The sequence below is a fragment of the Doryrhamphus excisus genome, linkage group LG2, assembly GCF_037039965.1.
Source record: "Doryrhamphus excisus strain RoL-2023G ecotype Guam linkage group LG2, RoL_Dexc_Guam_v1.1, whole genome shotgun sequence".
Lineage (NCBI taxonomy): Eukaryota > Metazoa > Chordata > Actinopteri > Syngnathiformes > Syngnathidae > Doryrhamphus > Doryrhamphus excisus.
Window position 1 is genome coordinate 9,499,061 of NC_136358.1, and position 132,362 is coordinate 9,631,422.

Genomic DNA, 132,362 nt, shown 5'->3' on the forward strand with positions numbered 1-132,362 from the left:
CTTAAAGCCCCTCAGAACCTTTTCTTGGTTTCGCTGGCTGCCGCTGACGTCCTGGTGGCGGCCCTGGTGATGCCCTTCAGTCTGGCCAACGAGCTCATGGGCTACTGGAGCTTTGGGGAACTTTGGTGCGGCATCTATCTGGCGCTGGATGTTCTTTTCTGCACGTCGTCCATTGGACACTTGTGCGCCATCAGCTTGGATCGTTACTGGTCCGTGACGCAGGCGGTGGAGTATAATTTAAAAAGGACTTCCAAGAGGATTAAGGCTGTAATTTTAACAGTGTGGTTGATTTCAGCCATGATTTCCTCGCCACCGTTGTTGACGATTGAGAGGAATTCAGAGGAGCAATGCAAGTTAAATGATGACACTTGGTACATCCTGGCCTCCAGCACAGCCTCCTTCTATGCACCCTGCCTCGTCATGGTTCTGGTCTACATCAGGATCTATCGGGTGGCCAAAACCAGAACAAGGAGCATGTCAGAGAAGAAGAATAACGGCATGCAAAGCAACCAAACGGCCACCGAAGACATGGACAGCTCCTCATCAGGCGGGAGGAGCCAGAAACAGTCCACAGCTGCCACTGTTTACGGCAAGAATGCCAATGCCACTGTCGCTAACAGCAACGGCGCTTACGAGGACACCAAGACCGCTTACGGCAACGCAAATAACGACGCCAAGGTCGCTGACAGCATTGCTACAAATCCTTGCAAAACTTTCAACCTCTTTACCTCATGGGGCAAACACCACAGTTTCCATGTTAGCAAAAAGCTAACCCAAGCTGCCACTGACACGACCGCCGTTTACTCCAATGCTGCTGATGGCGATGGTGCCCATGCCAGGGCTGATGCCGCTGCCAAAGCCACAGGAGTCAATATCAAGGTTACTGATGACGATGGTGCCCATGCCAGGGCTGATGCCGCTGTCAAAGCCACTGGAGTCAACATCATGGTCACTGCTGGCGATGGTGCCCAGGCCAGGGCTGATGCCACAGCCAAAGCCACTGGAGTCAACACTAAGGTCAGTGATGGCGATGGTGCCCAGGCCAGGGCTGATGCCACAGCCAAAGCCACTGGAGTCAACACTAAGGTCAGTGATGGCGATGGTGCCATGGCCAGGGCTGATGCCACAGCCAAAGCCACTGGAGTCAACATCATGGTCACTGATGGCGATGGTGCCCATGCCAAGGCTGATGCCACCAATGACACAACTGCCAATGCGTCCGTCACGGATAGCAAGGCTGCTTACGTTGAATCTAATGGTGTCAACGCCACCAATGGCACTTATGCCAAGACCGCTTACTCTGACAGCACCACTGATGCCAGCACTATCGCTGCAGCCGTCGATGCCAAAGGCACCAGCGCCTATGCCAATGACGTCCCTACAGTTGGCAATGCCGCTGCCAAGACCACCACCACCACGGGCAGCAACAGTTCTTACACTGAATCCGACATCCTTGGTACCGACAACCCCACTTTCATCAACGCCACTGCAAACCCTGACACCAATGCCTCTTGTGCCCACACAGCTCACTATGACAAAACCACTGATGCCATCGCCGTCGGTGCCAACACCGCTTCTGCCAACGACAACAACGCCGCCACAAACCCTTCCAAATCCATCAACCTCTTTGCTTTGCCAAGAAAATGCAGCAGCTCCCTCATCCACCAAAAGCCGACCCAAGCTTCGAACCCCATCACCGTCACTTCTCGCAAATCCGTCGACTTCTTCATCTCCTCCCGCGTCCACCAAAAGTTAACCAAAGCTGCTGATGCCACCAACGATGACATCGCTGCTGCCGATTCTGCTTTCAGCAACGCCACTGACAACCACACTTACGCCAACGAAGCCACCGCGGTTCCTCGCAAATCCATCGACTTCTTCACTTCACGGAGGAAACACCGAAGTTCTCTCGTCCGCTGCAAGCTAACCCAAGCGCGTGAGAAGAGGTTGACGTTTGTTCTCGCCGTAGTCATGGGCGTCTTTGTGGCATGCTGGTTCCCGTTCTTCTTCACGTACAGTCTGTATGGCGCATGTGGCGCTCCGTGTAAGATCCCTGATACCCTGTTCAAGTTCTTCTTCTGGATCGGGTACTGCAACAGTGCCCTCAACCCGGCCATATACACCATCTTTAACCGAGACTTCAGGAGGGCCTTCCACAAGATTCTTTGCAATGCACGGAAAACGTCCCAACTAGCTAAATTTACTTGATGGAATTGTATATGAATGTTCTGAACTCCTCTTTACATGCGAGTGAAGTGACTGATTCAAAACACTCTCTGTGTCATTTTCATTCATTCATTTATTTTCTACCGCTTTTTCCTCACAAGGGTCACGGGGGTGCTGGAGCCTATCCCAGCTGTGTTAGGGCGAGAGGCGGGGTACACCCTGGACTGGCGGCCAGCCAATCACAGGGCACATATAGACAAACAACCATTCACACTCACATTCATACCTATGGACAATTTGGAGTCGCCAATTAACCTAGCATGTTTTTGGAATGTGGGAGGAAACCGGAGTACCCGGAGAAAACCCACGCATGCACGGGGAGAACATGCAAACTCCACACAGAGATGGCTGAGGGTGGAATTGAACCCTGGTGAACCCTGGCGGTTCAAACCCACCCTCGGCCATCTCATGTTCTCCCCGTGCATGCGTGGGTTTTCTCCGGGTACTCCGGTTTCCTCCCACATTCCAAAAACATGCTAGGTTAATTAGCGACTCCAAATTGTCCATAGGTATGAATGTGAGTGTGAATGGTTGTTTGTGTATATGTGCCCTGTGATTGGCTGGCCACCAGTCCAGGGTGTATCCCGCCTCTCGCCCCTTGTGAGGATAAGCGGTAGAAAATGAATGAATGAATGAATGATAAAAAAATGTCTAATGTATTCATTGTGTTGACTTCAAGGTGCTGTTTGTCTTGGTGGGGTGGGGTCGCACTGCAATTGGGTCGCCAGCGTTTGAACGCACTATATCCTGCGTCTCTTCCTGCCAATGAGAGCGTCTTAAGCGTCTTAACTCACTCAATACCAAAGACGTATTTATATGTTTTTAATCATCACCAAACAACCGCTATATGTATATGTACGTTATGTTTTTGCATGAGAGGCAAAAAGACTGCTGCAACTCTCCACTAATGCGTTAACACGTCAGAGCAATTTTAAGCCATAAAAACGTCCACAAGGTGGCAGAAGTGCATTTGATAAGAGCTGGGCAGGGATCATGTGGACGGAAAAATTACACATGACAGGAAGGAGGAGGAATGTAGCCTGCAGAAGGTTACGTATCGTAGGGGCATTTTAATGTATGCACATGCACACACATCGTCCCACATGTGAAACTTGTAAATAGTTAATGGTTATAGTATATTTGTGAATAAATTGTTATTTTGTTGTAAAACAACCCATTTTTGTGTTGTTTATGTTTGTATATTTGCTTAGATATTTCAGCTGTCACAAATGTAACAAATTTATCTTTTCACAAAAAGCTGCTTTTCTCCCTTTTCTAGTGGGGAACTGATATTTTCCTGAAACTGACCTATGTTCCACTGCTGATTACTAACAGACGCAAAGAGGTAGAAATAGATCTTTTTTTCTGCTGAAAGACCAAAGAGCCTTTTAATTTAAGAAAAAAAATTAAATACAGAAAATACAGAAAAAAATACAGAAAATACAAAAAAAAAATTTTTTTGGGGATCTTATTATAAGATTTTGCATTTCTGATGTATTTACTGCTAGTAGTTTTTTCACCATTTTCTGACTTTGTTCTTGTAATTTTACTACTTTGTGATTGTTTTCATACATTTATGACTTTATTCTGATAATATGACATATGATTTTTTTAAATGAATTTATGACTTTATTTTCACAAATGTATACGACTTTATTCTCATATTATTATGACTTTTTCCCCTCCTAAATGTATTCATTCTCATAAAATTATGATGTTTTTATTTTGTACGTTTGTGACTTTATTGTTGTTGTATTACAACTTTTTTCTAATAAATGTATGACTTTATTGTCATCCATTTATGAAAATTTCAATTTTTTTTCCTCATAAATGGAAACCTTTCTTTCAAATACAACTTCACTGATTTTTTAATTTTACGCCTTTTTTTATTCTTGGATTTTGACTACTTTTATAAATAATTCATGACTTTCTTCTCCTAAAGTGATGACTTTTTTTGTAACTTCCTTGTCATAACATGATGATTTCTCCAACATTGTCATAAATGTATGACTTTATTCTTAAAAATGTTCTCATAAATTTTTGTTTAAGTTTATAACTTCTTATAACTTTTCTCCATAATGACTTTTTTTCTCCTAAATTGACAACTTTCCATGGACGATCCATGGTAATGTCATGTAAGCTAATGTGTCCTTCATGTCATCTGCCATTACTGCCGCCTTGTGGTCTCTTGTATTGCAATACCTGTATGTGTGGACTAATAATACACCATGAAAATACTGCCATGAAAATACTTCATTGAACTAACATGTCAAGTGTGTTAAATGGATTCATTTTTTTTGTTTTTAAAAGTGCCTGTCTTCAAACTGATAAGAACATTCATACAGTAATACATACGTACATGTAGTACATACATGTAGTACATACATGTAGTACACACGCTTGAAAACTTCAATGGAATTGAATTTTGTTTTTTTAATAAAATGTATTTTCTCTGTTTCCCTCTGGTCCTCCTGGCCACGTTAGCTGTGGGGGTCGGTGGCCCCTTCTGGCGCCTTCTGGACCCTTCCGGCCCCGAGCTAGCCACACTGGCAGCTTGAACCCCCAGCCACTCTTTTTAGGAAGCACAGGCATACAAAAAAAGGATAACTACCTCATTCACTCCCAGACATTTTTTCCAAAAACAACCCCTTCAGTCCGATACTACCATTTTACACCATTTGGACTGATCTATCCAGGCACACGGAATATTGTCTTCTATGGATATCGACACATGGAACTTACCAAAAGAAGATTGGACTCTCTTCTTTCATTGGGAAAAAAAGGTTTGCTTCTACCTTTTTCCGTTCTTTCTGTTCAGTAGTGGAACATTAAGTAAGTTTCAGGACAATATCGGTTCCCCACTAAAAAAGACAAAAAAGGAGCTTTTTGAGAAAAGATATGTTTTGCTTTTGTGACAGCTGAGATATCTAAACAAATAAACATTTTACATAAAATTCCATTTCATTTTATTTATTCTTTTACGATATCTATATATGTATATCATTGTTTGTACATAATCATCATGATTAAATAACTACTATTATCTATTTTTGGCCCAAAAAATACTAATACTCAGACCAATCGTATGTCAATTTTTCCACATGGGTGAAAAATGCTTCCACAGTGAAATATTACAATATGATCCTTAAGCCCCGCCCACAAGCTCACTGGCTTGCCTGCGGTTGTTCCTGTGAAAGCAAACAGGCGTCCAGCGTGTAGCGTGCTCTGTTGCATTGGAGGCGCCATGCAGCTGGCATCATCATCATCATCATCATCACGTCTAAGTGTGCTTTTTTGCGGGCTATGGCGAGCAGACAGGGTCGGACTTCTTCTCTGAACTTCACCATCGACAACATCCTCAACTTGAGGCACGACAAGAGGCCCGCGGAGAAAAAGTGTGACTTTCCAAAAGAAGGTGAAAGGGACGTTGGGACATGCTTTGAGGAGGAAGTGTGGGACGTCCACAGGAGGAAGGACGGTGGACACCAGGAAACAGGTTAGCCATTCAATAACAATAACTATCTCAGAAGAATAATCACAGCTGCGACAATTCATCCAGGGTTAATCCCAATTAATTAACTATTTTGGTGATCGATTAATGTTTTTTTTAAATATAAATGTTTTTGTTTTTTGCTTTTTTTAATTTCCTTCGTCTTCCACAAAAGCAGAGTTATTATCCTTGTGTTTTTAACCAAACAAGCTAACCTCTGACTTTGGTCCGTCCAAAGCCTAACCGCCTAAAATTCACTGATGACGACAATGTTGGGATTTTTGACTCAAGCTATTGGACAAACATTTAGCTTATTTAATGGAATATTCAAGCTGAAGTAAAGAGGCATTAGAAATTAGAAACGTTAAAAAAAAAAAAATCTGATTCATTGATTAATAGAAAAAATAATCTACCGGTTAATCAGTTTGTAAAATAATTATCAGTTGCATGAGTAATAATAATTCCCAGTTAGGTTTGCTTTTCCGTGTTCCGGGATGGTTTGTCATGGCTTGACCTGTCCAGACCTAGGATAAAAGGAGGGATCATGTCTCATAGCGGGCCTCGGAACGCCTCGGTGTCCTCCCAGTGGAGCCGGGGACCGGGAAATCTAGGCGTCCCTACTGGCACTACTGCCCCCATGGCCCCGACCCCCAGACAAGCAGAAGAAATAGAATGGAACAAAAAAAAAAACCTCACAATGTGAGAAAAGGTCAAAATTTTATGAGCCTAATATAATTTTAGCTAATTAAAGTTCCAAAAGAAATAAAGAATAAAGAAAAAATATGTTATTTTATCAAAAATTGTAAATATTATGGAAAATATTAGGAAAATTAGGTTGCAGAAAAAGTTATAATATCACAAGTAGATTGTCCCGGTAAATAAAAAGGGCTGATCGGATTTTACATATAATTGTAAAAGTAAACGAAAAAAAATAAACAACAGTTTAATTTAAAAAAATTTTTTTGTCAAAAGTCATCATCTAAAAAGAAAAAGTCATCATTTTATGAGAATGATTTTATTTCAGTAGCATAAATAAAAACAAACAACAAATAAAGTTGTCATTTTTGGAAAATGATCTTATAATGTTATGAGAATAAAGTCAAACTCTTATGGGACTGAAATCATAATTACAATAAGAACATTGGAAATTTTCTCTTATTTATTCTTTCTTACATTTTTTACTGTCTTGAAAGGTTTGTTGTGATTTTTTAGGAGTTTTTCGCCATTAATTTTGTATTTGTTACGTATTGTTTTTACTATTCTGTGCAGCGCTTTGGAAACAGTGTTTATAAAATGTGTTAAATGAATAAAGTGGATTGGATTTACAAAAAGAAAGCTGGGGTGGGGGGGCAGAAATGGGGAGTCCAAATATTAAGAGAATACACTTTTCATTTGATAAGCAAAGACTTGAAATATTAAAGACAAGATTTGAAAAAGTTGTAATATTACGTATATGACAGCAAGGTTTTCTTGAAATAAATCGAACTTGTTAGCATAGCAACATATGTTGCCCTCGCTGGAAAAACCTTCCATACAAATGCCAAAAGTAGATGCTATGATAAAAATATATGGTTATATATTATATATTTACAAGATACAATAATAAAACATGATGGGCATTTTGGCATCCATGTCTCCACAGCAGCAGGCAAAGCAAACGCGGACCCTGGAACGTCAGAACCAGGACTCCTGCCACCGCCGCCGCCACCACCAAGCAGGAAGAAGACACGCACCATCTTCTCAAAAAGGCAGATCTTCCAGCTGGAGGCCACCTTTGGGGTGAAGCGCTACCTGAGCAGCTCCGAGCGAGCGGGCCTGGCCCGTGCCCTGCAGCTCACAGAGACCCAGGTCAAGATCTGGTTCCAGAACCGACGCAACAAACTCAAGAGGCAGCTGTCCACGTCCTCGCTGGACGCGGCCGTGGTGGAGAACATACTTTCCAAGGGCAGTAAGCACCTGCAGGCTGGATGTTTGCTAACGCTGGGCTTTCCCGTGTGGCACCAAGACCCACAAGCCGAGCCCTACATCTACTTCTCCGACTCCGCTAAATATTTGGGACTGTTTGGTGGACACGGGTGACTTTTTATAATAATAACATAATAAAACATTAGTCAAGCATGAGACACTTTTTGTTCACTTTTTTGAAAAAAAAATATACATACTGTATATATGAATGAATGTACTTTTTTATATATTATTTCTATGTTATGTATTTATAAGCCTTGACATTTTGTCTTTAGAATTTCACAATAAAATCAAGGACTTTCTAAAATGACGTTTGTGTGAAATGGACTTGGTAGCACTTTACAATAACGTACACAAAATGACACTAGTTCACGAGGAAACAATCTGCTCTACTTATTACGTCTTCCTTACTTCCTCAGTAACTACTCTAAATGTATGTGCTTTAGTTCCTCAATAACTACTCATTATTCTTCACTACTTCCTCAGTAACTACTCAAAATGTATGTAGCTTAGTTCCTCAGTATGTACTCATTATTCTTCATTACTTCCTCAGTAACTACTCAAAATGTGTGTGCCTTAGTTCATCAGTAACCACTCTAGACAGTCATCATTAATTCCTCAATAACTACTTTAAATGCATGTGCCTTAGTTCTTCAGTAACTACTCATTATTCTTCATTACTTCCTCAGTAACTACTCTAAATATATGTGCCTTAGTTCCTCGGTAACCACTTTACACAGTCATCATTACTTCCTCAATAACTACACTAAATGCATGTGCCTTAGTTCCTCAGTAACTACTCATTATTCTTCATTACTTCCTCAGTCACTACTCAAAATGTATGTGCCTTAGTTCCTCCGTAACCACTCCACTCATTACTACTCTAACTACTCTAAATGTACATGCCTTAGTTCCCCACTAACCACTCGACTCATTACTTCTTCATTACATCCACAGTAACCACTCTAAATGTACATGCATTAGTTACTCAGTAACTACTCATTACTTCTTCATTGCTTCATCTGTAACTAATCTACTCATTATTCTCAATTACGTCCTCAGTACATACACTCTAAATGTATGCGCCCAAGTTCCCCAGTAACCACTCTACTCATCAGTTCTTCATTGCTTCCTCAGTAACTACTGTAAATGTATATGCCCTAGTTACTCAGTAACTACTCATTACCTCCTTCATTACTTCCTCTGTAACTATCCTACTCATTATTCTCTATTACTTCCTCAGTAACCACTCTAAATGTATGTGCCTTAGTTCCTCAGTAACTACTCTACTAATCACTTCCTCAGTAACTACTCTAAATGTATGTGCCTCGGTTACTCAATAACTACTGTATTCATCAGTTCATTAGTTCTTCAGTAACTACTCTAAATGTACCTGCCTCAGTTCCTCAGTAACCACTAGATTCATTACTTCTTCATTACTTCCTCAGTAACTACTTTCAATGTGCGTGCCTTGGTTACTCAGTAACTACTCTGCTCATTCATGTAGCATTAGTTTTTAATTAATTACTTGGTAATTAGTTTCTGTTACTACTCTACGCATTAGTTCCTCAGTGACTACTCATTGGTTTGTAATTGCTTTCTCTGTAACTACTCTAAATGTGTGTGCATTAGTTCCTCTGTAACTACTCTACTCATTGGTTCCTCAGTAACTACTCCACTCATTGGTACAAAATAAAAAAATCATCATTTTCAAAATGTCCTGAGGGCCCATAAAAAACAACCACAGGCCACATAGGGTCCCCGGGCCACAATTTGAACACCATGGCTATGATATTATAACTTTTGTGAAATCAGTGCTCTTTTATTCCCATTTTGGTTTCCGTTTTGAACACTTATTTTGTATTGGACTTCCTGTTTTGCCCTGTCTTCCTTCGTTGCCCCAATCATCCATACCTGTCCCTAATTTGTGTTGGTATTTAGTTCAGGTGTGTGCCTCCCCCCGTGTGGGATCATTATCGTTTGTACGTCTGCACCCTGAGTTGCTTTAATGGTCATTGTGAGCAGGTCTACCGTTCTTAGGAATGTTACTATTGAGATGCTTTGCATGGAGTCTAAATAAAGCTAGTTTCAGGGATGGAGTGAAACCTTGGTGTGCATCATTCATTTGTTCCAGAAGGTCCAACTCTAAGCGACTCACGTAAATCCAATCTGTCTGTTCCGGAAAGCCAAAAAGGTTAACACAAAACATGCTGTCACCCAGTTTTACAATGCCAGTGTGCATCTAAATGAAAAATGAAATAGATAAATGAACATTAAAGGAATGGAATGGAATGGCCTTTATTGTCATTATACAAGATGTACAACGAGATTGGAGAGCTTCTCCTTTCAGTGCAGTAGTCAAGTTAAAAAAAAGTACATAAAAATAGAGTAAAAAAGACAAGATATATACAAGATATCCAAAATATACACATAGTATTGCACAGGATCATATGCAGGAGCATATGCAGGAGCAGATATATTAATTTTAGTGCAATGATAAATGGGTCATAGTGCAAATAATGACTGGTGTACACAGATGAGTAAAGTCACATATGAGTGTATTGTATTGGATTGTTAAATAAAATAAATATGATTGAGGTAGTAAAGTTACTTTTACCTTGACTGAAGACGTAGACACCACCTTCCTGTTTTGCCATGAGTTATTTCTTGAATTCAATAACGTTTCTTAACTGTATTTGTCTTTGCAGAGGCAAAACTAACACTGTGGCATGCTAACTGGGGCGGATGCTAACGGAAGTTCCATTGTATACTGTTTTGATTTGTGTTTTAAAAAAGACAATGGCTATGACTATGGTTTTTACAACATTTATTTTTTTATTTTTTGTCACTATATCACAACCTTTATACCTTTATTTTCTATATCTGTACAAACTGTCTATTTGTATTTTCTTTTTATTAACACCAAATGTTTATTAGATTAAAGCTCTACTTCCCGTCATAAATGTATCATTTTAACAAGGTGCCAAGAAGATGTTCTCTCCAAATGGGGACATATTTGTTAGTTCCCAGTGTGCTCCTTTGTAACGTTGGAATAATAAGATATGGTATTACGCCCCATTTGTATCGTCATCCCAGTACAGCTGAATTGAAAGCATCTGTTGGCTTGTAGCGGAAAGCTAATGGTCAAAGTGAAGCCAACGTGCTGACAGGCCTGTGTGGCCTCCAGGCCCAAAAGGGCGGCAGTCAGAGGCATTTTTGCAGCAGATATAGTCTTTGTTGTCACCCAATCATGCGTCTTACAACATCGATATCACCGCCCAACCCCGCTAACACCAGTGCATATGGCGTCCTGACTTTGGGGCGCCTTTTTGATCAGGTTAATGGACTTTTCTTCACCTCTGACAGATGAGGCCGAGTGGGGGTGGTGGTGTGTGTGTGTGGAGGGGGGGTGCATTCGGGGTGCCTTTGAGCATTGTGCAGAGTGCAGAGGCACAAAGCGCCAACATTGCGTTGGTAAGTGTCCGACAGAAAGAGCGCCAGGATGTCTGGCGACTTAGTGAACCGCCCCGCCGCCCCCACGCTACCGCCCACCCAGGCCCCCTACTGGTCCAATGCTGTGAAATGTGCTGCTAGCAGGCAGTACATGCCCTTTTAAACGTAACATGCTAACAATATACAGAAGCTCCTCTTAAGGCTAAATATTCCGCATCATTGGACTCATTATTGGATCATTTTTCTTTCAATGCTTTTATCTTCATTTCATGACTCATAAAGCCGTTTCTCAAGCTTTGGGACTCCAGCTAACCACAGTGAGAGCCATTATCCACAAATGGCCAAAACATGGAACAGTGGTGAACCTTCCCAGGAATGCGTACCTCTTCACAATCCAATCATCTCAGGATTTATGATTCTGTCAATTTACAAGAATAAATTCATACATTTATGAGAAAAAACTCTAGAATACATTTCTGAGAAAAAAGTTGGAAATAAGAATGAAACCGTAAATTTACAAGTGACATATTACAATGGAGTATTATTTTGAAACTAAAGTCATACATTTATTTAGGTGAAAAAAGGTTGCAAATATACAAGAATAAATTCATGAGTTCACAAGAAAAAAAATTGTAAATCGACAAGAATAAATTTGTACATTTACGAGAAACATCGTCATAAATGTAGGGAAGTAAAGTCGGAAATTTACAACTTTATTCGCGGAAATTTATGGCAAAAAAGGAATAAATAAAGTCATAAATTTCCTTGAAGTGATGTAGTAAAAAAAGAGCATTAGGGCCACATTCAAAAATAAGAATTTTGAGAATTTTCAAGGACATTTTCGAGGAAAAAAAGTTGTAAATAAAATTTGTAAATTTACCAGAAAACATCGCAAAATTACGTTGGATTCTTCCGGACATTCATTCATTCATTTTCTACCGCTTATCCTCACAGGGGTCGCGGGGGTGCTGGAGCCTATCCCAGCTGTCTTCGGACGAGAGGCGGGGTACACCCTGGACTGGTGGCCAGCCAATCACAGGGCACATATAGACAAACAACCATTCACACTCACATTCATACCTATGGACAATTTGGAGTGGCCAATTAACCTAGCATGTTTTTGGAATGTGGGAGGAAACCGGAGTACCCGGAGAAAACTCACACACGCACGGGGAGAACATGCGAAATCCACACAGAGATGGCCGAAGGTGGAATTTAACTCGGGTCTCCTAGCTGTGAGGTCTGCGCGCTAACCACTCGACCACCATGCAGCCCTCTTCCGGACATATTGGAAAAAAATAATAATCTGAAACTAATAATAATTTCCAGAATAAAGTTGTAAAGTCAAACTCTCACATTTTAAAGCATTTAAAGTCATAAATCTGTGAGAAAAAAGTAATAAGTCTACGGGAATAAAGTCGTAAATTTACAAGAATAAAGTCATAATGTGGCGTGACAGAGGGAAATTTTATTCATAATGTGGCAGCAAAACACAGCAGTTGAGCATTTAGTAAAATAAGATGAGATTGCAAGAATAAAGTAATAAATTTTCAATGTGGCCGTACGATGCCGTCGTCACGTACGGCCCAATCAGGATGACCAATCAGCGACCCTCAGGTCATCCTGGGAGGGTGGCTGATTGAAAAAGACTGACATGACAACATAAACAACAGGCCATTCATTAGCGGCGAAACACGATCAGGACGTCTTTGAAGGCTTTCAGGGGGATTATTGATCCTTCAGTGTGGTCACCTTAGCGGTGACAGAGGGTCTCTGTCAGTTGAACGGGGGGGTCGAGGCATTACAACACACGACACAAGCAAGGCCGAAGGTCATCTCCCAGAGGTCCACCTATAGTGGACATATGTCACACAGAACTTAGTCTTAAAATTACAAGAAAAATGTGCAGTTTGGGCGGCACGGCGGACGAGTGGTTAGCGCACAGACCTCACAGCTAGGAGACCAGGGTTCAATTCTACCCTCGGCCATCTCTGTGTGGAGTTTGCATGTTCTCCCCGTGCATGCGTGGGTTTTCTCCGGGTACTCCGGTTTCCTCCCACATTCCAAAAACATGCTAGGTTAATTGGCGACTCCAAATTGTCCATAGGTATGAATGTGAGTGTGAATGGTTGTTTGTCTATATGTGCCCTGTGATTGGCTGGCGACCAGTCCAGGGTGTACCCCGCCTCTCGCCCAAAGACAGCTGGGATAGGCTCCAGCACCCCCGCGATCTGATGAGGAAAAGTGGTAGAAAATGAACGAATGAATGAATGTGTAGTTTGACAAGATAAATACTTTCCCCCCTAACTTTTACGAGAATATTTCAAGAAAAAAATAGTACTCTTAAGAGAATAAGTCCTAATTCATTTAGAAAAAATTAAGATATTACTAGAAAAACATTTCCAGGAGAAAACATTTCCAAAAATATAATATGAGAAGGCGGCACAGCGGTCTAGTGGTTAGCGCGCAGACCTCACAGCTAGGAGACCAGGGTTCAATTCCACCCTCGGGCATCTCTGTGTGGAGTTTGCATGTTCTCCCCGTGCATGCGTGGGTTTTCTCCGGGTACTCCGGTTTCCTCCCACATTCCAAAAACATGCTAGGTTAATTGGCGACTCCAAATTGTCCATAGGTATGAATGTGAGTGTGAATGGTTGTTTGTCTATATGTGCCCTGTGATTGGCTGGCGACCAGTCCAGGGTGTACCCCGCCTCTCGCCCGAAGACAGCGGGGATAGGCTCCATCCACCCCCGCAACCCTCGTGAGGAAAAAGCGGTAGAAAATGAATGAATGAATAATATGAGAATACAGTTTGAAGTCTAAATATGAGAATTAAGTTAAAAAAGTGAAAAACGCAGTAAGATGAGAATAAAGTCTTACAGAATAAAGTGTTACAAGATTTTTAAGAGAAGAAAAAAACAAAGTCATAATTCATGAAGAAAAAAAAGGTTTTATAATATATTGTAGTATTAATATAATTACATCATAATCTAGTATATACACAAAAAAAGAAACCATAATAATTCATTCATTAATTTTCTACCGCTTTTACCTCACAAGGGTCGCGGGGGGTGCTGGAGCCTATTCCAGCTGTCTTCAGGCGAGAGGCGGGGTACACCCTGGACTGGTCGCCAGCCAATCACAGGGCACATATAGACAAACAACCATTCACACTCACATTCATACCTATGGACAATTTGGAGTCGCCAATTAACCTAGCATGTTTTTGGAATGTGGGAGGAAACCGGAGTACCCGGAGAAAACCCACGCATGCACGGGGAGAACATGCAAACTCCACACAGAGATGGCCGAGGGTGGAATTGAACCCTGATCTGTGAGGTCTGCGCGCTAACAATTCGACCGCTGTGCCGCCATACAATAATAATCGTAATTGTAATAATTACACGGTGGGAATGGTTGTTTGTGTATATGTGCCCTGTGATTGGCTGGCGACCAGTCCAGGGTGTACCCCGCCTCTCGCCCGAAGACAGCTGGGATGCCCTGCTAACCAACACACTGACAGACCAAAAAAGTACTCGTTTTTGCCACAATAAGATCAGCCAAACAAAACTGTCAGCAAAGTTAGCTTTTGCAGTGTTGTTGTCACCATAGCAACATGCCAGACATCCTCAAGGGGGACGGGGCCGTGTTTGCTGTCACTTCACAGATGAAAAGCCTTGACCTCACGACATCTGATCTCGCCAAGATGGGGCTGGGCGGCGGTCGTGCTGACCACCCGGGTTTTTGAAGACGAGCACACTCATGCTGTACGACACGACGCGCGGGAATCGATCGCACATGAGAGGAAACTGGAGACTAATGGACACTAGGAGATGTGAAAGACGGAAAAATCATATTGATACGGATAGCGGAGGCCAGTCGGGCTCCACTGGGGCCTGGAGGGTGGGGTCGGAGGGTGGGATCACGGTCTGCTTTGACAGCCTAGCCGCCCTTAATGGAAGCTTATTGACTGAATCCGGAAGAAGCTAACTGTGACAAACAGGAGGCACCAAGTCTGCGTTTGATCAATTCAAAGTGTAAATTCAGAGGGACGACTGCCCGCCTCTTGACTGCCTCCAAACGCATTTTAACGCATTCAAGCGGCCATTTTACACCATTTAGACTGATCTTCCAAGGCACACAGAATATTGCCTTCTATGGCTGTAGAAACATGGAACCTAGCAAAAGAAGATTGGACTTGTGTCTTTCAGGTAAGTTTCAGGAAAATATAAGTTCCCGACTAAAACAGGGAGAAAAGCAACTTTTGGTGAAAAAGATCAATTTCAAGCATAACTTTCACATTGACACAAATATTTGTTTGCTTTTGTGACAGCTCAAATATCTAAACAACCATACCAAGATAAACAACATATCAAAATAACTATTTACGAATATAACACTATCAACGATTGAAAATTTTAAACTAAACTATGTGTGTGTACACACCTTTGAAGCGGTCATAGTCAAAAAAAAAAAACATTGGAGTTTTATGAGAATTTATTTGTAACATTATGAGGAAAAGTCCAAATCACCCCGGTTAGCGTGAAGTTGAAGTGGAACACTTATGCCACAACTCGGTTTGCGCGCATTCGTTGATTCGCGTACAAAATAGCGTGCGTCTTGTCATGTTATTAATACACTGCGTCTAAACTATAAAATATGTTTTGTATTATTTTTGAAAGTCAACCACTGATGGTCAAAGACAAACGACATAACCCCCTGTTTCCATTTTGTTAGCCAGCTAACAGGATGCTAACAAGGAAGGTGATTTTATGATTTCATATAAATACATTAAAGACTGTTGGACTGGGCTGGACTGGGTTGTACGCTAACTTTACGTACATTTTCAACATCAACCTAAAAACACGCTAACCGGAGCTAACTAAGATTGACTGTGTTACTATATCTCTGGTGATTTTGTAGCATGTTCACCCACCGCTAGGAATGATGATTAGCACAATGCTAACAAGTCAACATAAAAAATTTACTAATTTGTGTCTTCTGTGTTTTTATCGTTAATTTAGATACAGTTATATTAGTCTGTTTTATGTTTAGGAAAGCCTGTTTTACATTTTAGCTTCAGGCAGAAGCCGCTACCGCTAACACAACACATGCTATACATTAGCTGTGATCAAACCCCTTTGATCTAAAAGGCTCGCAAAATTGATGCAAGGTGACAAAGCTATGGTGGCGGCGTAATTGTGATTGATGATGACAGGAAGAGGAAATGATTAGCGCCTTAAAGATTTTCAGCCAGTGAGACTCTGCACCCCCAGAATGGGAATGGTACAGTCAGCTGAAAAGATCTTGTTTACATTTCGTATTAAGGCAAGTTGTAATGGCTGCCAATCTGAAGAACAAAATGGAGCACCACATGAATCATTTTTGAAGACTTGTAGGCATACAATTTTTTAGCCATGCTGATGAAACTTCATTCATTCATTTTCTACCGCTTTTTCCTCACGAGGGTCGAGCACTCTTCCGAATTCAGATGGAATAGATATTACATATAAAGACAGTTCAACCTTGGTTAGCATTATTAATTTGTTCTAGAAGGTAGGACTCTAACCAAAACAGACAACCAAATAATTTTCTTCCATAGGAAATCATCTAAATCCAATTAATTTGTTCCAGAAAGCCAAAAATGCGAACACAAAACATATTTTTATTAGGGATGCTGCAATCAGGGTTTAATGCGCCCCTAATTTTATGTCCCTGTCACGATAACTGACTCTTTGTCCTAGTACGCGGAGGCGGCGCTACTAGTGAGGGGATACAAAGTGCTAGCAGTTACAATAGCAGCTAGCAAGCAAAAGCTAATATGAATGAAGGCACCAAAGCCATATTTTCTATACTGAATGCCACAGCAGCCAGGTCGGACTCTAACCAAAACATCCCCATTCATTCATTCATTCATTTTCTACCGCTTTGTCCTCACGAGGGTCGCGGGGGGTGCTGGAGCCTATCCCAGCTGTCTTTGGGCGAGAGGCGGGGTACACCCAGGACTGGTCGCCAGCCAATCACAGGGCACATATAGACAAACAACCATTCACACTCACATTCATAGCTATGGACAATTTGGAGTGGCCAATTAACCTAGCATGTTTTTGGAATGTGGGAGGAAACCGGAGTACCCGGAGAAAACCCACGCATGCACGGGGAGAACATGCAAACTCCACACAGAGATGGCCGAGGGTGGAACATCCCCATAAGAAATAATGTAAATCCAATTAATCTGTTCCAAAAAAGTCAAATATACTACCACGCCCGATGCTAATCGAGATTCCACTGCATTATACCATAAATGGGAAATTCAAGATCAAAATTCAAGCATTAGCAGTTGAATTTAAGCAATTAATAATCAAATGTTGGATTAAATTTAATTAATTAATTGAGATTAACTGAGAATCATTTAGCTTAATTGAGCATTCAAAACACTTGTATTATCATTTCAAATTCCTATACCACATGAAAACTGCAGTGAAATGTATTTGGCCAAGGAGAAGCCTAATTTTCACGGCTTGTTAGTGCTTGTCATTTTACAACTCATGGCTTAAAGGCATGTGTGAAATCGGGTGTAAAAAAACATACCAACGGCCCTCATCCGAGGGAAAAGTATGAAAATACTGCTGCGTTCGGGGTCAACTCTTCATGTCATCTCAGCAAAACGTACTTTCTCAAAGCACCCACAAAGACATATCCAAGCTAGCAAATTGTTTTCTTTCACGTATGTGCGTCCATACGTGCAGCTGCTTTTGAAGACTCCAGCAGCTCAATGGCCATCGTACCTTCTATAACGGCGCCAAAAGGAAAAGAAGCATACATAAATACAATACATGCAGTTGTTTGCTAAATACAAGGATGAAGAGTTGAATGATGTGCTATATATATCACTATATTGACACTTACTATGGTACCCATTATGTCATTGGATGGTCATATCACCTCGTACTTGGGTACGAGGTACATTCTTTAAAAAAAAAAAACAAAAAAAAAAAAAACCTTAAACTGTATTATGGAAAGCAGGAAGTGAACAAAGGTAACAGTTACTGATTGTAAAAGTACCAGATTGAAGGGTAGGATTTAATAAGCTTTGCTTCTTCCTACTCCTTTTGGACATGTGGAACTGTGAACTGATTATGTGATGCACTCAATTGTAATCTGATGCATGTTCAAATGAAATAAAACCATTATCATTACCATAAATCTGTGCCGACATTGGCCATCACATTTCGTCGCGCCATTGCCGACTCCTTGTAACTCCAAGGCATTAACTGCCTCGTTCTCTCATGCTAACTCGCATTCCTAACGATGTAGCTTGCTGCAAAGTTACAGGAATAAGGTCTTATTTTTTAAGAAAAAAGACATAGTTCTACAAGAAAGGGGTCCGACAATTGCTGGAATAATTTTTTTTTTTGCAAATATGTTGCAATGTCACGGTGACAAATAAAGTGACACAAATAAGTCATGTTTGAAAGAAAAAGTCTCAGTCCAGTCGAACCTCGGTTAGCGTTGCTCCCGGTTAAGCAGAGGGTCCTGTCCATACGGTAACGTTCTGATTTTTTTTTTTGGAAAAAAAAGGGTAAATTTATGAGAAAAAAAGTTGTCAATTTACGCAAATAAAGTATGTATAGTAATAAAAATATAGCATGTCTCACTGCCACCTTCCTTACCCTGTCACCCCTCCTGTGTTAACATTTTAGAGACGTAGCTCACTTGCGGTTAGCTAGCTACAAAAATGTTTGGAAAATCCAGCTGGAATAAGTGCAGATTCTGGAAGATCTAAAAGGCTCTATAGTAGTCCACAACTCAATACAAGGGTCAGAAATAAGCGTAAAGGTCCCCTTTAACCGAAAAACACGGTAACGTGCCGGATGCTAACCGATGTTCCACTGCAGGAGACTATACTCATCCTCCTATGAATGTTTTCTGATAAAAATACATCCTTGTTTTGGTAACATTGGCAGCTTTTCTCATTTCCAACTGTAGTTTTAGCGAAGTATTATTCTTATAACTTGTTGAATATGTCCATATTGTTATAAATACAACTGTTTCTTTAATAGCTGAATAACACTAGTAAGATAATTGATGTTTTTTTGGCTAACTGCACATGCTTACTCTTACTCTGTGTGTTTTACTTTACCATTGCGATAAAAACGATCAGGATGGTCATGTGACTCCTCAGTAGGTCTGGAAAACAGCAAAGAAACAAAAAATAGGACACATTTGTAGCCAGTCTGCACTATATTAATTTTTATGGTGTTGTTTTCCGTTTCATTGAATTCCTAGCGTGCTAACACAGTGGATGAGATGGGAGCAGACAAGCCTCCCAAAAAGGCTACGGGGGTTACCCTAAGATCAGGCAAGAATCCCAAGTTGTGTCCATTGTGGTTAAGTGTGCCGCTGCTAAATAGCGAAGCTGGGAGATATGGAGATATGCTTTTATTCCACACAAAGGCAGCACTGCGGAGCGGTTAACAACAAATATGGTCAAACTTGAAGACATTTTGGCTCCAGATGAGATTTCAAATACCGTACAAAAGTTTTCAAACTCTAAGACAGAGATAGCACATTTGTCATGTCTCATCTATCAAGATGTATTATGACAAATGTCATACTGTATGTACTGTATGATACTGTATGATTACTGTAATGTACTGCTTTCTGGTCTTCCGATGGCAAGTCTCAAAAGCCTGCAGTTAGTACAAAATGCTGCAGCACGACCTCTTTACAAGGACGTGTAAGTTTGACCATATTTACCAACAAATACAAATACACGGTGTAGACATTGAAAGGGTGAAGAAAAATACATTTCTGGGATCACAATAGATGAAAATATGAGCTGGAAGCCTCATTTTACAAATATACAACATATACAGTGCATCCGGAAAGTATTCACAGCACTTCCAGGCCAATACCATCCCTACAGTGAAGCATGGTGGTGGCAGCATCATGCTGTGGGGATGTTTTTCAGCAGCAGGAACTGGCAGACTAGTCAGGATAGAAGGAAAAATGAATGCAGCAATATATAGAGATATCCTGGATGAAAACCTGCTCCAGAGCGCTCTTGACCTCAGTAGACTGGTCATGTACCTTGACCATATAGACAGTAGACATTAGCACACAGCCAAGATCTCAAAAGATTGGCTTCAGAACCACTCCGTGAATGTCCTGGAGTGGCTCAGCCAGAGTCCAGACTTGAATCCGATCGAACATCTCTGGAGAGATCTGAAAATGACTGTGCACAGACGTCTCCCATCCAACCTGATGGAGCTTGAGACTTATTGCAAAGAAGAATGGGCAAAACTGCCTAAAGATAGGTGTGCTAAACTTGTGGGATCATATTCAAAAAGACTTGAGGCTGTAATTGCTGCCAAAGGTGGATCAACAAAGTATTAAGCAAAGGCTGTGAATACTTATGTAAATGTGAATTTTTTGTTTTCTATTTTTAATAAATTCAAAACATGTCAAAAAAACATTTTTCCACATTGTCATAATGGAGTATTTTGTGTAGAATTTTGAGGTAAGAGATTAATTTAATTCAGTTTGGAATGAGGCTGTAACATGACAAAATGTAGAAAAAGTGAAGCGCTGTGAATACTTTCCGGATGCACTGTAAATATACAAGAAACATTGAACAAAGCAAAATCTGTTCTCAATCAGAAATCACTCCACACTCTTTATTGCTCTCTGGTTCTACCATATCTTACTTATTGTGTGGAAATATGGCCTAATAACTATAAAAGCAATCTTCACCCGCTAAATTTACTGCAAAAAAGGTCAGTAAGGATAATTCATAATGCCGCCTATAGAGAACATACTAACACTTTATTTCTTAAATCACAAATACTTAAACTTGCTGATATAGTTCATCTTTAAACAGCTAAAATAATGCATAAGGCTGAAAATAACCAATTACCTAAAAATATCATCCAATACTTCTCTACAAGAGAGGAGACATATGATCTCAGGGAAGAACTAAATATGAAACACTTATACGCTAGGACTACGTTAAAAAGCCATAGCATTTCAGTATGTGGAATCAAACTATGGAATGGATTGAGTAAAGACCTCAAACAATGCACAACGATGAGCCAATTCAAGAAACAATACAATCAGTTGATGTTTGCTAAATACAAGGATGAAGAGTCTTGAACCAGTCATGATGTGCTATATATATCACTATATTGACACTTACTATGGTACCCATTATGTCATTGTATGGTCATATCACCTTGTACTTCGGTACGTGACCAAAAAAAAAATATATATATATTAGAATGGGAGGAAGTGAACAAATGTACCAGTTACTGATTGTAAAAGTACCAGATGGAGGGGTAGGATTTAATAAGCTTTGCTTCTTCCTACTCCTTTTGGACATGTGGAACTGTGAACTGATGATGTGATGCATTCAATTGTAATCTGATGCATGTTCAAATGAAATAAAACCATTACCATATTTCTCCAGTACTAGCCAACCTGCACTGGCTCCCAGTTCATTTAAGATGTGACTTATCTGGTTGACCTAATTGTACCTTATGTTCCGTCTAGAAACCTACGATCACAACACGCCAGTCTTTTGACAATCCTGAGGGCCAGAAAGAAGTATGTGGACTCTAGAGCCTTTTCCATTCGGGCCCCAACATTATGGAATGTTCTACCTGTTAAAATTAGAGCTGCTACCTCAGTAGAAATGTTCAAGTCCAAACTTAAGACTCATTTCTACACTTAGCGTTTAGTTAAAAATATTCCCTGCCTGGTTTGACTGCCGCTCCTTCCCTTTCGCTACGCGCCCCCCACCCCCCCGACGTGTCCTACCTTGTGGAGGCCCTGCAGCAGAGGGATGGTGAACATCCCAAACCCGCGGCTGCCCAACTCTCCAAATGCCCTGATGGGGGTTCAGATCAGGGATGTCGTCGATTCTATAAATAAACTTGACTTGACTTGACATCTGGGGCTCTGAAGCGCAGCACAGTGTGGCGGAGGGTGGAGGAGCATGGTCATTTGGTCCAGTCCACCACTGTGCGCAGCCAATTTGGTAATTTGGTAGACTGGGCTGTACCAAGATAGACGTGGCGGCGCATCAGGGGAGGTGTCCACATTTTCAGATCCGGCCTGATCTATTCTTGGCGCAGGCGAAGCACACCCTGTGCAGTGCTAAATGCACAGGCAGGTTTTTGTGACTAAGGGTCACATAAGTCCCCTATGTTCATGGCTGTCTCAGGCAGTCCAGGGTGTACCCCGCCTCTTGCCCGAAGACAGCTGGGATAGGCTCCAGCACCCCTGTGACCCTCGTGAGGATAAGCGGTAGAAAATGAACGATTGAATGTATATTACGAGAATGAAGTCTTAATGAAATGAAATGGGGCGGCACAGCAGTCTAGTGGTTAGCGTGCAGACCTCACAGCTAGGAGGACCAGAGTTCGATTCCACCCTCAGCCATCTCTGTGTGGAGTTTGCATGTTCTCCCCGTGCATGCGTGGGTTTTCTCCGGGTACTCCGGTTTCCTCCCACATTCCAAAAACATGCTAGGTTAATTGGTGACTCCAAATTGTCCATAGGCATGAATGTGAGTGTGAATGGTTGTTTGTCTATATGTGCCCTGTGATTGGCTGGCCACCAGTCCAGGGTGTACCCCGCCTCTTGCCCGAAGACAGCTGGGATAGGCTCCAGCACCCCCGCGACCCTTGTGAGGAATGAATGAATGAAATGAAATTTAATTTAATGAAATTAAATAAAACTAAATAAAATTAAAATTTACACTTCAGTTAAGCTGCAGTTCATCGCTATCAACTCGGGAAGAACATTTGTCAGACTGTTGGTGGGAGACTTAGTGAAAAGCTTTGCCACATTGTTGCTGCTAACATTAGCTCTTGCTGCACTCATGACTGTGCAAGCTAAACTTTAACTGCTTTGTTGGTAAGCAAACTACTCCTCATAAAGAAAGCATTTCACTGAACTTTTATCAATGGTGTTGTCGGGACGTTTTTGAAATGTAAATTTCCCTTGAATTGGACCGACAACACTCACATGCAACTTCATTTGGACGTCTCCTCCCTGCTCCTCACCTTGCCCTCCCAACTACAATGGTAGTCTACCAGCTAATGCTAACAATCCCATCCAATTACAATGTTTGACATGAGGTTGCATGGTGATTTCATGCAGTGAGCCGGCGACATTGTGGCATCAATGTGGCATGTTCTATTTCAAGTCTGTGCTATTCCCAAACACGAATTAATGGTCCACAAAAATGTGCATTAAAGACTCATCTGTGTTTATTTACAATATGAAAGAAAAAAACTAAACATACTAAAATTACTTCTAAATTGGAGTATTGTTGCCCTCTAGTGGCCAACTCATTTGTTTACCATGTACACAGTTATTGATGTAGCGAATTGTGACCCATAAATTACAAGAGAGGAATATTGTATAAAAAATGAAGAGGAAATGAACAGGAAAAGTGGTCAAAACGTTGGTCAGCTAATGACTTTTAAGCAGCCAGGTGGGCGAGGGCACACCCGGCAGGACAAAGTAGCTCCACCACCAGGGCTTCTCCACACGTTCCTCTCGGGCCGAGCTGACGTCGGCCATCAGGACGTAGCGTTCGTATTGGTTGTTGGGGTCAAAGCGGGCGTAGGCGGCAGCCTCGTCTTCCTCCAGCTGCTCTGGCTCCAGCGCCACCTTCTCCAACACGAAGTCCACCCGCCCGGCGCTGTGCATCATGGGGGGTAGCTGGACCTTCTTGGCCGCTCGTGCATAGCCCGGTGCAGACGCCGTCACGATGTGGATGCCCGGGGTGAGGAGGCGCCAGAATTCACCGTTGTCAGCTACAATTATAGGAAAATAGTAGAAAAATGACATTGTCTTATGATCATTTGAAAAAAGGAGAAGACAGAGGCTGGAGACACTCTTCCGTTCCTTTGCATCACTTGGCCTTCGAGGTGGAACATGCAAACCAGAAGTGTCCAAGGTGTGGCCCGGGGTCCATTTGCCAACTGCAGCTCATTTTTGAAATCCAATCCACTTTTAACACATGTTATGAAAAACAAAAAAATTCAAAAGTTCTGGATTTTCTGTTTTAGTTGGGAACTGATATTTTCCTAAAACTTACCTATGTTCTACTCATTACTCAAGAACGCAAAATGTTTTTTTTCTGATGAAAGACGGGGGTCTAATCTTTCTAGGTTCCATGTTTACATAACCATAGAACAGGGGTTCCCAAACTTTACCAACTCGGGGCCCACTTGAAAATCTAAAAAATCTCCGCTGCCCACCTTTGTCCTATAAACAGTACATTGACGAAATGCTGTGTTCTCAGAGCACCTAACTTAATAATAATAAAAAAATATTAAAATAATAATAATACTTATTAACTATTATTATTTATTATATATTGTATTTTATAATAATACTACTAATAATACTACTAATATTAATAATAGCACTGCTACTACTACTGCTAATATTGTTAATATTAATATTAATATTATTGCAGTACCACCACAGCCCACCAGGGGGCCGCGGCCCACACTTTGGGAATCACTGCCATAAAACATGATATTCTGTGTGTCTTGGAAGATCATTCAGTACAAAAGGGTTGAAGGGTTGTCTTTTGGGAAATGGCTGGGATTGAATTAACAATAACAATAATATTTTTTTCTTGAAATATGTCCAAAGTTCTGGATTTTCTGTTTTAGTTGGGAACTGATATTTTCCTAAAACTTACCTATGTTCTACTGATTACTAAAGAACACAAAATGTTCTTTTTTCTGATGAAAGACGGGCGTCTAATCTTTCTTTTGGTAGGTTCCATGTTTATATAACCATAGAACAGGGGTTCCCAAACCTTACCAACTCAGGGCCCACTTGAAAATATAAAAAATGTCTGCTGCCCACCTTTGAATTAAATAATTGATTGAATTGATAATAACAATATTTTTTTATTGAAATATGTCTAACTTGTAAGCATGTCAGCATGCGTGGGCAAGTTGCAGTCTTTCATTCTTCACTATGTGGGCCTCATATGGTTACGCACTTCATGAAGGTTTTACTGTGGCCACAGTTTGACCCTGGAACTGACTAATTCTATTCCCATTATTTCCTATTGTAACAAAAAAGCCAATTTTGAATGAACTCTTACCTGTAGTGATGTCATGGCGTATTCCTCGTACCGATATCCTGGCGCCTTTTATGCCATTTCCCTCCACATCTTTCACAATGCCTTTGATGCCTCTGTGGGCCTGAAGAAGATAGATCACATGATGTCACAGTGGCAAAACAATAGAACATTTAAAAACAGCAAGGAAGAAAAAGTGATCACGAACCGCTTCTATGAAGGACAGCATGGCTTCCTGGTTCTCGTGCCAGCTGATGAACAGTCCTCCTCGGGGGGAAATTTCTCACATCCCAACTCCATTGTCAGCTCGAAGCAGTTGGTGTGGAGATAGTTGAAGTCTTGCATCCCTGATTTAACAAAAAATTGCTGTAATATGATGAAAAACAACCTGCCTCTTGGGATAGCCTCCAGCATACCCCAGCCACTCTTCGGCATAGAAAATGATGGATGGATGGATGGATGGATGGATGGATGGACAGATGATGAGTTTTGAATTGTGTTATATATTTTTTGTTTTCATACTGTTACAAAAATGACCTGATTTACATAACTTTACAATATTTTCTCAAAAAAATAGCACCCAATTTTTTATTCCAACTTTGTACCATACTATGATGATGAGGGCCGCACTTTATTGTAAATAGAAATGTTAAAATATTTTTGTATTGCAACCTTTTTCCCATAAACTCTGCCATTTACCAAAAAACATGACTATATGATGAATATACATTTATTTCGGCTATCATTGGCAGCTTTTTTACGAAAGAAATGAACCGGCATTTAGAGATTAGCTTTGGCTCCCTCTAGCGGCTCACCTCCTGCATTGCTGGACCACTGTGCTCCGTTCACGGTTCCCTTCTGGCTGTGAGTGTGAGCTGATCCACAAGGAACATTCCCGGTGTGCATGCCTTCATGGGTGCTTGCGTAGGTTCTTGCCAGAAATTTAAACACCTTGACAATGAAATATGTTTTTTTAATTGAAAATTTGAATATAGAGAGAACTTGGTTTCAAGATCCAGTCTATCACGTGCAGGCATAAATGGTTTGGCTCTTTAGTGGTGTCAGTGACGGTCGTTACATACAATGGCGTGGGACCCCTGGCCTCCGATGATGGTAGTTTGGGTGGGATCCCCTTTGTTAGCATTGTTAGCATGTTAAAATAATATACAGATTTAAGCCCTACGTCATCTCTGGTTAAAGCACGCCCGCCTCCGGTTTATGCCGCACATACTCAGAGTAGGGTGAATAAATAAAGATAGTGATGTACTCGCTCATCCCTAGTGGTTAGAGTCAGGTACATAGGTGCGTTCCTCATTACCTACTGTCATTTTGTGTACCTTGCTATAAAGTGTTACCATTACTACTTTCTACTCTGAAAAAATTGAAATGATTTTCTCAAAATGACAACCGTAATCATGTAAGTTTTGTAGGTTTTCCTAAACGATAGAACATTTGTCACAATGTTTCTGGAAAAAACGCTGACATTCCGTCATTTTTGCCGCTTACCTTGTCGTCTGGCGTAGGAGAGAAGAGATTAAGATCCAACGGGTGCTTGGAGCGATCGTATGGGTATGACACCACCAGATCTCCTCCGTGGAAGTTAGCAGACAGCACGAATGGGATCGATCTGATCCATTTCATCACAGCGTACGTCTCGGGCGCTACCTTTTTGAAGGCATTAAAAAAACAAAGTTATCCAGTCTATAAACATATAAAATCAATGCAGTGATTGATAATGATGATAGCCGGACACCCCCCCTGTACCTTTCCAAACCAGTAATGGTCAGGTATGGGGATGTGGTCTGTACGGTAAGTCTTTTGCCGACGTCGACTGTACACAATGGAGGTCAAGTCAGGGAAGTTTCGGTTCAGGTCAATGTTCTGGGCGTTGTTTCGGCCGACGTTGGAGGACACATATCTATGACCCTGACAAATTTACAAACAAACAATCAGCGGTGATGAATATGCCATTTTCCTTGAAAAACACACCTCTTCATCATCATCGCTGCCGCTCCTTTCGTTTTGTCCGGACACTGCAAGCTCGTAGCCGTCGGGGTTGATGGAGGGCAGGATGTGGATGCGGGTAGTGTTGATGAGGGTCTGGATGCGTTCGTTTCCAAGACGATATTCTGAACACAGGTGCTGAGCCAGGTATATGAGCATCTGGCGTCCTACGACCTCGTCACCATGAATGTTGGCCACAAACTTCATCTCTGGCTCCACTACAGGAAATATGTAACATCACATAAATATTAAGGCTTTCTTCTTCTAATGAACAGTACAATGTAGGGCTGTCAGGAGAACTTCTGTCACAAGATCCCACAAGATATTTCTGGAAAAGCGACATTCATGTTCTACTGCTTATCCTCACGAGGGTCTCGGGCTTGCTGGAGCCTATCCCAGCTGTCTTCAGGGGACAGGCGGGGTACCTGGATTGGTGCCTAGTCAATCACAGGGCACATACAGACAAACAACCATTCACACTCACATTCCTACCTATGGACAATTTGGAGTCGCCAATTAACCTAGCATGTTTTTGGAATGTGGGTGGAAGCCGGAGTACCCGGAGAAAACCCACGCATGCGCGAACATGCAAACTTTGGGTGGAATTGAACTTGGGTCTCTTAACTGCCTGACCTGCACTCTAACCACTCGACAACCGTGCAGCCCAGACTTAAACCATTCATTCATTTTCTACCGCTTTTCCTCACGAGGGTCGCGGGGTGCTGGAGCCTATCCCAGCTGTCTTCGGGCGAGAGGCGGGGTACACCCTGGGCTGGTCGCCAGCCAATCACAGGGCACATATAGACAAACAACCATTCACACTCACATTCATACCTATGGACAATTTGGAGTGGCCAATTAACCTAGCATGTTTTTGGAATGTGGGAGGAAACCGGAGTACCCGGAGAAAACCCACGCATGCACGGGGAGAACATGCAAACTCCACACAGAGATGGCCGAGGGCGGATTTGAACCCTGGTCTCCTAGCTGTTAGGTCTGTGCGCTAACCACTCAACCGCCGTGCCACAGACTTAAACCATTAACCATTAAATGCTTTACACACACCATAAACCTTGCAATGCAACCTGCACGCAGTGTTCACAGCATCACTCACTCACTACTTGTGACCGTTTTCTTTCATCAGCGTTCAACAGCTGTATTAACTCATTCAATACCAAAATCATATTTATACTATTTTATTAACCCAAGCGCCCGATCCCAACAATGTATTTTTAACGCAGGTTTACATGAGAGGCGAAAAGAGGTGATGATGCAACTCCCCACTAAAGCATTAACACGACAAATCAAATTTGAGCAATAAAAACGGCCACAAGGTGGCAGAAGGAGGAAGTATGAGAGCGTGGAGGAGTGTAGCATGCAAAAGGTTGTGTGTGAAAATGTAGGCAAATTTAAATGCAAGCACACGCACACACATGCACGCACACAAATAGTTCAGTTCCAAATGTGAAAATTGTCAATAGTTCATGGTGTTATATTTGTAAACATATTGGTGTTTATGTTGTTATTGTTTTTTACATATTTGAGCTGTCACAAAAGCAAACCTTTGGGCGCAGGGACCATTTTTATTTTATTTATTTTCAGTTTTTTTATTTGCCCACAGGAGAATACATTTGTAAAATTGTGAGGAAGAATTAGGTTATTTTAATAGCTTACAGTTAAAATATATTTATAAAATATATAAAATATATTTATAAAATATATTTAAATGTAATAGTTTATGTTTTTTTTTAAAAAGGGGACCTATGATGCTTTTTCCACTTTTCTGACCTATAAATGTAGTTAGAAATTTCAGATAATGAGGTTTGGGCATTTGGAAGTGAGCCCTGAAAGAAGTTTGGGATGTCACAGAGGACTGGACTTCCTTATATGGGCGTGGCTGTAAGGCAGATCAGCTCTCTATATATTAAAACAGACTTGTTTTCGCGGGAAGCACAAACTCCAAAGAAATACAGTGGAATAGGTGCAGATTCTGGAAGATCTTGAAAGCTTTGTGTGCTGGTTGTGGTGTGTAGCTGCTCTATAGGAGACAAATGAAAAACAAAACAAAATAAAGTTGTCATTTTTGTAAAATATGGTTGGGGAAAACGTCATAATATAGGAATAAAGTCAAAATATTATGGCCATAATATTCCGAAAAGAAAATTTATGAAGATTATGTAAAAAAAGTTGAACTATTTCGTAAATTTAAAAAAGAACAGCAACAATGGGAAAAAAGAGCAAAGTTGGGCCCCTGTGTCCTTTGATTTGAGTGTGTGTGGCCTTGGCTGTGTTGTACATTTCCATCCACATTGATACTAAAATATTGATCTATCAGTCTTACATAATTCGTGTTGTCCGGGGTTGTCGGAGAACTCGATGACCAGCATCTCCCTGCCCTCCATGCTGTGGCCGATGCTGTATGTGTTGGCAATGTCGGCACATTCCTGCTGGGTTTTCTTCAGGATGCTGTTCATCTGAGCGTTGGAGTGATACGTGAACTTGATCTTCAGGGCCGCCTCCACTGGCGGAACGTCCAGCAGGAAGTAATCATCATAGCCGTCCGACTGCGCTGCAAAAAAAAAATAAAAAGCCACAAGACAAGTTTGAATAGTTGAAGAGCAGCCAAAGTTTAGGAACAACCAAAGGCAATAAGAGCTGAGAAAGCACAACAGCTGAGACTCGCTGTTATTTTTGGATTCACACTCATTATTTTGTAACACCACCGTAAACCAGGTTTTGGAGTCATTTCCTTCTTCTAACGTCCCTTTCCTGCTGGCTCCATTCCTGTTGCCCAGGACTATGACTCCAATGAGAGTTGGCTCCTATCCTACCGAACCGAACAACCCCGTTTGGTCTCCTAATACTGATTTCTGAGTAGTTATCAGTCAAACTTCCTGTTCTGGCTTCTGACTTCCAGTTCTTGCAGATAAGTTTTTCCTGTTCCTACAGCAGAGTTACTCTACCAGCGAGGGCCACATGGTGAACAATGAAAGGATGCAACTTTGCCACTTTGATACTTTTTACAACAAGGTATAATGCTGTAATGCTGTGATGGTAATGGTGTAATGGTAATGGTACTGCTGTAAATGCTGTAATGGTGTAATGCATTACGCCCGCATGGAACGCAAGGTCTTTTGCAAGGGACGTGTTGGCTGGACAAACCACGCGACATCCCAGCAGCCTCACATTTGGTGTGTGGTACACACGTTCCACTCACAGGTTGTACGTTGGATGTGCCCTGATCTTACTCAACCATTGTCACCACAACTAAAATCTCCACCAAAAAAAGCCACAAAAAAGTAGCAACCTGGGAAACACCAAAATCATACATCCGGCCGTGACCCAGGCTGATGCTAACCAATGGGTACTGACGCTAACCAAGGTTTACCAATGCTAACCAGGGTTAGGGTTAGGGTTAGGGTTAGGGTTAAGGTTAGGGGTGAAGGAGGTCTTGATAGTTGCTAGGGTTAGGGTTAGGGGTTAGGGTTACGGTTACGGTTAGGGTTGAGTTAGGCTTAGGGTTAGGGTTAGGGCAATTGGGCAAAAACATCCGTATATCGGGAACCGGACGTCGTGTCGGGAGTGGTCTCAATGGAAAGCTCGGGGTCGAATTAGAGTTGACGGAAGTCGCTTCCGTCTCGATACGAGCTACCGTTGGTGAGTAATAGGCGAAAAACGCGTCCTCCATTGACATTGCATGGTGGGAGTTGCAGTATGTAGGAATGACCACCAACCCTAACCCTGACTTTTGAGTCATTCATTTTCTACCGCTTAGCCTCACAAGGGTTGCCGGGGTCCCAGTTGTCTTCGGGCGAAAGGCGGGGTACACTGGACTGGTGGCCAGCCAATCACAGGGCACATATACGTAGACAAACAACCATTCACACTCACATTCATACCTATGGACAATTTGGAGTCGTCAATTAACCTAGCATGTTTTTGGAATGTGGGAGGAAACTGTAGTCCACGGAGAAAACTCCACACAGAGATGGCCGAGGGTGGAATTGAACCCGGGTCTCCTAGCTGTGAGGTCTGCGCGCCGTACAGCCCACTTTTGTGTCATTTCCAGTCTAAATGTCTGTTCCTCCAGGAGGATTGTCTCGTTCAGCCATTAGATCCGTGACAGGGATGCTTTGAGTTAAAATGTTTGTTTTTTGGAATGTTCCTTGCAACCATCTGGTTTGCACGCACTCTCATCTGGCATGGAAGTCGTGGAATGTCATATCCTCTCCATCTCTCTCCCTTTAGACTCTTTGGTGTGTTATTTCATTGGATAACATCTTTTTTTGCTTTGTTTGCATTCACTGAGCCTCTGGAAACAATCATAGTGTGTCGCAGGATGCTAGCATGACAGTCAGATAAAAGTTGTTTTTTTTTTTTTTAGAAAGTTCCAGTGTGATTTTATAACAAGAATAAATTTGTAATGTTACGTGAAAAAAGTTCAACTTTGAAGATGTAGGAGATGTGGCAAGTCTTTCCTTCCTGTAGCTGTCAGGCTCTATAATAAAAATTGCTCCAAAACATTCTGTACAATAACTGTGCGATTAACCGTGTAATAAACTGTGCAATAACCATGAAATAGTGTAAACTTGGTCAACTTATATATAGTTTATATAACTTCTAATTTGGATTTTTGTATTACGAGAAGTCTATCACTATTTTAAAAATGCATTTTGTATATACCGTATTTTCTGGACTATAAGTCGCTCCGGAGTATAAGTCGCACAAGGCCAAAAATGCATTCGGTCGAAAAAAACCTTTAAGTTGCACTGGAGTATGAGTAATTTATAGGTAATTTATTTTACAAACTACTTGACCAAAACAGACATTACGTCCTCTTGGAAGGCAAGTTCTAACAATAAAAAATAGAGAACAGGCCTAATAGGTGTAAGATATGCTAACACAATGGTTATTCAGCTACAGGAAAAATAAACAGAAACAGAAAATGTGTCCAGTGTTGATGTAACATAAACAGTTTTTTCATTTATAAGTCGCTCTGGAGTATAAGGCGAACGAACAACCAAGCAATTAAAAAAGTGTGACTTATAGTCCGAAAAATACGGTATAAAATATGTACACTACCGCTCAAAAGTTTAGGATCACTTGGAATTTTTTTTGGCCAGTCTGCGATATGGCTTTTTCTTGGAAGTCCAGCATCCTGAAGTCGCCGCTTCACTGTTGATACTGACACTGTTGTTTGACCGGTACTATTTAGTGCAGCTGCCAGGTGCCGACCTGTGAGTCTTAAACTACACACTCTCAGATATTTGTCTTCTAGCACAGTTGTGCATCGTTTTTCTGTCCTTGTTAGACCCAGTTTGTGCTGCTCTCTGAAGTGAGTAGTTAACAGCATGGTAAGAGATTTTAGTTTTAGTTTAGATTTTTAGATGGGTTTTCTAATAAAATGATGAACTTGGATTAGCAGCCATACCAGGAGATTGATGCAGAGGACTGATAGTTGTTGATAATAGGCCTCTATACAAAAATGGAGATCATTCTTTGAAAATCATCTGATTCATTTTAATTGTTTGTGAAATGCAACAAAGAAATTTGTAAGTGATCCCAAACTTTTGAGCGGTAGTGTATGTATAAATATATATATACATATGTATATACATATATATATATATATATACACAGTAAAGTCTCGTTATATCGATATCGGTTATATCGATAGTACTGCTTATTACGATACTATTTTCATTTCCCGGCAAATTTCTAATCTTTTATGATATAATTAGTTCCGGTTAGTACGATACCCGGTTATTACGATAATCCGGTTACTACGATGCCCTTTTCATCTCCCGCCAGCCAATTTGGTCTGCTTATATCGATACAAAAGCAGCTTAAAGCTGAATCAATATTTGCTTAAGGATTTCAATACCAGCATTAACGAAATCTGTAAACGGCGTATTGTTTGATTTTCGGCTACACCGTTTCGGCTTTTCCACCGACGGTAATTAGAGGATTACAGGTAATTAATATGAGGTAAGTATTAAACAATCTTTTGAAGTAAAGGAGTAAATATTTGTATAATTTAGAGGGAAGATTCAGTGAATAGACTTAGTGTTTTCATGACGAGGATGACGAGGATGATGAGGATGAAGAACCAACTGACATAGCATACACACCTATTCCAACGAAGACACAAGCGTACAAATACATGTATTTAATTGTGTTGTATTCAGATATCTTTTTATCGCTTGCAATAATCACTGTTTTTCATATGTACATGCTGGCGTTCGTGGTTTCTCTCGTGTGTATAGAACAATGTCGAGTGCATTATTGCCCACTTTTAATGCAGTTCGGCGCAGGATCGGATATATCAATAGTCCGGTTATATCGATATTTTTTCCGACTCCCGAGAATATCGATATAACGAGACTTTACTGTATATATATGTATATATATATATATGTATATATACATATATACGTATATATACACATATATATGTATATATATATATATATATATTTATATATGTACATATATATGGTATCCTCCCTCACTGATCAGGTGTATGCCCCACCTACACTGTCCGGTTTCTCTTTGTATATATAGTTGGCTTTAGTTATTTATATATATTTTGGTTAGTGTTTTAATTATATTTGTTTGCCGTTTAAGTGCCACTTTAGTTAGTTAGTTTTTCATTTAGAAGTAATTTGTTTTGTTCCTAATTTCTCACCAGTTTCTCCTTTTTTTGAGGTGATTGGTCAGGGCACCAACATGGAGGCGCACCCATGTGAGTGCAGGCCAGAGGCTGATCCTTAATTAGACTCTTCCAAGTGCCACCTGGAGGAGGGGGGGGGGGTTGACTGGGTGGTAGTTCGGGAATCTAAGTTGTTAGGTGTACTTGAGTGTTTATATATATATATATATATACACAGGAAGTGACACTTCAGTGTGGGACTTTTGAAGGACTTGTAATATAACAGGGTGTTATGAATGTAAATAGGGTACGTTTTGGACGTATTGCCTCGCCCTCTCATTGGGAACTATGGTTGGCCCTTCACAGGTAAAAGGGGGCTGGGTGAATTGTTGGGAGAGGCCTGTTGTGTGTGTGCTGGGGGGGGGCGGGGGGCGGGGGGGAATACTGCTGCACTGTCTTGCGAAATAAACTCGAAGAGCTCTCAAGCCCATGTCTGGTGTACATTTCAGCTGCTATGGCTATCCCGGGCTAGTAAGAGGCCATTGTTTTCCAACTCAAAATCTTACACATATATAAATATATATAATATAAGATAATGAATATAAGACTCATTCATTCAAGTGAAACTCAGGTACAATATGTGCAATACTACATTTTGTTTACTGAAATTCCACATTTTGGTGACTGCAATTCTACATTTTGTTACTATACAGGTTATTGTTTTTGACTGCAATTCTACATTTTGATTACTGCATAGGTTATTGTTTTTGATATACATATATTTACACTTATTTTTTATTCTTATTACTGCCACTTTTATATTTATATTGTTATTCCTTGTTTAATTTGTATACTTTTCCTTATTCTTATTTTTACTTTCTACAAAATGCACCGTGGAGTTGCACTCAAATTTCATTGTATGCAGTACAATGACATTTTTTCGACCTAATTATGCATTTTTATATATATATTTTTATATATTTTTTTTGGATTATTCTTTGACCATTATGCAAATAAATTTGTCATATCACCTTTGAGGTCCTTTATCGGGTCGTAACATCCTTCTTCCTCCCCCACAAAGAAGCGATCACAGTCCAGGAAGTAAGGCCAGGCCATCTCGATGCCTTCGAAGGCGTGGACGCACCTTTTCCGCGCCGCCTCGCATACGGAGCGACAGGGCTTCACCACCTTGTCCTTCTCGCAGCGTGGCGCTAACACGGAGCAGCCTAGCATGCGGATATCGGGGTTGCATTCTCCGCCCAGCAGAGACTCGACGACGCTCATGAGGAGGTACTCCACTCCGCTCTCTGCCTCTTGGCGAGTGCTGTGGCCCAGGATGTTTGGGAACAGGGTCTGGGAGTACGGCATGTCTTCACAGTACGACAGCTGTATATCCATGCACTTGGCTGCAACAGGAAATATTTAAAGACGTGTTTATCAAATGTCTAAAACAAAAAACATGCTGTTTTTTTGTTCATGCTGATGTATGTTTGTCACACTTCAGACCATCAAATAAATGTAAATATTAGTCCATGACAACACAACTCAACACAAAATGCAGTTTTGAAATAAAACTTTTTACTTTTAGCATGGCTAGCATGCCAACATTAGCATTCCAGCATTTTTGCAATTTTCATGAATATACACTTAAGTAGACAGCACTATCATGTTAGGTGTTAGCATGCTAACATGAGCATTTTACACTAACACTAACATTTACAACATTTTCAGATGTAGGCACTTATACAAACAGCACTATTATGCTAAGTGTTTGCATGCTAATGTTAGCAATCCTAGCATTCTTCGTGATTTCATTAATATGAACTAAAGCAGACACAAACATTTGTAGCATTTTCAGATGTAGGCACTTATACAACAAGCACTATCATGCTAGGTGTTTACATGCTAACATTAGCATGTTACACTAACATTTATAACATTTTCATATGTAGGCACTTATACAAACAGCCTTATTATGCTAGGTGTTTGCATGCTAATGTTAGCATTGCTAGCATGCTAACATGAGCTTCCAAGCATTCTTTGTGATTTCATTAATATGACCTTAAGCAGACACTAACATTTATAGCATTTTCAGATGTAGGCACTTATACAAACAGCATTATCATGCTAGGTGTTAGCATGCTACAATTAGCAAGTTACACTAACACTAACATTCATAACATTTTCAGATGTAGGCATTTATACAAACAGCATTATTATGCTAGGTGTTTGCATGCTAATGTTAGCATTGCTAGCATGCTAACATGAGCTTCCTAGCATTTTTCGTGATTTCATTAATATGAACTTAAGCAGACACTAACATTTATAGCATTTTCAGATGTAGGCCCTTATACAAACAGCATTATCATGCTAGGTGTTAGCATTGTAACATTAGCATGTTAGCACTATCATGCTAGGTATTATATTGCCAATGCACGTTAGCAATGCTAACGTTAACATTATATATGAACTTAACACACTTGGTGTTATTATGCTAGGTGTTAGCATTCTAGCAATATTATTTTCTCATCTCTGTCGAAGTCTGCCATCAAACACAAACTCTATGTTGCTCTAGTTGACATGGGCTCTGTGGAATCAATGTGCCCATGATGAAAGTTTTGACAATGCTTAAAATGACCAAAATATGGCAACATCTTGTAAGTATGTGACTTGAAAATACTACGGTGGCCCCGGTTTGACTTTGGAACAGATGGCTTGTGACATGTTTAAGTCCAATAATTCATGCATATCCTGCATTTAATTCCTCATCAGGCTGGCTGTGTGGGGAAATTAGACTGTGAATATTTCATATGGCAGCCATGGATCATCTAAAAATACACATGCTTGCTTTTATGGCTCACATTCCATTAGGTTGAGTTATGTTAGAAAAAAAAAAGTTTGATTCTGCCAGGACTGGAACGCAGAGGCAGTTTTCCGCAGAATTGCAAAGTGAAGACTTTACTTACGTTTTTCTTCCACTATTGGCCTGCAGTGCCCTGGAAGACAGTCAAGCGTTAGCACCATTGGAAGACACATCATATTCAACAACAACAATCAAAAGAATTACATCATTAATTTAACTCTATGCCTTTGGCTCCTAATTACACTTAAAAAAATATGAGGCTGAAGACTGTTGTTGATATATTTCCACACAGGGTCAAAATGGCATATTTTGACCCTGGAACAGATTATTTCTAACAAAATCATAACAAGACCACGTTTAATCTCAATTAAAAAACAAAACGCATTTAATAATACTATGTACGGATGTGTAAATAAATCACTATTTTAGAATTGTTTTTTAAATACATAAAAGTAAAACTGGGTAATGTAATGTAAAAACGTAGATAAAAGAGCACAATTGGGAACGAAAACCAAAAACTGTTGCTGAGCCCCTAAAACGGAAAAAGCAAAGTAAAGGGGTGTCTTTAATAACTTTTAAAGGTGCAAGATGACATTTAGCACATTTAGAACATTTACCTCGAATCCCTGCGTCACATCTTGGAGGTGAAGCTGCGGCAACACTTAGCATGAGCAGCAACATGAAAAGGATTCTTTTCCAGCGTCGATCTTCCATGGCGATGTGCCGGCGCCTGGTGCACACGCATAAGCACAAGCAGGCACGCAGACTGCGTATATTTACACCCAAATATGACACGATCCAGATCCAGCTTGCAACTTCTGCTTGCACTGCCCTCCCTTCCACTTTGGCTGCGTCTTTATTAGAAGCTTTTCGGCGCTTGAGATCAAATTACGAAAATGTGGAAATTTTGTACTTGTGAGGCGTAGAGGTATCTTCTTGGGTTGAAATACGTTACACCAAGTTTGAAAAAAAAGCCTTTTACCCTGTTGGAGCCCTGTTGTTGACATACAAGTAACTTTAATTCCATAAAAAGTCCGACGTTTGGACCACTTTGACATAGTTCACGTGACACTCATCGGCCAATAGGAGCGTCGCAAGCACGTGCATCTGTATTGGCGTTCTTTCCCAACAAAATGAAAATTTCAAATGTAAGAAAGCTCTTAACCGTTTAAGTATTTTTTTCATTGAATAGAGTTGATTTATTTCAGACGAGTCCTGTTTGATATATTGGTATTTTAGTGGTATTTACTGGACTTCTTCCTCAGGCTACACTACACTACAGCATACAGGAGGGCACTAGCCACCAAGGTCTGGTAGAAGGTCTTGCATGCGTTGAAGGACACCAGCCTTCTGAGGGGGTCTGATTTGGGGGGCTTTAGGATCTCATCTCTGGTGTTTCCATACAATGCAGTCTTGATGGCCTCATCACAATGCCACCAGGGGGGATGTGGACTTGTTTTACAGAGCGGTGAATCTATTTGTTTTGATGAAGTGATGGCCAATTCTAAATAAACCAACCAAGAATCAAGTTTAGCTGTGGTTCCAAACATAATATACGTAGGTGTTTTTACTCACTTTCTGACCCCCTTCGAGGTTATGTCATAAGACAAAAACACAAAAAATATGAATAAACTTTCATCTATGTACTTTTAGTGAACTTCTCGGACTGAACATTGACTAAAAAGCTTGCCAATGACACTACAATGCATATTGGTGTGTATGTTTTGATGAAACCATAACTATAATGAAAATATATGATAAATTAATGGTCTTTAATAAGACAAAAACACAAAAAATGTGAAAAATGTTAAGCTACGTACTTTTAATTAAGATTTTAGACAGATCAGTGCCTACTTACAAGTGTATATTGTGACCCAACAGTGAATAAAAAGCCGGCCAATGACCCTACAGTGCAAGTTGGTGTGTATTTCTTGATGAAACCTTAATGTAGCGACTTCATGCAAAAGAGTCACTGAGAGGCTGAAGCCAGGCCTTTCCTTTGTCTGACGCGCCACACATAAAAAAAATTTAACCTTATTTTTTATTTTTATTATTTAATTAGCAGTCAACAAAAAATATGCCAACCCTGCTCACCCTCACTCTGTCTCTCTGGCCACACAGGTGAGCAGGTGCCTATATTAACAAACCATCACCATATCCATTTGACCTACTTGATCACAACAAACCTAAATAATATCATAAACAATAACAAACACCACTATTCAAATTTATACTGTCATGCACCTACAAAATTTATCTAAATTCATTCATGGCTCCTACACTTAAATATAAAGAAAATATATGATAAATTAATGCTCTTTCATGAGACAAAAACACAAAAATATGAAAAACTTTAGTCTACATACTTTGAATGAACTTGATAGACTAAACAGTGACTAAAAAGCTTGCCAATGAGCCTACAGTGCATTTTGGAGGAGTTTTCTTATTAAAATCATGATTAAAATTAAAATAGGTGATAAATTAATGGACTTTGACAAGACAACAATGCTAAATGCCTACTTACAACTGTACTTATAGACCGAACAGTGACTAAAAAGCCGGCCAATGACCCGACAGTTCAAGTTGGTGTGTTTTTCCTGATGAAACCATAAATATAATTAAAAATATATCTTAAATTAATGGTCTTTAATAAGACAAAAACACACAAAAATATGAGAAACTTTAATCTAGATACTTTAAATTAACTTGGTAGACTGAACAGTGACTATAAAGTTTGCCAATGAGCCTACAGTGCATTTTGGTGGAGTTTTCTTGATAACATCATGAATAAAATTAAAATAGCCGATAAATTAATGGACTTTGACAAGACAACAATGCTAAATGCCGACTTACAACTGTACTTTTAGACCAAACAGTGACTAAAAAGCCGGCCAATGACCCTACAGTGCAAGTTGGTGTGTATTTCCTGATGAAATCATAAATATAAAGAAAATATCTGATAAATTAATGGTCTTTAATAAGACAAAAACACACAAAAATATGAGAAACTTAAATCTAGATACTTTAAATTAACTTGGTAGACAGAACAGTGACTAAAAAGCTTGCCAATGAGCCTACAGTGCATTTTGGTGGAGTTTTCTTGATCAAATCATGAATAAGATTAAAATAGGCGATAAATTAATGGACTTTGACAAGACAACAATGCTAAATGCCTACTTACAACTGTACTTATAGACCGAACAGTGACTAAAAAGCCGGCCAATGACCCTGCGGCGCATTTTGATGGAGTTTTCTTGATAACATTATGAATAAAATTAAACTAGCCAATAAATTAATGGACTTTGACAAGACAACAATGCCAAATGCCGATGTACAACTGCACTTTTAGACCGAACAGTGACTAAAAAGCCGGCCAATGACCCTGCGGCGCATTTTGATGGAGTTTTCTTGATAACATTATGAAAAAAATTAAAATAGACGATAAATTAATGGACTTTGACAAGACAACAATGCTAAATGCCGACGTACAACTGTACTTTTAGACCGAACAGTGACTAAAAAGCCGGCCAATGACCCTACAGTGCAAGTTGGTGTGTATTTCCTGATGAAACCATAGATATAATGAAAACATATGTTAAATTAATGGTCTTTAATAAGACAAAAACACACAAAATAAAAAAAACTTTAATCTACATACTTTAAATTAACTTGATAGACTGAACAGTGACTAAAAAGCTTGGCAATGACCCTACAGCGAATTTTGCCATACTTTTCTTGATAACATTTAAAATATAAATAAAATACCCAATAAATGAATAGACTTTGACAAGATAACAATGCCAACTTACAGCTGTACTTTTAGATCGAACAGTGACTAAAATGCCGGCCAGTGACCCTCCAGTGTCTTTGAGTTGTTTTCTTAACAAAACCATGACTAAATGAAAAATGCGTGTCCTTTGGCAAAACAGCAACGCCAAATGCCTACTTTTAATCCAAATTTTGGATGAAAAAGTCACCAAAAAACCCAACCAAGATACGAAACATCGTTTCCATCTTGTGTCTCTTCATACCACAGTTGGTCCTAAAAGTCCAAAAGAAGAAGAATCACATGTCTTGTCATTAGAGCGGCCAATGACTTACCCTTCCCATCCGTTGCTAACCTTACCCGCCATTGCAAACCATCACCTCACTCCCCAGGAAGGCTGCCTTTGCATTTTTGCGCCCCGCGGCTACCGGATGCTAGCTGATCCTCTGCAGGCAGTAGTCGCTCTCCGTGTCCAGTGAGCTGTTCTGGCCGGATGATGGGTAGAGGTCGCGGCGGAGCACACGGTTGAGGATGTGAAGCGCCACCTTCCTGTACTGCTGGCGTAGGAGGGAATAGGCGAACGGGTCTGAGACGGCCTTGCTGTATGTCAGGCACTTGCTGATGATGCCCCAGCGGCGGTTGACGTCCACAAAAGGGAGGAGCTCGGCTAACCTGCCAAAGCGGGCGTGACAAAGAAAGGCGAAGAGTCGTATGAATGATATACTAAATGTTTCCTGATGAATGATTGATGGATTATAGCTGACGTGGTATACCTGGTAATTACATAAGGAGCAAAGCAGATGACGAAGGAGCCGATGAAGATGCTGACCTTCTTGGTGGCTCTCTGCTTTCGCCTCTTTTGCTCAGCTAGACATCGCTGCTTTACGCTAACAAGAAAGATTTGGATTTCACACAAAAAAATGAACAAGAAGGACCCTCATTGGCCACTTCATTAGGTACGCAGGCGAATGTCAACCAATCCGATCCAACCCACGCCTGTTTTGTATTCTTATCTCCTTCATTCATTCATTCATTTTCTACCACTTTTTCCTCAGAAGGGTCGCAGGGGTGCTGGAGCCTATCCCAGCTGTCTTCGGGCGAGAGGCGGGGTACACCCTGGACTGGTGGCCAGCCAATCACAGGGCACATATAGACAAACAACCATTCACACGGGGAGAACATGCAAACTCCACACAGAGATGGCCGAGGGTGGAATTGAACCCTGGTCTCCTAGCTGTGAGGTCTGTGCCGCCATTCTTATCTCCTTCATGGATTTAATTTCTTCTTATAAATTCTATTTTCTTAATTGGGACCTTGTGCTTTACTCTCGTAACATTAGGTCTTTTTCTTCAACTTCATTTTCCAAACCAAAAATGACAACTTTATTCATTGTTTTGTTTGGTTCTTATATATCAGGAATATACAAGAAAAACATGCACGATATCACTGTAATGTACAACAAAGTCGTACATTTACATTCATGAGAATAAGGTTGTAATATAATGAGAATAAAGTCATAAATTAATTAGAAAACATTGTAATTTACAAGAATAAAGTTGTAAAGTTACAAGCATCGTAAATAGGCAAAAACATTTACAAGAAAAAATAAAGAAATTTCGGACAATAAAGTTATACATGAGCGGGAGAATAACTGTATGAGAACAAGTTGCAATATTAGGAGAATAAAGTGGTACATTTGGAAGGAAAAGAGGTGATAATGTATGAGAATAAAGTGTTAATATGAGGAGTGAGAGAGAAAATAGAGCATAGCTCTTCAGGAAGGAAGGCAAGCTTTTATTTAGAAGGTGGAAGCAAAACATTAAAACTAACTAAACTAAACAAAAAAATGAGCTATTCTCGTAAAATGATGAGCTTTCCTAATTAGAGTACAATTTTTTTCCTCAATATTTTGACTTTATTCTTGTCAAACTGTTGCTGTTGTTTGGTACGGACGGGCGTATGTTAGGGATAACAAACACAGGTGTCGACGTCGATTTTGTCGATGGTATCCCGAGGCCCTCTGTTGTGCCATTCATCAATGAGCATCACACCTAATGTATTACAGCATGATAATGCACGGCCCCATGTTGCAGGGCTCTTGGCCATTTTCATTTAGTAAAAGTAGTCTCACAAGAAAAAAACCTTGGTGAGCCCTTTTATAGCCAGTAGTACATTTGAACATTTACACTGCATGTATGTATGTATTTAGGTGTATAATTTATCATTTGCATTATCTTTGAAGGGGAGAGTTGGATTTTTTTTTTGTTGTGTCATTTTTTAACAGTTAAAAAACATGGTGTTTTCTACAACAGAGGTGCCCTGTTTTTGTTTTTTTTATACTAAAAGTAACGTAACATTACTCCTTTTTTTCTGCTTTCTCCAAAAATCCTGCACAATAAACTGTGCAACAAACTCGTGGCTTGTTCAACAGGTACACAACTGTAAATAGTGTATATAACTTCTTGATTCATCTTGATTTTGCACTTTCTCCGTTGTTGTGTGCTTTTTTACTTTTGCTGCTGTCAACCTGGAATTTATGGGACTAATCTTATAATATCTTACAAATAGTGTCATTTTATGAGCTCAATGTACAAATATTAAAAGAAAAAAAAATTCAAGTCAAAGTTGTAATTTTTGGAAAATTAGGTTGCATAAAAATGTTCTAACATGAGAAAGAAGTCTAAATATCATGGGAATAAAGTCAGAATTTTACAAAAAAAAACTTACAAAGCGGGTAGTCAAGTGGTTAGCGCGCAGACCTCACAGCTAGGAGACCAGGGTTCAATTCCACCCTCGGCCATCTCTGTGTGGAGTTTGCATGTTCTCCCCGTGCATGCGTGGGTTTTCTCCGGGTACTCCGGTTTCCTCCCACATTCCAAAAACATGCTAGGTTAATTGGCGACTCCAAATTGTCCATAGGTATGAATGTGAGTGTGAATGGTTGTTTGTCTATATGTGCCCTGTGATTGGCTGGCAACCAGTCCAGGGTGTACCCCGCCTCTCGCCCAAAGACAGCTGGGATAGGCTCCAGCACACCCCGCGACCCTCGTGAGGAAAAGCGGTAGAAAATGAATGAATGAATGAACTTACAAAGCTTATTTAAGAAAAAAGCTGAAAATATTTATATTGCCTCATAATAACAATCACAGTGACAAGAAGTATGCTAGTATGGAAATGGAAATTTTGGGAGAAAAATATTCTAACGTGAAAGAGTCCCAATTTTCCTATAATAAACATGTATATTTGTATAAAATATTATATAAAAATAGCAGTGCAGAGCTTTAAATGTTAAAGGTAAAAAATGTGGTTTTTTTAGTCATAATATTGTGAGAAACAAAGCAATCAAATAATAATAGAATAGAATAAAATAAAGCAAGCATCATTTCTGGAACATGAGGTTGGGGAAACGTTAGAATATTATAAGGTGGAAATATCACAGGAATAAAGTCAAAATAAAATTAATGAAGACTGTATTTAAGAAGGAAGCTGAAATATTTGGCAAATTTCAAATAAAACTGCAAAAAATGGGGACAAAATAATCATTAAAAATAATGTTTCATATTTTGACCTACTGTATATCACAATGTTTGTGTGTTGGTACCTCGGGTGGAGGTCGACCAGCAGGAAGAGGGTCTGCATGGTGATCACGTCGATCCTCTTGCAGTGAAACCTGGCCACTTGGAGGACTTTCAGGTAAGCGAAGCACAGCGTGAGCAGCGGCAGCACAAAACTTCCGGCGTGGAAGACCGCGGTGAAGATGGCAAACTTCACCCGGTCGCCGCCGCTTCTTTGCAGCGTGCAAGACGCGTACACGTCGCTGTAGCGGAGCCAGGAGAAGAGCAGCGCCGTGAGGGAGAAGGAGAAGGAGTGCATCCAGGAGTAGCACACCATCACCACGGCGTCCTTGTAGCGCATTTTGGCGGAGTAGCTGAGCGGGAAGACCACCGCGATCCACCGGTCGATGCTGAGCGCCGCCGTGCTCAACATGGCGTTGGCGGTCAGGAAGGTCTCCAGGAAGCTCACGGAGCTGCACCAGGCGTCCCCGAAGGGCTGCTGCCGCCGAAGGATGCCTGCCGCGGTGGCGGGCATGTTGAGTACCGCGATGAGGATGTTGCAGAGGGACAAGTTCATGGTGAAGACGCCGGGGGCTTGTCGGCGGATCTCGGTGCTGTGGAGGAAGCAGAGCAGCACCAACAAGTTGGAAAGGAGCGAGACGAGAGCCACCGCGACGAGTAAAGACGCGGAGAGGACATCAGGGAAGTCCATGGATGGAGAGTGGAAGTCCGCTGGAGGACTGTGACGTCCATGCGGGTGCTGGCCAGCGTGCTGAAGGGAACCATGCTGGTTCCCTGGCAACACCCCCCTCCCCCTTGGTCTGTTTCAGAACCTGTACCCATTCCAGCTCTATTTCCTTAGATTTCCCAAACACTTCTTTCATTTATTCCACCCACATCCTGCCACCAGGCACACCAACTCTGCTGTTATTAGTCACACTCCCAAATGCTCTTGAGGACTTCCGGACTACTGCCGAACCCCACTTTCTAATGTAGTGGGTATAGGAGTTGATAATAAATGTATTGAAAAAATAAATGTTGAAATGTGGTTAGGAGCTACAGGTTGGAGAGTGGTAATGTAGGTCCGCGTTTACTGAGTGTAGACAATCTTGGCACAACCTCGGTAGTGGAAATGTGGTCATAATAAATCAATAAATAAACACAGTTAGCACACTGCTAAAAGAAATTGTTACTTATGAACTGATGAACTCATGACGAAGGCACATACATACATTTAAAGTAGCGACAAACTGATGAAAAACTCAAGACTAAGGCACATCTATTTTGAGTAGTTACTGAGGGACTGATGAAGAACTCATGACTAAGGCCCCATGATTTAGAGTAGCTACTGAGTAACTGATGAAGAACTCATGACTAAGGCCCCGTGATTTAAAGTAGTTACTGAGGAACTGATGAAGAACTCATGACTAAGACGCAGCAAGTTAGAGTAGTTACTGAGGAACTGGTGAAGAACTCAAGACTAAGGCACAGCAATTTAGAGTACTTACTGAGGAACTGATGAAGAACTCGTGACTAAGGCCCCATGATTTAGAGTAGTTACGGAGTAACTGATGAAGAACTCATGACTAAGGCACAGCAATTTAGAGTAGTTACTGAGGAACTGATGAAGAACTCATGACTAACACACCACAGTTTTGAGTGGTTACTGAGGAACTGATGAAGAACTCAAGAATAAGGCCCCGTGATTTAGAATAGTTACTGAGGAACTGATGAAGAACTCAAGACTAAGAGACATCAATTTAGAGTAGTTACTGAGGAACTGATAAAGAACTTAAGAATAAGGCCCCATGATTTAGAGTAGTTACTGAGGAACTGATGACGAACTCAAGACTAAGACACATCAATTTAGAGTAGTTACTGAGGAACTGATAAAGAACTTAAGAATAAGGCCCCGTGATTTAGAGTAGTTACTGAGGAACTGATGAAGAACTCAAGACTAAGGCACATCAATTTAGAGTAGTTACTGAGGAACTGATGAAGAACTCAAGACTAAGGCGCCATGATTTAGAGTAGTTACTGAGGAACTGATGAAGAACTCAAGACTAAGGCACATCAATTTAGAGTACTTACTGAGGAACTGATGAAGAACTCATGAATAAGGCCCCACGATTTAGAGTAGTTACTGGGGAACTGATGAAGAACTCAAGACTAAGGCACATCAATTTAGAGTAGTTACTGAGGAACTGATGAAGAACTCAAGACTAAGGCACATCAATTTAGAGTAGTTACTGAGGAACTGATGAAGAACTCAAGACTAAGGCGCCATGATTTAGAGTAGTTACTGAGGAACTGATGAAGAACTCAAGACTAAGGCACATCAATTTAGAGTACTTACTGAGGAACTGATGAAGAACTCATGAATAAGGCCCCACGATTTAGAGTAGTTACTGGGGAACTGATGAAGAACTCAAGACTAAGGCACATCAATTTAGAGTAGTTACTGAGGAACTGATGAAGAACTCAAGACTAAGGCCCCACGATTTAGAGTAGTTACTGGGGAACTGATGAAGAACTCAAGACGAAGGCACATCAATTTAGAGTAGTTACTGAGGAACTGATGAAGAACTCAAGACTAAGGCACATCAATTTACTGATGTGATTTAGTAATCTAGTTCATACATGACTAGAACCAGTGAATTCCATTGCTATCATTTCTTATCTAGTTCATACATGTCTAGAACCAGTGAATTCCATTGCTATCATTTCCGATGGACTGATGTCCAATCAATGAAAGAGACAGGACACCGCCTACTGGTAATCCATAAATAAATCACTAAAGGACCTTTCGCTTCTCATTGGCTGAAAGACCTCCCCTCCTGCACATGAAAGACAACAAAGAGCATCCTTTGGATGGATGCCTGCAGAGGGACCTGCTACACACTTTTACTTGACTTTTGCGAGCACGGCAGATGTAATCACTTTTTCATTGCTGTCTATCTAAAATTTAACACTTTACATAAGACTCAAGACGTCGTGAAATGAACTATGTTTGAATCATTAATTAGGCCTGAAGTGCAGCGGATGTGTAATACGTCCTAATTCTAGCCCACTGGTCTACGGGGAAAACTAGGCAAGCTTACATGACAACATTTTCTACAACGTACTGATTTCCTAATCACCAGATGCCACTTTTCACAGTCTTATAGTTGTCTTTTACATTGACTACATAGTGGAATTGATATTGTATAAACACGCCATCTAGCGCAAATTGTTCTTGTGTGCGTTTTTCATGAAAGAGTGTATTCTTGTGATATAGCTTTAAATAAATTATTCCAATATTATTTATTTTGTTCCTAACAACTTCATGGTCATTATTAGCAACTATACTTTTAATATTCTGAGTTCGTGTCTCGAGAAAAAAGTCAGAATTTTGACATTCAGTCAAACCTTTGTTAGAGTCCGTTCTGGTTTGCATGCTTGTTTTGGTTAACGTTGACCATTTACGTCGCAAATTTGCTTTGATTTCATCCTCGACTAGTGCATCTCGTCATGTTGTTCATAAACAACATGGGAGGAAACCGGAGTACCCGGAGAAAACCCACGCAGGGGGAGAACATGCAAACTCCACACAGCGATGCCCGAGGGTGGAATTGAACCCTAGTCTCCTAGCTGTGAGGTCTGCGCACTAACCACTAGGCGGCACAGCGCCGCCCCTATTCTTAATGTATTTTTTAAAATTAGAACACATCCTTCTTTGTTAGCATGCTAACAAAGTGGCAACCTGTCGCCTGTCTATGATGTCATCAGCACTTCACTCTCAAAAGGGTCAACACAAAACAAATTTTTATAGTTTTACAATTATAGCTGTCCATGCATAAAACAATGTGAAATGCATATAAATGAGGGATTAAAGGAATAAATGAACATTTAATGATACTTTTACCGTTATCAAAGACACCACGTGGCAGCAAGATCAACCACACGGAGACCACTTCCTGTTTCATGTCAAGAATGCGTGTGATCAGAGGCGCTTGTACATGCAAAAGAGCCCTGTCGAGCTCCTATGAAATGCACCGCTGCCACCTGGTGGCCATTTTTATGGTTTCAAATTGATAAAAAGGTGACGTTATCAAATGTTTTCGCCTTTTGCACAAAACTTAATGTAAAAAACATACCATGGAAGGGTTTCAATCACTTAAAGAATCCTAACAATGCTAACATTGGCATGCTAATACATAGCTTAATTGTTTGTACTTGTGTGCTTGTACTTTGTGACTCCCTCAAAAAAATGCTAAAACTGTTTGTATATTTATAACTAACATAATAGTGTCTACCTTCGAAAATGGCTAAAAATGCTACTATGCTAATGTTAGCATGCTGAAACATAGCATGATGTCGGTTTGAAATGCCACTATGTAATATTTAGCATGCTCGCAATGCTAGTATGCTAACATTAGCATGTTAACATCTTGTTCTCACCATCTTTTTGTGGACATAAATGCCAAAAATGGTCCTATCTCACAATGTTAAAGGAGTCCCTTAAAAAATTCCAAGATCCAGAGGGTGATCCGGATCACCCCCAAAATGGAATCAGTTCTTCCATATCCCATTCAGAACTTTGCTCAAGTTGATCACAATCAAACAGATAAACGTTGGTAAAAACAAAACCTCTGCGCTGCGCTTTCCGAAGGTAAAAAAAAATAACGTCATGGAAAAGTTGGAATTAGATTAGTTTTTTGTTTTAAAAAATGTAATGGTATGGCAAAAATGTGTATATGACTAATAAACATCACTTTTGCTTTTCTTGTGAGGTCTGGTAGAAGGTCGGAGGTCGTCGCAGCCGTGAGCAAAGGTGCAGTGTTGTGCCAGTAGGGGGCAGCCTTGAGGGTGATGGCTGTGAAACCAGCAGGGGCGTGTTTTCAGGGCACCGGGGGCCACAGGCCTCCTCTTGGCGCCCGCCCTGGGTGGTCTCCCGTCCCGCCAATCTCGTATGTGGACCCTTCCTCCTTCCACTGATGATAACAGCAGGAAATGGAGCTTCCTTTCACAATAAAAGTGCTGTGTTGTTACCTTGAAAAACTTGATGGTTGTTCTTCAGGAGCGTCTGAAGGCCGCCACATTCCTTCTTCAGCTGCTGGAGCGTACCCTGACGCAACAACGAGGCCACCTCGCCCAGCGACAAGCTGCCTGAAGGCGAGATTTAACATTTGAATAAAATAAATAAATATAAAATCTCATTTTACAACAAAACTAAAAATGTGCATCACACTTTTCATGGTTGGCAGCCATGTTGTTTGTTTACTTTTGACTGGAACGCTTTGAGGTTGGACACTGTGGCACATTCTATAATAAGGAAAGTTAAAAACAGCAGAAATTCTACAAGACTCAAGTCAAAATATTAACTAATTTGCTCCCAAAGATGAATTTATATGTCTTTTACTTTTTTTTGCGCGAGAGGCACAAGGAGGTGATGATGCAACTGCCCAATATTTTGCAAGCAGCATTTTGTCCCACTTTTCTTGACTGTACTTGAATGCACCTTATAACTTTGTCCCATGCTGAACAGGACTACGCCAGTACTACTACTATACTCGATTATTTTCTATTTTAGAGGTAAGATTTGATGACCTTATTGAGTCCTCATGTACACATTTGTTCGGTACACAACCTCTCTGAAAAGCCAGGTCCAGACTTGTACTGATGGAAGTTGGCTTCAAAAAATAATATACACTTGGAAATCACCCAGTTTTTGAATGCTTAATGTGAGATTTGTCCCACTTTCTATGACCATCCTTAAACACATCTCCCGCACTCCCACTGAACAGATACTGTAGTGTAGATACTTTATTCATTTCTGAGACCAATTCACTACTATATTGTATTTTCCTCCTTTTTCTTTCCCTTCAGGTTTGCTCCCAAATGTTGAGACTATGTGGGAATGCATGAAGGTAAGATTTGATGACCTTATTGAGTGCTAATTTGTGTTACACAAGCTCTTTGAAAAACAAGTCTGTAGCTACGTATCTGTATTCATTTTGTGCTTTTAATTTGATGTTCTTCCTGTCATACTTTAGGGCGTATGCTGGAGCCTATCCCAGGCGGGGTACACCGTGGACAAACTCCAACCCAGGTCTTCCCATTGCGAGTTGAAGAGCTAATATGCTAATAATAAAGAAACGTAACAAAATACAACTTAATGCAAAAATATGCTTATAAAATATAATATAATATAAAAACTCATTTCTATCTGCGGTTAATTCTGAGTCACCCGTGGTCAAAGTCTGAAGACCAGAAGCTAGGTGGATAAGCTGGCTAGCCAGCTAGCTTAACTAGCTGCCGCCAGTGACAGCTAGGCAAAAAATATGCTTTCTGACTGTATATACAGTGCATCCGGAAAGTATTCACAGCGCTTCACTTTTTCTACATTTTGTCATGTTACAGCCTCATTCCAAACTGAATTAAATTAATCTCTTACCTCAAAATTCTACACAAAATACTCCATTATGACAATGTGAAAAAAGCTTTTTTTTGACATGTTTTGAATTTATTAAAAATGGAAAACAAAAAAATCACATTTACATAAGTATTCACAGCCTTTGCCATGAAGCTCAAAATTGAGCTCAGGTGCATCTTTTTTCCACTGATCATCCTTGAGATCTTTCTACAGCTTAATTGGAGTCCACCTGCAGTAAATTCGGTTGATTGGACATGATTTGGAAATATAATAACTGTCTATATAAGGTCCCACAGTTGACTGTGCATGTCAGAGCACAAACACCAAGCATGAAGTCAAAAGAACTGTCTGTAGACCTGCGAGACAGGATTGTCTTGAGGCACAAATCTGGGGAAGGATACAGAAAAATTTCTGCTGCTTTGAAGGTCCCAATGAGCAGAGTGGCCTCCATTATTCGTAAATGGAAGACGTTTGGAACCACCAGGACTCTTCCTAGAGCTGGCCGGCCTTCTAAACTGAGCGATTGGGGAAGAAGGGCCTTAGTCAGGGAGGTGACCAAGGCCCCGGTGGTCACTCTGTCAGAGCTCCAGCGTTCCTCTGTGGAGAGAGGAGAGCCTTCCAGAAGGACAACCATCTCTGCAGCAATCCACCAATCAGGCCTGTATGGTAGAGTGGCCAGACGAAAGCCACTCCTTAGTAAAAGGAACATGGCAGCCCGTCTGGAATTTGCCAAAAAGCACCTGAATGACTCTCAGACGATGAGAAACAAAATTCTCTGGTCTGATGAGACAAAGATTGAACTCTTTGGTGTGAATGCCAGGCACCATGTTAGGAGGAAACCAGGCACTGCTCATCACCAGGCCAATACCATCCCAGCATCATGCTGTGGGGATGTTTTTCAGCAGCAGGAACTGGCAGACTAGTCAGGATAGAAGGAAAAATGAATGCAGCAATATATAGAGATATCCTGGATGAAAACCTGCTCCAGAGCGCTCTTGACCTCAGTAGACTGGTCATGTACCTTGACCATATAGACAGTAGACATTAGCACACAGCCAAGATCTCAAAAGATTGGCTTCAGAACCACTCCGTGAATGTCCTGGAGTGGCCAAGCCAGAGTCCAGACTTGAATCCGATCGAACATCTCCGGAGAGATCTGAAAATGACTGTGCACAGACGTCTCCCATCCAACCTGATGGAGCTTGAGACTTATTGCAAAGAAGAAGGGGCAAAACTGCCTAAAGATAGGTGTGCTAAACTTGTGGGATCATATTCAAAAAGACTTGAGGCTGTAATTGCTGCCAAAGGTGGATCAACAAAGTATTAAGCAAAGGCTGTGAATACTTATGTAAATGTCATTTTTTTGTTTTCTATTTTTAATAAATTCAAAACATGTCAAAAAAACCTTTTTTCACATTGTCATAATGGAGTATTTTGTGTAGAATTTTGAGGTAAGAGATTAATTTAATACAGTTTGGAATGAGGCTGTAACATGACAAAATGTAGAAAAAGTGAAGCGCTGGCATGGATCAAGCTGTCAAACTGAACCATTGAGGGCTCTGGCGCCAATACGAGAGTATAAGTATAAGTGCATCCCTTGTGGGCTCAATATGGGTGTCGGCAAACCTACGTCACACGGCACACATGTAGGGCTTTAACGATCAGCAAATGCCCATCACGTTTTTCTGCCAAAATCGGAGCATCACAATTAAATATTTGAATGGATGGACAGGCCCAAATAGCAGCAATAGTAATAATGCCATAAATGGCCCAAGGCTGTGAGCATAGCTAGAAAATAAAAAAGTCGGCTGTCACCGGTCTTTTGTCACGCACCCTGGATGGAGACATCTATTTCTGCTTTGACCTTTCACTTCAACCACAAGCTGACCTTTGCTTTGGACCAATCACAACGCTCCTGACACTTTTCATGCACTGCTTGAACATAACAACAATAAGCACTTTCGATGGCGGTTCAGTAAATATAACCTTATTTTTATACTTTATGCTCGGCTAGTTGGAAGAATAGCTAATATTGAGGAAAAAAACATCATAAAATGTGATGCAAGTTAGTTCATCATTACAATAAAGTTGTCAATAAATATGGATGTGAATTTTCTACAACTGCAGTAATATAATAATAATAATAATATGTATTTGCTGAATTTTCTGCATGTAAAACTATATTCTCCATAAAATGTCTTTAGTGTTCATATTGTTGGCAGCCTCAAATGGATTAATTAGATTGACATTTTTATGGGAATAATGTATTGGATGTTTTGGTAGGATCTTTTGGAGGGGATGAATGCCGTTCACTGTGAGCAACACTGCCCTCTAGAGGGCTGTGGTGAGCAGAGGCAAGACAGCCCGAGTATGGCGTTCGTACCTCCTGTGTTCCACTCGCTAGAAAAACTCTGCCCATCAGCCACCGTCAGCGCCAGAAGAGCGTCGGCAACGCGAAGGACCACATCGTCTACAAAGTCGTGCGAAAGGGTCGCGCAGTTCCGCACGACTTCCACCTTCTCTCGAGGATGGAACCCGGACCCCCAGCTGTTGCTCACGGGATCAGCCTCCACCTCTGACATTCGGCTCTGGATGTAACGAGCTCGTCGGTCTTCCGCCTGAGCCTCGTCAGATGTCTGATAGCTACGTGAGCGGCCGACCAGACACACCTGGTACAGGAAAAAACATACTGTATGAATACATTCAGTACTACTTACTATTCAGTACTATTGTTTCCCTTTATTTTCCAATTTTCATCTTAAATAATTGCCACCAATTTCCTTTTCATATTACGACTTTATTCCCATAATATACTTATTTGTTATTTCTCAAGGTATTCTTTTTTTAAATATTCATATTTCAGTTCATTCTACTAAAATGGCATTATTTTTTTCCTCATTATGCTACATGTGTCTCTTAATATTTTGACTTTATTCTACGACTACGACTAAAGTTTGTCACTTTTTAATTTCTTCTGGTAATGATAATGATTTCATTCTCGTCACTAAGTTTTTTTCTGCAACTTCATTTTCCAAAAATGACAGCTTTATTTACTGTTGTGTGTTTCTGATGTTATGACTTTTGAAAAAATTTATTTTTCTTTCATATTTCAAATTCATTATATTATTTTTACTCATAAAAATTACAAAGTTATTCTCACAAAATTAGGATTTCGGTTGATTTGTTGTTGAATACGCTATTGGCCAAAATACAACACAGCGGCGGGCTGTAAACAGCCCCCGGGCTGCATTTTGGACATCCATTTTGTGCATATCTTAGCGAATGCAACATGATCTCATTCCGCTACAACCAATAAGAGTAAGCCCCGCCTCCTCGCTAAGATGGCATCCTTACCCGCTTGGTGGAGGGTATCCTGAGGCAGTCCACCTGGGTGTCAAAGCCGCTGACTCGGCTAACGTCTGCGATGAAGTCGATGTATTCCTTATACTGCGACTTTTGGCTGTGACGCCGCTGGTATTTTCCAAAGAAGTCAAAGAAGCAACACGGGAGAACAAAGTAGCGACAGGAATAAGACGACCTGTCCAAAGGAAGACATTTACTGTGCTGTATGCCGCATATGCATTGCAACACTGCCGCCTGGTGGTGGCTTTAGAAACAACCAGGTCATAGGCAATACCTGGCCGCTATGACAGGGATCCACGGTGTCAGCTCGTCAGAGTGGTTCCCAATTAGCCAATCAGTATCTGGGAATAAGAAGCTCTCACTGGGAGTGATGGCTTGTTCCTGAAAAGATATTATTTTTGGAAGAAAAAACATTTTTGTACTTATTTAATTGGAGAATTTATTTAATTTATTTAATTTATTTAATTTGGAAAAAATATATAATATTAACTATTCAGCATAATATTAAATATAAAGTACAAATGTGCAGTTTTGGGAGAAATCGAGTGTGAGTGCTAGCAATGTCGAAACCTGCACCCCAATCCCGATGAGCTGACGCCAGACTGAAATGTTGTAGTTAGCATGCTAACTGTTAGCATGTTAAAACTTAGCATGATAGTGAGAAGTGTCAATGTAAGACAATAACTGAAAAAATGTGAATGTTAGCATACTAGCATTGCTTACATGTCAACCAACTGTTAGCATGCAATCAGTTAGCATCCAAAGACAAAACCACTGTCTATGTAAATTTATATTTTTGAAAATTGCTAAAAAAAATCATATATACAAATTTTAGCATGGTAACAATGCTAACATGCTAGCTGTTTACATGCTAGCACCTAACACAACAGCACTTTATGTAAGTCTACAGATATGGAAATGTCTTAAATGCTATGATTAGCATACACGCAGTGCTAATATGCTGTTAGCATGTTAAAATTGAACATGAAAACACTATCTACAGTATATAGGGCTATATTAAAAAGGTAGCAAAAATTGTAACATGCTCAGCATGCTAACACCTAACCTGAACCTAACCTAACCTCTACTATATGTATGCCTTTATCTTTGAAAAAAGCCAAAAAAGCTAACACGCTAATAATAAAGCAACAATAACAATAAAGCTGTCATGTTATAAGAATATATTTGTTACATTATGAGAATAAAAGTCACTATTTTCAGGGAAGTCAGGACCGGACATGCAAAAATGTGTCATTGTATGAGAAGTCATAACTAAAAGAAGTCAAACAAGTCAAGCCCCCTTGCGGCGATGAAAATGTTGTGATGCTTTTACGCGAGTTATTCATATGATATAGTGACATTATTGTTATTTCATGTGATATATTCCTTCCTGCTCACCTCCAGCAGCGTGTCGGAGTCATACATGTCCCAGATCCTCCTCTTACGAACGTCAATGCCCTTGCCAGGGTGCTGCAACACAGTATGCCATCATGGGAAAAGTCATAACGGGCTACAATTTAACGTCTAATAACAAAAAGTGGAAAGAAACTAGAACAAAGTATCAGATGGAGGGGTAGGATTTAATAAGCTTTGAATTCTTCCTACTCCTTTTGGACATGTGGAACTGTGAACTGATTATGGGATGCACTCAATTGTAATCTGATGCATGTTCAAATGAAATAAAACCATTACCATTACCATTACCATGATCATTTAGTTGTAAAAGGAAAAAAAAAGTTGTACTATAACCAAAATGAAGTTGCACGTTTACGTGAAAAACATCACAACTGTTCTTAGCTGGTAGATATTACAATGGAAAACAGTCTACAAGAAAGATTGTAATAAATATATACATATATTTAAATGTGTTTAAATATGACAAAAAAGCTCACGATACAACAAGAATCACGACGGCCACATTGAGAAAAAAATGTGACAGTCAGATTATGAGAAAAAATACATAATATGAGAATAAAGTTGTAAATTTATGAGAAAAAACTCATTTTACAAGAATAAAGTCAATTTATGAAAAAACACATTCCAGTACAAGAATAAAGTCGTAAATTTATGATTTAAAAAATCCAAATATTACAAGAATAAAGTGTCATATTTACGAGAAAAAACTTGTAATGTTACGGGAATAATGGAACATTTACGAGAAAAAACTCTTAATATTACGAGAATAAAGTCATACATTTATGACAAAAAACATGTCATATTACGAGAATAAAGTTGCACATATACGAGAAAAAACTTAAAATAAAACTAAAAATATATTCTTATATTAAGAGTTTATTCTCGTAAATTTACAACTTTAGTTTTGTAATGTTTTTTATTCTCGTAAATTCATGAGAAAAGTAGTAAACTTCTGACTGTATTCTGACAATCTTTTTCTCTGACAGTCTTTTTTCCTAAAAACTTAACTTAAAGTAAAAAAACTAAAGTAAAACTAAAAAGTTTGAAGTTTACCAGTCATAAAAAAAACTCGAACATGGCAGTAAATGTAGTCATTTTACAAGAAAAAGAAAATTGTAACAATACAATCATGGACACTCTCCAAAATAGTGGGTCACTCCAGGGGAGTTCCACCAAAAGTCATAATGAGGCAGAAGAAACCCAACAATCCCATAAGGACGCTCTTCCATCACCCTCCCAACGCTAGCTCGACGCTATAGCTCCTGTATGGCACATATTCAGCACTCACCCCTTCCTTGACCAAAATGTGCACGAGTAGACCATTCCCACAGCCCAGGTCTACGAAGGATTGTTTCATCTTCAGATCGCGTTCTGTTTGCTCCTCAGACCAAAGTACCTGCAAGCAGTCAGGGTGTCTCCTCAAATGTTGGCCACCCGGGACGCACATGCTCAAACGCTCACGAAGGAGCCACATTGAAGTAATTGACTAGTTTTTACACTTTTGTCATTTTTATTTATTTCTATTATTTTGTACAACTAAGTCATTTATTTTTTTTACACTCTTGCTTTTATTTGTATTATTTTGTACACTTAGTTATTTGTTTTACAGTTTTGGTATATTTATTATATTATATTGTACTCTTATTTAAGTCAATTATTGATTTATTTTTTACACTTTTGTCATTTTTATTTATTTGTATTATTCTGTACACATATTTATGTCCTTTAATTTTTTTTACACTTTTGCCATTTTGTAACTGAATGTGTAGTATTTGTACACTTAATCTTCAGGCCATTTATTTTTTACACTATTGTTAATTGTATTAATATTATTTTGTACAATTATTCAAGTCATTTATTAAGTTACACTTTTGCTTTTATTTATATTATTTTGTACACTTATTTGTTTTACAGCTTTGGTATATTTATTATATTATATTTTACTCTTATTTAAGTCATTAATTGATTTAATTTTTTTACACCTTGCCATTTTTATTTATTTGTATTATTTTGTACACTAATTTAAGTCCTTTAATTTTTCTTTTTTTTACACCTTTGCCATTTTTTTTTACTGAATTTGTAGTATTTGTACACTTCATCTTCAGGTCAAAACTGTAATAACGTATTTTATCAAATGAGGAAAAACATAAATGCATGCATACAAATAATGCATAAATCTAAATTAAATACCCATTTACCTGTGCAATGAACATATACTAAGGAAGAAGATGGCTAAAATATTACTCAAATGACTTGACTTGCTGTCTGTGAGCCAGCCAGAATGGATCGGCGACCCCTAGTTGAGAACCACTGATCTAGCACGCAGGAAATAAACTGACAGCAAACACTCACCAAGAGGTATGTGGCGATGGCCACGTCTTCGTAAACAAACTTCTCTGGATCCGTCACCTCAGGCCAAACCTAAACATACAGTACAGAAAACACAGGACAAACTTTACATCAAACTCGCATGTAAGGTTACTAAGTTGTAACATAAATAAAGTTGTTTTAAAAAAACAAGGAGTTGGGCGATCAACAATCTCTTTGTTGCAAAAACAATCCCACCAAACTCAACTGTTATCTCTGCACACAGACGTCCTCACCTTGTACAGACACAATCAGGACTCAGCTAGTAAATTAAGAGCGCTACCTTGACCATGGCCTTGTACTTGTCCTTGAGGTGCTGGTACATCAGGCTGTATTTTTCCACAGGCAGCAGAGACAACGTGCTGGTGAAATCGCCGCTCTTGCACTCGGTGGACCAGCGCAGCAGCTTGGGCAGCAGCTGGCTGGACAGCCACGATAGCCTCGGGTATGCCACGCCGTCAGAGTGCCATCCGGTGTCCGCCGTCAGCACGTGCAGCTCCAACAGCCTACACGAAGACGCAAGGAAACAAACTATTTAGCTTGTAATATGAATCGAGTGAAAAGGAGTGAGTGATGAGTAACTGTGCCATTCTTGTTGATGAGCTGAAAAATGGCTTTGGGCATTCTCGATGTTCCCAGGAGAATAGTGGGAATGTTGCTCCAGGTGCTGAAGATGGCTTCACTGTCTGGAACTCCATTTTTGTAAATCCATCCCAAATGTTCACCTGTTGACCTTCGTCATCACCACACAGACCAGGGCCTTCAGTCATGAGGGATGCCCCCTGCTACATCTCCACATAGCCGGCTGCCGCTTGACGCCCCTGCACTACCTCAAGTTCCATTGTACCATTGAAGGATAATGATGGTGGAAAACATCTCAGGTGGGATTTCCTTGTCATGCCAGTAATGTTGGAAGCCATCAGGACCGTCAAGGGAGAAGAAAACTTTCTTCCACCTTTCAATGTCCCGTGTTTGGTGCTCTCCTGCTAATTCCAAGCTTTTGAAGAGCTTTTTCTTCTCTGATGGTTATGGGACTTGCCTCGGCAAAGGTACCAACCTTCATTTGGGTCCAGGATGGTCCTGTGTCCTGGACAGCCAATGGGATCCTCATGTTGGCTCATGTTAGCTCTATGAGCCTCAGGATGTTTTGGAGAAGTTAGAAATGACTGTCTTACTGTAAAGTCTTGCCTTTTTTCAACTGGTCTTCAAATGTTTATCAGGACAGGAGATTAATGTATTTGTAGATGCTGTCAATGACAATGCATGCTCTTTGGGTATTGTTATTGTGAAAACGCATTCATGCAAATAACACCTCCCATTAATGAATTGATGCTGGGTACTCTCTGCAGTTGAGTGAACATGGACACTCACCATTGCTTGAAGTTCTTAAGGTGTAGCTGAATCTGATAAATGTTGCACTTTTTCAGAGACGCTTTGCCTTTTTCGTCCACCTCAAATGGAACAAATGTGACTTGCTGGCGGTCAAAATCTACAAAAAACGCCATATTCATTAAGAAGATTCATAAAGAATGTCATTTTTAACTGAAACACCTACCTTTAATGACAACCTCTTTGTGCTGGTGTGTCCCGTAGATGTTAACTTTAGGAATAAATGTCCTTACATGGTAGGAAAGTGTGTGTTTTCGTGTGATTGCTGAGGTGGTGATGAAACTCAGCACATCCTTGGGGAGCTCATCGTCATCACCATCTTCGCCTAGCACCAAACTCAGTGCTTCGCCTGCCGCATGTCGACTTTGCGTCTCTTTTACCCCGCAGAGCCGCTTGTTGACTACGTGAGGCTTTTTAATCCACACGTCCACGGCCGACCAGAAGCATTCGGGCATGGTTTTACACTCTTCTGGGTATTTTAGTTCGAATAATTTAGGCATATTTTAAGATTAAGAGACGAACGACAAGGAAACACGTGTTCACCTTTAAGTTAGTTTTCTGGGTAACTTTCGGGTCTGTCCAGTTTTCAGTGTCACAGTGGAACTGTTTGTTTACCCAACCTTAGTCCAGTAGTAAATGTCATCATAAAATCCAGACTTTGGTGCGTTCGGAGCCCGAAAATGAGACCATAATATTGACGCCAGGTGATGACGTATAACCGGGCGGCTAAGTAATACATTTTCGAACAAAGCACTTTAACCGCTAATCATATCTGGATGTTTCCATTCCAAACGAGGACACCACACAACAACATGAAATTGAATTAAATTAATTAATTTGTGCGTTAGTTTTTCTAAAACGGGGGAACGATCGTATCATGACGTTGTCGCTGGTTGATGACGTATGTGTTTGCAATTAAATAAAATCACATTAGTTGTAACTTATTTATTACTGAATTATTAATCATCATACATTATAGTAATAGCAATTACCACAATAAAATGCGCTCCAAGAATCTATCAAAATATGTATTTTTCTTTTGAATAATGTCATTTACACACCCAGCGACGCTTGAGAAGTTAGCTAACTACAATTTCCGGTAACGTCTTCTTCGTATTTGTTAACTTAAATATGTTTCATGAAATTATTAGCTGGTGCGTGTTAATACGTTCTGATTAAAATTGTGTTAACGCAGCCAATTCGCCTTAGACGTTCTTAGAAGTTCCAAAATGAGCATTGAGTCGTGTCATAAGATTGTCGCGGCTGGTGACGTCAAACGCAGCGACAACTGCGACTTTCACGGGACTGTTGGTATAAAGTTGAGTATAGTAATTTAAAAACTATAAGCACGGATTTTCACACAATTAACAACGACGAAACGCTAATATCGTGCAAGTTTATCCTTAAAAGAAAGCTCACATTGCATATTTACACCCACAAGGTGAACCCACCTAGTCCTGTGGCATTATCTAGTACACGTGATACTATAGGATCATGTGAGAATTATATAGCCTAAAGACTATCATATTCCTCAGTGTACAAACAAGTGAATTTCCTCGCCCACAAAATTCCCACACTGCTCGAAGCAGTTTGACAGATGGTTGTTTGGTGACTAGTCGGAGCCAGGCAAATAACTGTACCAGGAAGTGCGAAGTGCAAGCAGGCGTGTGTTGCAGTGCCTCTGTTTTTTTACATTCGCATTACAAACATGCACGTCAGATACAAGAAAAAAATCCGGTTAAACCTGCCTAGCAACAGTAGAGTGGGAGAAACCCATTTAAGACATTCATGGTTCACGAAGAGTCCTAAAAAACAATGGATCTTTAATATCTTTAAAACATTAAATGAGTCACGGTGAAAATGGTGTTTCACGGTTTATGATTATTTTTCATAGCACGATATCATGTAATATCACACTGCAGTAATGTAATTTTATAATCCAATGCAACAATAATACATAATAATCAATAATAAAAAATAATAAATTCGATTAATATTTTATTAATAAATTTCATGTGCATGAGGATTTTTTAGTATTATAGTATTTTTAAGTATTATGCACTTCAATTGATATACATTATTTCTGTTAAGATAATATTTAATAATTCAATAAAATTGTAACATTTTATTATATATATTTTAAGTTGAACAAATATTTACCAATGATATAATATATAAATATAATAAAATAAGAATACTAAAATTATATAGTACATATTTATGTACTGTGCTTAATGGATTATTTTGAATTAATTGAATAATATTAAATGATATAAAATATATTAAAATCATAGGACATCATAGACATTATAATTCATTGTAATGATAACTTGTTTATAAAAAGTATATATAATAATTATTATTAATTATTGTAATAATTACTATTAATTCATTAATTTTCTACCGATTATGATAATTATATAACAATAATAACAACACTTTCTATTCATGTTTTCAGTATTTCAGTATGTGATTAAGTACAAAAACCTTTTGAGCTATCTAGTAATATAAGGTTGTATTATTATAATTAAATACAATAATAATGTGATTTTAAAATGAAAAATGTTCGTCAGGAATAAATTAAATAATCGAAACTGCTGTCAATTGAGGTTGAGCATGACCGGAAAAGGCGTGGCTTATTGCGAAAATGGGCGGGGTGTAAAACCAGTCGTACACAGGTAGATTCTCTCCTGCGACGAGCTTGTTGTGTTGCTCGCGTGGAGTTGGAAGAGAAAGATTTTAGAAGCTTCACTTCCCAGTGGATTAAATACAAAAAGGACAACAGAGAATTTACGGGGTTGTGACACCCAGAGAGGAGTTTTCCAGTATTTCTTAGAGGACTTTAGTCAGGAAGTCGTCAGCCTGCCTGGACCTTTCATGCCGTCATGGGTCGCTTGTCACAGGGCGTGTTTGGTTGAGAAATCGCTGCCAACAGCTCACATACTCACCTACTGTTAATGAACGGTAAGTTTTCCAGCAACATATCACATTTGCTTCTTTATTTAGGCGGTTTAGACTCACTTTGTTTGGTAAGACGCGATTCGCAGCATCAATAAACCACACTGATAGCTGCATGTATTGTAAAGTTGCCTAAAGTTACCTAGTACCTAAACATGTCTCTTTGAATATGTGCTTTTTGTAATTTAATTCATAATCTAAATGATTAATTAAGTTTGCTGCTGTTTTAAGTATTTTATTTAAGCATACATACATAAAATATGACATTAAAATATATATTTTAATGATATATATTTATATATAATATATATTTATATACAATATATATTATATCATTGTATTTTTGAAATTGCGAATATTGAAATGTCAAACTATTAATGTCAATGAAATAATCCAAAAGGTATGTAATTAAAAATCTTTTGTGTAGTAGTAATGTTTCAATTTGAAAATATTTGTGTAAAATGTTACACAATCAAACAAAACTATTTTTTATTGTTGTTGTTTTTGTACAGTCAAAACTTGTACACCCCAGTTTTTATTAATGTTTCTTTCATTGAAAATCTTGCCTTGTTTTGGTACAGTATTGCACATAACAAAGTGGGCTCTGTAATGTGTCATCCCGCGAAATCGAATGTTCAAACAAAGCAGCCGAGGTGTTGCTGACTCACTCTCCATGCGCTTTTAATTGAATGACATAAACAACATAAGAAGCATATATAATTACGCTAAGAGATGTGATCATTGAAAAAAAATATAATTTGGAATGTCAAATGAGGGCTGCACGGCGGTCAAGTGGTTAGCGCGCAGACCTCACAGCTTTCGAGACCCGACTTCAATCCCACTCTCTGCCATCTTCTGTGTGGAGTTTGCATGTTCTCCCTGTGCATGCGTGGGTTTTCTCCGGGTACTCCGGTTTCCTCCCACATTCAAAAAAACATGCTAGGTTTATTGGCGCCTCCAAATTGTCCATAGGTATGAATGTGAGTGTGAATGGTTGTTTGGCTATATGTGCCCTGTGATTGGCTTGGCAGGGTACAGGGTGTACCCCGCTTCTCGCCCAAAGACAGCTGGGATAGGCTCCAGCAAAATGAATGAATGAATGAATGAGTGTGAAATGAAAGCAATAATGATATAAAGTCATATTTTGTACTTTTGAATAACATTAACCTAATTTGAAATTTGTTTCTGTGTGCTAGTTGCCTTTTTATCCTATTTGCTTTTTTGTGCTTGAGTTGTTGGGGGTTGAAAACAATGGCCACTCACACCCTGAAGTGAACATTGACATGCTGTCACTGTGTATGTGCTTGTTCAGCATTAGCTGTGGTTGGGAGGGCAAGGTGAGTAGCGGGGTGGAGACATTAAAATGCAGGGGCATTTGAGAGTTGTTGGTATAATGAATGGGAAATGGGCATTTGTTCAAGGTAGACTGTTCTACCTTCTTTGTAAGAAGGTGTTTGCTTTACAACAAAGCAGCTCAAGTTTAGCGTAACACATCACTACAAGTGCAACTGCAGCTAATGAGAGCAAAGAAGACGTTACCAATTCAGCGAAGCCATAGCAAACAACCCGGCATGTGAAGAAGTCTGCGACCGAGTGGATCGCTTGGAAATGCTGGCTGTTAAACACGGTGGGAGACCAGAGGTGTTGCAATCTGCGTCCAACGACCCATCATACAAACCACCGTGCAGGACGATAGTGATGACCAACATCAGCCAGACGACAGCAAGAAGAAAAGCATAGTTAAGGTGTTGGTGGAGGATTTGCCCAACTGTCTTGCTATAACCGGAGATCTCTGGACCTCAACTAACGTGACTGCTATTTTGTCATTTCCAGCAAGACAACCAATTTCCCCGCAGAATATGCCTCATTGAACGCATCGATTAACACGTCCAGTCATGTTTTAGAACAACAACAAGGGTGTGGTTTACGGTTCTGTCAGCGCCAGACTGCTGGATAGAGGCAGTGATTAACACCGGGATGTGTCAACATGCAACCGGGGAATATTTTATTGACGAGGTTACAGAACTGTTGCTGGATTCAAAAACCTGCAGTACAAGAATAACAGACCGAGAAGCGATGACTTCCAACCTTGTTTGGCACAAAGAAGGATAAGTTGGACTGATACGTGTTGTGAGAGAATACTTGGGGTAACTCTCGCTGAGCATCCATTTTTTATCAACAGTACATATTCCCTTGGCTACAAAAGCTGACACATGCAATGAAGTTAGTTGAAGAGGAGACGGATGGATGAACACCTTGAATGTGAACAACTTCCTGAAAGAGGGACGGACAGGAAGTGACGTCCGGGGCGCAAAGTTGAGTTTCGTGGGCCACAAGTAGCCTGTGTTTTATTTCTTGTTATTTATTAGGGATTCAATAATTCGATACCAAAGATGTTGTGTTTTTTTTTGTATTGAGGCACTAATGGATGTCACTTTTAAAGGGGACCTATGATGCCTTTTCCACTTTTCTGACCTATAAATGTAGTTAGAATGTTGTATTCTGGTGTTAAACCATTCATAGACATTGAAACCACTCAAAGTGATGAGGTTTGAGCAAAATATTAACATAAAAAAATGTAATTTAAAGTCATGACAAATGTTATTTTATGAAAATAACATTGTAATATTAGACAAAGTCATAATTACCAGAAGAAAGTAAAATAAAGTAAAAAGCAAAAACATCAAATTCTAAAGAGAAAACAGTCGCAATTTTATAAGCATAAACTTGTAATACTCTGAGGAAACATGATTTTTATTTCTCATTTTAGTAGCACATTAAAGCATTATGGTGCTTTTTCCCACTTTTCTGACCTATAAACGTAATTCGAATATTGATTCTGGTGTTAAACCATGCCAAAGTGATGAGGTTTGAGCATTTGGAAGTGAGCCCTAAGAGAAGTTTTGGATGGTTCAAAACACTCTGTTTCAAAAGGCGTGGTAAAACTGCCACTTTGTGATGTCACAGAGAGGCAAACTTCCTTATATGGGCATGGCTGTAAGCCAGATAAGCTCTCTGCCCTCCCCCAAGTTCTGCTTTTCTGTTTACGCCGCTAGCAATGGCTCGTAAGGGAAAGCCACATTTGTTTCCAATTCCTAAATTGCCACCATCAAGTGGACAGAGTTCCTGATTCCCTACCAGCAAAAGAAATACATTTTAATCCGTCAACGGCATTTCACACTGGACTGTTTAGTGAACATAGGCTACTATGCAGCTGGACTAGCCCACAAACATGCTAAAGTCCTACGCCTTTCCAACGTTACTTGGTGGTTTGGAAGAGTCAGAAGGGCAAGCAGTAAGTAACAGTTTATCAGTGTCCTGTCTTTATTTTGGGTAAGTCATGGAGCAAAAGCGCTTACATACAGGGGTTGTTTCCCACCAACAATTGGTGGCTCAACCTAAGGTTTTTAAACACTGGTAGTGGATTAATTAGACGTTACCATGCTGTAGAAAATGCTAAAGCAACTTACCATTGAGAGACATCTTGAAGTAACCTATTTTACTCTTTTAAATGTGTACACATTTACTGTAACATAATATCAACATCCTGATATGTCCATAAGTTAGTTGTCCAACTACTGGGACAAAATGACAAAATGCTGATTCTTTTTCATTTTGTGGTCATTTAAAAATTTTCCAAATATTTTTCTTGTTACGTAATCTTGGTACATTTTCTCCACTTATTATGACTTTCATTCTCATATTTTGACATTAATCCCATAATATTATAACATTTCCAGCAAACTAATGTAGTTTCTGGTAATATTACAAGTTAAAAGTTTTCTTTTTTCTTTTTCTAGATTGGCGATATTTTCCTTCATGCTTTGATTCAGAATATCATGCGCAGTGTTCCTGATGCATGGATATAGAAAGTGTTTTCAGGAATTTGAGCATTACTCACACTTGAAAACAGACGGCTATTATTTTGAACACAACAAAAGTTACTTTGATGTAAAAGAACCATTTTGTGTTGCTTATGTTGGTACATTTGTGTCAAAGTGGAACTTGTGCTTTTCAGAAAAAGCTGCTTTTCTCCCTTTTAGTGTGGAACTGATATTTTCTTGAAACTTACATACTATGTTCTACTGATTACTAAAGAACGGAAAAAGGTAGAAACTTGTATTTTTCTGATGAAAGACAGGAGTTTAAAGCCTTCTTTTGAGATGTTTATATAGTCTTATACTGTATATTTTATTTTCTTAAATTTGAAAAATGTGGAAGTAGGGTACACATTGTAAAGAAAAAGAGATAGTGGTGTGTCACACATGTCCAACAGATGAGAACATGGCCTTTTTTATCAGTGGCCAGGCAGGTTAAAGATTGATGGGTATGTACATAAAGTAGGTAAAAAGAATGCAAGACTGGCAGACAGAGCAGCTCTTCTGCTTGATTGACGGACACAATTTTCGGTGACTGCCTCATTCTTGTCAGTGCATACGCTGCTCATTGCACAAGTGCAAGGACGAGAGGTTGTGTTGGTTACTTAGTGGGATTAGACTATGTAAAAAACAAAAGAAATATACATACACTTGTATGTATACACATTTACTGGGACATAATATCAACATCCTGATGTGTCCATTAGTTAGTTGTCCAACTACTGGGACAAAATGACAAAATGCTGATTCCTTTTCATTTTGTGGTCGTTTTTAAAATATTCCAAATATTTTTCTTTTTAAATAATCTTGGTACATTTTCTTTTCTGACTTCATTCTCATATTTCGACATTTTTCCCATAATCTTATAACTTTTCCAGCAAACTAATGTAGTTTCTGGTAATATTACAAGTTAAAAGTAACTTTTTCTTAAACTTTATGCTACTAAAATGACATTTTTGAGTTTATTCTCATCAAAATTACCACATTTGTTTTCTCTTTACAATATGACTTTTGTCTCTTTAATATTTAAACTTTATTCTGGTAAAATGAGAACTTTTTTCCACAGCCTAATTTTCTAAAAATGTACCGTATTTTCCGGACTTTAAGGCGCTCCGGAATATAAGTCGCACAAGGCTAAAAATGCATTTAGGTAGAAAAAAACATACATAAGTATACTGGAGTATAAGTCGCATTTTTTGCAGGTAATTTATTTTACAAGCTATGTGACATAAACAGACATTACATCCTCTTGGAAGGCAAGTTCTAACAATAAAAGAATAGAGAACAGGCTGAATAGGTGTAAGATATGCTAACACAATCGTTATTCAGCTACACAAAAAATAAACATGAACAGAAAATGTGTCCAGTGTTTATGTAACATAAACACTTTTTTTCATTTATAAGTCGCTCTGGAGTATAAGTCCCAGGAACAGTCAATCTATGAAAAAAAGTGCAACTTATAGCCCAGAAAATACAGTATTTGTTGTTTTTAATATCATTAAATAATAATAATCTCAATGTTATGCTACTAAAATGTTGTATTTTTCCATGATATTATGACATTATTCTCGTTGAATATTTGCCTGGTAAAATGACTGCTGTTTTTTTCCATTTTTGCTGTTGTTTGTTTAGTTTACTTGTTAAAGTCTAGTTTCAGAATTTGCTATGGGCCAATAAAAACACAAATGGCCCCCATGCTCCACTTTGGACATCCCTGCAGCACAGACACTAGTGGTGAAATACTGGGATAGGCTCCAGCATGCCTTGTGAGTATAAGCGGTAGAAAATTAATGAAGTTATTGTATTGTTGTCGCTGATATTACTAGCACAAAATATTGATATTGCAATGTATCCTATCTTTGATGATGCAGTATCAATACTGGAGGTGGTAAAAAAAAAATATATCGCTATGGCAATGTGTGTATGGTTAGCACATACGTCTTACGGTTAAGTTCCTGTCACATGACTACGCCCACATCACAGAAACCCATGCATGGTACAAAAGGAAGCACCACCCCCACACCCTCCAGGCTGGGAGGGTAACGCTGGGTGTTATCCATACACTTTCCCACTGTAAACAATCAACAAGCCAATGTTGGGATTCTTTCCCCTCCCTGCAGGCAGCCGATGGACCCGGACACCCAATGGCTGTACCAGCTCCTGGCAGACGTGCAGCTGGAGAAGTTCTACCTGCGCGTCAGAGACGGCCTCAACATCACACGGCTCGAGCACTTCGCCTACGTCAAAGAGGCCGACCTCGAGCAGATCGGCATCAGCAAACCCGGTGAGGCTCTGTGGCGCCCCCTTGTGCACGTTCCATCATAATGCATAGGAATGATTTGGATATCAATATTGTATTGTTAGGTCTTAAGATACGGTATTCAAAATATCAATATTTCAACATACTGTCGTCCCTCGGTCATCACGGTTGTGATTCGAGACCCAACCGTGATAAGTGAATTTCCACAGAGTAGGATTCGATGTTAATAAATTGAATATTTTGGTAGTTATGGCATAGAAAACATGTTAACATTCTTTGAAATACCTTTTAACACAATTCGAGGCCACAAGACATAACCTAACACCCCTATAGTCACCTTTATAATATAATCTTTGAAATACGTTTTAACGCTATTAGAGCCCACAAGACATAACCTAACACCCCTATAGTCACCTTTATAATATAATCTTTGAAATACGTTTTAACGCTATTAGAGCCCACAAGACATAATCTAACACCCCTATAGTCACCTTTACACTACAATCTTTGAAAACCCTTTTTAACACTATTGGAGCCCATAAGACATAACCTAACACCCCTATAGTCACCTTTACACTTCAATCTTTGAAAAACCGTTTTAACACTATTAGAGCCCACAAGACATAACCTAACACCCCTATAGTGACTTACAGTACAATATTTGAAAAACCTTTTTAACACTATTAGAGCCCACAAGACATAATCTAACACCCATATAGTCACCTTTACACTACAATCTTTGAAAAACCTTTTTAACACTATTAGAGTCCACAAGACATAATCTAACACCCCTATAGCCACCTTTACACTTTACCAATTTTTAGACATAAATAAGATAAAACAGACTCACACTTTAGCAGTTCCTTGTTCCTTTTTACGGGACAGCGTACTTCCTGCTTTGGCTATTGTGTCATCAATGTGGGCACATATAGACAAACAACCATTCACACTCACATTCATACCTATGGACAATTTGGAGTCACCAATTAACCTAGCATGTTTTTGGAATGTGGGAGGAAACCGGAGTACCCGGAGAAAATGCAAACTCCACACAGAGATGGCCGAGGGTGGAATTGAACCCTGGTCTCCTAGCTGTGAGGTCTGAGCGCTAACCACAAGACCGCCATGCCAGCCCCGTAGCTTGTCTTACTCCTAGTAATTAGAGAGGGGTACCTTTCATATGGCAACCGAACTTGTAGCAATACCCGTCTCAACGGTACCAATTTCCGATACTTGTGTGCGTTTATATAGTAATAAATGCAAATTTGCTCATTTATATTTTGCTATGCTTTTATATTTATCTCTTGCTATGTCACACACACACACAAAGTGCAGTTTTTAAGCTTTTTTTTTTATTAAGAAAAAAAGCCAAAACAAAAAAAGTGATTCCCCTCCCGTTAAAACATAACTGAGATGAATTTAGATCTATCAGTGTGGAAAAGGTCATAAAGCCATTTCTAAAGCTTTGGGACTCCAGCCAACCACAGTGAGCACCATTATCCACAAATGACCAAAACATGGAACAGTGGTAAACCTTCCCAGGAGTGGCCGGCCAACCAAAATGACCCCATGAGCGCAGCCGCGACTCATCCGAGAGGTCACAAAAGACCCCACAACAACATCCAAAGAAGTGCAGGCCTCACTTGCCTCAGTTGAGGTCAGTGTTCATGACTCCAGTATAAGAAAGACACTGGGCCAAAACGGCCTGCATGGCAGAGTTCCAAGACCAAAACCACTGCTGAACAAAAAGAACATTAAGGCTGATCTCCATGAAAACATCTTGATGATCCCCAAGACCTTTGGGAAAATACTCTTTGAAAAATGTCGAGGAGCAATCAGCACTGAACTGCTGCGGAAAGTTTTGAAAGAACTGAACATAATGTCAAGACTGGACGGACAAAAAAACTTGCCATACGGAGTTATTCCAACAATTCCAGGGTGTACCCCGCCTCTCGCCCGACGACAGCTGGGATAGGCTCCAGCACCTTCGCAACCCTCGTGAGGATAAGCGGTAGAAAACGAATGAATGTATCTTCATCAGTGTCATACTGCAATTTTTGGCAAGAGGGTTTTTAATCAAATGTCAATTTCTATCATTTCATGTTGTTGTTGTTTTTTTTTCTTTTTAAGCACAAAGACGATTATGGGATGCACTAAAACGCCACAAGACCTCACAAAGCTCGCGGTCGTGGATGCCAAAGGTATGAAATATTGTCCACCAATACTCTTACAAAACCACTTGTTGCTAGGCAGACTTCGTTACACTCTCTAAATAAAATAGCACCACAATTCAACACAATCAAACGACAAAATGTGCTATTAGTTTTTGGAGAGGTGTGCTATTATTTTTTTCCCCCCTCAGTCTTACAGTAACACTTATCAGTTCCGAAATGATACTGCTATGATATGCTGTGATCATGCCAATAATTCACACAGGGGTCCAGCCGATGTCAAGATGGAGGGGAGCAGTGGAGCAGCGGTGGTCCTGCCCAGAACCAGGAAGGCAGCAGCCGGGCTCTGCCCAGTTTAATCCAGGATAGTGAGCTGGTTCTGGGGGAGAAATTGGGCTCCGGGTCCTTTGGTGTGGTGAAAAGGGGACAGTGGCATACCCCCACCGGACGAGTCGTAAGGAAAAAGAATAGTTTGATAGTTACATGCAGCATTTTGATACTAAATATTTGGACTTTTGGAAGACAAAATCAAAATATTGCAATGTGTTGTTTGTCACGGTTTAGGGAGGGACAAATATTGATATGGTGATGCACGGTATCCTCAGCTTTGATGATACATAATCAATACAAGGGGTGGGGTGTTTTAGGATATGGTGCAATAGCAGGGGGGAAAATATCAATATATGTATCATCATCTCCTACAATACAGTATCAATACCAAGGGTTGTAAAAAAAATAAAATAAAACAACGGTTTGTATTGTATCGTTATTGCTTATAATACAGTATTGATGCCAAGGGTGGTACAAAATATCAATATTGCAATGTTTGGTATCATTATCACTTATGATACAGTATCATAACAAGGGATTGACAAAAATCAACATAATAGGAACACACAACCAAATAACAAAATACTAAATGTAAATATATTTTTTAAATAAGGAAAATAGGGTTGAAAATTAATACAAAAATACATTTAAAAAAAATAGTTTTTCAATTTTTTTCAGCTTCCTGTGGCGGTAAAGTCCCTACGGAGCAGCATGTGCAAGCAGACGGAAACGCTAACAGACTTCCTGCTGGAAGTGACCACCATGCAGTCGCTGGACCACCCCCACATCATACGGCTGTACGGTGTGGTGCTCACCCAGCCCCTCAAAATGGTAGGACCGCCCATCCTGGCCTGGAGACCCCATTTTGCGTTCAACATAAATACTGTTGATTGATACCGTTTCCAGGTAACAGAGCTAGCCCCCCAGGGTTCCCTGTACGACATGCTACGCTTGCGTCAGTTCGAGTACCCGCTGGTGCGCTTGTGGCTATTTGCCACCCAAATCGCGGCAGGTATGGACTACCTGGAGACCCGCCGCTTCATCCATAGGGACCTGGCGGCTAGGAATGTTCTGCTGGCTTCCAAAGAGATTATCAAGATTGGGGATTTTGGCCTGATGAGGGGCCTGAGTCAAGATGCAGACCACTACGTCATGTCAGCGCATAGGCGGATCCCATTCGCATGGTGAGGACTGTTTGATTGTTGCATTTGGGCACATCCCAAATATTGGGGGCGGGGGACAGTCGCCACTACGCACAGATGACGACATACTGTTTGAACTGCTACGTTTGGCTGCAACCCAATGGGGATCGGGGGGGGGTCGCCACCAAGCACAGGTGACTACTTTCAGTGGTACTGTTTTTACGGTTGTGTTTGAGCACACCCCAAAAACTGGTGGCAGGATGTGGTCACCCCTGGGGGCAAAAACTTTGGGGGTGCACACATATTTCAAGTGTTACCGCAGATGACTACTTTTAGTGGTGACGCTATACTGTTTGAACAGTTACGTTTGGGCGCACCCCAAAAATTGGGGTTAGGGGGTAGTCACCACTATGCACAGATGGCTACTTGTAGTGGTGACTATACACCGTTTGAACAGTGTAACATGGTAGACAATTGGAAAATGTGTGCACCCCCAAAGTTTTTGCCCCCAAGGCTGACCGCCCCCTTCCCCGACCACACAACGGTGATTATGTTGACGTTTGCAAAGTAGCTAACGTCAAAGTTTACTAAAAGCAACGTCAACGTGTCCCTCAAAGGTTTGCCCGTGGATGGCCAGCCCAGAGTATGTTAAAATGTTTTTCGACATTCCCCCAAAAATTGGGGCTGAGGGTGACTGCCCCACATACACTACATGGGGAGTAGCTGTCTGTTTCCTGAAAGCACTCAGCTTACCTTAATGGGGCGTAGCTAAGCTAGAGGTACACTAATAACGTGGAGAAATGCTGTCCCCCAATGTTTTTGTCCCTGGGGTGAGTGCCACCCACAACTGTACCCACGTAAATAAGCTGACTTGGGCGGTAGCAAAAGATGACTAAAGTTAACTAATAACAATGTCAAATGTCCTCTCAAATTTGGGGCCTGGGGTGACCACCCCACCTTCTGGGACCCCACAATCCCCTCGGCTAACTTTGACCTTAAGGGAGAGTGGCCGAGATTCACTAAGTAAAAAACTGTTGTGCCACCCAAGTTGTTGTACCTGGCTGGGCCACCACCCTATTTTCAGGATAAAATTTAAGGTTTTTGTCCCCATGGGTTCCAGGTGCGCTCCTGAGAGTCTCCGTGTGGGCTCCTTCTCTCATTCCTCTGATGTGTGGATGTTTGGTGTGACCCTGTGGGAGATGTTCACCTACTGTGAAGAGCCTTGGTTCGGTCTGTCAGGAAAACAAGTAAGGGCTTGACCGCCATAATCGTAACAGAACACGGGACGACACCCCGCCCATGTGTTAGCCTGAAGTGAAAGTATGTTTGGAATCCAGATCCTGTGGCGTGTCGAACGGGAGGGGGAACGCTTGCAGAAACCACCGGATTGTCCCCAGGAGATGTATGGCATCATGAGGAAGTGCTGGCCGTGCAACCCAGCGGAGCGGCCCACTTTTGCTCATCTTATTACCATGGTGGCGGAGGTAAAAAGCAGGAACGGTATAAGCAATTGCTTAAAAAGCAGGACTGCCTTTTCACGCCAATCTTCTTATTCAGGCTAAACCGATGGAAGTCCAAGCGACAAGGGAGTTCTCAGAACCCAGAAAACTTGCGCTTCTGCCCCATGACCTTGTGACCGTTGTAGAACACGGGTAAGAAACTAAATAAGAGTGGGTCATATGGGGAAATGAACTAATTTGACTCCTTGACTCGCCACCCTGCGCAGCCTGGAGCTCAGCGAGTGGCGGGGCCAGAACCAGAGAACACTAAATGTCGGATGGTTCCCCCCGAGCATCATTGTACCGCCGACACCTGCGGCTTCTGCTGTTGGCACCCCCGCTACCTCCTCCAGTAACCCAGCACCTGTGAACTACATCTCCCCGCCACTGAATGGGAGTCTGCACCACACCGCGCATGGAGACATCCATCCGGATCGTAGCTGGGGAACGCCTGAGACCCTGGACGAGTCAGTGACTTTTTCATAGCAAGTATTTATAGCAAGTATCCAAAATACTGTATTTACTCTTTTCATGTCTGTAGCACCGGGGGCAGCTTCAGGCAAGGCACTCCCAGGGAGAAGGAGGGATCAAATCTGCAGAAAATGTCAGGTTAGTGACCTTCCCTTAAGTCAGGGATGTCCGAAACCTTTCATCCAGTCGGGCCCAGTGGTGAAAAATGAAACAATGCAACTTTGCCTCTTTGATATTTTCTTTGCCATATACTAGTAGGTGGGGCGGCACGGCGGTTGAGTGGTTAGCGTGCATACCTCACAGCTAGGAGACCTGAGTTCAATTCCACCCTCTGCCATCTCTGTGTGGAGTTTGCATGTTCTCCGCGTGTATGCGTGGGTTTTCTCCGGGTACTCCGGTTTCCTCCCACATTCCAAAAACATGCTAGGTTAATTGGCGACTCCAAATTGTCCGTAGGTATGTCCATAGGAATGTGAGTGTGAATGGTTGTTTGTCTATTATGTGCCCTGTGATTGGCGGGCGACCAGTCCAGGGTGTACCCTGCCTCTCGCCCGAAGACAGCTGGGATAGGCTTCAGCACCCCCCGCGACCCTCGTGACCCAGGCTGGGCAAACTCTCATGCACCCTAGAGCTGGTCCAGTGTTCCGCGACCTGGACAAAAACTGCATTACACCTCTTGTAGCAGAGGTTCAATCAACGGCCGCACCCTGGAATAGACTTTTCCAGGGAGGCCGAGGAGTTTGAGCGAGTTTGAGCCCCCGTATAGACCACCAACCCGGTCTTCCAATCCAATGGTACCATTTTCCTAACTTCCACGCAATGTTGAAGAGACGTGTCAGCCAAGACAGTCCCCCAACATCCAGGGCCTTGAGGAATTCAGGACGAAACTCATCCACTCCCGGAGCTTTGCCACTTAGGAACATTTTGACCACCCCAGATACCTCAGCCACAGTGATGGAAATGTCCATGTATGTATCCTCTGACTCTGCTTCCTGTATGGAAGGTCAGTGGGATTGAGGAAGGCCTCAAAGTATTCCTTCCACCGTCTGACTACATCCGAAGTCGAGGTCAGCAGGCCCCCGTCCCCACTGCGCACTGTGTGGATTGGGGACTACAATGTAAACAAAGAAGTAGAGCTTGGGGGAGGGCAGAGAGCTTATCTGGCTTAAAGCCATGCCCATATAAGGAAGTCCGTCCCTCTGTGACATCACAAAGTGGCAGTTTTACCACGCCTTTTGAAACAGAGTGTTTTGAGCCATCCCAAATTTCTCTTAGGGCTCACTTCCAAATGCTCAAACCTCATCACTTTGGCATGGTTTAATACCAGAATCCAATATTCGAACTACGTTTATAGGTCAGAAAAGTGGGAAAAAGCATCATAGGTCCCCTTTAATGTGCTACTAAAATGAGAAATAAAAATCATGTTTCCTCGGAGTATTACAAGTTCATGCTTATAAAATTGCGACTGTTTTCTCTTTAGAATTTAGAATTTTTCTTTTTACTTTATTTTACTTTCTTCTGGTAATTATGACTTTATTGTCTAATATTAAAATGTTATTTTCATAAAATAACATTACAATTAACAAACATTTAAATTACAATTTTCTTATGTTAATATTTTGACTTAATTCTTGTAAAATTACTGCTTTTTTTCTTTTTGCTGCCGTTGTTTTTTGTGACATGATATTCTTGGATGTGCTGTTTAAAAATAAAAGAGCCATGGGCCGCACAAGGCCCCTTGACCAGCACTTGGGACACCCCTTTGCGCTACATGTTCCCACTCAGGCTGCACGATAGATTCCGTATTTACGGCGCCAGTCTGTTTTCATGGAATAAAATCCTGTACTCTGTCTCTAGGATTTTCCCGAAGCCTGGAGTCTGTCTTAAGCGGCCACCAGTCGCAGTCCCACCCGGTAGGTCCGACCAAAGCCGACCACCGGGGCCGACCCCAAGTGGCGGCAGCCCGAAGCGTGGTGGTGCAGCAGGACCCCCGCCGCTTCAGTGAAGCCAGCATCCAACCTCCTCCCCGACCGCCGCCCCCCAATTTCAAGCGTTTCAACTGGAAGGCACAGAGGCGACCAACAGTCCACCCCACGTCTGTCACGGGTTCCTCTTGGCCTCCTCAGGTGGTGCTGGCCACCCCTTCCTCTTCTTCAGCGCCGCTGCCTGTACCTCATTACCCACCCCCTCCTGCTGTCGGAAGCACCAACTTGGCCAAAATGTCCCACATGGCGCGGTCCACCCCTCAGCTGGACGACGTTGTGGACGGCAGAGAGCGGGTCAGAGAGAGGGAGAAGCCGTCGTACGGCCAGTATACCCGCGACACGCTCATCTCGCAGGTGAGGAACAAGACTTTTCTAGAAGTTTCATCTGGCATTTCAACACAGAGACACTGTCAACCTGCTCCCAGGTGATGGACGCCGTTCATGGAGTGACCATTGATGAAGTTCGAAATGCGCTCCAACGTACTGAATGGAACCCGCTGCGAGCTGAACAGCACCTCAAGGTAAGATAGGGCATCCGCCAAGCGTAGCGCAGAGGTCAGAATTCACCCTTTCCTTCCAACTATTCCCTGCTACTACGGCCACATTTCTCAACCGATTCAAACCATTCCAACATCAACTTCAGGATATTCATGCTACTCGTCACCGCACAAAAATGCCCACATTTTTTCTCCCGGAATGCAAAATTCCTTTGATCTATTTCTGAACCCATTCAGACCCCTTCAGTTCCAACATCAAAGACACATACCAAGAATTCCCACTTTTCCTGATGTGACATCACAAAGGGGCAGTTTTACCACGCCTTCTGAAACCGAGTGTTTTGAGCCATCCCAAACTTCTTTCAGGGCTCCTTTCCAAATGCACAAACCTCATGATCTGAAACGTTAGCATGGTTTAACACCAGAATTCAACATTCTAACTACATTTATAGGTCAGAAAGGGGAAAAGCATCATAGGTCCCCTTTAATATTTCAATTCCTAAAATGAGAAATAAAAATCATGTTTTGTCAGAGTATTCCAAGTTCTCAACACATTCAGACCGTTCCAAAGTCAAAATTCTCAACTCATTTGAGACATTTAGCCTTCCCAGTGCATTGCACATATCATGCTAGGTGTTAGCATGCTAATGTTAGCATTGCTAGCAACATTTGCATAATAGCATTTTTAGGTGTTTTCATGGGTAGACAGATATAAACACTTAACACTACCATGCTAGGTGTTACCATGCTAATGTTAGCATGTTAGCATTGCTAGCAACATTAGCATACTAGCATTCTTAGATGTTTTCATGGTAGACGATATAAACACTTAGCATTACCATGCTAGGTGTTAGCATAATAATGTTAGCATGTTAGCATTGCTAGCAACATTCGCATACTAGCTTTTGTAGGTGTTTTCATGGGTAGACAGATATAAACACTTAGCACTACCATGTTAGGTGTTAGCATGTTAGCATTGCATAAGAAGTTAAGATTAGCATAATAGCATTTTTTGTAATTTCATAAGTAGACACTATATACAGACATAGCACTATCATGTTAGTTGTTGACACGTTAATGTTAGCATTGCTAGCATTAGCATAGTAGCATTTTCATAGCTTGGCTCTTGTTTAAACTATTATACTAGATGTTAGCATGCTAACATTAGCAATTTATCAATATTAGGGATGCGGTAATGCATTTTTGCCCCGATACGAGTACATTTTGTCATTATCTATATTCCTCCACCCATCCACTCTCTTAGGACACCTTGACGACCCATATGGTGTATAATACCTCACATTTCAGGTCTGGATGGCAGCTTTTGGGTTCTGGCTTTACTTTGTGGACTGGGTGCTTCATAGCGCTCATCTCGTGTCATCTCTCTTCCTGCCAGTTGGAGCAGCTGTACTCGCTGAGTCTTTGCTCCAGGGAGGACTGCCTTAGGATCCTCTCCAGGTACCAGTGGAACCTCCAGTTGGCCAGCCGCTACCTGATCCGATGGTCAAGAGAAGACCGCTCCGCTTCCGGAGAGAGGGATCGAACCACAGTTATCTTGGAGAAACGAGTGTAAAAAGCAGCCAAAGAAGCTGGTGCCACTGAAGGAAAACAACATGAAGATGGACCAGGACAATATTATGGGACACCACTTGTGACTTTACATTGACTCGCTACATTTGATGTCGTACTAGTTGTAAATATTGTTTAATAAATTCATCTGCTCCACTCGTGATTTTAATGCCTCTTTCGTACATTCTAGCGTCACATTCTTTTAAGTGACCTCACGCTCTTGTAAAGATACATTTTTGTCAAATGACGACAAATTGTAAAGTTTCTCGTGAAATGTTGACATTCTACCACATACATAACATTTTTACTAACATGGTGACATATTCTACAAATATTCTTGTCCAATTCCAACCAATTCTATAACATATTGTGAAATGACGTCATTGTACAAAGCATTCTTGTAAAATGACAACACTGAAGTACACATTTTTATCAAATTATTACATTCTACTACATAGTCTTGAAAAATTACGACATTTGGCACATTCTTCAAAAAATATGGACATTCTACAGTAAGTTAAATAACCTAATTCTATGACATGTTCTCGTAAAAGTACGACCTTCAACATGTTCTTGAAAAGTTATCACATTCTATGACACTTTTTTGTGAAATTGCAAAATTCAGACGCAAATTTGTGAAATTATTTTACTAGATCGTTTGGTCAAATTGTATTTGACCAAATTGTAATTGTATTTGTATTTTTAAATTGTGACATTTGACACATTCTTTTAGAAGACTGTATTCTGTGACATGTTCTTGCAAAATGAAGACTTTAGTAACTGCACATTCTTCACTATTCGACATCACATTTTTGTGAAATTAAAAATTGGAGGACATTTTTGTGACTGACATTCTGTGACGTTTTTCTGAAATTACAAAATTGTCTAAATTTTTTACATTTACAGAAGTCAGACATTTTTGTGAATTTAGAAAATTCTATCACACATTTTTGTGAATTTACTAAATTCTATCACATTTTTTTATTAATATTTTTACGACATTTTTGTAACTGACATTCTGTGACATATTTCTGAAATTACAAAATTGTCGACATTTTTGTGAATTTACAAAAGTCTGAGACATTTTTGTGAATTTAGGAAATTGTACAACACATTTTTGGGAATTTACAAAATTCTATCATTTTTATGAAATTACAAAATTTATGACATTTGTGACTGAAATTCTGTGAAATTTTTCTGAAATTACAAAATTGTCGACATTTTTGTGAATTTAGGAAATTGTACAACATTTTTATGACTGACATTCTGTGACATTTTTGTGAAATTACAAAACTGTCTACATTTTGGGGAATTTACCAAATTCTATCACATTTTTGTGAAATAAAAAATTTTACGACATTTTTGTGAATTTACAAAATTCTATCACACATTTTTGTGAAACTACATTTTACTCCATATTCTTGTAAAATTATGACATACGATATTGTAAATTGCTAGGAGACCGGGGTTCGGTTCCCGCCCTCGGCCGTCTCTGTGTGGAGTTTGCATGTTCTCCCCGTGCATGCGTGGGTTTTCTCCGGGTACTCCGGTTTCCTCCCACATTCCAAAAACATGCTAGCGTTATTGGCCACTCCAAATTGTCCATAGGTATGAATGTGAGTGTGAATGGTTGTTTTTCTATATGTGCCCTGTGATTGGCTGGCGACCAGTCCAGGGTGTACCCCGCCTCTCGCCCGAAGACAGCTGGGATAGGCTCCAGCACCCCCGCGACCCTCGTGAGGAAAAAGCGGTAGAAAATGAATGAATGAATGAATATTGTAAATTTTAAATTCCGAGATATTTGATAGTTTGATTTTGATCCAGTTGTATAAAATATTGTTAAATTACAACATTCTACTACATATTCCTGTACAATTATGACATTCTACGACACATTTTAGTGAAGTTATGACATTCTACTTTAATGTCCAGGAAACATATTTGACACAAGTTGTAATATTATAGGAAACAAAAAGGAGAATCTTTGGAAAATTAGCTTGGGGAAATGTTAGCAATAATAGCATAACAAATTCATTCTTTCCATACTCACCATGAATGAATGATGATCATGATGATGGACACAACACATGGTTCCGAGTTAGGGGCCCACCTGCAGGCCGTAGGTCAGCCCGTGCAGCCTGGGGAGACATTTACTGGCCCTTGGCACCTTCTAAATATTATTTAAATTAGCAAGATTTTTTTTTAAACTGCAAAAATTGAGAAAATAATGACAGGAATGAAGAATGGATAAATATTTAGAAAGTCAAGTCATAATATTGAGAGAAAAATAGCATAAAATGGAAAAGGAAAAAAGTTGGAACATGAAAAACAAGCAAAACAAAGTTGCAATTTTTGGAAAATTAAGTTGGAAAAGTTGTCATATATATTATTATATTATTGTTGTTAAAACATAAAAATACATTGACAATATAATGACAAAATGTAGGGAAAGTGGAAATATTCATAAAAAATAAAAAAAAACAGTACAAATGGAAAGAATAGTTTTTTTGCAAAAATAAAAAAATATTGAGTCATGATATTAAGAGAAAAAATAACAAAATGAAAAAAGAAAAACAGCAATAAGGAAAAAAATATCAAAATGTCAAAATATGACAATAAATTATACTGTATTATATTATATACAAACATATTATAAAAGAAAAATGTACTAGACAAAAGCTAAAATATTTGTTAAAAATAAAAAAAAACATGAATTTTATATAGATAAATAGATAAATATAGATAAATAAAGATAAATAAAGACAAAATATTAAGACTATAAAGTGATAAAGTTAAGAGAGAAAAGAATGGCAAAAAATATTAAAATAAAAGGAAAAAGTTTTGATATGAGAAACAACCAAAACAAAGAAAAAAACAACTAAATCAAAACATTTTTGGACCAAAAATCTGTGAAGGCCGACTCATGCAGTGTATACTGTATATTCCATATACATAATAAACATAATAACAACAACACAGTAGTGCATTTTGCCATCTGTATCTGGTGCTTTAATTGCTTTGAAAAGTATAAAAGTGTAGTAAAGTAGGTAGTTTGTAACGTAGTAGTTAGTTCTTTATGCGATGGTCTGTATGCTACAATGTTAATAATATACAATTATCAGGCACTAAGGTTGAAGGCCAGCATGTTTTATAGTGGTATTTGGCTTCAGTTGCTATGGCAACAGGTACACAAGACAAATATTACATATACTGCATATACAATGCCATGACGGGTGGACGGATAGTTTGTCGTTTTTCCTCTTCTTTTACGAAAAGACCGTGCTGCGCTGGTTGGCCTCGCCCACCTTCTCAAAGAACATGAAATCCTGCACACACAAAAAACACAAAAGTACTTCTTAGTTCCTGCCAAAACAACTTTTCTTGTTTTTTCTTGCTTCATGTGAGATTTGGAACTAAAAGTCACTTCAGTGGAGGATGAAAGCGGCATAGAAAATGGGTGGCTGGTGCTTAATGCGTCTCTGTCCAACAGAGGGAACCAGAGGAACACAGAGGGAGGCTGACGTCTTTGCAGCACCAGGCACCAATGAATGCTTTGCTTAGATGCAATGTATTAAGGGAAAACATTACAATATATTTATTCATTCATTCATTCATTTTCTACCCCCTCACGAGGGTTGCGGGGGTGCTGGAGCCTATGCCAGCTTTCTTCGGGTGAGAGGCGGGGTACACCCTGAATTGGTCGCCAGCCAATCACAGGGCACATATAGACAACAATATATATTCATTCATTCATTCATTTTCTACTCCTTATCCTCACGAGGTTTGCGGGGGTGCTGGAGCCTATCCCAGCTTTCTTCGGGTGAGAGGCGGGGTAAACCCTGAATTGGTCGCCAGCCAATCACAGGGCAAATATAGACAACAATATATTTATTTTTTTTATTTTAAACTCTTGTTGGTACACTTTGTATGTTTCATAGGTATATCTTTTGAGTGTTAATTTGCCGTGTGATGACTTTAGGGTTCTTTGAAAGGAGATTTGCTGCACCGCTGTATATGCCACAGTGTTCAAAGTTTAAGCAAAGGGTTACGGCATGTACACCGGACATTACGGTACTTTATTTGGGCAACAGGATAAGATACCGCTTTACCAGTTAAGTCTTTAGTACATTTTGGTTAAGGCTGCGACTTTGGATTGGGTACAACCCTGGACTGTGTCGTTGGCTGCAGGGTCACACATTTTCTACACAACGCTGAATTTGCACCAATAGTGTTTCTCACCTCAACAAACCCAAAGTTTCATTTTGATCCAGAAAGACCTGAGCCTGGTGGAGGGGTCTGCATGTCCTGAGCCTAGGAGCTTCGAGGGCTTGGATGACCCTGGTGGGGTCACCCACCCATCAACGGACCCTTCTTTTCTGTAAAGCACTATGACTGACGTTGTGTAGCGATGGTGCGCTATAAATAAACTTGCCTTGCCTTTTGACCTTAACTGGAAAAACACGCCGACCGTAGTTAAAAAAGGAAAGGGGGGGGGTACGTACAATAAGGAAACATGCGCCCAGGAGGACAGCTTTCATCTTGACGTCCATGTCCAGAGGAAACTGGATGCCAAAGTTGTCTGTGTCGGTGAAGACCTCTTTCAAAAGTCCACTCCACTGCTTGGTAATGCGACCCACAGGTTGGCCGCCATTTTTGCTCTTCAGCTAAAAAAACAAAACAAAACAACAACGACACACTTTTATGTTAACCATCTTGACAACATAACGACTTTACCGCTGGAGCTCACCTCAAAGCTGACGTCCCCGCAGCAGTTACAGGCGAAGCAAGGACCTTCCAGCTTCAGCACCGTCTCCTTGTTGGCATCCTGGATGGAAAAGCGAGGGACGAAAGGGTGCCAGTCCTGTTTGACGTAGCCCACCGTGGTGCCCGGTGGGGCCTGGACCTCCAACTGCGGGGGAATTGATGGTCAGTCACATATACGCACACGGACGCTGGAGCCTATCCCAGCTAACTTCAGTTTCAAAGCGGATCACATCCTGGACTTGTTGCCAGTTAGGAGGCTGGAGCCTACTCCAGGTCACTTAAATTTGAAAGACTACTCATCCTTGAACCGGTTGGTCGTTGGTCACATGCCACGTATAGTCACAAAAAATACATCCACCTCATTTTCTACACCATTTTAGCCCACAGAAAGCTGAAGCCAACCCCAGGTGACGTCGGTATGAAGGCGTGGACCCTGGAACAGTCGCCAGTTAGTCACATTAAAATAAACATCTGCGCTCATTTTCAATACCAATTTAGCGCCTTAGGAAACTGGAGCCTACCCCAGCTCATTTCAGTTTGAATGAAATGTTGACTTCACACTGAGCTGGTCGCCGTATATAGACACAAAAGAAAACAGCACATTTTCTCTGCAGTTTTAGCACTTTAGTAAGCTGGAGCCTACCCCAGCAAACTTTGGTTTCAAGGCAGACTAGACATTGAACTGCTTGGCATTTGGCCACATGGGACAAAAACACATAAAAAAGCACCCTCGCATTTTCAATACCAATTTGGTGCTTAAGAGTGCTGGAGCCCACCCCAATTCACTTTGGTTTCAAGACTGACAAGACCTTGGACTGCTTGGCAGTTGGCCACATGGCACAAAAACACACAAAAAAGCACCCTCGCATTTTAAATACCAATTTGGTGTTTTAGAGTGCTGGAGCCCACCCCAGCTTACTTTGGTTTCAAGACCGACTAGACCTTGGACTGCTTGGCAGTTGGCCAAAAACACACAAAAGAGCACCCTCACATTTTCTATACCAACTACACGTTTTAGCACCTTAGAATGCTGGAGCCTACCCCAGCTATCTTTGGCTTCAAGGCGAGCTAGACCTTGGACTGTTCGGCAGTTGGCCACATTGCACATAAAGACACACCAAACCATTTCCATGTTTTATACTCCTTTAGGTAGGAGGTCCATTGGTGTAGGATCTAGCTTAGCTCCAGCGAGCGCTACAACAGCAATGAATGTAAATTGTTGTCTATATGTGCCATGTGACTGAAGGGTGACCAGTCCAGGGTTTAGGTCGTCTTCACATCAGTTAACTAGGGTTGGCTCCAGCTTTCCTAAGCACCAACACAATCTAAAAACTAATGAGTGGTTACCAGCAAATACGCTCAAGCAAAGCCAGGTGGGATGGGCTCCAGCTTAACCCATCACCCACCCAGAACAGGATCAACTGTAGTAAATCCCACCTAAGAGACCAAAAGCCGCTACAAGAGAAGTCCTAAGCCAGCTTCTGGGACGTTTAAAAGTCCTCCAGTATTTCCGGTGAAGACATGAGATGAGCTGAGACTGAATGGGCCACCTGTTTGTGTCTTGATATCTTGATATCATCAACACACAAATACATAATTAACACAGCATGGTGGCCGCATCGCATGGGTATTCACATGCTACCGATTTCCATACGGGGAAAGCAAAACCCCAGGGGGCAGTAAACCGGTTGTTCGCATTGTACAGCAGAAAACCGGGGGGCTTTTATGACCTTAAGGCTCTCATTTTACAACAGAAGATTTGGGGTTGTCATTTGGGGGCAGTAAACCTGGGAGGGATCGACCGATATATCGGCCGGACGATATATATAATCGGTATCGGCCGATACACACAAGGGTTTTTCCGCCACATGACAGGCATCCGCCGGGCAGCTTTGTGTTGCCGGAGGACCCTGCAACACATGCAGTCGCAGCACCCCGCCGCCACTCATAACAAGGGTAGTTTTCAACTTTTAATTACCCTCTAACAGTTAGGCTTAGTTGAAATAGGAAACATGAATGCCAAGTAAAAGAATAAGCTTGCTTTTTACACCATACAGACCGCTAGGCATAACAGTTTAAGTCATGGTGTGACAACAAGAAATCCCAAAAACATCACATACCAACGCAACAGACGAATAAAAGCACTCTCACTAGTTGAGCAGACCAAGAATGAACAACTATGCTAACTTTAACTACAAAATGACGAACTATTTACATCGACTGTGCTGCAAAGCACGCTGGGAACCAGGAAGTGCTCCCAGTGACGCTACAATATAGTTTAATTTGGGTCTGAAAACCAGGAATGCTGCTGAATGCTTCATCTTTAAAAGTGCCTACCGTTGGAATTAGGGAGCTGTTGATGTAGTTGGAGGCTAATATGTACAGCTGTTACCAACACCGCTTTAATGGCAACGTTGGCAATTCAGTCCCATGGTGTTTGGAGGAGTTTCATTCAGCCAACGCCGGGCTGAGGTTAAATGCGTGTCGTGTTATGTGTGTGCGCTCTCACCGAGTATGCATAAACACACAGAAGGAATTGGAGCAGCCGTGTCTGCTTATGAGAGGTCTTTAGCGTGCACAACACAAACAAACAAAAAAAATCGGTATCGGCATCGGCCGGAAAAAAAAACGGTTGATCCCTAAACCTGGGGTTGTCTTATAGGGGCAGTAAACCTGGGCTTGTCATTTGGGGGCAGTAAACCGGGGGCTCTTATGACAGACAACTTAAGATATGTCATTTGGCGACAGAAACTTAAGGCTCTCATTTTACAGAAAATTCAGAGTGAAGCGTACTGCACTGAAGGAGTCTTACAAAGAAGGACGACAGAAAAACTGAGTCACGGATTCCTGAGTGACAGTGAAGGAATCTTGAAAGATGGCTACCCACGAACGTGATGTTGACATTATGAAACATAATCAGCATCCCTAGCCGTTGTTACAAGGATAGAAGAAGGTGCAAGGCGAGACTCGTGGAATAGCACACCTCTTGCAGGCAGCAGGGACACCAGCAGGAAACACATCGAAAAGGTCGCACCAGGCGGATGACCTCTCGGTCGGAGTTGTCTTTGATCTTCATGTCAAAACTTCGTAGCGAACCGCAGCAGTTCCTGGTGCAGCAGTCGTTCTTCTCCTTGGCTTTATAGATCTTCTGGCCCAGGCTGTTCTTGATTTCGTACTGGTTGTTGGACTCGAAGCCAATGAACGCTGACCACGAGAAAAAAGAACACACATGAGGACAAAAGTATGTTACCATAAATAAATACAAAAACAGGACATACCTTCCAGGAGTTCCACTTTCTGATGGATGAGAATCTGGTCGATCTAAAAACAATGAATAAAAGGACGTCACTTTGTGGTACTTGGGATGTTACAGGATGTCAACACTTAGGGTGGCGTTTACCAGCAAGGGCTGTAATACCACAACTTGATGCCTGTGATACCGCGACTTGATGCCCGTGATACCCGTGACTTGATGCTTGTGATACCGTGACTTGATGCCCGTGATACTGCGACTTTATACCCGTGATACCACGACTTGATGCCTGTGATACCAAGACTTGATGCCCATGATACCAAGACTTGATGCCCGTGAAACCAGGACTTGATGCCCGTGATACCAGGACTTGATACCGTGACTTGATGCCCGTGATGCCGTGACTTGATACCATGACTTGATACCCGTGATACCACGACTTGATGCCCGTGATACCAAGACTTGATGCCCGTGAAACCAGGACTTGATGCCCGTGATACCAGGACTTGATGCCCGTGATACCAGGACTTGATGCCCGTGATACCAGGACTTGATACCGTGACTTGATGCCCGTGATGCCGTGACTTGATACCATGACTTGATACCCATGATACCGCGACTTGATGCCCGTGATACCGCAACTTGATGCCCGTGATACCGCGACTTGATGCCCGTGATACCGCGACTTGATGCCCGTGATACCGCGACTTGATGCCCGTGATACCACGACTTGATGCCATGATACCGTGACTTGATACCACGACTTGATGCCCGTGATACCGTGACTTGATGCCTGTGATACCGTGACTTGATACCATGACTTGATGCCCGTGATACCGCAACTTGATGCCCGTGATACCGCAACTTGATGCCTGTGATACCGTGAACTTGATGCCCGTGATACCGCGACTTGATACCCGTGATACCGTGACTTGATACTGCGACTTGATGCCCGTGATACCATGACTTGATGCCCATGATACTGCGACTTGATGCCCGTGATACAATGACTTGATGCCCATGATACTGCGACTTGATGTCCATGATACCGCGACTTGATGCCCATGATACCGCGACTTGATTCCTGTGATACTGCGTCTTGATACAGTAAACCTCGGATATATCGGACTCGGCTATATCGGAAATTCGCTCACAACAGACAGATAAAAAAGAATCGATTTTTCTGTAATGCATTTCCAATAAAAATTCATTGCATATATCGGATTTTTTATAACAGATTTCGCCTATTTCGGACAAAATCTCCAGTCCCGTTCCAATTTCCCTCGCATATATCGGATGGCCGCATCGTGTCTTTCTCCTGGCTCCAGATTTAGGACAAATATATTTTTGTAATGGATATAAATCCGATATATGCGTAAAACGGACATTTTCCGGTATACGCATATAACGGATTTCGCTTATATCGGACAAAACCAGTGGGAACAATTGAATCCGATATATCCGAGGTTTACTGTACTATGATCCTGTGACTTGATACAGAGATTTGATGCCTGTGATATCGCAACTTGACACTGCGACTTGATGCCTGTGATACTGCGACTTGATATCGCAACTTGATGCCTGTGATACCGCGACTATATTTATATTTCAACTTTATGCTACAAAAATTAGGACATTTTTACTCATAATATTACCGCAACTTGGTTGGATTTTCATATTTTGACTTTATTCTTGTGAAATTCCTGTTGATTTTCCTGTTTTTGCTGTTCTGGCTAAATGGTATTTTTGGAACGTGCCGTGGGCCGGTAGCGCTCCGTATGAAGTGATTACCATGCATGGTGGCACCTCGTAAAAGCTGCTGTCTTACTTCTTATCTTTAAGACCATGGAAAAATGTCTTGCTCAAAGGTCAAGGCGCACTCTTATCTTAGAAGAGGCGGAACAGTGGAAAACCGTGAGAGTGAAATACTCCAACATATGCAGAGCTTCTTAGAAGGCTTCATCCTGTATGTGTTGCCGCATACTGCAGCATCAATAGTAATTTGGATGCATGTATTTTTTCATTTATTCATTCATTCATTTTCTACCGCTTATCCTCAAGAGGGTCACGGGGGGTGCTGGAGGTTAGCCCAGCTGTATTCGGGCAAGAGGCGAGGTACACCCTGGACTGGTGGCCAGCCAATCACAGGGCACATATAGACAAACAACCATTCACACTCACATTCATACCTATGGACAATTTGGAGTCACCAATTAACCTAGCATGTTTTTGGAATGTGGGAGGAAACCGGAGTACCTGGAGAAAACCCACGCATGTACAGGGAGAACATGCAAACTCTGCAAACAGGAAAATATTTAGAACAGAAAAATAGAAAATATAATCATGTCATTTGCAGCACTTTTTTCATGAAAATTCATGAAAATAAATATAAATAGGAAAAAATAATTGACACGCTGTACCTGCATGAGGTATTCAAGCCCTGGCGGGACCCCGACAGCAACAACAGCAGTATTGGCCACTGCTGCCTGGGAGGGGCCACCGCCATACATTGGGGGCCCACCGGGGGCGGGTCCCGGCTGGAACATGACAGGAGGTGTTTGACCTTGGTTGTAATCCATGTTAAAACCTGGAGGCGGAGCTTGAGCGGGGTCGCCATAGCCGCCCTGAAATGCTGGATAAGGGGCCACCGATTGGCCCCCGTGGTGGGGCACCGGGTAGGGGGCCTGATTGGGGTAGCCTAGCAGAAAGAGTAAACACAGGCATTAGCCCAGCCGGGACACACAAGGACTCCTTTCTCATCCTGGACCCGAAGTAACGAGGTTAGCAAGGTTCACATGACCAGTGGAATCGACCGCGGAATGGCGGCAAGTGCGGACAGAAAATTACATTTTTAACACAAAAAATGTTAACAAACACATTTTGTGTGGGCACTGACCAGACATGTCGAGGGGGGGCTAGCTGGGACCGGGTGGCACTTCCTGTTTCAATCCAAAGACCCTGATGGAAAAAACTAAGAGAAAAACACAAACACTCATGTTGACACTGTCAATAGAACACGAAAGAACAAAACAAGCTCATCCAGGTCTCACTATCGATTAACAGGGATGATTATTTAACTATTTCTTAGTCAATTAATCTGAAGCTTCTTGTTTCCATTAATCGAGTCAACGGTTAGGCCCCAGACCAAGAGTGTCCACAGTCCAGCCTGGGGTCCATTTGTAGCCCACGGCTTTTTTATTGGCTCAGAGCACATTCTAAAAATAGAATTACAAGAATTTAAAAAAAACACACACAGTAAAAATTGACAAACCAGCACCAAAATAGCATACAGTTAAAGATTACAGAAAGATGTTATTTTATTTTATATGAAAAACATTCTGAAAAATTGACTTGGGGAAAAAGTGATAAAGTCTAAAAATATTATGTGAAAAAAGTAAGAAAAATTACTAGAAGAAAGTTGAAATAGTTGGAAGATTAAAATAATAAAAATTTATTTATTTTATTAAAATAAATATAACTACAAAAAGTCAATTTTGTAGTAGCAAAAAGTTGAAAAAATATAAGATGTTGAAGGTCATAATATTACAAGAAGAAAATTCACAAGTTGAAATATTTTGGAAAAAAAAATATATATATATAGTATATAATATATATTGCATCACTTCCAAAGTTTATTTCTCACAATGTGGCCGGCCCTCAATGGACCAAACCCATACGAGGGTGGGGGTATGCTGGAACCTACCCCAGCTAACTTTGGGTGAAAAGCGGGGTACACCTTGGATTGGTCACCACTTTCATGTGGGACAAAAACTAGCTCCAAACTAACCACTTGCTTGTTTGTGGTCAAAAACCACATTTGGAATCTGAAGAGGACAAGCTAGGCGGATAATTCTAGCGAGCTGACAGCTAGGCAAGAACACGGATTGGTTTGATGAGGGCATGTCAGGCTGTCTAACAGACTGGGGTTGTTTCTAGCCACAGTAGAGGACAAAGTGCGTCCATTGTTGGCTCAATGCGGGTGTTGGCCACCCTACGTGACACAGCACACAGCCCTGATCAAACTCTTAAGACCAGTGTAAAAATAGGTAGGATGGATCTTTTGCACATCTTAATCAGGTTTTAAGTTGAGCTACAATATGAAAAAGCAAGAAGGGGGAATGAGACAAAAATACTTGATGCGAGTGTTTCCAGGTGACTATTGGGAACATTGGTCCAAGTGGTGAAGATGGCTTCACCAAGGGTCCACTGTCTGGAACTGATGGCCATTTTCATAAACTTCCCTTGCTATCCATACCCAAATGTTCTCTATAGGATGTCAATCAAGGGAGGATGCAGGATGGTCCAAAAGAGTCATGTAATTCTCCCAGAAGAAATCCTTGGTCAAGCCAGCATTGTGAACTGTAGCGTTGTCCTGTTGAAGAACCCAGTTCTTACCACACAGACCAGGGTCCTCGCTCATGTCACTGACTGCCGTTTGATGACCCTGTACCGCCTGAAGATTCGGTGTTCCACTGAATGAAAAAGATGGGCCCCCCTCCACGGTCTCAGGGTGATCTCCTTGTCTTGCCAGTAACGTTGGAAGCCATCTGGACCGTCAAGGTTGCATTTTTTTCTCATCAGAGAATAAAACTTGTTTCCACCTTCCAATGTTTGATGCTCCCTGCCAAAGTCTAACCGGGCAGTTTTGTGGCATTGAAGGAGACCAGGTCTTTGGATTCCTTTTCCCACAGATGGCGTCTGACGGTTATTGTGCTGCAGTCGGCACCAGTAAGTGTCCTCAAGTGGGTCCAGGACCGCCCCGTATCTTAACGGACAGCCCATCGGATCATCCGGCTCAACACAGGTGTCATTTTTTGGGGGTCTACCGCTTGACTCTTTAGTTCCGTAATGCTGAGGATCTTCGCTAAAAATGTAGATTGACCATCTTACTGCGTCCAACCTCAGCATCAATAGCACGCTAGCAAAAGCCTGGCTTATGGAGCTCCACCATTGAAGAAGAGAAAGCTTCTTAGCTTTAGCCATCAGGAAGGCATGACTGTGTCAATGCTTGACAGAAAATAAGAATTTGGAACAGATTTTCGCTTTTATAGCCTGTGGTCTTAGCTTGATATGTTACAAATGGATGTGGTATTTTGTTTTTAAAGCAAATAAGCAACGTGGTTAGTTTGGAGCTCGTTTTTGACCCACAGGGAAGTGGCTATCACGTCCTTCGGATATGCAGATCATTTTGCAAGTGTCTGTTGTTGTCATGGAGGTAACGTCCTACAGCAGGGGTCTCAAACACGCGGCCCACGGGCCAAATGTGGCCCGCAGGACACTAGTTTGAGGCCCCCGCCTTGATATGAAAGTTTAATGTTACTGCGGCCCGCGCAAGTTTGATATGGATGCTGTATGGTATCATGTACCCAGAAAAAATTATTACGTTTGATTAATGTTCATGTTCAAGGTTAAATAACTGTTAATAGTTATCCTCCCTATCCGTGTGGAAGTGGTAAGTTTTTGGCTATTTAAGTTTAAAGGAAATAACTTGAAGGCTACCGTTTAGGTCGCTAGCTCTCTAGTTTGCGAGTTAGCATGTGTCTCAAGACCCTGCAGTTGCGCAATATGTTGTAAATAAAAAGAGAATAAATGTGACTATAGTCTTGTTTTGTCATGTCTACAGGGCTCTAATAATGCTTTGTTAATTTTAATCTGAAAAATTTGTCTACCCACCAACTATATGTGGTTTCTTAAGTTTTTATTATTTGCAGTTTTATTATTATTATTATATTTATTTATTACTGATTGATTGATTTTCTTTATTCTTGATTTGTTTATTTATTTTTCATCTTATTTTGTGCAGAAAAATAAAAATTAAGATATTTGAGAACAGTGGAATGTTTTATCAGAGCTTTTATTGTAGAAAATCGGAACCAAAGCACTGAAAAAGTTTGTATATTTTTCTGTTTTTAATAAATGCATTTTGGGTTTTTTTTTGAAAACCTGATGCGGCCCAGCCTTGCCCAGACCCTAGCTCCAGTGGCCCCCAGGTAAATAGAGTTTGAGACCCCTGTCCTACAGTGTATGAAAAAGAATGTGTATTTCAGAGTGACAGAAAATGGCCGCTTTCAGGGACTACAAAATGGGTCAACTTCCATGCTTTTCTTGATCATAACTTCAGTTCATAGGTCAATAGCTACAGCACTGTACTGCCTAAAAATGAAATTTAGTTGTCATCATCATATCTATCTGTATAAAGGTACATTTAGTTGCGCCAGGCCAACAATGATGAAGGTGCAGCTAAATAAATAGCTAACCAAATGTTTCAATAAATTAATCTAATATTATGCTTAGGTTTGGGGCCAGCGTGTGTGATTAGCAAAGTGGGCGTGGTTTGAATCAAGCTAGGCCGGGTGTGGTTCTTGTATTTCTCTCTTCTTTGGAAATTCTACTCTTTAACCTCCTTTAGCAACAAAATGAGCAACATTTACAGTCGAGACTATCTCCGTACGTTCTCGGGTGTACGGGTGATGAACTTCTAAAGCTCACTGACAGAGCGAATGCGTCTAGTTGGTCCCTTCCTGTTGTCTTCCAAGGAGTTGACGATAAAACGGCGGGTTTTTCTCGGCTGGACATACAAACACCAAGGCCACGACTTACCCTTTAGTCAGTTTATCCACTCACGGCTCCTAAAATATGAATTAGATCCACAAAAAAACGTCCTTTTTCTCTGTGTTGACACTCCAGAACCTGTTTAACCAGTGACGCTTTTTCGCTGGCAATCCTCCTCCTTCAAGCTTTCATATATGCCCCGCCCAACTGTTTCTTATTTTTTTTGCGGAGGGGTTGGTGTCACATGACCTTAAAACGAGTCTTTCTTAAACTATATATTAATACATATATTCCACTTAAGACGACTGGATATGTTTGAGTAACATATGGCAAGGCTTTGGTTTGTGGATTTTTTTTCCAGAGACGTCGTGACGTAAGGGAGCGTTTCTGCTGTTTTACCAAATATGACCACCAGAGAGAGACATTACCCACAAAACACGTATAATTACTCAGGAAATTCTCATGTCAAATTTAACCTATTTAAAAGTTGTATCCATGGAAATGTTAGTTAATATGATCAGAGCGACATAAAATTGTTTGTATACATTTGTTTGTGTTGCATACTTTTGTACAAGCGTGCCATCCACAATTTCACCTATATTAAAATATAATATATCAGGAATACTACCAAGAAACAGCAAAAATGAAAAAAACATGAGTATTTTTTTAATAAAGCCAAAATATTAATGGAAAAATGGTTGAAACCAATGAGAAACACTCCCAATTTTATGGGATTAATGTCATAATATATATTTTTCAAGTCAAACAAACAAGAAAACAACAAAGTTGTCATTTTTGGAAATTTTGGTTGTGGAAAAAGTTATAATATGATGAGCATAAAGTATATATGCTCATATATATATATATATATATATATATATATATATCGATATGTTAAGCCCTTTGAGGGCTTAACAAGCATAAATAAACTTGACTTGACTTGACTCATAATGCTCCAACAAAGTTAAAACAATTATTTAAGAAGAAAGCTGAAAATATTTATTCATTCATTTTCTACTTATCCTCACGAGGGTCGTGGGGGTGCTGGAGCCTATCCCAGCTGAAAATATTAATTATAACAATTAAAGTCATAGTGACAAGAAATATTTACAAGAAAAAATGATTAAATTGTTGGAAGAACCATTACAAGAATGAAGTCAAAATATTGAGAGGAAAAAGTCTTGATAAAAAAACTTGATAACATTATGAGGACAGATTTCATTTTAGAAGCTTTTGGGAGTTAAAATTTGTGTGTTTGTGTAAATGTCTACCTCTGAAAATTCTAGAAATCTTAGTATAATTGTTAGAATGCTAACACCTAGCATGATAGCACCAATTGTGTGCTTAACTTTATATTCATGATAATCCCAAAAATTGCTAGTATGCTCATGTTAGCATGCTAACAATGCTAACATGCTCATGTTAGCATGCCAACACCTAGCATATTAGTACTAAGTGCTTATATATATGTGTCTACCTATGAAAATGAGTAAATAGTTTGTAAGTGTTTACCTATGGAAAAGGTTAAAATGCCACTATGCTAACACTAGCATGTTAGCAATACTAACATGGCAACATTAGCATTCCAACACCAAGCATAGTAGTGCTAAGTGTTAATATATGTATCTTCCTATGAAAATGAGTAAAAATGCTATTATGCTAATGTTTGCATGCTAGCAATGTTTAGCATGCTAATGTTTGCAAAATTAAAAAAAAACACCAAAAAAGCGTAATTTAAGTAATATAACACTTTGTTTGTCACCAATAACACAAACCAGCAGGTTGTTTCTTTCTTTAAAGATAAAAAAACCATATCGGCATATTTCCATTGGTTGGTTTAAAATATATATATAATTGGCCCCACATTCTTTCATTTTATTCAGTATGTGGCCGTCAGTGAATAAAATTTGGACACCAAAAACATCAACAATGGTCAGATGAGCTCCTTAAATGAGCGTCCAGACAGTAATCAGCAGATGAGATGACATCATGACTGTCGGCCGTTCCCTTTTTGCTTTATTTACAATTATCTGCCTGATCTGGCTGCTCTAGCTCTATGTTTTTAGAGATAATTACCACAGGGCGGGAAGAAGGAAAAAGGACAACGTGCCTGAGTAAGGCTACGTGCTGGGTGGTGGTCGTGGTTGGCACCAACACATGCACACACACACACGTATGCATGTAAATTTGCAGGCACAGATTCAAATGTTGTTGTCGAGGACAGGGGTCTCAAACCGCCGAGCCGGGGACCGGTACCGGTCCATGGTGCATTTGCACAGAAATAATCAATAACTTATTAACGACACACTGTCTCCCATCACACCTAGATGGGACCATCTCAACGAGGTGATGTTCCTATTTGGAGGTTCTTGTTCTGTACTCGAGGGTTTGGGGGTTTGGGTGTTGGGTGTTTGGCAGGGATGTGTGGCGCAGCTCCTTCTGCCTGCTGGTGTCTTGGGTTGGCGCTGTAGTGTCTTCCTCCTTGCCGCGTTTGTGGTTGGGTGGGGGCTGGTCCATTGGTGCCCGGTGGAGTTTCCCTCAGGGGGGGCTAGCTTCTCTGTTTGTCAAATTGGGCTTGCTTGTTGTGTTCCTCTCTATGCCTGTCCTCTCTGGGATGCTCTGGTGTGGCCCCATGGGCTGCTGTGGCCTTGTGTGTTGCTTGGATGCGGGGCTTGCCATTTTGGGGGCCGGTCAGGGCTTCTCTTGGTGTGTGTGACTGGTCCGTGGCATTAGGGGTGCTGACAAGCAGGGGCTCCAGTTTTGGTGTAGCCATTTTGGAGGGTTTGCCGGGCAAGGCTGAGTGCCGTGGCGGGCCAGGTATGGGCTGTGAACTGGGTGTTGCCTGTGGCCCAAGTCCGTACCTCGGGGGCTGGTTCCCTATCCCCTTACCTGTCCTGGCCAGTTGCTGCATCCCCTTCTACTATCCTGGCGAGTGGGTCCTGCCTTGTGGGGTTTGCGTCTCCCTGCCGCTTTGTCGCATTGGGCTTGCTTGCTTTGTGAGCGCGGCCCCGTTCCTCTCTCTGCAGTCCCTGTCCTCTTAGGGTTGCCGTGGTGGGGCCCCTTGGGCTGCTGTTGTGGTGTTTGTGTTTCTAGGAGTGGGGCCATCAGGTCTGCCTCAGGGTGTGTGACTGGTCCATTGCATGTGGTGCTTGGGTGGAAGCGCTGCCGGTGGCCAGTGAGGCCTCTGGTTTTAGCGGGATTTGGTGGTGCCATTTTGGGTGGTTGGGCAGGCCAGGATGGGTGTCCTGACGGGCTGGTTGTTGCCTGCAGCTCATGGTTTGCCCAAATCTGTACCACGGGGGCTGGATCCCTTTCCCCTACCTGTCCTGGCCAGTTGCTGTGGCCTCTGTGATGGGCTCTGATCTGGGGTGCCTGGGGGCGATTAGGGTTGTGGCAGGTGGCTCATTGCAGTGCGTCAGCATATAGGACTGTGGGAGTTGGCTTACAATGGGGCTGCCTCATGGCATGCCTCCAACTTAGTTGTGTCTCAATTTTAACTGCAAAATAACACTTACGGTTTGGGGAAACTGGGTAGGTGAAGTTTTTTGACCTTGGTTGTAATTCATGTTGAAACCTGGAGGTGAGGCTTGAGTGGAGTCTCTGTAGTTGCCATGAAATTCTAGTTAAGAGGCCAAAGTTTGCCCCCTGTGGTGGGGCATTGGGTTGGGGCCCTGGTTGGGTTAGCCTAGCTTTAAGGGCAAAACCATGCCTGGACACACAAGAGCTCCTTTATCATCTTGAAGCCAACAACATAATGAGATTAGCGTGTTTGGCATGCCAGTCATCACAGATTACATCACTTGTTGTGGAATCTAATTAAAAGAAATCTAGCAAGAATTAGGAGAGTTGAACATATTTTAAAACATGATGACACACACAAATGTAGACCAGCCCATCATAGATGTCCTGTTTAACAACACAGTAGACACAATCCAATCACATCACGGGCATGGGTTGGGGTGCGGCCAGTGCTGCAACTGTGGACCAGTCTTCCATGGAGGTGGGGATGTGGCCTTCCCGCCGGGGTCAACCGGCGTTTGTTGGCAGTGGTGAGGTTTGGATTCTCTGGAGTAACCAGAGAACAGGTAAAACTCCACAGATGTGCTCAAACAGTGATTCCAGCTCGCACTCTCCTGACTGTAAGGCCAGCATGCTAACCACAAGTCAGATGTGAGCAGCTATAGGTTGTACTGTAACAAGTGCTGATTCGCTTTGTTGGGGTGGCAGCACTGGGAAATTTCCCCTTTATTTTGTTTTAAATAATTTTTGTTATTTTATATTAACTACAATGATTATTACAATAACTAAATCTAATCATTTAAATATAATATTTATTATAATGTGTTGTATTATTCCTTGATTTTATTTGTAAGTCCAACACATGTTGCCAGATTTTGCCTCATTTTTCAATTGCCAGACCAGCAGCATATCATGGACAATCTAGAATTTTAGATTTTTAGAGTTTTAGTGGCAGATTACTATCACTATAGAGAAATGATTTGCTTCATCTTTCAGGGGAGCAGGACAGTGAGAGTCATCTGACAGAGTGGCAGATTACTATCACTGTAGAGGAATGATTTGCTTCGTCTTACAGGGGAGCAGGGAAGTGAGAGTCATCTGACAGAGGAGCCGTTTCAGTGGCAGATTACTATCACTGTGGAGGAACGATCTGCTTCGTCTTTCAGTGGAGCAGGACAGTGAGAGTCATCTGACAGAGGAGCCGTTTCAGTGGCAGATTACTATCACTGTAGAGGAATGATATGCTTAGTCTTTCAGGAGAGCAGGACAGTGAGAGTCATCTGACAGAGGAGCTGTTTCAGTGGCAGATTACTATCACTGTAGAGGAATGATATGCTTAGTCTTTCAGGAGAGCAGGACAGTGAGAGTCATCTGACAGAGGAGCCGTTTCAGTGGCAGATTACTATCACTGTAGAGGAATGATATGCTTAGTCTTTCAGGAGAGCAGGACAGTGGGTCAACTTTATTGTCAAATATGCTATACCTGCTCGACATACAGCATACGTGAAATTTGCACCCCCGGTGCAGCATCGGGGGGAAGTGGTGGCAAAGCAGGGAGGAAGTTAAGCATCCTGACTGCGTGGTGGAAGAAACTGACCTTGAGTCTTCTGGTTTTGGCCCAGAGACTCTGTAGTCTCCTCCCCGATGGCAGCAGGCTGAAGAAACTGTGGGATGAGTGGGTGCGGACACCTGCAATCCCTGTGGTTTTGCGGGTGAGGCGGATGTGCATGCCATGGGCGTCACTAGGTTCTGAGGACAGGGGGGCTTAGCCCCCTGGAGATGCACAGGATATGAATGAATGTAGTCATTAGACATTCCAAAAAATCCAAAAAACAAATAACAAACAAGAACCGGCATATAACTTTCCCACTTTTGGACAGATTCAGTAGAGATACTCAATTGTTTTAGGCCACCATTAAATTTACACAAGTACACACAATCTAGACTGCAAAACCGCTGCTCAAGTTCTGCAACCATTCTGTCCAGTGGACAGTGATCAATTATATAATAATCATTATTATATTATTAATTAGCCTATTATTATTACTATCATCATTATTCTTCTTCTGATTATTACTACTACTACTAGTAGCACTAGTAGTCTAGTATTAGCCTGCTTATTGGCTTGCTTATTAGCCTACTTCTGCCCTATTATATACAATTTGTCAAAAAATATACAATTATTTAGGGGGGCTTAAGAACATTTTAGGGGGTGCTGAATCCCCCCTAAAATAGGCCTAATGACGCCACTGGTGCAGGCACTTCTGTCATCTGACAGAAGAGCAGTGGCATATTACTATCACTGTTCTGCTCCACTGAAAGACAAGGCAGATCATTCCATCAGCGATTGATTGTCAAAATGTTAACACCAACATGTTTTTATAGTATAATCATGATAGTTTTACATGCATAAAACAATTCTGAATGCAGTAGTAGTGAGATTTTGGGGGTCAAAATCAACTTTGAGTCTCAAAATGTCTCAGAAATGTGTTGCATATCATGCATAATCTTCATTTTCAAAAACAGATATCATTTTGCACTTTTTTTTGCAGATATTGCACCATTTTAGGTCAAACCCAGATTTTGTCAGAGATTTTTTTTGTAAACAAAAAAAAATCAATAAAAAATATCAAATTATTTAGCAGCCTATCATGCACTATCTTGAATTGGAACAAAAATAACACATTATGTCTACCTTGAATTTAAACAAAAAAACTATTTAGCCATTAAAATGAATCTCACTTAGGAAAAAAAACATACAAAACTACGAAATTATATTTTTAGGTAAATTTTCAAAGCAAGGCACCCTACTAGAATACTACAGTAGCTACCATTATTGCTGCCCTATGTCAATAAAGGACGAGCACTACTGAGCTAATGATTGTTTTAAGTTGTGGGTGTGCGTGTTTTTGTTTGATGCAAGTGATAGGAAGGCTAGGCGTAGACGTAAACAGCCACCCACAATGATGCTGGGCTACAAATACCCAGCAGTCCACGCACATCAACACTAGCAGTCAGCGGTTCACGGAGACAAGGCAAGTTTGCTGTGATGTCTTTGCATGGCTGGCTGGTTTCACATCGTTAGGAACCAACTGGCTAATCTTTTATTTGATGTGATCATCAGATGCCTCACTCCAAATGTGTGCTACCGTTGCTGGGTGTCTACTTTTTGACCGTGCTGCTGAAAGGGATGGAGACAGTGGCTCTTACACGCACCACTGTGGAGGCCATAAAGGTAAACTTGATCTCCTGTGATAAACACACACAATACGGTAAGTACATAAACGCGTGAAAAAACAGTCTCATCAAGAAAGAACAATTAGCCATTATTGAAGGGAATATATTTAATGTAATGATAATGTATTTATATTTAATGTAGTAATAATAACAATAATAATAATGAATACAATAAAATGAATACAATATGTAAAATAAATTATTACATATTATTACATAACAAAAAATGAAAAAAAATATTTTGAAATATGTTTTAAAAACATCAATATAAATTAGACTTAATCAAAAACACATCAAAAATTATCCCAGCTTGTCAAAAAAGAATGGTTATTTATGAATGAAGAGAAAAACAAAGAAATTATATGAATTAAATAATTTAGGTCACATAATTAAATATATAAAATCAAAATATCTATAAACAAATGATTTAAAAAACATCAGTGTAAATTTTTTTAGTTTTTTATTTTGGCTTTAGTCAATGAAAAAAATCTACATAATTGCAGTTACATAATTAAACTAGATAATGTCAGCAGATATTGCATATGAATTCTGAAAAGCTGACACAAAACTGAAACATTACGTAAATAACTTTCAAAATAACCTGAAACGCTCCGAATGGATTTGGATGATTTTCAGAAATTGTCAAAAATTGGATAAAAAATAAATTTAAAAAAATAAATACAATAAAATAAATAAATAATACAAAAAAATGTGGATATGGAAGAACTGATTACATGTCTGTGTGGAGTTAGCATGTTCTCCCCGTGCATGTATGGGTTTACTCCGGTCAGAAAATGGTCGGAGCACGTTATGAGGACATGGAGTCTTCTCTGTATGTTGCGCTATCATGCTAAGTGGTAGCATGCTAGCAATTTCACTAACCATTTGCAATTCTAGCTTGCTAATGGTTTTTACTATTTTCACAGGTAGACTTACTATTGTGGTAGGTGTTAGCATGTTAACATTGCTAGCATGCTAATATTAACATAGTAGCATTTAAGCTGGGTAGACACATACAAACACTATTATGCTAGATGTTAGAATGTAAACAATAGCATAGTAACTACCAATATAATTTTTAAAGCATTTTCATAGATAGACACTAGTATGCCAACATGAGCATACTCATGCTCAATGCTAACATTGAAAGCATTTTCAGATGTGACATAGTGTACATATACAAATGTTGACATGTTAGCATTGCTAGCATGCTAACATGAGCATTCTATCATTTAAGCAGACACAGAATCATGCTAGGGCTAGAATGCTAATGTTAGCATGCTAACAATTATACATACAACATTTGTCGCATTTTCAGAGGTAGGCACTTATGCAACACTTTGCACTATTATGCTTAGTGTTTTCATTCTGGTGAAAGTCATTTAACCCTTCCATGGTATGTTTTCATTGTCAAGGAATGTAAATACATCGATAAAATAAATACTATTTATGGTGTAAATCACATTAAGAAGAGATACGTATATGTCACTTGGCAGAAGTCTCCATTACAGGTGTACATTATTGTGACTGAATAAAGCCTATTTTGCCCATTTTTGTGTGCCATGTTGGGAAAATGCTTTGGTATTTTTGTTTATTTTGGGGAAAACACTCCAGTGAAATTCGGCATCCTTAAAAAGGCTGAGGCTAATAACATTCTTGTTTTATCAGGAAGTCAGCTGGGTAGAAGAAGAAGAGCAGTTGGACGGATTGGACATGAAAAACTCCTATCCAGCCACATTTCCCAACCCTGTGGAACGCCAATACCACAACAGTCGCTACCAACATCAGACCAACCAAAAAAGGTGAAGGACCAAAAATACTCTTGCTTGGACTGGGGGGCGAAATAAAGGAAAAAGTAATACCTTTTCCAGAATAAAGTTGTAATTTTATGCACAAAACAGTTGCATGAGGTTTAAATAATAAATTTATAACATTATTCTATCTCATAATTTCAATTCATCGCATCATATTGACTATTTATTCCATAATTCTGACTTTTTAATCTTGTCATTTGGATTTTTATGACCTATTTATAACTTTCTCATCTCATACTGTAATTCGGACTTTCCATGTAATAATTTATTGTGGTATTCTGAATTTTTTTCTCAAAATTATGGGCATGCCGGCAACGCTTTGTAGCTGTCATCTTAATATTCACCCGTTTAGTTATTATAATCACTTTTTAATTTTTATTCATGATTTCAACATTTCATCTGATAATTCTGACACCTTATCATTTAGATTTTTTTATTACTTTTAATCTTGTAATTTGGATATACTTATTATGATAATTTTGTATTTTGTTTATGACTTACCATTGGGATATTTTTTGTGTTCTGTGCTAAAACAGGCGGAAGCTAGCTCCTTTGGATTCCATCGGCAGCTCCCTCATGTCCACTTTTAGAAAAGGAAAGGTTGGTGAAAACCTGACACATTATCATAACTTCAAAATAAAGCTGAATTTGTCATTGCATGACTATTTGGGTTACAGGATTAAGCTGATGTCGTCGGCTGCGTCAGTGTTTCCAAACAGGTGGCCCGCGGCCCACGTCAGTCCTCCCAAAGCTTTTCCTTTGGCCCTCATGCAGTCCCTCCTCAGCTCTGCAGGGAGCAACAATGAAGACCCAATACACCTGGATCTATCAAAATCAATATTTTAAGAAATAAACACTCTATATACTATATACTACTCTATAAATATATACTAAACAAATATATACACTTTTGTTTTTTCTTCCATCTAACCTGAAATATTCTAACCACACAAAAGGCATATCAATCACAAATGACACTAATCCAACAAGACATTACGACAACGAAGTTGGAATAAAGTACGAAGTAGTTACAAGAAAAAAAGATATGTACACTGGCGACCTCTTGCGGCCAAAGAGAAATGCCAACAACGATGTCCTACGGATCGCCATTGTGCACACTTGGCGTTCTCTGGTGGTCAAAAGCAAACTTGACAAAACACTGCTATGCCCAAACTCCTCCATTACGTCTAATATATCGTGGTACTTTAGTTTTTTCTTTGTTCTATCTTCGCCGAGAAACGTCTGGCGAAGACACTCCTTGAGTCCAACTGTGTTCTTAATGTATTTTTTTTATTACAAAACATCTTTCATTCTTAGCATCTTTAGCCTAGCTAAAATGGCAAACTGAACGGGAAATTATAGCGTTGATCTCTGACGTCATCAGATGGCGACTTGATTCATCGCCAGGAGAAATTCACATTCCAGTGAGTGTTTTCAACATGTGGAATTACAGTATATTGATAATATATGTAAAATAGTAGCATTTATGCATTATTTGGTTTGGACCCATCTGATGGTATATGTCATTTAAAACAAGTTGGTCATAAAAGTATTTTGATTTTATTAGACCATGAATAAACAAGATTCATTCATTCATTCATTCTCTACCGCTTATCCTCACAAGGGTCACGAGGGCGCTGGAGCCTATCCCAGCTGTCTTCGGGGGAGAGGCAGGGTACACCCTGGACTGGTGGCCATCCAATCACAGGGCACATATAGACAAACAACCATTCACACTGACATTCATACCTATGGACAATTTGGAGTTGCCAATTAACCAAGCATGTTTTTGGAATGTGGGAGAAAACCCACGCATGCAAAGGGAGAACATGCAAACTCCACACAGAGATAGCCGAAGGTTGGATTGAACCGGATCGACCGCCGTGCAGCCCATAAACAAGATTTACACACAAACATAAAAATGTGTCCATTTTTGTAAATCCATCCCAAATGTTCTCCATTGGATCTAGATGAGGGGAAGACCCAGGATGGTCCCAAAGAGTCAGCTTCTTCCTGTGCAAGTCCTTTGTCAAGTGTCATCACCACACAGACCAGGGCCTTCAGTCATGACAGATGCCACCTGCCGTTTAGACACCCCCGCACGACCTGAAGCTCCATCGTTCCATTGAAGGATTACGGTAGAAAACATCTCAGGTGGGATCTCCTTGTCCTGCCAGTAACGTTGGAAGCCCTTAGGAACGTCAAGGGAGGAGAAAACCTTTGTCCATCCAATTCCAAACCTCCAAGGAGACCAAGCCTTTGAAGAGGTTTGTTCTTAAAATCCTCTGGCAGTTACCGTCTGGATGGCTACTGCACTGGAAGGATGTGGGGGCCACTTTGAGGTGAACATCTGTAAAGATACTAAAAGCCATACAGTACTATTAACTGAGAGCAGAATCTAATGACATACCACCAGAAGCTTGAAGTCAGCGCTTGAAGAGGGTGATGATCATTTCTTCTTGGTAAAGTTCCTTACCTGAAGTGCAGTGTCCGGAACCACTCTCATCTCTTGTGAACAAGGGCCAAGTGTTCAAAAGCAGGCGCACCGCACCTCCACGCCAGGCCAGGGTCTGAGTGGCCTGTTGCTCATCACCGTCATACATGATATTAAAAAGGTCCACATAACATTGGATTTTCCCAAAGAAGACTTTTTATTTTCCAAACTACGATTAAAGAAAAAGAAAATGCAGAACTGCAGAAAATAGACTTTTTTTTTTTGCATGGCTAGTTTTTTCTCTCTGGTACTTTCACATATGTACATTTGTCAAAGAATGCGATTTGTACAACACAACAGAGAGAGAAAGAGAGTGCGCAAAAAAAAAATATTAAACGCTACTCACCAATCTCAATCACAAACAAAAATAATAATAAAACCAAAAATAGACAAAATTGCCAAAAATGTCCATGGCGTCCAATTATTCTCTGTACACTTTTACAACCGTCTTAAAGCGGGAAACGACTAGCCGTTTAAGAGCGCTAACAGAAAGGAAAAAACAGCCTGGTGAAGGCAGACCCAAAGCAAAGGTTTGATTGTGACGTACAAGCTGGTACGGGAGTATAAGCGCTCAGTCATGGACAGAAAAAGGAAAAAGTGCGCTGCTTGAATTTGAAAGTGATGCACAACAACAAAAAACAGCCCATCCTCTGAAGAAGACTCCCCACCCTTGGGATCCGGTCCCGTAACTTTGCTTAAAATTTGAAGAATCAGTGACTGCCACTGAAATTAAAACATGAAAAAGGAGGGGAAAAGAGCTGCCTTTTTAGACAAAATGACAAAATACGGGACGTCTTCCGCTTCTATTTTTGGGAAGCTAACAGTGCCTACCCTTAAGACGAACTATGTCAAAAACGCAAAAACATTCCAGCCAACTAAAAAAACGGTTGATTGTCTGAAAAGAAGGACAAATACAGTGACAGGTTAGGCTGTTTTTGGCTGTTTTAGGCAACAAAAGCAAAAAGGGACCCCGTCTGTCCCCTCTAGTTTGTTTCTTAAGTGTCTTTTTTGTGTCCCGACCGTCTCAAGTCCCTGCACTTGTGGCAGTAAAAGATGTCGGGCACGTTGGACTTCTTGATTTTGGCGCAGGACAAGTGCACCCAGATCCCGCACTGGTTGCACTCGATCATCGGTCGCCCGGCGAACGGCTTCCCGCAGTAGCATGTGATCAGGTCCCATGAGTCGTCACCTATGGGGGTGACATTGAAGAAAATTAATTGTACAAATGCATTGCTAGCAGGGTTTCCGCTAGGATTACTTTGAAGCTGTGGTGGTGGGCTGCATGGGAGGTGGGGGTGGGAGGGACTGCTGCTACATCTGCAATTTAAAAAAAAAAGACAAATAGTACATTGACTGTACTTTATTTACAAAGCACGTCTCAACCCAGTGTGCTCATTGTCATTAAATACGGGCTTACCACCCGACATCAGCTACCTGTGATGTCTTCTTAAAGGGCTACTGCACTTTTGAGGAATTTTGCCCATCATTCACAACCCTTATGTGAGAAACATGAGTTAAGCTATTTACAATACTGTCATTGGGATACAGCGGGGGTCGGCAACCCGCGGCTCTTTAGTGCCATCCTAGTGGCTCCCTGGAGCTTTTTGAAAAATGTATAAAGATGGGGGAGGGAAATATATTTTTTGTTTTAATATGGTTTCTGTAGGAGGACAAACATGACACAAACATTAACGTTTTCCAATAGAGTAAATATTAAAGTTCAACATTTCTGTCAACGAAGATTTGCGTCATAGCCTGCGACACACGTTTTTATCAGCAGGGCGGTATGCCAGGCGGGTGGCTGTTGTAAACCGGTGGCTGTGTGATGGGCCATGGATCCCAAAGGGAAAAAGAGAAAAATAACTGAGAACAGAGGATTAATCTATCTACCTACCTTCCTACCTGACAAGTTAACACCAGGATAGCTACATTGGTTAGGTGGATACTTTATTCATCTACCTACCTCCTACCTGACAAGTTAATACCAAGATAGCTAGGTTGGTTAGGTAGATACTTTAGTCATCTATCTACCTACCCAAAACATCTTTCTTCTGTGCATTGATACTACCGAACTAACAATGCCTCACAAATCGCTAGTCTCAACGTCATTCACAGACGGAAGAGTGGACATGTTGTGCTGGAAGACATAGCCATCGCTGGGAGAGTAGACATCAGAAGTGTTGTCGCTGTTGTTGACAGAGCTAGCATAACGGTGTGTATTGAAATTAGAGATCGACCGAGATGGTTTTTTGGGGGCCGATGCTGATACCAATTTTTTCCCATCACCCTGAGCCGATGGCTGATTTTGCTTGGGACGATATTGCTTTTGCTCCCTCAATTTCTATGAAAAAATGACAATGATAAAAAATATTATAGGTCTCAAGTTTAAACAGATATTTATTGAAATGTAAACACTGAACACAGTAGGATTCAGCTTTCTTAAACACACATTTAAACAGCATTATCAATTATCAAAGGAATAAATATTCAACCATGTGCAAAACATTTCCGTCATAGTTTATCTAGTATCGATGTGATGACTGCTCCTCCGCATTGTGACACGCACCCTCCACCCCTCACCTCCACACACACACACACACATCACACTGACACAATTTAGTACGATATATAAAACATTTCTCTCATCATTAAAGTTTGTGTCGTGCACGCTAAAGACCTCTCATAAGCAGGCATGGCTGCTCCAGTTCCTTCTGTGTGTGTGTGTGTGTGTGTGTGTGTGTGTGTGCTCGGAGTGCACACACAATACAACACGCATTTAACCTCAGCCCGGCGTTGGCTGAATGAAACTCCTCCAAACACCATGGGACTGAATTGCCAACGTTGCCATTAAAGCAGTGTTGGTAACAGCTGTACATATTAGCCTCCAACTACATCAACAGCTCCCTAATTCCAACGGTAGGCACTTTTAAAGATGAAGCATTCAGCAGGATTCCTGGTTTTCAGACCCACAAACTGAACTATATTTTCAAGCACGTATATTGTGTTTGTCTCACTGCAGAGGAGCAGTCATCACATCGATGCTAGATAAACTACGACAGAAATGTTTTGCACATGGTTGAATATTTATTCCTTTTAAAGTTGATAATGCCGTTTAAAGAAAGTTTAAGAAAGCTGAATCCTACTGTGTTCACATTTCAATAAATATTTGTTTCAACTTGAGACCTGTGATATTTGTTATCATTGTAATTTTTTCATGTAAAGTGGGGGAGCAAAAGCAGTATCGGCCACAAATATAAGCCCAAGCAAAATCAAAAGCATCGGCTAAGTGATGGAAAAAAAATCAGTATCGGCCTGAAAAAAAACACACCGGTCGATCCCTAGTACATAGACATCCTGGGTGAAAACCTGCTCTTTTGACGCCAGACTTGGGCGAAGGTTCATCTTTCAGCAAGACCCTCAGCACACAGCCAAGATATCAACGGAGTGGCTTCAGAACAACTTGGTGAATATCCTCAAGGGGCCCAGCCAGAGTCCAGACCTGAATCCTATTGAACATCTCTGGAAAATGGCTGTGCACCGACGGTTCCCATCCAACCTGATGGTGCTTGAGAGGTATTGCAAAGAGGAATGGGCAAAACTGGCCCAAGACAGGTGTGCCAAGCTGGTGGTATCATATTCAAAACCACCCGAGGTTGTAATTGCAGCCACAAAGTATTGAGCAAGGGATGGGAATACTTATGTTCATGTCATTTTTCACTTCTTTATTTTTAATAAATTAGCAACAATCTAAAGACTTTTTTCCACGTTGCTGTTATTGGGTGTTGTATGTAAAAAACATTGATTTTATCCATTTTGGAGTAAAGCTGTGACATAAAAAATGTGGTAAAGGTGAAGCGCTGTGAATACTTTCCGAATGCATTGTACATAACATTTTTGTCATAATAAATAATTAGTAAATGCAGAAGCAGCAGCCCATGGGGAACCCTGTCTAATGTGTCATTTTTCACTTCTTTATTTTTAATAAATTAGCAACAATCTAAAGACTTTTTTTATGTTGCTGTTACTGGATGTTGTATGTAGAATTTTTTAGAAAAAAACATTGATTTTATCCATTTTGGAGTAAAGCTGTGACATAAAAAATGTCGTAAAGGTGAAGCGCTGTGAATACTTTCTGAATGCATTGTACATGATAACATTTTTTGTCATAATAAATAACTTGTAAATGCAGCAGCAGCCCACGGGGAACCCTGTCTAATAATAATAATAATAATTAATTATCATTATGATAATAATAATAATTATTATTATTATATTATATAATCTAATGAGTTCAAATGGTGCATCCTTACCAGACTCCACCATGATGTCTTCGTCGGCGATCCACGTCTCACCCTCGCTGGAGCTCATCTCGGCATCCCTCATGGTCTCGTCGGAGTGCACCTTCCCGGCGGCGCCATGCAGGCTGGGGTCCCCGTGCCCGCCTGACCCGTCCTCCCCCTGCTCCTCTGCGTCACTATGCTCATTCGTGGTGGTGCTCTTGAACCGCTTGGCTTTGGGCTGCTTGCTGTTTTTGCAGCGCTTGATGCGCGGCCGCTTCTCGCCTTCGCTGCTGCCACTGTCTCCCGCTGCCGCCGCCGCAGAGGACGGCGAGCCGAATAGCTTCTTGGGCTTTTTGTCCTTCCTGCGCTCGGCTTTGCCCGGACTGGTACCGTCATATAGCGTGTCTTTGAGGCGCATCTTGTCCAACAAGGTGCTGTCGGAGGGCACGCGGCTTTTGCCCTTGTTGGCACGGGCCTTGCGTACAAACGTGTGGATGGTGTGCAGGTCCGAGGAGCCGCCGTCCGCCCACGCTGCGCTCATGGAGCTGCTGCCGCCCCCACCACCGTCCACAGACAACCCCGAGCTGTGGGCGGAGCTTGACGATGTCGGTGACCATGAGCTTTCCTGGAAAACAAACGAGGAATTTTAGCTGTAGAAGAGTATCATGCACCCCAGCTGGCATCATCCTATTTGTCCATTAAAAGCTGTTCCTCAAAGCAAACCATTTCTCAACTTTTCACACTACTTATTTTATTCGAGTTAGATTTTTTCTCGTGAAATGAATAATATTACAGATGGTAAAATGAACGTGAAAAATAAATATCACCTGATCAATAGTGTCCAACACGTCCTATGTCACAGCACCCCTCTATTCTGTTATTTTAGCCATTTTCATTCTTTTGTTTTTCAATTGTCCAAATATTTTTTCTTCAATCTTTGTACATTTTCATTATGCAATATTACTTTATTGCAACAATATTTAAAAATTGTATTACCATATTATAATTTTTCCCCAACCGAGTTTCCAAAAATTATAACCTTTTGTTATGTTTATATTTTTTTCTAAATAATTTTTACAGCTGCTTGTTTCAATTTGTACTGTATTTTTAAAATGTCCAAGTATTTCAACTTTGTCATTTTTCTTCTTGTAATTATTTCCATATTTTGACTTTTTCCTCAACCCAATTTTCAACTTATTTCATTGTTTTATTTACAAGTATTTGTTCTTTGATATTTCAACTTAATGCTACTAAAATAATGTTATAATGTAATCCTAGTATTACTTCATTTTCATAAAAAGTGCTGACGGGGGTTGGGTGGTGGGGGCCACATGCCAAAGTATAGCTGCAACAGCTGCGCAGGCCAGACGCCAGCTACGCCAACCCCCATTCCCTTCCCCTGGCTCAAGTCTTCAAGTTCTTATGTTGTAAAGTGTGCTTATTTGTGCCTAGGTTACCCAGTTTTTTTTGCCAGTCCCACACTGTACTCCCCAATAGGGACTCCCCTGTCTTTTTCCATTTTGCTGTTTCAGTTTTCGCCCTGCTCTAGGCAGCCAAAATCAGGGAAGGCAAATGACATATTTCAAGATGCTCGATGACGTTAAGGGCGTCACAAAAAAAAGTGTACACCCACTTACACAACCACATAGAGGCATTTTTTTCCCGCCAAAAGAAAAAAATCAGAGTGGAGAGCAACAATATGCAGTCATGATGATGTTATGATAGCTATCATTGAATGTGTGACCTGACGTTTGCAGCTAAACATCCAAATCACTATCATTACCTGACAACCAATAGAACTAGTGTTTACATAGTCAAAGCAGTAAGGGGACCGAATATAATGCTGTATTTGTTCATTTTTTCGCTTTTTCCCCTTAGCTTTTCTCCCATAAAGGAAAATTTTACTTTTTCAGACTTTTGCCCATCATCCACAATCCTTCTGCAAGACTTCAACACAAGTCTCTCTTTTCTGTGCGATCTAAACCAGAGGTAGGGAACCTATGGCTCGGGAGCCAGGTAGGGCTCTTTTGATGACTGTATCTGGCTCTCAAGCATTTCTTACTACAATAAAAATTTATTTTTGCTAACATTTTAAAGTAAACCATCACAGAAATGACTGTTAAAAATAATATTCAAAATCAACAACTTTCTTATGCATTTTAATTCGTCCATCTATATTCTGCTGCAATACGGCCAACCATATCTATCTTTCCTGATGATATTTTCCAGGTCAAACACCAAAACGTGATTATTACTGGGTAATGCTGTAGTCTACCTCGGTCATTGAGATGTCAAAAAAAACATGTAAATGTAAACTTTCCTCCTTTAGTCAAATAGCTAAAGCTGCAGAACCAAGCCTTCTGACGAAGATGGCCAAAAGAATGAAATACGTCTACAGAGTACGGTGCAAAACTATGCAGCAGCAGAAGTTGTATTAATGGCAACAAGTATTTGATTTATTATTAGACACTGCGCTGCTCACGAAAGTGTGCTGGCCACACCCCATTGGCGTGGGGTAGTGTGCCTGGTCTACGTAATTAGAGCCCATTATCTAAAACTGTTGGTCTTACATAAAAATGCACACATTTTATTGCATTCAATGTTTAAAAACATGTATATGGCTCTCACAGATACACATTTTAAAATATCTGGCCTTCATGGCTCTCTTAGCCAAAAAGGTTCCCGACCCCTGGTCTAAACATTCAAAAACAGAAAAAGACAGCGAAGAACGCACGGAATGGGATAAAACTATTCCGCTAATAAAGCCTTCTGAAAACACACCTCGTGTGACCTGCACATTACAGGTGACCTATTAAGCTTTAACACTTTTCTTAACTATAAATGTGATGTTGGAATGTTGCATTATTGCATTAAACGACGCCAAAGTGTCAGATAATGAGATCTGGGCATTTGGAAGAAGTTCGGGGTGGCTCTGAATCTGGCTCTCGATCTCAGAGTTTTTTGTTTTTTTTCAAATACCTACTCACAGTGAGCCTTGTGACAATTACGACACCCTTGATGAATTGACATGTGTACTGTATGTACAGCATGTCTGTGTGTTTGCCCGTCTGCTCGTCTCTCTGTACCACATAGGCTACATGACAACAAGGTTCACACAGTCTGTGCGCATTGGTTCTATAGTGGAATGAAAGGATAGAGTGGGCTCTCATCTCATTCAGCCTCTTTGTGGAGGCAGCGCTACAAGCTACTACCCTGCGAGCAGTTAGCTTTAGCCAGCATACGCTAACATAAATGCTGGCAATGGTTACTAAGGCGAATGCCACTGCCACAGTGTGGGAATATTTCGGCTTTAAACAAATGAACCAAGCAAGCGCATGAACACAGACAACCGACAAGACAATTTTCTCTCCAGGGAAAACAAACTACTGATGTCAACACTTATTTTGTGTTTGGTGGGCAAATATAAACAAATACAGTCCAGAATGGCACGCGTCCGCAGACAGTGTATCAACAACATTGAAAAAAACTTACAAACAGGTAACGTCTGTGTCAAGCTAAGTAGCTCACATAGGTACGTCGTACATTATAATGAAGGACCATCTAGTGGTTGAAATGTGAATTACACCTCCCATGATTAAAATTAAATTAAAAAATTGTCATTGTAATGTTGACACACATTTATCGACTAGTAACATTTGTTTTCATGACAGGCCTCGGTGTAGCGTTCCTTTCTATGTTGCTATGCAAAATCAATGTACGCAGGAAGGAAGTCACACTAATGATTAAAATGACTTGAATGATTTTAAGTATTACATGCTATCATGAATGCGCCTGTTGCTACATGGTTACAACATGGATGTAAAATGATAAAACCTTGTTGGAGGGGTTTTAATGATGGGCTTTCCAGGCAGAGTAGGTGTGTCCCATTATGTGCATGATTTACCTACTTCTTTTTATAGCCTTACAGCTCACAGAAAATAGAAAGACATGCGTTCATGTCTCACATATGTATTGTGGACGATGTGCCTTTTTTTATTTAAGCTTTTGTCTTGCAGCATGATTTAATAATTGTCAAATGTTGACGTTCCCCTCAAAACATAACCTCTAATATTACAACAACGGGGTTCTCTCACACAAAATAGTATCAGTCTTTCTAGGTATAAACAAACGTAGCGCTATGGGCATGCTCTTTATGACATTTGCGGATTAAAGTAACAAGTAACAATCAGAAGACAGTGATAGCGAACATGACCGTACCTCTTTGGGACTGGGGATGTAACCAGCATAGGCTAGGACGAAGCTGCAGAATTTGTTGAAATCCTCCACAGTCCTTCGCTTCCTCTCTGGGGGCTAACACCAAAATAAACACATGCATCAGAACGCTTATCTACTATCTCGAATAGGAAAAAAGAGGAGGAAAACGCTTACCAAAGGTTCAGTTTTGCACGTCAGAAGTGAATCTACAGGGGGAGAAACAATCTGTCAGCCATTTTTATGAATTAAGGCTAACTAGCATTAGCTGCTAAACAGCTTAATGGGGATTATTAGCCATATAGGCGACCCAAGAGGGGCGGTTCATGAGTAACAACGTTACATTTGGACGGCTGTATAACTCACGACTTAATGGCGCCTTGACTGTTCTATGGCACACTTTTAATGCTTTGTTGACTTTTGTGGTAACTTTTATTAGCCACCGCTTATGCTAGCAGGTAAAAAAAATACACTAACTCGACGAACCGAGATATGTAACCTTTATAACAATTTGCTTGGATTTCAATCTAATTTCTAAAGGATAATGGTGTTACTATGACAGTTGACATGTTGGTAAGTGTAACTTTAATGCTTTATCTGTGTTTGTAAGCGCGCTCGGCGCGGCTATCAAGCCAACTGAACGCCTCTTTGAAATGCATGAAACACATGCAAAGGACGTCTGATTTGACGATTAAAGCGAGAATAATGATCAAGAGCGAAACAAATTTGATATTCTAAGATTAGTGATTTATGGAGAAAATTTAGAATTGCGACATACGCAACCCGAACGCAGCATCGACGTTAGCGAGCTAGCAAGGGCTTCAATCGGCTACATCTGTTCTCAAACCTGCACACACAACAAAGCTGCTTACGTTATGGGGCTTATTTTTTAATGTCATCAAACATACCTTGGTGGTCAGACATTATGTCGAGCATTGTCCCCCTTCTCTCCTCCGACGAGCAGGCCTTATTTTGATTATTAGATCCAAGAACCAGCTAGCTAGCCGGAGCTCAGCAGCGGCCGTCGCGGTGTGTGCCTTCTCCTCTTCCCCGGCGTGGATGCACCAGGGCAATAACGGATGAAAATAAAAAAAATAAACTTCTCACAAAAAACAGTGAAAGTGAAAAGTTACTGCACGTCCCCTTCGTAATCCTGCGAACCGCCTTTAAAAGTGTCGCCACACTGAACGATACGTAGTTTTACTGTCACTCATGCTGTCTCGTTAAAAAATGAATATAAATGCCATGCCACCCGTTGAACATTAATTTAACACTCAAATAAGAGTGATGGAGAGTGGTGACGCAAAGTAAATAGCCGATTTTTTCCGTTTTAATATTTCGTAGTAAAGAGACAACGCAACGGATTCGACACACTCCTTCAACTAGTCGGCGCGCGGCAGAAGCCGCTTGGGGGACACAAAGGTTTATGGGTATTGCAGTTGTATTGCCCCGTGAGTAAACAGGAACTAACAGGGTTGGACTACATTACCCATGTCTTATGAGCTCTGCGTGATGTCGTTGACTCCTTTAGCTTCATCTCGCCGCGAAGCTGGATATGTCGCTTTTGGGCAAGAAATGACATTTATTCGCGATAAATAGCGACGGTCCTCGCAAAGATAAGTATTCAAGAATGTGCCACTTTTTTATATTAAGTATTTTTCAACTAAATAATACATGTATGCTAACTGCTTGTTTGAGTAGCTAGTATCATGTTGCTTGAATTGCTACAAGGAGCAGACGCTGGGTGGTTGCTTTTAATACAAGGTAAAACAAAAGTGACTAATTATTAATTTGGTTTAAGAAATTTAAATAAAACGACCTTTTGCCTTGAAGATTCCTGCTGTTGTTCAGGCCGACCGCTTCTATGGAGCTTCATCAAGTCTGCGTCGATCAGGTATTACTGTATACGTATGTGTGTATAGCTGAATGTACAGCCTGCCTATATATAAATATATATAGAGGTGGGAGAAAGTCAGTGTTGTGCAAGCCTTTAATCCATCGGTGTCAAACTCATGCCATCGAGGGCGGAGACACTACTGGTTTTCTTTCCAGCCTGTCACCAAAGCAGGTGGTTTTATTGATTAACCCTCATTTGGTCAATTACATCACCTGCTGGAGAAACTGGTTGGAAAGAAAACCTGCAGTGCTTCAGCCCTCTGTCAACACGTGCTTTAATCCTAAATCTAATCTCAAATCAGGGCAAGACTGTTTGAGTCAAGTTCCAAGTCATAGACTTGAAAGGTCCGGGTCCTTCCAAGTCATAAGCACTGTTTAGTGTTTACTAAATGTTATTTTAATAATGCGACAATCGGTTTAAGGTGACTGATTATGCTTTTTCCACTTTTCTGACCAATAATTGTTGTTAGAATGTTATTAATATTCAGATCAGATCATGAGGTTTGCACATTCATGAGACCTGAAAGAAGTTTGGGATGGCTCGGTCTTTCTATGACATCACAGTGAGCTTTGTGAAAAGTCACCGGCTGAATGGGCGTGTCCGGGTGCAAGCTGTAGGTGTAATTTTTTTTTTTTTTTGCATTGTTCAAACAAAGACACCTACTCCATTAATTGAGACACACACATTTCCTTGTTCCATTAAACAATATTGTCTGCTAGAAATGACAAAGACTGATTTGTGAGCTAAAGTGTTTTAATTTTCCATCTTCTTAATGCACAGTGCTTTCTTTTTGCAGATGAAATAGACATACCATTGTAATAAGGCAGACGACATAGCATCCGTTATACACTGTATGTGTTCTACTGCTACTGGTTAGCATCGAGTGCAGCAACCAACACAGCGGCTTCATATACCATATTTGGCAATCGTATACCAATATTTGGCAGAGTAGTTTCATCCGTCAGCAACAGCAGCAATCAGTCACGCTGGGATTTAATTGTTGCCGCAATCTTGATTAGTTGTGTTTTTAGAATGTGCTGTGAGCCAATTAAAAAAATATCCCTGTCTTAAAGCAGCTGAAACCTCCTTAATATCCGTCCAAAGTGTGTGTGTATAATATGTTTGTTTTTTGTTGTTTTAGGGAGGAAGTGGTGCATGTCCTCAGCTTTGAGGTCAGTGAAGATGACATGAAAAAGCGCTTGACAGGTTCAGCCATGGAAAGGTATTTGTGTGATATTGTTAATTTCTTCCTCAGTCATAAATTTAGTAGAAAAAGCTCATATTGCTAGAATAATGTTGTGCTGTAAATTTCAGAGGAAGAGATTTTGAGATGGAAGTTGTAAATTTCAGAGAAAAACTTTTTTCGTAATATTACGAGAACAAAGTTGTAATTACATGCGAAAAAACTCTAATATGACAAAATTGTAAGTTTACAAGGAAAAAAAACAGAATAAAGATGTAAATTTACAAGAAAGAAATCGTAACAATAGAAGAATAAAGTCGTAATTCTGAATATTTTATTTAACTTGCACATTACGATAACAAAGTGGTGACATGTCTCTTATTACGACATAACGTTGTAAAAAAAAGAAAAAACTCTGAATATTTTAGGAACAAGTGGTAAATTTATGTGAATGAAGTAGTCAATTTACGGGAAAAAACTATGAATAGTAATATTAAGACTATTGATGTGCAATTTAGATTTTTTTCCTCCCTCTCATATCAGGATTTTTTTTTCTTGTTCTATTCCAACTTTCGGCTTTAAAATAAAATGTCAAATGTTTCCCAACTCTAGGCCTTTATTCTTGTCATATTGTATTTCTTTGTCAGTGTTTCAAACATTGACTTTACACTGCAGCAAATTAAAAATAAAAACAGTACCATCTTCTGGCTGTGTCGGGCCACTGCCCCACACTCACACCATTAGCTTTATCCTAAAGAAGAACTGACAGTTAGCGCTTTCTATTTCTTCTTCTGTCCTTTTAGGATCCACTTCCATGATGCTTACAGTGACCCCCTTGGTTGGAGCGGCGGCGGTGGCGGTACTTTCATGGTGGATCGCTTCTGTTCAGAGGAAGTGACACGTCTCGTCAAGCAGGTGTCACAACATAGGCCAGCCCTACTCGTCATTGACTCTCTTTCATGGATTGTGAGGCATCACAGCACACCTGCCGTCTGCCAGACCCTGCTGCAGCTTCAAAAAGGTATTCAGGGTACCCACGGGGTCTTAGAAACCGTCAAGTCCAATCATTTCAATTCATGTTGAAAATGTTCACACGTTTGCCCAAAGTCACAATAGCTGTCTTCTTCCACTGCCTGTTCCGGCCGAGTATTAAAATAACCTGACATTTCAGAATAAAGTGGTAAATTTAGGAGAATAAAAGCCGTAACTTTATGTGTCCGAGACCGCTATGTCAAGGGGGCACCTACAGCATGGGCTAGCAAGGGCTTGGCATGCTAATCTAGTTGTTAAATCCTCTGTTTTGCTGCCACCTTATCAATAAAAGCTTGCCTGAAGCTTTGCCATATCGATGAAAAAGTATCTTAGTATCAACTTCCGTTTTTGCTGTTTTTGTTTAATTTTCCAAATATTACAACATGCTTCTTGAATAACCTTCAGAAATGTATGTCTTCTAATATTTACATTTTTCCCCCCAAGCTCATTTTGACAACTTAAAAAAATTAATTATTATTATAAATTAATTTATTTTGTTTTCTCATGTTACAAGTTGGGGAAAAAAACAACAAGCAATTTTTTTTCTTTAATACTTCAACTCTATGCTATTAAGAGTTGTTATTTTTCTTCATATTACAAATGTATTCTCATTAAAGTGCAAATTTTTAATTACAATATGGCTTTTTCTCCCTACTAATATTTTATAACTTTATTCTTGTAATTCTTGCTGTTTGTTTTTTCCTTTGAAATGTTTCTTTTTTTAAGTTTTTAATTCCTATAACATATTTTTTCTTCAATAATTAAATATTAGTAAATAATAAAGAATTGTATTAAAAATTAATAAAGTTGTATTTATCCTCATAATATCACATTATTGTCATAAAAGTACGACTTTTCTTGCTAGATTACAACTTTTTTCTGTTAATATTAATTAATTTTCTACCGCTTATCCTCACGAGGGTCACGGGGGTGCTGGAGCCTATCCCAGCTGTTTTTCAGGCGAGACGCGGGGTACACCCTGGACTTGTCACCAGCCAATCACAGGGCACATATAGACAAACAACCATTCACACTCACATTCATACCTATGGACAATTTGGAGTCGCCAATTAACCTAGCATGTTTTTGGAATGGGGGAGTCCTCGTAGAAATTCTACAGAGGGATGGCCGAGGGTGGAATTGAACGCTGGTCTCCTAGCTGTGAGGCCTGCGTGCTAACCACTCGTCCGCCGTGCACCCCCCCCCCCCTTCCCCACTGTCAAACTGTTTCTATCAATTTACTGCTGAAACCATTGATGTAATTAAAAAATATTGTTTGTCTCCACTAGGGGGAGCCATACGAAACATTGTTGCCCTCCTCCATTCTGACATGCACGAGTTGGGAACAGCTGCCAGTTTGTGTCACTTGGCGACGTCTCTGATCACCGTGGTCCCTGGCCTTCACGGAAGTGAAGCGAAGATAACAAAGCGATTGAAATCAGGGAAGGTTTTGCAGAATGTAAGTAAGCATAATCATGATCATAATTAGAGGTGCTCCGAGCAGGATGATGCCAATGCAGATCACATGGCTTCACTGACATTTTGTATTTATGATGAGTGCTATTGGCCATGGGGGAAAAGGCGGCCCCCAAAGAGTAGCTCTTTTTAAGATTTATTATATTATTTTTTATGGGGTCCAGAATTCCTAGCTGTACCCCTGCTACTTACTGTGTGATCTGGAAAAAATGAACCTTAAAATCACCTTCATTCCATTCCATTCTCCTCCGCTTATCCATGTTGCGGGGGGCAGCTGTCTCAGTAGGGAAGCCCAGACTTCCTGGTCCCCGGCCAGCTCCACAGGCTTTCCCAGGCCAGCTGTGAGACATAATCCCTCCAGTGTGTCCTAGGTCTGCCCCATGGCCTTCTCCCAACTGGGCATGCCCGGACAACCTCACCAGGGAGGCGTCTGGGAGCAGGACGACTAGATGCCCGAGCCACCTCAACTGGCTCCTCTCCATGTGAAGGAGGAGCATCTCGGAGATGCTAGGTGCTCTGGTCTTCGGCGGCCAAATCTGGTTCTCAAAGTCACCTTCGTTTAGACAAAAGCATAGTTGATTTAGTTCTTCAAGAGAATTTATATCATTGGTGAATGAGTTGAAAGGTAGCTCTTTCTTGGGCAGGAGCCAATCACAGGCTATTAGTGCAGTCACAACAAGCTTGTCATGGTGGTCATTGTATATAACAGTATGACAATGCAACAGTCTGACATCTATCAAAGAACACTTTACTAATGCTAAATTCATCACATGGCAACTTAACCCTCACAAATGTGCCTGACAAAATAACATAAACATGTACCAACATGAGTTTAAACTAAAAACATTTAAAGTTTTCTCAAAAGGCTTTGTGTCTGAGCAATGCATTCATTGGGGCACTGCAATGACTCCTCCCTCTGGGCTTTTTTCAATCGGAGCATCCCTAATAATAATTTTGATAATGGCGTGCATTCATCCACCTTCCACTCTTTTTTTCCCAAATGTTTAAATAAAATGTTTTTTTAAGGAGGAGACTTTTGCCATTGCGGAGGATCTTACAGTGGTCAGACAGAGCAAACCTGGCAATGCCATGCAGATGCAGATACAGGAGGTATTTTTATCAGTAACATTATAATGAATAGAAAAAAACACTCACGCGTTGTGACCACTATACATTTATCCCTCAGACTGACCCAACAGCCAACCTGACCTTCAACCTCCGCCTATCAGATGCAGAGCGTGACGCTAAGGAGAAGCTGGCACTTCCGTTCGCCTTCAGTCGGGAGAAGTAAGTAAATGGCAGTTGTCATAGAACATCAAGCTGTCTGTCTGACAGTCATTTACTTCGTTGCAGGAAAGCAGCGCTGCTAAAGCCGGGTGCCGGAGCGGGGAGAATTACATACGAGCCCGACGCTAACGATGACTATGACCAGGAAGATCCTGATGATGATCTTGACGTGTGATCAGCTTTTCTTTTGAAATAAAAAAACTATGCATAAGTCTGCCCCTCTTCTGGTGCATGTTTGTTGTGCATTGCGGTGGCAGTCTCGGGTGTGAAACCAGGGTTTCATCTTGCCAAGTCTAGTCCTCAGGGTGTGGAAAGTTGACCCTTAACTCTCCTGCAAGGTGCAAGGGGAGGAGTCTGAGCTTGTGCCAAACACAGTATGGGTTCCGGAACCTACAGGAGTCCTCTGTGGAAAGGCCCCCGCCCCTGGTTGGACGAGATGGTATTGACTGTAATGGTTGGCTCATCTTGTCGGGGATCATTTGAATTGGCATATGAGGGTTGTTGTCCCCAAGCGGTGGGTGGGTGACCCTTGAAGTTCTGCTCCTGGAGGACGTGATTAGAGACAGACAAGACTTCATGAGAATAAAAGACAAGCCAGTCCCTCCAACAAATTTTAATGCCTGGTACAACTTCATGTGCATATGTTTGGACAAGTATCACAGTGACAAGAAACATACTTTATAAGACTTTAAGACTAGAAATGTAGCCATCCCCATGGTTTTCTTGATAATAACCACCAAAAACCAAGTTTTTACATCAATAGCTATAGAATTGTACCGCCTCCACTGCAGTACCGAAGAGTGACAGACTGCACCATTACTATAATTGTTTCTCTTGAGTGAAGTAAGATGGTCTGTACATCGTTGATTTTCAGTGTTTCGCTTAGTTAACACGGAAAACAAAGAAGAAATCCTGGATAGCTATGTAGAACAGTCCTCTGACGAAATGCGCGTTCGCGTCTGTTTAATTTCTTTCCACGTTGACGTGCTGCGCGCGCGATCCCGCAGATTCCCTTTCCGGATGTGACGTCGGCAAGGCGGCAATGGCGGCTCGCAGTTTCATTCCGGATTTCCAGTGGACTACAAACTGATATTACTAACCTATACTGGACCATATGGAACTTTTTTAACGCCCACACGGCTTCGAGAGGAAGAGTCCAGCCGGTGACCCGACTTATGAGGCCACGCCGCTGGTTTTTGGGGCTAATTTCCGAGCCGGGTTCAAGGTCTTGTCGAAGCTAGCGGTAGCTTGGAGGCTAGCAGGGCAACGCTCGCTAGCTTGCCAGCGAGGTCCTATAAACGGCGACATTAGTGTTTCTCTTTAAATGTTACTATGCCAATAGTCTCTATTGGATGTTCACTTTATGTGTAGAGCGAGGTCCTCACACGTTTGCTTTGCCTCTTTTGGGGGAACTTCCAGTCGCTTTGGTGGCGGCGACTAATGCGGACTGTCACTCGCCATTGAAAGGGCTGCCGCCGCTGCTTTTTATTATTACTTCGTCGTCTTTTGGGGGGGTCTTTGTGTGCTTGGCAACATGCTGAAGACCCGCCAGTGTTTACTGGGGATCCGCACTTTCCTCGGCGTGACGTCCAGACTATGGGGCTTCATCATGTACATCCTCAGGAAGCACCTACGAACGGTAAGACATGCTGACGTCACTACATTAGGTGCACCGCCAAGACTGTAAATTATGTGTGTCATCGCCAACAAGTGTGAAAAGGACGCGGTTATTCCGTGTTACGACTACAACTACTACTAGCACATCAGCGAACGCTCTATAGCGATCTCCTGTAGTTGCTTACATAGAAGCATTTATTTACTCCGCCATAGAGACTGTCGGGGGTACTTACAAATAAATGATATTTAATTATAACATGTATAAAACTGCAAAATGCATCTTTAAGTATGTATCAGCCATAGTCGTGTTGGTGAGTCTAAAAAAAATAACAGCCTTTTTGTTGTAAAATGTATTGCATATTATTGTAGTAGTGGCCATTTCAGATGATTTGGACTGATCCTTCAAGGCACACAGAATATTGTGTCCAATCAAAAGAAAGACGAGACTCCTGTATTTTTCAGCAGAAAAAAGTTTGTTTCTACCTTTTTTAGTTTCTACCATTCTTTAGTAATCAGCCATAAAAGGTAGGTAAGTTTCAGGAAATATCAGTTCCTAACAAACAAGGGAGAAATTTATTTGCTTTTGTGACAACTGAAATATCTAAACAACTATACCAACATAAACAACCCAAAAAACATCAACATTATATATTTAGAAACATAACACCATCAATTATTTACAATTTTCACATTTGGAACTAAATGGTGTGTAAAAGATGTAATGGCATAGGGCAGGGGTCGGGAACCTTTTTGGCTAAGAGAGCCATGAAGGCCAGATATTTTAAAATGTGTATCTGTGAGAGCCATATACATTTTTTTAAACATTGAATGCAATAAAATGTGTGCATTTTTATGTAAGACCAACAGTTTTAGATATAATGGGCTCTAATTGTGTAGACCAGGCACACTACCGCACGCCAATAGGGTGTGGCCAGCACACTTTCGTGAGCAGCGCAATGTCTAATAATAAATCAAATACTTGTTGCCATTAATACAACTTCTGCTGCTGCATAATTTTGCACCATACTCAGTATATTTCATTCTTTTGGCCATCTTTGCCAGAAGGCTTGGTTCTGCAGCTTTAGCTAGGTGACTATTTGACTAAAGGAGAAAAGTTTTTATATTTACATGTTGACATCTCAATGACCAAGGTAGACTACCGCATTACCCAGTAATAATCGAGTTTTGGTGTTTGACCTGGAAAATATCAGGAAAGATAGATATGGTTGGCCGTATTGCAGTAGAAAATAAATGGACGAATTAAAATGCATAAAAAAGTTGTTGATTTTTAATATTATTTTTAACAGTCATTTCTGTGATGTTTACTTTAAAATGTTAGCAAAAATACATTTTTATTGTGGTAAGAAATGCTTGAGAGCCAGATATAGTCATCAAAAGAGTCCTACCTGGCTCCCGAGCCATAGGTTCCCTACCTCTGGCATAGGGTGTAAAAATGTAAAAATACATCTATTGGTATTAAGGGAGTTACTCAGCTTTACAGATGCCACAGAGATAGTCGTAGGTATTAATAATACAGTAAACCTCGGATATATCGAATTCAATTGTTCCCACTGGTTTTGTCCGATATAAGCGAAATCCGTTATATGCGTATACCGGAAAATGTCCGTTTTACGCATATATCGGATTTATATCCGGTATATGCGTAAATCGGATTTTATCCGTTATAAAAAGGCACTTCCTTGACCATGTTTCCAATGTACCTGGACTGGGCAATAAAAAGAGACGTAAGGTAATGAGAATTTAACTTTATTGGACTCCCAGCATAACAAATTGTTAATTAAGCTAGGCCCTGTTACGCCGGTTCAGGCCTACGTTATTTCCAATAGTGAGGTTAAGATCTCATTCACTGCTGTGCTAGTATTATTGACGTCACTCACTTTTATATTTGTCCTAAATCTGGAGCCAGGAGAAAGACAATAGCCAGTGACATCAACAAGATTAGCATTACGTAGGCCTACATGATCTTAACCTCACTACTGTTTTGGGATTTGGCCTCATGTAGACCTCGGGCCTACCCTTCCTGCCACATTCATTACACGGACGCGCAATGCCATGGGGGAACTTTCTTTGATCCATGTTCACAGCCAAAGCTGAAGATTATAACATCTTTGTATGAATTACAGATATGTACATGAGCATGTACAACGAAAAAAAAAACTCAAATCTGTAGAAATGCCTTCTTGTTGCTATTAGGGAGGTTTAGAAACCAAACGATAAACGCAAACGATAATGACGTCACATGCTATTGACAAGTCGGCAAGTTCCCATACATTTCAATAGCATGTGACGTCATTATCGTTTGGTTTCTAAACCTCGCTAATAGCAACAAGAAGGCATTTCTACAGATTTGAGATTTTTTTTATTTCGTTGTACATGCTCATGTACTTGTCTGTAATTCATACAAAGATGTTATAATCTTCAGCTTTGGCTGTGAACATGAATCAAAGATGGATCAAAGGCCACGATGCGGCCATCCGATATATGCGAGGGAAATTGGAACGGGACTGGAGATTTTGTCTGAAATAGGCGAAATCCGTTATAAAAAATCCGATATATGCAATACATTTTTATTGGAAATACATTACAGAAAAATTGGTTCTTTTTTATCTGTCCATTGTGAGCGAATTTCCGATATATCCGAGTCCGATATATCCGAGGTTTACTGTAGCTGATAATAATAATAAAGTGTTTGAGTCAAGATTGTCTGTTAATCTCCGTGAAGTCCACCACAAATGTCAGCTTTACAGATGCCAAAGTCAAAGTAGCAGTTATGACTTTTTTTTCATTCTTTCATTTTCTACCGCTTATCGTCACGAGGGTCGCGTGGGTGCTGGAGCCTATCCCAGCTGTCTTCGGCCAAGAGGCGGGGTACACCCTGCACTGGTGACCAGCCAATCACAGGGCACATATAGACAAACAACCATTCACACTCACATTCATACCTATGGACAATTTGGAGTCGCCAATTAACCTAGTATGTTTTTGGAGTGTGGGAGGAAATTGGAGTCCCCGGAGAAACATGCAAACTCCACACAGAGATGGCCGAGGGTGGCACGCTAACCACTCGTCCGCCGTGCAGCCATGACTGTTTTTGTCCCTTGTATATTAGCTATCTAGGTGCTTTAACCGCTCTCAAGCTTCAAACTTTTGAAATAGCTATAAACAAAACTGAAAGAAACTCAAAGGTTAAACGTGGTATCTTGTGGAAATGTACAGATTGTGAATGAAATGGTGTCATCGTGAGAAGGAACGTTTGTGTGGGGAAGCGTTTCCCCGGCGGACCGTTCCATCATGATGGAATCTCGGAAATCTTGGGAAACGCTAGCCTGCGCCCTCCCCAAATAACCACGTCAAAGCAGCTTCAAAACTTGCTGGCTTATCTTAGCTTATCTTAGTTTAGCAAAGCATGTGTGTGCAGCTCAGGCTGCATGAGTTTACACCGTGTTGAGTTCTACCACTTCTTTATGCCATCTCACGTCATGCAAGCTCTGAGTGAAATAAGGACAAGAAGCATGTTTATTCTTGCACCATCCCGGTCTCTCAACCATCAACGGACATTCTCCACACACACACACAACACACTTCTTCTTTCCAAAGAGCACTGTCTTCCATAGCGTCTAATTCATGTCAACAAAATATCTTACATTAATAACATCCTTGTTATTGCATCTGAACCTTAAGCACATTCCAGCTTATTGAGGATTTTGTAGCAATGTGTGCAGAGGATGACATCCTGAGTGGTCTCTGGCAAACCTATGGCACGTCTCCAAGGCCCTGGCGCTAGAAACAGGCCCCGCTGTCGTTTCAGGCGCCTGATAAGGTTTGGCTAAATGTCTTCCTCTGTAACAGCGACAGGTCCCACACCGTCCACACCATGTTTGTTTACAAGTGAGGATGATACGTTTGCAGCACGTCGCTGAAAAGGAGCGCTTGATTTGCTCACGCGACCCCACCCACAGCACAGTTGGGGTAATCTTGCCTAATCTCACCAACCGATGGGGGTCCCCGGCCCGAGTAAGAAGTATAAAAGGGAAAGTGTGGCAGCAAGGTGGTCTCAGTCAAAGTCACCCCCCTTTCCAAGTGTTGCCCAGTGGTCAGCTGACACCCACTGACAGCTGGGCTGGATAAAAATAGCACCTTTAAGGAAAGGTGCAAGCGAAGGAGGGAAGGACTACGCTGTATTGTTAATACTTATTCATTCATGGCAACTACAGATACACTGCATATATTATATTTTTAGGATGTATCCCACTGTGATTATATAAGATGATATCAAACTAACTGTTCTAATGGGATGTAAGAGCCTCTTCACACATTGCTACTAAATCCTCAACCAACTGTAATGCCTGTGCTTGTCATGAAGGAAAATGTAGTCACCCATGCCATTCCAACTGCATATGGACGATATATTGATGACACTCTTGTGTTGTTTATGCAGACATGAGGCAAACGGTGCACTTGTTTTGAAGGACTGTTACGGAAGTGTGTTCCGTGTGCATGGAGAATGTGTATTTACGGTTAAGACGAGCTACGTTTAAATATAAACGTGCTTCTTGTATTTTTTCACTCAGAACTTCCACGTGGTCACCGGGCACTGTACAACCTTCCTTACATTAAAGCTGTAAAATACGACCTGGTGATAATGGTTACTCACACACAACCACACAAGCTAATGCTGCTAGCTTCCATTCACACTCTGGAAGAGGAGCCAACTTTCACCGGGGTTTATCGGCAATTCAACCTGTTTTGTCGGGAGGATACTGTTCAAGGTTTATCGTGATTTTGTGCCACGATTGAGCGGTCTGCACTCACCAACTAGGGCTGGGTTAAACGATTATTTCTGTAATCGATTAATCTAGAAAATAGTTTTTTGATGCATTGATTAATCTAACGATTCATTTTTAAATTAGATTTTTATTCGATTTTGATGAATGAAACACAAATTTCTTCTTTCCAATATATTTTTATGAACAACTTCAAAACTGAATTGTATTGAACAATAAAGTGCACAAAAAAATTCAATAAATAAAACTGCAAAAAACATGATCTGAACCAACATGTTATCAACATAAATTAAATAAAAAATAACAGCAGCAGTGACAACTGCAATTTTCAAAATTATGCTTATCCCTGTCACAAGTTATGTGGTGCAGTTTGAATGAATGACGGGGTTAATCATTGCAAACAAGGAAATAAAAAAAGTTGAAAACGTACGGCGTCTTCTCCTCACAAGCAGCTCACATATAGACAAACAACCATTCACACTCACATTCATACCTATGGACAATTTGGAGTGGCCAATTAACCTAGCTTATTTTTGGAATGTGGGAGGAAACCGGAGTACCCGGAGAAAACCCACGCATGCACGGGGAGAACATGCACACTCCACACAGAGATGGGTGAGGGTGGGATTGAACTCAGGTCTGCGCGCTAACCACTCGACCGCCATGCAGCCTGTTTGCAATTTTGTACTTTATTACTTATGTGTTTTTATTACAACTTTATTCTGTATTTCTAGGTCTGTCAAACAATTAAAATATTTGATTGTGATTAATTGCATTTTGGGCCACAGTTAACTCACAATGAATTGCATTTAATCGCAGATAGAAATAAATTGTTATCAAAAACAAGTAGGGGAAAACTCTGTGTGGTAAATGATTTGTTGTGCAACTACAACGATAGTTACATTAAATTTAAAGTAAAAGGATATCAATTTGGGAACTATGGGCCGTTATTTAAAACAATACTGTCAGCAAGCATATTTTTGTATTACTATTTTTCATTGTTATTAGCATATTAGCTCTTAAACTCGCCCACAAATATTCAGAAAATCCAAAATGTGAGCGAGTGAGACCTCTCACTGACACAAACATGTTTTTTTTTATTACAGTGTCAGCTCAAAATAAGATTTGTTTATTTATGAACCTAGTTTTAAATTCTAAATGTAAATTCTAAATAAAAAAAAGCCTATTTAGGAACATTCAGAAAGGATTATTATTATAATATTTGCCTCAATGCACCTTTCCTCCATGAAATGTACAAATGAAAATACCTAAAACATAGGGCATAATAGTCATAAAACATTTCATCCAAATTGCAAACCTAAAGTCATTTCATTTCTCTTTTAAAACAAATTAAAATACATAGAAATGCATCATTATAATATTGTAAATATTATTTTATTACAATACTGTAACTACTCATTAGAAAGCCCACCGTTTTTGAAACATAATATTATATTCTGTTTATTATCTGTTTTTTGTCCATTTTGTGATCTTGCATCATTTTTTGCTCTTTGTTGCAAGATTACTAGCTTATTGTTGGAATATTGCAGCTATTCATTAACACAACTGTATTGTCCATCATTAAAAAACATATTCTGGCTATAATACGGCATTATTCTCTTGACAACATACCCTTAAAATGTCTACATTGATATAACATCTGTCATATAGGCCTGTTGTTATTGTTCTAATTTTGTATTGTAAACCTGTTGCTGCAGATAATCCAGTATCAAACGGTGAGATACGACACTCTGCCTCTGTCACCTATCTCCAGAAACAGACTGAGTGAGTACATCATAAGCAACATAGACTATAACTATTTTTGTACATCGTATGGTGTTCTCACCCCAGCATTATGCCTGAATCAATTAAAAAAACAATTTGGGACAAAACTTTTGACGTTGCTCAAGACCTTTGATGTTCAACTTGTGCTATGTGTATTCCGGATTGTTTGTTATTATTATGTGCTAATGACTTTAGCATGTATAATTGTTTATGGCACCAATGGACGTATTTGACATGCCGTCAATGTGTGTTTGTTATTGCTGAGCACATGCTGTGGTTTTAGCTACAGCACATCAGCTAAAGTGTGAATGACATTGACACTACGTGGCACTTGACTACACATGCCTTAAGATGAAGAATAATGCCACGAGATGTTCCATGTTCCATGGCCCCTGGAGGGAAAAGATGGGTGCAGTTGTATGATAAGTCTTATTCTGTAGAATAGGGTTTGTTAACCCTCAGCTGGCTGCTATGATGGACATGACGGAAGTCATTTGATTTATTTCTACTTTTTACACGCCCATTTAAATATATATTTTTTATATTTTGTAATTTTTTTTATATTATATTTATTATATAAATATCACCTTTAAGTCATTTTATTTATCTATAGTGTTTTACACATCTTAAAGTCATTTGGAATTTTTTATTTTATTTTCTGCACTTTTAAGTCTTCATTTATGTATTTATTCCTTCATTAATGTATTTTATTTACATTTTTTTTATACTTTTGGTCAAACTAAAGCAAGTGTATTTTTTTCAAAATCACCCCTGATCTTTTGAACATGTCGATATATGGAGTTTGTTTTTGAATGAATTGATTGATTATGGTGACGGGCCTAATGATTTGTTTGTCATGTAATATTCTGGTATGAATGTAATATGTTTCTGACACTATCACAATACCTTTGTGTACTCAAAAATGATATTACCTGTTGTTTTGTTGTGTGTAAATGGTACAATTTCTGCAAAACTGAGCGATTATTCAAAGGCATTGAGCAACCCCTAGATATTGCACAAAAACTTTATTGATATCCCAGCTCATTGTCGGGGGTGAGAGTTGAACATGTGAAAAAGAAAAATGTCATCCCCATATAAGGACCACCCCACACTATGTACTACATTGCTGTGTCGTCATCTTCTACGCACTAAAGATGCAGTCAAGAGGAAGATTCTGGTCTTGGATCTGGACGAGACGCTGATCCACTCTCACCACGACGGGGTCCTGAGACCCACAGTGAGACCAGGAACGCCGCCCGACTTTATCCTCAAAGTAAGAAGCGCTGTAACAATCATCAGAGTCAGGACCAGGGTCTTCATTCTGAATTCTCATGTTCTGACTTGTTTGCCTCGCAGGTCGTCATCGATAAACACCCCGTCAGATTCTTCGTACACAAAAGGCCACACGTTGACTTCTTTCTCGAAGTGGTGCGTGTTTTGTAGTTGTGGCGAGCACGGACGCTGGCGGTGTTGTAACGTGTTGCTGTACACCACCACAGGTGAGTCAGTGGTACGAGCTGGTGGTCTTCACGGCCAGCATGGAGATCTACGGCTCCGCGGTGGCCGACAAGTTGGACAACAATAGGAACATCCTCAGACGCAGATACTACAGACAGGTACTTAGTAACTCTTATTGGCGAGTCTTAGCATCATGGACCACACTACGCTAGCTGTGGTACAAATCCCTATAACCCCCACCAGAGGGAATGCCAGGAGACCCACTGGCTCATGAATCCAGGATGGATCCTCCGAAGCCCCACATTAAAGCCTCCCCCCCAAAAAAATCCACTCCGAACCCCCCACCCCCCACAAAAAAAACCTGCCACCACAAACCCTACACCCGAGGGTAGGCTCAGCTACGTCAACAGCAGAAACCGATGCCCCACCCCAAACGACAACACAGTTTCCTCGTCATATTATCAATTTGTTGTGGCTGTTATTGGGGAATGTTATGACTACAAGCAGCCATTTTGTCACCTGCTAGCTAACAAACTCTGTTGTTTTGCTAGCACTGTACATTGGATCTAGGCAGTTACATCAAAGACCTGGCAGTCGTACACGACGACCTGTCCAGTATTGTCATCCTGGATAATTCACCAGGAGCTTATAGAAGCCATCCAGGTAAGACCCCCAACATCGTCGCAATCATCATCATAATCATATTGATACTCCAACGTGTAAAAAAACAATATTTGTTTCCAGACAATGCAATCCCCATCAAGTCCTGGTTTAGCGACCCTAGCGATACGGCACTTCTTAACTTGTTGCCTATGCTTGACGCATTAAGGTAAGCTATTCTTTGTATGGAATAATTATGTAGCCTTCATAGATAATTTGTCAGGTAATCTGTCAGTCTTTTGTGGAGTGGGATAGTGATGGTAATCTGACAGTCTGTCAGCGGGGCAGGACAGTGACAGTAATCTGCCAGTTTGTCAGTGTGGCAGGACAGTGATAGTAATCTACTCCAGTTTTTCAGCGGACCAGGACAGTGATAGTAATGTGATAGTCTTAGTGGAGTGGGACAGTGATAGTAAGCTGCCAGTCTGTCAGCGGGGCAGGACAGTGATAGTAATTTGCCAGTCTGTCAGCGGAGCAGGACAGTGATAGTAATATACTCCAGTTTTTCAGAGGACCACGGCAGTGATAGTAATCTGCCAGTCTGTCAGTGGAGCAGGACAGTGATAGGAATTTGCCAGTCTTTCAGTAGAGCAGGACAGTGATAGTAATCTGCCAGTCTGTCAATGTAGCTGGACAGTGATAGCAGGACAGTGATAGTACTCTACTCAAGTTTTTCAGAGGACCAGGACAGTGATAGTAATCTGCCAGTCTGTCAATGTAGCTGGACAGTGATAGCAGGACAGTGATAGTAATCTACTCCAGTTTTTCAGAGGACCAGGACAGTGATAGTAGTCTGACAGTCTGTTAGTGGAGAACGGCAGTGATAGTAATCTGCCAGTCTGTCAATGTAGCAGGACAGTGATAGCAGGACTGTGATAGTAATCTACTCCAGTTTTTCAAAGGACCAGGACAGTGAAAGTCATTTGATTATTTTTTGTGGAGTGGGATAGTGATAGTAATCTAATCTGCTCTTCAGTCGGGAGATGATAATGTTCATTGGATGATGCTGGTTGCAGCTATCAGCGTGTAGCCTTCAGCGTGTGCTGAAGCAGGTTAGTCCAGTGTTTATGGACCAAAATTGGGCAGTACGTAACCACAAAATTGATGAAAATCTGAGCAGATTTTTTTTGAATGAAAATGTTTCGTCTTTTTCTTTACTACTTAAAAAACATCTGTTTTAGGTTCACCGCTGATGTGCGCTCCGTCCTCAGCCGAAATCTCCACCAGCATCGACTCTGGTGATTGGCCCAATCAGAAAGAGGGGCGGGGTCTCTTTCTTCTTTATTTTAAGCCCCGCCCCCTCCACCCCAACCAAACACCATTGAAAAGAAAATCGTGTCATGAAAGAACTCTTTGGAATCAACCTGGACTTTTTGATTTCATTCCATGTCAACAAAACACGAAAAACGGATAACGGAGGTGCATATTTTTAAACCTTTTTCCCCCACTATGATGAGGAAGGGGATTCGCCATACAAAAATCAACACTTTTTTTTATCACTGATTGAATGGTGATTGCTTTTGAAAGCATATAAAATAATTTTTTTTGCTGTTTCTGGACAAGTTTTTTTTTCTTTTTTTTTTTTAAATAAACTCTCCCCCAAAAAGACTCATTGACTGAATGCGGGTTTGAAGGAAAAACATGAACTGCTGTGCCGTCTGTCACCTTAGGAACCATAACCATAATAATACTATGAAATTGCACTTTTTTTTGATTGACAGATTTCACTTAGCTCCGGCCCCTTTACCATTACCATATTTTTGTGTGTGGGGGGGGAGAGGGATTTAGAGCCTCACGCCTTCGGAACAATGTCGCTCATGTTCTTGTATTGGCTCTGTGTTGCTAATATAATAAAAAAAACACAATCTTGTCAGTCCCGCTTGGCTTTTTATCATTACTTTTAAGTCCAAACAAATAAACATCCATCTTAAGAGTGGGAAAACATTGAGCTGTCGTTTAAAAGGATCCAAACAGTTAGGCATGCCTTCATTTTGATGACTGACTCGCCATCGTAAGGCGTTATGTTCATCAAACAACTTAAATTAAGTGTAAGACAAAATGCAAACCTACGTGAAAAAAGTTGTAATACTATGAGAAAACATATTTTGAGGAAAAAAAGTATCGAGAAGTAGTTATAAAGTATAAAGTATAATAAAGTCCTAATTTTACAAGAATAAAGTCATGCATTCGCGAGAGAAAAACTTGTAAATATCACTAAATATCATTATATTGTGAAAATAAAGTCACAAGTTTGAGAAAAAAGTCATAAATGTATTATAACGAAATCGTAAAATTATGAGAAAAAGCATCAAAATTATGGGATAAAAAGATGTATTGTTGCAAGAATAAAGTAATATTTTGAGAACAAAAACGAGATGGATTAGTGAGAATAAAGTCATACAAGTATGAGAGAAATTAATAAATATGAGACATTGAGAATAAAGTGGTATATTTAAGAGAAAAAAGGTAATGATACATATGAGAATGAGGTCCTACATTTATGAAAAAAGGTGTCAATTTATTACAACAGTCATACATTTACGAGTAATAGATCATGAGAATAAAGTAATATGAGGGAAAAGTCTTAACATTGCAAGGATAAAGTAATTTATGATAAAAAAGTCATAATACTACTTGTGAATTTGCGAGAAAAAAGTCACAAAATTTCAAGAATAACGTCATATATTTGCAACAAAAATATTTGCGGGTGTTGGCAACCCTACGCGCCAGTCACCACCCCACCGACACGCCGAGGAGGGCGCCCCGGGGGCAGACACACCGCCTGGCCGGGGACCGAGGAGACCAGTCAGATGCCCGCAAGCAGCGGGGACCACACATTTCTGTCACCACATTTGCAACGCATATCTGTTTTTCCTTTAAGACTATAAAGATAAGTCGTCACTGTTTTAACTGTTTCTTTCTATAAACTGTATTGTCATAATAGCGGCGTTGTTATTTCAACACGCTGCCATCTTGCGGTGTAAAACAACCAGTGCTACGGTAGTCCGTAATGATATTCCATATATGGAATGACTTCCGCCTCTAATATCCGGGTACTGTCATGTTGTTGCCCATTTGCTTTTGCTATTCATGTCTAGGTCGTGTAAACCACAAAATGTCAAACCTGGACAGCAAGACACGTATAGTTTTAGTGACGCATATAAGGCCCTGCTTCGTGATTTAAAACATCGTATTTATTGCTTAAAGTTCTACAATTGCGTTAAAAAGCGCTGCTACC

At 40.6% G+C, this 132,362-nt stretch overlaps 11 protein-coding genes across 12 annotated transcripts in view; 6 read left to right on the forward strand and 5 right to left on the reverse strand.

Moving 5' to 3' along the window:
* Positions 1-2,269, forward strand: part of LOC131125220 (alpha-2C adrenergic receptor-like) — a 2,485-nt gene extending 216 nt beyond the window's left edge. Inside the window, exons 1-2 of the mRNA XM_078789118.1 lie at positions 1-566; positions 1,641-2,269. The exon at positions 1-566 is cut by the window's left edge and continues 216 nt beyond it. Coding sequence (XP_078645244.1) covers positions 1-566; positions 1,641-2,208 — 1,134 coding nt within the window. The 3' untranslated portion in view covers positions 2,209-2,269. The remainder of the gene's footprint in view (positions 567-1,640) is intronic.
* A 3,260-nt stretch (positions 2,270-5,529) lies between these two features.
* Positions 5,530-7,964, forward strand: LOC131124942 (homeobox protein HMX1-like). The gene is made up of 2 exons (XM_058065946.2): positions 5,530-5,722; positions 7,359-7,964. The coding sequence occupies exons 1-2, from the start codon at positions 5,530-5,532 to the stop codon at positions 7,793-7,795; spliced, it is 630 nt and encodes a 209-aa protein (XP_057921929.2). The 3' UTR covers positions 7,796-7,964.
* A 15,423-nt stretch (positions 7,965-23,387) lies between these two features.
* Positions 23,388-37,826, reverse strand: LOC131125217 (carboxypeptidase Z-like). Its single transcript, XM_058066537.2, is given in 12 exon segments — positions 23,388-23,961; positions 25,275-25,374; positions 25,459-25,511; positions 25,514-25,597; positions 26,066-26,201; positions 26,757-26,915; positions 27,015-27,176; positions 27,240-27,472; positions 29,596-29,823; positions 34,938-35,312; positions 36,873-36,902; positions 37,387-37,826. Coding segments are annotated over 12 exon segments (2,004 nt in total). The 5' UTR covers positions 37,484-37,826; the 3' UTR covers positions 23,388-23,614.
* A 1,027-nt stretch (positions 37,827-38,853) lies between these two features.
* LOC131125219 (G-protein coupled receptor 26-like) lies at positions 38,854-45,095 on the reverse strand. 2 transcript variants are annotated; one of them, XR_009128994.2, is made up of 4 exons: positions 44,137-45,095; positions 41,309-41,422; positions 40,896-41,207; positions 38,854-40,811 (listed from the first exon to the last, which is right to left on the reverse strand). XR_009128994.2 is itself a non-coding variant. In XM_058066542.2 (3 exons), the coding sequence occupies exons 1-3, from the start codon at positions 44,799-44,801 to the stop codon at positions 40,970-40,972; spliced, it is 1,017 nt and encodes a 338-aa protein (XP_057922525.2). In that variant the 5' UTR covers positions 44,802-45,095; the 3' UTR covers positions 38,854-40,969. The 2 variants fall into 2 exon arrangements, 1 of the variants encoding a protein (XP_057922525.2); XM_058066542.2 differs by having other exon boundaries at positions 38,854-41,207.
* A 2,712-nt stretch (positions 45,096-47,807) lies between these two features.
* trmt44 (tRNA methyltransferase 44 homolog) lies at positions 47,808-59,862 on the reverse strand. The gene is made up of 11 exons (XM_058068835.2): positions 59,206-59,862; positions 59,022-59,139; positions 57,934-58,156; positions 57,636-57,704; positions 56,572-56,679; positions 55,266-55,337; positions 54,142-54,248; positions 53,859-54,042; positions 52,888-53,173; positions 49,121-49,237; positions 47,808-49,062 (listed from the first exon to the last, which is right to left on the reverse strand). The coding sequence occupies exons 1-11, from the start codon at positions 59,537-59,539 to the stop codon at positions 48,830-48,832; spliced, it is 1,851 nt and encodes a 616-aa protein (XP_057924818.2). The 5' UTR covers positions 59,540-59,862; the 3' UTR covers positions 47,808-48,829.
* A 1,839-nt stretch (positions 59,863-61,701) lies between these two features.
* On the forward strand, positions 61,702-77,955 carry tnk1 (tyrosine kinase, non-receptor, 1). The gene is made up of 14 exons (XM_058068998.2): positions 61,702-62,003; positions 67,996-68,159; positions 70,266-70,336; positions 70,572-70,760; positions 71,315-71,467; positions 71,543-71,820; positions 72,899-73,025; positions 73,116-73,262; positions 73,336-73,430; positions 73,505-73,744; positions 73,819-73,886; positions 75,606-76,087; positions 76,159-76,254; positions 77,627-77,955. Exons 2-14 carry the CDS (start codon positions 68,003-68,005, stop codon positions 77,801-77,803), a joined length of 2,280 nt encoding a protein of 759 aa, XP_057924981.2. The 5' UTR covers positions 61,702-62,003; positions 67,996-68,002; the 3' UTR covers positions 77,804-77,955.
* Positions 77,956-80,785: 2,830 nt separating this feature from the next.
* Positions 80,786-92,568, reverse strand: LOC131126043 (phospholipid scramblase 2-like). The gene is made up of 8 exons (XM_078797330.1): positions 92,417-92,568; positions 88,713-88,786; positions 88,237-88,514; positions 85,842-85,884; positions 85,547-85,767; positions 82,547-82,708; positions 82,302-82,463; positions 80,786-81,125 (listed from the first exon to the last, which is right to left on the reverse strand). Exons 2-8 carry the CDS (start codon positions 88,717-88,719, stop codon positions 81,066-81,068), a joined length of 933 nt encoding a protein of 310 aa, XP_078653456.1. The 5' UTR covers positions 88,720-88,786; positions 92,417-92,568; the 3' UTR covers positions 80,786-81,065.
* Positions 92,569-98,877: 6,309 nt separating this feature from the next.
* On the forward strand, positions 98,878-102,538 carry LOC144898131 (uncharacterized). Its single transcript, XM_078789119.1, has 5 exons — positions 98,878-98,922; positions 99,012-99,122; positions 100,793-100,926; positions 101,475-101,538; positions 101,616-102,538. Exons 2-5 carry the CDS (start codon positions 99,012-99,014, stop codon positions 101,619-101,621), a joined length of 315 nt encoding a protein of 104 aa, XP_078645245.1. The 5' UTR covers positions 98,878-98,922; the 3' UTR covers positions 101,622-102,538.
* A 1,027-nt stretch (positions 102,539-103,565) lies between these two features.
* On the reverse strand, positions 103,566-113,905 carry phf23b (PHD finger protein 23b). The gene is made up of 5 exons (XM_058068181.2): positions 112,833-113,905; positions 112,102-112,133; positions 111,931-112,023; positions 107,743-108,337; positions 103,566-104,621 (listed from the first exon to the last, which is right to left on the reverse strand). Exons 1-5 carry the CDS (start codon positions 112,858-112,860, stop codon positions 104,428-104,430), a joined length of 942 nt encoding a protein of 313 aa, XP_057924164.2. The 5' UTR covers positions 112,861-113,905; the 3' UTR covers positions 103,566-104,427.
* elp5 (elongator acetyltransferase complex subunit 5) lies at positions 113,376-119,026 on the forward strand. The gene is made up of 8 exons (XM_058068185.2): positions 113,376-113,688; positions 113,758-113,818; positions 114,963-115,043; positions 115,808-116,025; positions 117,326-117,495; positions 118,539-118,622; positions 118,699-118,799; positions 118,866-119,026. Exons 1-8 carry the CDS (start codon positions 113,634-113,636, stop codon positions 118,972-118,974), a joined length of 879 nt encoding a protein of 292 aa, XP_057924168.2. The 5' UTR covers positions 113,376-113,633; the 3' UTR covers positions 118,975-119,026.
* A 765-nt stretch (positions 119,027-119,791) lies between these two features.
* ctdnep1b (CTD nuclear envelope phosphatase 1b) lies at positions 119,792-130,984 on the forward strand. Its single transcript, XM_058068186.2, has 8 exons — positions 119,792-120,438; positions 126,940-127,006; positions 128,161-128,279; positions 128,363-128,434; positions 128,506-128,622; positions 129,016-129,127; positions 129,209-129,293; positions 130,306-130,984. The coding sequence occupies exons 1-8, from the start codon at positions 120,334-120,336 to the stop codon at positions 130,364-130,366; spliced, it is 738 nt and encodes a 245-aa protein (XP_057924169.1). The 5' UTR covers positions 119,792-120,333; the 3' UTR covers positions 130,367-130,984.
* The last annotated feature ends 1,378 nt before the right edge of the window (positions 130,985-132,362 follow it).

Coding starts and splice junctions, on each gene's coding strand:
- LOC131124942 (XM_058065946.2), top strand. CDS start 5,530: ATGGCGAGCAGACAGGGTCGGACTTCTTCTCTGAACTTCACCATCGAC. Junction 5,723..7,358: donor CGGTGGACACCAGGAAACAG/GTTAGCCATTCA, acceptor ATGTCTCCACAG/CAGCAGGCAAAGCAAACGCG.
- LOC131125219 (XM_058066542.2), bottom strand. CDS start 44,801: ATGGACTTCCCTGATGTCCTCTCCGCGTCTTTACTCGTCGCGGTGGCT. Junction 41,423..44,136: donor CTGGTCGACCTCCACCCGAG/GTACCAACACAC, acceptor CTTTCTTGTTAG/CGTAAAGCAGCGATGTCTAG. Junction 41,208..41,308: donor GCTCCTTATGTAATTACCAG/GTATACCACGTC, acceptor CCGCTTTGGCAG/GTTAGCCGAGCTCCTCCCTT.
- trmt44 (XM_058068835.2), bottom strand. CDS start 59,539: ATGCCTAAATTATTCGAACTAAAATACCCAGAAGAGTGTAAAACCATG. Junction 54,249..55,265: donor ACTCCGACACGCTGCTGGAG/GTGAGCAGGAAG, acceptor ATATCTTTTCAG/GAACAAGCCATCACTCCCAG. Junction 49,063..49,120: donor CAACCATCAAGTTTTTCAAG/GTAACAACACAG, acceptor TGTTATCATCAG/TGGAAGGAGGAAGGGTCCAC.
- tnk1 (XM_058068998.2), top strand. CDS start 68,003: ATGGACCCGGACACCCAATGGCTGTACCAGCTCCTGGCAGACGTGCAG. Junction 68,160..70,265: donor GATCGGCATCAGCAAACCCG/GTGAGGCTCTGT, acceptor TTTCTTTTTAAG/CACAAAGACGATTATGGGAT. Junction 71,468..71,542: donor TCACCCAGCCCCTCAAAATG/GTAGGACCGCCC, acceptor TACCGTTTCCAG/GTAACAGAGCTAGCCCCCCA.
- LOC131126043 (XM_078797330.1), bottom strand. Junction 82,709..85,546: donor GTCCCTGCTGCCTGCAAGAG/GTGTGCTATTCC, acceptor ATTCCCCCGCAG/TTGGAGGTCCAGGCCCCACC. Junction 82,464..82,546: donor GCGGGGACGTCAGCTTTGAG/GTGAGCTCCAGC, acceptor TTGTTTTTTTAG/CTGAAGAGCAAAAATGGCGG.
- LOC144898131 (XM_078789119.1), top strand. CDS start 99,012: ATGCCTCACTCCAAATGTGTGCTACCGTTGCTGGGTGTCTACTTTTTG. Junction 99,123..100,792: donor CCACTGTGGAGGCCATAAAG/GTAAACTTGATC, acceptor TTGTTTTATCAG/GAAGTCAGCTGGGTAGAAGA. Junction 100,927..101,474: donor CATCAGACCAACCAAAAAAG/GTGAAGGACCAA, acceptor GTGCTAAAACAG/GCGGAAGCTAGCTCCTTTGG.
- phf23b (XM_058068181.2), bottom strand. CDS start 112,860: ATGCTCGACATAATGTCTGACCACCAAG. Junction 108,338..111,930: donor ACATCCCCAGTCCCAAAGAG/GTACGGTCATGT, acceptor TTTGTTTTCCAG/GAAAGCTCATGGTCACCGAC. Junction 104,622..107,742: donor AGACATCATGGTGGAGTCTG/GTAAGGATGCAC, acceptor TCACCCCCATAG/GTGACGACTCATGGGACCTG.
- elp5 (XM_058068185.2), top strand. CDS start 113,634: ATGTTGCTTGAATTGCTACAAGGAGCAGACGCTGGGTGGTTGCTTTTA. Junction 113,689..113,757: donor GTGGTTGCTTTTAATACAAG/GTAAAACAAAAG, acceptor TTTGCCTTGAAG/ATTCCTGCTGTTGTTCAGGC. Junction 116,026..117,325: donor CCTGCTGCAGCTTCAAAAAG/GTATTCAGGGTA, acceptor TGTCTCCACTAG/GGGGAGCCATACGAAACATT.
- ctdnep1b (XM_058068186.2), top strand. CDS start 120,334: ATGCTGAAGACCCGCCAGTGTTTACTGGGGATCCGCACTTTCCTCGGC. Junction 128,280..128,362: donor CGCCCGACTTTATCCTCAAA/GTAAGAAGCGCT, acceptor TTTGCCTCGCAG/GTCGTCATCGATAAACACCC. Junction 129,128..129,208: donor AGCTTATAGAAGCCATCCAG/GTAAGACCCCCA, acceptor ATTTGTTTCCAG/ACAATGCAATCCCCATCAAG.